Below are 144,179 nucleotides of genomic sequence, written 5' to 3'. Positions count from 1 at the left end.
CGATAGTCCCCTTTATTTACATTAGATACTCAGAACTTCTTCATCCATAGCTGAAAGTTTATGCCCTCTTACCAACCACTCCCTCCTTCCCCAACCCCTAGCAACTACTTTTCTACATACCATTTCTATGAGCTTCGACTTTTAAAAAAAATTCCACATGTGATACCATGCGGTATTTGTCTGTCTCTGTTTGACTTATTTCACTTAGCATAATTCTTTCAAGATCCATCCATGTTGGCAGGATTTCCTTCATTCTCATGATGGAATAATTTTCAGTGTGTGTGTGTGTGTATTACATCTTTATTCATCTGGTAATGAGCACTTAGGTTGTTGCCATATTTTGGCTATTCGTGAATAATACTGCAATGGACATCGAAGTGCAGATATCTCTTCAGTATCCTGTTCTCTTTTCCTTTGGATATCTACCCAGAAATGGGAGCATTGCATCATACGGTAGTTCTATTTTTAAGTTTCTCGAAAAACCTGTATACTGTTTTCCACAGTGGCTGCACCAATTTACATTCCTGCCAGCAGCACATCAGGGTTCCCTTTTCTCTACATTCTTGCCAACATGTGTTATCTTTTGCCTTTTTGATGATAGCCATTCTAACAGGTGTGAAGTGATAGCTCATTATGGTTTCGATTTACATTTCCATGATGATTAATGATGTTGAGCCCCTTTTCATGTACCTGTTCATTATTTGTGTCTCTTCTTTGGGAAAGTGTCTATTCAGGTCCTTTGCCCATTTTTAAACTGTATGTTCTGTTTTTGTTGTTCTATTGAATGTAGGAGTTTTTTTTTTTTTTTTAAATATATATATTTGGATAATAACCTCCTATCAGAATAAAGATGTTGCAAATATTTTCATCCATTCTGCAGGCTGCCTTTTCATTTTGTTGTTGGTTCGCTTTGCTGTGCAGAAGCTTTCTAGTGTGATGTAGTCCTACTTGTTTACTTTGCTTTTGTTGCTTTTGCTTTTAGGGTCAAATACCACCCCCAAATCATTGCCAGAATGGACATGTGGGAGCTTACCACCTGGTTTTTTTTTTTCTTGGAGTTTTATGGTTTTAAGTTTTACATTCAAGTCTTCCTGCCTCAACTTGTACCTCTAGGCCAGTTCCATAGCTGTCATCTTGAGACGTCTCTTCCCGCTCCTGGTTCTGATCTGCTATTTCTTGAATCCCAGGTCTTCATTTTCTTGGTTGATCCCCTTGTTTTGCTGGAGTACATCGTCAACGAAAATATATGCAGAAGGCAAACCTTCTGAGCCCTTCCTTGCCTTAATTCGTTTTGTTTGTTCGTTTGTTCGTTTTAGTCTTTCCTCACATTTAACGGAGAATTTCGCTGAGTACTGAATTTTAGGTGATAAATTCTTCCCGCTCGGAATTTTACGTTAATTCCATACCTTCCGATATCTCATTAGTTTTCAGGAGATTTGTTTTCTTCTGTCCTTAGCTTTTTCATAGTCATGTTTGTAGCTATGAGTCCTTTTGGTTTTGTCCTTATTAGTTCATAAGTCTTTCGATGGTAGGACAAGTCTTCTTCTTGAGCCCTGGGAGACTTCTTTGCCCCCATTCTCTCTCTCCAACACTCCTATCACATACTGAGTCCTCTGTGTTCACCCTACGTACTTTTCCTTACCCCTCATATCATCTACATTCTCCTTCGCGGGAGACTTTCTCCATTGTCTTTCAACCATTCCGTTTTAATGGGTGTTTTGACAATTGTTTTTAATCTCCGAGAGCTTATTTTTATTTACAGACTTTCCTTTTCCATAGCATCCTGCTGTGGAGGCTATATCTATTCTAATCTCTCTGAGGATGGTAATTAGAATTTTAATTTTAAAAAAGTTTGCCAGAGCCTCCGATGCCAAGGCTTCTCTTGAATGTTTGATGTTTCTTGGTTGTCTGTTCATACTTAGGATGAGTGAATTGGATGATTAGGAGCTGGGTATGTATGGCTGAGTTCTGTTGACTGAGAGGCTTCTCTGAGCTGAGTGGTCAGGGAGTTGACGTTAACATTGTAACTTTCTGAGTGCTGAATTATGAGTTATTTCTCTAAGGTACCAACCTCCACCCTAATTGCCCTATTTCTCCCCTGACATTTTATTGACTTTGTCTAGAGAAGAATATGCCTGTCTGTCTGTCTATCTATCTATCTATCTATCTATCTATCTATCATCATCATCTATCTATCTAACCTATTTGTTTTGGCCTCAGGGTAAATGCCTTCTTCAGCTGCTTCTAGCAGAAGTGGGGAAGGCAGATAGTAAGCTGTAGTTGGCTGTTCCTTACACAGGTCTGCAACCAATTTCCCTACATCTGGATCCAGTTCTGAGACCCCATCTCTGTTAAATGTGCTGCTTCTCAGTCAAAATCCCCTCTGGCTTCCATCAAATAAGGTAATTCCCTTCATTGCAGGAGCACTTTCCCTCTTTATTTATATATCAATTGGCTACTTTTGCTCTGTTTCATCGATTGGTCAATGGATGTTCTGTTCTTTAGCAATTTATTGAACTCTCTTCTGCACTGATGGCCTCTTCTCATCACTCTTTATTTTGGAAGACTTATACTTTTAAAAATGACTGCTTTAATTATAGTGGGTTCTCGAAAAAAAGAAGGGAAGGGATATTTCTATTTTTGCATGCCTCCTGTTCTGAAATGAAATTCTGGTTTATATAATTAAGCTCACACATCTACTATGTTTATTGCAAAACATTTATGACTGTTACACCTACCTTTACATTCTACCTCATACAAAAATAATATAGCTTTTGTCCCCGTGAAGGTTTGTCTGCCTTGAATTTAACTTTGCTATTAATATTGCAGTTTTCAGTTTCTTTTTGTTAAGGGCTATAATTTTTAAATCTTTAGAGTTTCTTTTATTTACTATGTGTATAGTAGAGGGTACAAAGAGTTTTTCTATTCCCTTCCTCCCTCATACAGAGTTTTGTCTACTGTTAAATCTTCAGAGTTTTCACATGAAGGTAAATACAACATCTGATCAAGATGGTCTATGGTTTCTAGCAAATAGCCAGGGAAAGTTCAGTAATAATATTCACAGGAAAGAATTAACCCAAACCAATTTGGAAGAGGAGTCCAATTTTAATGATAGAGAAGACTTAATAGGGGGTGTCTGGGTGGCTCAGTTAAGTGTCTGAGCCTTGATCTCAGCTCAGGGCTTGATCTCAGGGTCGTGAGTTCAAGCCCAGCATGGAGTCTACTTAAAAAAAAAGAAAAGAAAAAAATAGAGAAGACTTAATATATCACCCATCCCAGAGTAATTTTAATTATAGAGTGTCCATTTCCCTGAAAATTGAAAGGATAAATGTTAATATGGCTTTGGGAAGAAGAACAGGATACATTGGTTCTGAAATTAAGTAGTTGTTTTACCTTGGACAAATTGCTTATGGAGCTCCTGGTGTGTACTAAGCACTTTCCTGGGTGTCTAGGATACAACAAGTAATATATGAGTCATGCCCTGAACCTGCTCCAAACGGATAGACCTATAATCAAATAATTTAGTGCAGTGTTGTAACTATAATTGTATTCTGGGTGGAGTGATGGTACAAATAAGGGAGTCATCAATTTTCCTTGAATAGGCCCAGAAGTCGCTTAACATAATTGTGCCTCTAATTTTCTATCTTGATTGCAAAGATTCTTGTATTTTCTGGCATGCTAGGTCTGTGGTACTGTACCTGGGAGAAATAGCACCTTACTGCCTTAAAACAATGGCCTTTGTGCACCTGAATGAATTCACAGATGGTACCCAAATAGATAAGTCAAGACCCAACCAGAAGACAGAGCCACACAGTAATTAGAAAAAGGGAAGTTTAACATAAAGACTTAGAATCTTCGATAGAGGATTAGAGTAATGGGGAACTGGCCCTAAGTAGAGAGAACTCAGCAGAACTCAGAAATCAGCTATAAGGGGCAGCCATTACATGTAGGACTGAGATGGAGCATTCCCTCTCCATCAGGGCTGAGATACAGACTTCTCTGGAGTGGGCACAGCTTTGGCTCCCTGGATAATGGAAGAGTCACAAAGATGCTGTGCTTGTGGGTCTTGCAGGAGATCTGCCCTCTAAGGCGCTGGGGAGCCATCCCCAAGGGAGTGCTGTGTCCTGCAATTCACTGCAAGGCCAACTGAGGGAGTGCTAGGAAAGCAACTGGCCACTGAGTGCTGCTGGCTGCCCCCGTGCACTGTAGGAGCCAGGTGCTGAAAAAGCCATTCGTTGTAGGAACAGTTCATTGTACGAGCTGGATGTGCAGAAGCCAGGCACTGCAGGTGCCCGTGCTGGAGAAATCAGGAGCTGTAGGAGCCTGGCAAAAGGAGCTTACCAAACCATGAAGAGAAAAATATCTCTCTTCCTTCATTGGACCTCCACCTCCGTCCACTGGCAAAGCTTGATATTGTGCCAACTGGCAGACAAGAAATATTTAAAGGGCCCATATCCATTTCTGTAGAACGGACAATGAAGGATGAATTTGGAGCTTAGAGGCAAGTAAATTGAGAATTGACACAATAGGATAGATTTTTGTGACTCTTTCTGACATGGATCATCTCTTTGAAAATTCACATCACATTTCAATGTTCATCCCTTATGTTCTACAGATGGTCTACTTTTTTACTTTCCTCCAATATTTGCTTAGAAAAATTTTAACCATTCCATTTTGGCATTTCTCTTGAGGACTAAAATTGAGAGACATGTATGAATTCAAGGTGCTGCTCCTCTGCCCCCATAGAATGATGGGATTTTGTGGTTTTCTATTTCTATAATCCTAGAGTTGTGGTTCCTTGGTTAGCTAGTCCAACTTCTCGCTGAGCACTTCATTGTAACTCTGGTTGTCATTATCTTTCTTTGGTCTTTCCCCTCTCATCTTTGTAGCCTTAGTCATCTCAACAGTCCAAAAAACCCAGGACTTCTCATGGGTAGGAGTTAGAATTAGTTTATAGTCTCTCAGGATTGACTTTAATTCTCTAGAAGTATTTTATAGAATGGAACACATTCTAAGTGTGGTGTCTGGTGTTGAATATAGATATGAGACAGCCTTACTTCCTATAGTCAAAATACTGTAAATTTCCTGGCAGTTGGATTTTTTGTTGTGGTATAAATTTGCCATTTCTTGGTTTCAAGGAAGTTTAGCAGGTGATGTGATCTAGTATGGAGTCACCTATGTGTTAAAAGCTACCTTGTGACATAGGATATCTCAATGATGGAGAGATTGAAGTGGAAAATATGCAATGGCAACTTGATTCAAAAGGGCTTTCTTGAACAAATATAGGAGCCAAGCCATTGATGTCTTGGAAGAGGGAAGATGGCAGACTTTAAAGAGAAACAGAATGGCATTCATGCTGAAAGAACCTTCTTAACCAAGGAGAAATTGCATAGTGATGAATGACTAATAATCAAAGCCCATCCTGGAAACAGTGACCCAAATGAGGCTGTTAGAAGAAGGTCCAGAACTACAGAATTGAGCCCAAACCTCCTCTTTGGCATTTCCCCCAATGCTTGTGCAATACTTTGGTAATATGTATGAATCTAGTAAGGGTGGGGATATTGTAAGCTCTTTTAGCAGTGACAGAATTAATGTTTCTGAACATTAATTAATTAATGTTTCCCATTATTAACAGTAGTGATAATAATAGTAATGGACAATACTTGAATGTCCACTGTGTTCCAGGTGCATTGGCATGACCATTTGAAACAATATTTACTACCATTTAACAAGGTGGAAATTATAATCCAAGTGCATTTTTTATGACAAAACCAAGTGTTAGAATATCTTCAGATAACTTGATATGGCAAATGTAGGGCCAAGCTTTGAACCTGGGTATAGAAGCTCTGTAAAGGCAGAAATCACTCGGTACCCCTAGTACCTTGAAAGTGCCTTTCACGGGGCGCCTGGGTGGCTCAGTTGGTTGGGTGGCCGACTTCGGCTCAGGTCATGATCTCACGGTCCGTGAGTTTGAGCCCCACGTTGGGCTCTGTGCTGACAGCTCAGAGCCTGGAGCCTGTTTCAGATTCTGTGTCTCCCTCTCTCTCTGCCCCTCCCCTGCTCATGCTCTGTCTCTCTCTGTCTCTCTCTGTCTCAAAAATAAATAAACGTTAAAAAAAAAATTAAAAAGAAAGTGCCTTTCACATAATGGGTGTACAGCAAATATTTGTTGAGTGAATGAATAATTCCCATATGTGAATGCTTTCCATTATCTTCTTTTCATTGTTTTGTATCAAGGTTATCTAGGAGTTTGGGCCATAGCCCTCTTAGTTCTGTATAGCAGATATTCCATGGGGTTCTGAGGCTGGGAAGGTACTAGAAGAAGGTAATAATCTTTGGTTGGTGAGCTGGAGGTCCTTGTACTAGCAGGCAATTGAAAATGACTGGCATAAATTGGAAGTAATGACAGACCTACATAGGTAAACCATCACTTAGCAAATAGTTTTGTCCTTCTGTTTAATATATTTGATACAGGAATCTTTAATTTAGGAAGTAAAATCTAGGAGGTATAGAGCCCTGGGGAATCCCTGGGAGGTCCTCAGGAAGTCTGTGAATACCAAAATTGTGTGCAAAATTGTGTTGTGCATGTATTTATCTGAAAATAAAGTTCTGTAAATTTTATGGGGCTGTGACACTAAAAAGATAAACAGTGTTCAATGGGAACATTTATCATTTAAGTTCTTGGGGGCAGGTATTTTTGTGTAATGTTGGAATTAGAGAGACGCATTCTTTTTGTTGGGTTTTAGTAGAAGGAGAAATTTTGTTTTCTCCTACAGATAATGGATTCAAGAGCACTTTTCAGTATAATTGACATTCCTGGGCTTCAGGCTGGGGCATAGTTCTTATTGAAAACTCTAAGTCACTCATTATGTCAAAGCCCAGAAGAGAATATTAATTAATTTCCAATGTACTTTGTGGCGGGATAGAAATAAGTCGGTCTCTCTTTCTGGCCACCCAAGCTGCCAGCTACCCTGAATGCTTTTTCTTGTTCCTTCATGTTTTGGGTCCAAGCTAGCTAAAACAGGGTCTTTTAGAGGTTTTCTTGAAATAAGCTGGTGAGCATTTACCTGTCCCCAAACAAAACCCACAGACCTGCTCGCCTGATTTTGGCAATCCAAGCCCTGTGGCCTGCTATAGCAAGTTTGTCTCTGCTTTGATCTGTGATGTGTATGACACTATATTTTTTGGCTGCTCTGAAGCAGACTGCCAATTAGATCCAAATGTGTCAGACAGCCTTGGAGAAGGTACTAGTGGCCAAGTTTCCATTAGTGGTTACTACTGATTGATGCCTGCAGCATTCTGTTCGTTTACAAATAGAAACCTATTCCCATCTTTAATGTTGGGGCTGGGAGTTGAAGTAATGGGGAGGAGAAGGTCCCAAAGCACAATTAAATCTCTTTATACCTCTCAACTCTTAACTTTTATTTTTCTCTTAACACAGGAAAGACTCACAACAATAGGAGGTTGTGATTCTCTTGTTCAGAGTGGGGTGTGCTTTTTATTTTCTCATGTGGCGAAGGATGACGGGAAGAGAAGGAAAGCCGCATTTATTTATTTTTTAATTTTTAAAATGTTTTTATTTATTTTTGAGACAGAGACAGAGCATGAGCAGGGGAGGGGCAGAGAGAGAGGGAGACACAGAATCTGAAACAGGCTCCAGGCTCTGAGCTGTCAGCACAGAGCCCGACGCGGGGCTCGAACTCTCGGAGTGTGAGATCATGACCTGAGCTGAAGTCAGACGCTCAACCCACTGAGCCATCCAGGCGCCCCTAAAGCCGCATTTATTGAAATGCAGCGCTGTGCCTGCAACTGTGTTAGATGCTGTCGGGTGGGACCTCATTTGATTCTCTAACAACGCGAGAAAATCGGAATTCGTGTTCTGCATACTGCTGAGGAAACCACGGTTCAGAGAAGAAACATACATTCTTCTGTATTGTGTACGTTATAAGTGGCCAAACAAATTCACGCAGCTGTCTGTTGGATTCAACAGCCTGTGCTCTTTCCACCCCACTGTACAATAACGTGAGTGATTTTGGTGTTAATCCTTTTGGAACCTGAAATGAGCTCTGAGAAAGCCTCAAGGACACAATGGAAATCAGGATATTTAGGGTGGAAGCTAACCTGTGAGTCACCATAGACCAACATGGAAAAAACCCACCATAGACCAGGGACTTAATTTCTGGGTTTCATCTTCTGCATTCATACTTAGAAGTGGGCTGGTGTTTCTTTTTCCCTTCCAGTCCTAGGCTACAGTTTCTTGAAATCAGATCACTGTTCCGAGAAATGAACTGCACCAGGGGAAAAGATGGAGGAGAGAAAAAGCAAACCTCTCTTCTTTGTTAATGAGTCATATTGTCCACACTTGGTTTCTCATTGATACCGGTGGGGATGGGTTTTGCCTGTCTCTCAAGGAGGATCCTGATGATCGTTCACGGGGCCTGCATCTCATTTGCGGTACCAGTTAATTCTGGAAACTCAAAGTTCATTCGAGCGAATGTTTGTTTAAAAACACTTTCTTTTTTTCTCCCCTGTGCTTATTTTTGAGGTGTGCAATTTGATATTTGGGACTGTGTTACACAAAAGTTGATGAGGTATATACTTCACTACAGGGAAGGAAGGTGTATGGTAACCGGAACTTTCAGCTGTGGTGAAGAGCCTAGAGCAGAGGTTGGCAAACTTTTTCCGTAAAGCTCCGGATCGTCAATATTTCAGACTTTGCAGGCCACGTGGTCTCTATGGCAACTACTCAATTCAGCTGTTATAGGGCAAAGACAGCTATAGACAATTTGTAAACAAATGGGTACAGCTGAGTCCCAATTAAACTTACTTTCGGAAATAGGAGGGCCTATTGAGCTATATGAGCTGTAGTTTGTCAGACCCTAGCCTAGAGGATATCTCAGGCTTGTCCCTAGATGTGACAGCTACTGCCAAGCACATAATGAACACTCAATAAGGTTTTTAAAGGACCAAATGCAGATATATGAAGGAGCAGCAGAACTCTTTGACTATGGCCTGAAATCGTGTGTTGGAAACCCAATGCCTGAAGCAATGGTATTTGCAGGTGGGGCCTTTGGGGGTGATTAGGCCATGAGGGTGCAGCCCTCACGAATGGGATTCGAGCCCTTATAAAAGGGACCCCAGAACGCATGCCTGCCTTTTCTACCACGTGAGGGCCCAGTAAGAAGTCGGCGGTCTGCGGCCTGGAAGAGGCTCTCACCAGAACCCAGATCATGCCAGCTTGGACCTCCACTCTCCAGAACGGTAAGAAATACATTTCTGTTGTTTATAAGCCACCCGGTCTGTGGTATTTTGTTATAGCAGCCCAAACAGACTAAGCTATCTTTCCAGAGTTTATTCCTGTTACCTGTGTTATAAATTAGGAGTTGGTAGGAAGAAGCTCAATTTATAGTTAGAAAAATGAAGCACGAGAAAGTAGGAAGGACCCCAAAAGTTGTAGGCGAATTTTCATTTAGAATTCAAGCTGCTTTTAGTTTTTTTTCCCCCACACTTTAGCCTTACTGTTTAGTTTTCAAAATTGAGGTTTAATTGACACACAATGTTACATTAGTTTCAGGTGGAAGCTAACCTTGGGGCACCATAGAAAAAATCCACCATAGACCACCATAGACCAGGGACTTAATTTCTAGCTTTCATCTTTTGCATTAATACTTAGAAGTGGGCTGGTGTTTATTTTTCCCTTCTAGTCCTAGGCTATAGTTTCTTGAAATCCAATCACTGTTCTGAGAAATAAACATAGTGAGAGACAACATAGTGATTGACAACTCTGTCCATTATGCTGTGCTCACAAGTATAGCTACCATCTGTCACCACACAACACAATTCCAGTGCCATTGACTGTGTTCCCTGTGCTGTACCTTTTATCCCCGTGACTTACTCTTCTACAACTAGAAGCCTGTATCTCCCACTCCCCTTCCCCCATTTTGCCCATCCCCCCCACCTCCCTCCCTCCTGGCAACCATCGATTCGTCCTCTGTGTGGGTCTGATTCTTCTTTCTTGTTTATTCATTCGTTTTTTTTGTTTTTGTTTTTTTTTTTTTTTTTAGATACCACATACAAATGAAATCAGATGGTAGAATTCAAGCTTCTTTTTTAAAATGTTAAAAAAAATTTTTTTTAATGTTTATTTCTGAGACAAAGACAAAGCATGAGTGGGGGAGGGCAGAGAGAGAGGGAGACACAGAATCCAAAGTAGGCTCCAGGCACCGAGCTGTCGGCACAGAGCCTGACACGGGGCTTGAACCCACAAACTGTGAGATCATGACCTGAGCCAAAGTCGGACGCTTCACCGACTGAGCCACCCAGGTGTCCCTAATTCAAGCTTCTTGACTCTATTGAATGCTGCCTTTACTAACTTCCCTGGGTTTTATTTTGTCATTTATTCTAAGGAAACCTGATTTTTTCGAAGAGAATACTATTAATTTCTGCTTTATCAGATAAGGTGCTCTGGCAAGAGCTGGAAAATCCAGTCCAAACAGCATTAAACAATACGAGGAATTTGTTGGCTGACATCATTAAAACTTCTAGATATAGGGTATGTTCCACTCAGGCGTGGCTTAGCCACTCAAAGTTACCAAGAACCCACTTCTGCTTTGCTGCTTTGTTTGGCCTACCATGTTAATCTTCGCTATCAGATTCCACTCTGTGGGACACCCCTTAAAGTTTTCTTGCCTGGGAATGGTGGAGTGGGGAAAATGAACTTCTCCTCAAACTTCTGCTGACCTCGGCTGGCTAAAGAAACAGAGAAGAATGGACTGACGTGTCCTGGTTTGCGTGTGGGAAAAAAGAATGCAACTAGGCAAGTCGGTTGAGTATTAGGAGGTCTTAAAAACCGGGAACAAACCAGAGAGGAGGTGCATTCTGGGGAAGGGAACCCCATTGGAGGTGTGCACGAGTCTTGCAGCTATGCTCTGCCCAAAATCAATTAGAGTCCCTGCAGTCACAGGAGAATGGGAGATACAAGGTGGGTGGACAGGTAGGGAAGGACTGAATCCCGAAGTCCTCTGAAAAAGTCAGTCTTTACGTTAAATGGGGGATTGCTGAAGACCATGGAGCAAGGGAGTGAGGAAATCCGACTTGAATGTTAGGAAAGTTACCATGACAGCTTTGTGGTAGGAGGTTCAGGGAGAAAAGCAGTGAACCTAACATGGTCAGCTGGATGTGGCAGTGGCAGGCGGGAAGAGTAAGAGTCACGTAGGTGGAATTAACCCACTGAATACAGGGAAAAGTGAAGCCACGGGAATGACTGGTGGGCTTCTATTCTAGCAGCTGGCTGCATGGTACAACAACCGTGATGGGGGAATAGACCTATTCCTGCACCTTTGTTTTGGGAGTCGGAGGAACTGTGAATTTTTTCAATCTGGGATGTACGGTGTATCCTCCTATGGGATGAAAGGAACTGTAATAGAGGTGACAATTCCCAAATAGTCTCCTACTTGTTCAAGTCGGGGGTTTGGAGGCGCGGGGAGTGGGAGTCTCTCTGCAAGCGTCTGTAACCAGGTTATAGTCTTGGTTCCTGCTGTTTCTGCGAAACAGAGGGTGCTGGCCCCTTCAGATTACTACTAGGTGGGATCATTGTGGAGGGACATTGGGCTCTCTCTCTAATCTTCTCTGGCTGCACTTGCTAATGGAACATGTTCTAATGGCCAGAGCCACCATCAGCCCTAGAGGGAAAAAATGGCTCTCTTGTGCTTTAGTAAAGAGCCTGGCCTGCGGGTTCACTGTGTGCAGATGCCATAGGCATCCAATGGGTGAGGGACATGAGGGGGCCAGTCCAGAGCCCTGTGTCCATCTGGGACTCGGCCAAGCCTCATAAAGAGCATTCTCCAGACCTGCGGGGGAAGAAAGGGAATTGAAAGGAGCCTTGTCATTGTTGTGGCTGTGAGAACATCTGTCAAAAACATTGCTGCAACTGGGGCAGAAGGGCTCCCAGCGTTTCTTCCCAGACAACGTTCTGCGTTAGACTGGTGGCACTAGCAGCTGCTGGGCCAGTCGATGCACCGAGATCGTGTGGGCAGTCACGACCCTGCAGGACACCCTCTCCTCCTCCAGGGTCTCTGCTCCAAAGACCAGCATGTTAGGAATTGTGGGTGGGGGAGGGGGGGGCGGAACCGATGATTTAGTAAAGATTAGTTCTTTAGTTAGAAAATGCTTTGAGACCGTGGTAAAAAGGAGTCTAAATTAAAATGCAGGTGTCATTCTCATTAGAGATCCAGGAAGCCTTTGAAAGCTCCAGTGTGGGTGAGCTGCTTTTCAGGTAAAACCAGTCCCTCCATCCTGGCTGAATGGGTAGACGGGTGGGTGCAGCAGGCAGAGATAGAAAGTAGGGCTGTGAACGGTACAGAAGAAGGCTTTTCAGCCTTCTCTCTGGCTTCCTTTCTTCCCCGGCCTTTCTGTTTCTTGGCTGTTTATTATTTGCTCTCTCCTGATTGGGGCGAAGCAAGACTTGCTTTTTAGATACAGCTGGAGAATTCTGATCAAGCCAATTCAGCCTATATTGGATGTTCATGATGGGCCAGGCATTGTGTTGCAGCTGAAGGTCATGGGAAGGGTGATAACAAACGAGATCAAGTCTGCTGTCAGGGTGCCCACTGTCTAGGGCGGGGGTGAAGGCATCTTTCTAAGTAATTGTTTCACCTGTCAGAACATAGTGGTGGGGGTGGGGGTGGCTTACGTGTGCCTGGGTGGCTCAGTTGGTTAAGCGTCCGACTCCAGCCCTGGTCATGAACTCATGGTTCGTGAGTTCGAGCCCCATGTCAGGCTCTGTGCTGGCAGCTCAGAGCCTGGAGTCTGCTTTGGATTCAGTGTCTCCCTCTCTCTCTTCCCTGCCCCACTAGCGCTCTCTCTCTTTCTCAAAAATAAAAAGAAACATTAAAAAAAACTAATATAGTGATCTGGGAAAGGTATAAACAAAATAGCGGGCAGTGCAAAGACGAATACAAATATTTGCACAGGAGACATGGGGAAGGTTTCAGGAAAGAATGGACCTGGAGAGAGTGTGAGAGAAAGTTAGCAACAGTGAGAACAGATAGTATTCTTGCTGGCGGGGAAGTAGAAGGTTCGGAGAGGGTGGTGTTTCTGTGCAAACTCAGCCAGGGTGGTTGACCACCTAGCATTAACTTGCTTCCCTCAGGGTTCTGGAATTCAGGACAGCTGTTCTTTCCTAGTTAAAGAAGTTTAACACCTGACAGAGTTTGAAACCAGCTAAGTAGTGCCTGATCCTTATGGTAGGCTTGTGGGGGGCGTGGCACAATGGCAGCCGGTGGTTTCCATAGGAACAGATAAAAAAGTCTCTGCTTTAATGGCTAAGCCAGGAAAGAAGATTAGAGTTTTACTGGTCCGGTTTTCATTTGTTAATATTTATTGAGAGTCCTTCCTGGGTGCTGTGGAAACCTTCTGATCACAGGGAGCATAGACCCAGATGCAGGTGATGCAGAAGTCATTTTAGTGCTTAGCATAGGACCCTGATGTTTTTTAGAGACCCCCCCCCCCCAAAAGGCACCGAAACCATCAAACGAAATATTTCCCTTAGGCTTCTCGTCTGTGCCAACCAAGACAAATACCTGTTCTCGATGTCTTGTGTCACATATTCTTTGAGAAATGTGTTTCCAGAAGCTCGAGTAAATTATATGCCCGCCTTGTTTTGATTCAGTGACTGCCCCTCAGATGACTTGGTCGGATTGTTAGGGTGGCATTCTCAGGGTTCGCAGAGCTCTTGCTAAGGAAAGTGGAGAAATGCAGAGGTGACCCCACAAGCCCACAGAAATGCTGGTTTGGGGGTGGGGAGTGTGGACAGAGGAGGAAGTCCCATCTGTTGAATATCTACTGAGACCCACCGTGTTCAGTACTTTGCAGGCACTATTCTAGTTAGTCCTCGGGACTCCTAAACGGAATAGGCAGTATGCCCAGAGCATGATGAAGAAATGGAGACTCGGAGAGGTTAAGTAACTTGCCCCAGGCCTCTCTGCTCAGCAGTGATGCAGTCATGACTCACAGGCCGGAATCCAGGGCTCATACCGCCCTCCTCTGTTGCAGGTCGAGGGCTGTTCTATCAGAAAACAAACAATGCTGTTCTTTCATTGTGCTGATACCGGGAAAGGAGAAAGTGCAAACAGTACTATGCCACCAACAACCTTGCTGCTGCCAGGGCAGAGCTTTTGCACTTTTTTGCCCACTGCTGTGGCAAGAAATGGATTTGACAGGAAGACCTGGGACAGTTTCATACATAAAATTTCATGAAGCCATTTTCCATTTCCTAAGTGTGAAGTGCTCTGTCCTATTGAAGTAAATCTGTTCTGTTTGTTCAACTTTTAAACAATGCTGGTCCTGACCCTCTAATTTGGAGGTTGCCTGCAGAGTGAAAGCACTCACTGGGTGTAACAAATTGGAGATTTGTTCGTAGCTTTGGACAAAGGAATTTTGACAACCGCCTTCCTTTTTTGCATACAACCCCTTTGCCTAAATGACACGATGTTATTCTTTCATGGCTTACTTTTCCCATAAAAGCTGGTTCTATTTATAAAAGAAATAGGTAATTTATCGGTTTCCAGGAGATTTTCACTCTAATCTGCAGGCAGGGTTATACCCCAGGATTGACTGTTTCTGGAACCTTCCTGGGGACCAAGGACTCCAGCTCGCCCTCAACCAAGGAGTTCTGAATGTGAGGAACCTGACCGCGCCTGCAAGAAAAAGTCTTGTTAAGGCACTTAGAGATTCTCCCTTAGGACTCCTATCCGTGAGCAGGTAGATCTTTTAAAATGGCACTCTTTTGCTTCAACCATGGAAATTTTGCTAGCTTTGGTTGTCTCAAACCTGTAACGTTTGAGGGGATTGGAGAAAGACAGGTGATGTTTGGTGAAGTGGGTTCGATGATCCCCTCCACCCCGAGAGTCTCCCATCTGAGGATCGTGCTTGTCAGATCTGTGGGAAGAAACCTTCGGGAATGTCTGAAGGTAGTGTGCGTGCTGTGATAGGAGCAATTATCGCTATTAGGTGTAAAGATGAGGAAGAGCAGAGATCTTTACCTTTTCTGCAAAAGAAGGCGGACCTTCTCTTGACACAAGCAACAAATGGCTCACCAGACCACCAAAGTTGTTGCTTTTTATTTGACCAATAAATCGTATGCATATCGATTCCCTGTTACATGGTGAATATTACGCCAAGCTTTGTGGAGTCTGGAAATAAATGAGATGTGGTCTGCGCACTTAAGGTGCTTATGATTGATCTTAAGGGAGGAGAGTGATTACAAAAACAAAACCTATGAGAAGTCCATAGCCTGTATCCCAGTGCTAAATGGTGTGCTGTAAATCACGGGGTGTGGAGGGGGGAAGCCAAGTGGTAGATTAGTCAGGAGTTCAGACCTGCCTCGCCGACTATCTAAGAACCTCCATGTTAGAAATTAAAGGCAGGAATGAGGAGGCAGCAGATGTCGGTTTATCTGGACAATTCTACTTGGGAACCTGTGGCCTTTGGGATTTGTTTAGCCTGCTTCGTGGTGTTGATTAAACTCAGGTTTTGAGACCTCCCATGTGCCACAGCACGCACCTGACGCCTTGGTAGAGCACTTAATTGAAGGACATTGACTTCTGAGTCTTGGTGGATTAGCTCAGGCTGCCATAACAAAATACCCTAGGCTGGATAGGTTAAATAATAGAAATGGATTTCTTGGAGTTCTAGAAGCTAGAAGTCCAAGATCAAGGTGCTAGCAAAGTAAGTTTCATTCTGAGTCTCTTCCCTTGGCTTGTAGGCAAATGTCCTCTCCTATGACCTCTTTGTGGAGAGTGCTCTGATCTCTCTTCTTACAAGGGCATCAGGTTCATCATGGGAGCCCTACCCTCATGCTCTCATCTAAACCTTACCCCCTAAGGGCCCCCTCCATTAATATGGATATTGATAATTAATATCCCATTAGGGGTTAGGGCTTCAACATACACATTTTGGGGGACCCAACCATTCTGTACGTAATACTTGGCATGCTCAAATTTTGTGATGAAACAAGAAAAGGAAAAGCATAACAGCTTCTACCTCCTCTGCTGTCTTTGAGCTCTGCAATAGATAGAATGCATCCTAAATGCTACCATTTGATGTGTCGCCGATTTCCGAGGTCACACTGACTGCAATATTTTTGCTGTATTTGAAATTGAGACTCTGAATGTTAAATTGGAGGACTGCCATAGTTCATGCGCCAAATTATGTGTTGAGTGCGAAGGCCTCTTGAATGCGTGCATTCGAGAAATGTATACTCCGCTAGGCAAATCCTACAACTTACCCATCAGCTTCCATAATTAACATGTAGATAGTAGAGAGGCCACTGCTCCATTCCTTCCCAAATAATTGCCTTGTCCTGACTTCTTGGTGCTCTATTTCTTCTTTGGTTCTTCCATTCAGTATTTCCTATTTTGACCTTTCTCCTCTGCCTCTTCATTACTTAGAAAGACCTCATTAAAGTAGCCGGGAGTTGTTTGTGTTTTTATTTTTCTGGCTTTGGACCAGGAGAAGACATGCCTGGTACTTTCATTTGAGATAAGCAGGGCTGAGCTGTAAAGTGTTTATTTAAAAAGTTCCAAGGGAAACTGTGTGTGTGTTTGGGGTGGGGGGTGGGTGAGGCAGGGTGAGTACCCTCTGAGTCCGTATCAGAAGAGGCCCCTGTTGTGTTGGGTGAGGCAAAGTTTGGGCTGTGAGAAGAGAGTCCCCCAGCCTCAATAATGGCCCATGGCTACTGAGCTTCTGAGGCTTTTCTTCCAAGGAAAGCAGGGTCCTGGAAAAATTCCAACGAGACCCTATTTTTTCAATATCATTTTTTTCTTAACATTCAGTTTCTTAAAGTGCTTTGCCAATGTCCTATGGAGGCATGTCTTCTGGATGACCCAACCTAAGTATATCACTCAGGTTATTAAGGGATGTCCTTATGATTATATGAAACCATAGAAATGTGAATGGGAGAACTTTAGGGATTGTTAGTCCCAAGTTCTTGATTTCCAGTAAAGAAAGCAAGGCCCACAGGGATGGTGTTTTGTGTCAGTAAAAGAGCTGGAACTATATGGAGGCCTCCTGCCTCCTACTCAGATCACTGTTCATTATGCCCTAGCTTGGAAAGCGTGTGTGTGTGTGTGTGTGTGTGGGGGGGGGGGGGGGGTTGAGATAGACTTCCTTTGAGGATTGGTGTTTTAGCAAAATGCTGGGAATTTTGTAAGCTCGTGGTTTAATAGGCGAGGTTGGCATTGATTTCCCACCTTTAGCAGGGCAAGTGGCAGACCTAGAGGTAATAAAGTTGAGGCAATGTTGGGATAAAAATGTCTTAAGCCAACACGACTAAGTCCATGTTCTGTTCAGGGCTCTGAATTTTCTGACTAATTCATTCTGGTGTCAGACTGAACCACTGCCTTCTTCTAGGCTGTTTTCATGGGCAGTTGTAGAAGAGATGCTCTGTCTTCTGGCATTGCGATGTATATTGGGTGGGGTGGATGGATGGGTGTGGTGGGAGAAAGAGAGAAGTGAACGGTGTAGGAATTGGAAATGGCACTTGTCAGGAAATGGCATTTCTCATCCATCATTTTTTTTTATTGAAATGTAGACAGTTTCATGTCTTAAGGCTTGTTCTAATAAAGAAAATAAAGATTAATGGTACATTTTATGACAGGTTGTGTGTTCACAAAAGGTCCCTCAACAGGAAGCCAAGAGACCAAGTAACCTCAGCTATGCCACTAAGAAGCCAAGAGCATCCAGTAAGAGCGATCTCTCCCTTGGACCCTGATTCCTTTATGTCATGAAGAGGTGAATTAGATGAATTGACTTCTTTTAGCGCCCAAATGCTAGATCATTTCTCTTGGCAAGATCCCCTGTTCCCGAAATCGTTCTGATTGGGTTGTGTATTCTGCCAGGCTCTGCAGCAACTGCTCATAGATACAGTCCAAAGCCTGTCAGTTAACACCCTGAGAGTCGTGAGGAGGAGGCCTCTCTCCTTCCACAAAAAACCCATTAGCAAGACTGTGCAATCTGGGGATAGAGGGGATGTCCGAAAGCATCTTGCCCAAAGAATTCTTTCATCCCTTGCCTCAGAGGCTTGTTGAAAGTACCCAGCTCAGTGTCTGGCCCTGAATAGTCTCCTGGGAGTGTAGATCCCATTCCTGTCAGAGTGCTACTTATGGAAGTCAAGGAGGGCTCTTGGTAAGTATTTTTGATTGCTTGAGACAAGACTTCAGGTTGCCTTAAGTAGAACGGACCTTGGGACATTCTTTGATGGCTCTGCGCTCAACCACTTTACTTTGGCCCATCTATCGGGCTTTTCTGGCTGCTCCTGGGAACTGCCTGATTGCCTCAGCTGCCTCCACATGCTTTTGAGTGGTTTCTTCTCTCTGTACCCCCCAAAACTTTCCTGTCCTGTCCCCTGTTCCCTCAGGTTGTAACCACTCTTCACATAACAGCCAATGATTTCCTGCCCCCAATCCCATCTGTATCTGTACACATGTATCTGTGTACATATGTAAATACTTAGTCATGAGGGAGGGGAACACAGTCTACAAATTCAGTCTGTGACAAGTCAAAGAAAAACAGAAACGTCAAAGCTTCCACCAGATGCTAAAGGTGATGAACCTTATGTTTAGGAAAATATTGAATGGAACATTTTGGCTTTAAAAAAAGGGGGGGGGGCAGGAGTTAAACCTCCCAGAATGATCTACAGGAGAAGATGAAGACCAAAGTGCTCAGCTGCTTTGTGTAATGAAATTGAGGGAATGTGAGCTTTCTTGGGTGGAAGCTTGGTAGGAAGGTGGTGAGGAATTCCTGGACCTATGACAGAAGTAAGGAATCTAGAAATGTCTAGTTGGATACAGTAAGCTAGAAACTGTTGATGATTTAAGGGAAATGAACAAACCAGGCAGTGGGAATCCCCTGTGGCAGGACTGAGAAACTTCAAGAACAGTGATGTCTTAGTATTTAGCGGCAAATTTGTCTTTAGGAGCTGTAGTCTCCTTCTATGAAGCTTTTAGTAAAGGTTTGTTCTCTGAAACAAGGCTGATGATTGCATTGGGTATTGGAAGGAGGTGGGAAGGTGGTAGCCAAAGGTGAGGGGATGGGCTGAGGAGCCTCTGCAGGAAGCAAGATGGCGAGTGGGACTGAGAAACTGGCAGTATTGGGGATTTAGGGTGAGATGAACCAGGAGTACATGCTTCTGGGATGCCTCAAAAATACCGGGGAGGGGAGTGGATTGCTTACCATATGTTAGATAGTAACTCCAGTTATTTTATTTGAATATTCTTCAAAAGAGTGGCCCTTAAGTAGCTGGTAAACTTGAAGACCTTGAAGTTCTGTAAATGGACATCTGCACACACAAAAGGTGCAAAATGATCTGGTATCTGGTGGACGGTACTCCCATCCCACCAAGTCCATGGATGCACAGTAAAATCCTACATGGAGCTTTAAAAAATTACTCTTCCCTGTCTACCCCCAAACAGTTGCTTCAGTTAGCCAGGGTGAATCCCAGGCATTCACAGTTTATATTTGTTTAGGAATCTACTATTCACTTATTAGTTTATGCAACAAAATCAGTTCATTGAGCACCTTCTCTACCAGGTACCATGTTAGGTGATTCAAAGAGTGAACTCCCTGAGGGTAGGGTCATGTCTTACTGATGTATCCCAAGCACTGTCTGGCCCAGAGAAGCCAGGTATGTTCTTACTTAATTTTGAGAATAACTATGACGTGGGAATCCCTCATCCCCATTTTATAGATGGAGAAATTGAGATGCAGAGAAATTAAGTGACTTGTCCGTGACCTACAGTTAACGAGGATGCCATCCCTGGTCTGTGTGATTCCAAAGCCTCTTTCCACCACATCGTGCTGCCTCTCCATTTTGGGTAGGCATCATTTGGTTCAAAGAGCATTCTACAAATAGCCATTTGAAGATAAAAATCCAAATGATTTTGCTCATTTCTACTTTGATTTTAATTACAGAGGTAAAAGTGATCTGTGGGGTATCAACAAAAATAATTTTTCTTTCCTTTCTTTTTCTTTCTTTCCTTTCTTTTTCTTCTTTTTCTTTCTTTCCTTTTTCTTCTTTCCTTTTTCTTTCTTGCCTTTTTCTTCTTTCTTGCCTTTTTCTTCTTTCTTGCCTTTTTCTTCTTTCTTGCCTTTTTCTTCTTTCTCGCCTTTTTCTTCTTTCTCGCCTTTTTCTTCCTTTCTCGCCTTTTTCTTCCTTTCTCGCCTTTTTCTTCCTTTCTCGCCTTTTTCTTCCTTTCTCGCCTTTTTCTTCCTTTCTCGCCTTTTTCTTCCTTTCTCGCCTTTTTCTTCCTTTCTCGCCTTTTTCTTCCTTTCTCGCCTTTTTCTTCCTTTCTCGCCTTTTTCTTCCTTTCTCGCCTTTTTCTTCCTTTCTCGCCTTTTTCTTCCTTTCTCGCCTTTTTCTTCCTTTCTCGCCTTTTTCTTCCTTTCTCGCCTTTTTCTTCCTTTCTCGCCTTTTTCTTCCTTTCTCGCCTTTTTCTTCCTTTCTCGCCTTTTTCTTCCTTTCTCGCCTTTTTCTTCCTTTCTCGCCTTTTTCTTCCTTTCTCGCCTTTTTCTTCCTTTCTCGCCTTTTTCTTCCTTCTTTCTTCTTCTTTCTTGTGAAAGAATGGAAGAGGGGCAGAGGGATGGAGATTCTTAAGCAGGCTCCATGCCCAGCACAGAGCCTGAGGCAGGGCTGAAACCCACAACTGTGAAATCATGATCTGAACCGAAATCAAGTGTCAGGTGATTGACCAACTGAGCCACCCAGGCGCCCCTCCACAAAAATAATTCTTAAGATAGATTTACAAAACATTGAAAGCTTACTAATTACAATAAGTAATTTAATAATTTAATAATTACAATATGTAATAATTGTACAATTATTAAGCAATATCTTTTAGGTGCAGGATGACCCCGAATAAGTCATTAGATCGGGAGTTTTGGTTCAAACTGGCACAATGTATTAGAAACTTAATTTTGTCATCTGCCCAATAGGGGCTAATTTTAATTTTATCTACCCAGTCTACCTTGTGACTTTGGAGTGAAGGAATATAGTAACAGTTGCAAAAACTTCTCATGAAAGGTAAGAAAGCTTCCTCAAAGTGTAGGGCATTGTTTCATCCTTTGTAGTCCATCTTTAGCACCTTCATGAAGGGTTGCGTGTGTGTGCGTGTATGCGTGTACATGTACACACATACACACATGTATGTACACGTACACGCAACATCCCCGTGTCCCGCAGAAGCCAGGGTACGCTAGGGCAGCATTCTCTATGCCATAGAGAGACCGCTTCACCATAGGCATGCAGGTCCCAGGGCAGCAGTGACCTCAGCCTCCTCTTTGGGCTGTCAAGGCTTCCTGACACGTTCTTAGGGGGAGTGAATGAGCTTCGCGTCTTGTTTCTGCTTCTGCCCTTGGATGCCTTCTGTGGATGTCATTTCTAGGTACGGGATATCACTGGGGAGTGGGTGGCCCCGGAGAGCCATGACCACTTCCCAGCTCTCAGGTGAGAGTATCTCATACCGATGTCAGTTTTTTTTTAGAGGAGCCATTGGCAGGATATAGCACCCTCGGAGGGTGGGTGGCCCTTCTCAATGGCTCTCTTGAATTCCTCTTAACCCTCCTTCACCTCCTTCCCCACGTTGAAATGTTCAGGACTGAAAGGTGTTGTGGGCGCCTCGTTCCTGCTCCAGGGTTGGGTCTCTTCCCAGTGGGGAAGGGCTGCCAACTCTTACAAAGGCTTGACTGTGTGTGCGGCAGGACTGGGCTGGCCCAGAAGGGGCACGCAGCTCTGTGCTGCCAGAGAGGAAGCTCTAGGAGGAACGGTCGAATGGGAAGAAAGGCTGTCCCTGAGTGTGCTGTCGAGTCCTAGAAGGGGATTTCAGTCAAAACACGAAAAGTAGGTTGTGGTGCCCTTCTGTCACAACAGCCTGGGATGCACTTCTCACGGGGGGTGTCCTCAGGGAGGATTAAGAAATCTGGAGTCAAGAACTTGGTTTTACCATCCAGATTTCTTTGCTTTTGAGAGGTGTTTCCTCCCCCATTGTGTGGTGTTTTGAGATACCTGAGGTCCAAGTCTGAATCTGGGATAGAAAAAGATTCCTCTGAGACCTGTTCAGCTCAGGCTGGAGTTTGTCTTAGAGCTCTCTGATTTTCTTAAATATTTAACAGTGGCAAGGGGCTGAGATAATCTGTTTTTGTTCTGTCTCCCACCCCTGAGAGTGAGCTTATCAATGCTGACGGTAGACCTGATTTGCCTTTGATCTGCATGGGAAGTCTGTGGCCTGGAGGTGAGAGTATGGGGCATTTCCATGGCAGTGTCCTTCTGGTCTTAGAGATTTGTTCCTTTGGATGAAATATTGTTCTTTTATTACCATTCTCATTTAAATATAGATGTTTCTGGAAAGGGTAACCTGTTAAGCCACCCATTGCTTTTTCTGTTCACTTTGTATGCTGATGGCAATTAATAAATGACCTACCTGTTTACAAAGGTCTTTCAAACCCATTGTATTTGGTGTCCACATGTTTCTGTCAGAGAGAAGATAAAATTCTAACTGTAATTAGTATCTGAGGAAATGAGAACTCAGATTTGCTTGGAAAGTCCGAGTCGCCTTGAAGCCCCATTGCTGGCTCCTCGCATTAAGTCCAAACAATGGCAGTGAGAATGGTAGGTGTTTTTGGTCAGAATATCCGCTTTTGTTTCTTTAGCTCTTCTCTGAGGAAAGTGACCAGTGAGGACACATTTGAAGCACTGGGTGCGAAATGCTTGAGAAAGACATCAGCCAAGGCTGCTGAGGTTACTTTTCTGTGGCGGGTCTCTAGTGCCATCTAGTGCTTTGCTGATGTCATGGCAGACGAATTGCTCTTGGTCCCAGGAAGGTGACGGTTGTCATGAAGTGAGTCCTTAAGGTGACAGAGTTGTTTGTGTCAAACTGAGGTCTGTGGGTCGTATTAATTTCCAGAGCTTTGTGAGAATTATTTTCATTAAATGACCTTTTCTCAGATTCTTCAGGATGGGAAAGAAAGACCTGATGAGAAAATCCCCATAGCATACCATGTTATATCCAGGAGCAGTTGTATATTAACAGCTGTACAGAGACAGAACAATAATTGACCCCCCACCAAAAGGGATCCCTGTAATGACCTTGAGTCATTTGAGGGTAGGAACCAAGTTGGCCATTTCATGCCACTGGCCTAGGAGACACCTGCTACACAGGGGGCACTTGTAAATATGCATACATTCCATCCCTGATGGCATGATTTCAGGCACAGTAACATCTATAGGAAGGAGATGTATATCCCACAGTCTTCTCAGTGAGTTATGGGGTTCTTATTTCCATGGAAGCAGGTTGCCTGAGTATAGGTTATGTATATCCTTAAGAGACCAATACCAACTTGGTCCTTCTCTAGAAACAGGGCTGGATTTTGTTTTTAAAGTATAGTTAGGACCTATGGCAAGATAAGACCATTTAAGACATGAGACACAGAATGCTAAAAATTTATTTATAGCCCCCCTTAATATCCACAGTTAGGGTTAGAGTAAGGACACTAACTGGGGGACAGGATGTGTATGAACGCTGTTTTTAGAATCATTGCCATTAGGGCACAGCTTCCTGAGATACAACTCTTGCCTCTAAGGATGAGCTACCGAAGACATACTTGGAAATAAATCTTTTGCTTTTTAGATATTAATTCCTGCTGTTGGTAGTCTTATGTGTAGGGCATTACCAAACATCTCTTGTCATAGATTTCATCTGGATACTTATGGTTGAGTTGTGGTGGGGTCATGTAGCAGTGTTGGCCAAGGTTAACTCTAACATCCACATGGAAAGGCATGTGCTTTGAGCCTTTTTAAGAAATGAGTCAATCTAATAAGGTAGAGTCTACAGGCCTAGAATAAGACTGATGAGACTTACCCTTCATTTCTATTTCATTTTCTCATTTGCTTTTAGCAACAGCTGTGTGCTGAAAATTTGTGAGTCAAAACATGCTCTTACATCTGACTATATAAAGGAAACTATGGTTCTTTGAAAAGCAATGATCTTTTTTGCAAAATACAAAAAAAAAAAACAACCCAAAAAACCCAGAGAGTTCAACCTGATAATCTAGGAGTTGGCAAAGCTGTGTTCATTAAGGGACTCTGTTACTACATACATGTCATGCTTAGGGGATTACAGAAATTCATTTAGTCCTTGAGCAAGTAATGGATTGGCTTCTAGATCTTTATTGCAGCAAAAATGCACATCCCTTTACTTACGAAATTAGAAATCATGAGTTAGGTTTCCAGCTCAACCCTCCAAAATCTATTAAACCCATGATGTAGGTTAAATAGTAAAATTTGTAATGAAACCAGTAAAAAGAGTACTGCTATGGGGTGCCTGGGTGGCTCAGTTGGTTAAGTGTTCAACTCTTGATTTCAGCTCAGGTCATGAGCTGAAATGAGATGAGCCTGTGTTGGGCTCCATGCTGGACGTGGAATCTACTTAAGATTCTCTCTCCCCTCTGCCCCTCCACCCCTCCCCTGCATGCTCCCACATGCACTATTTCTTGAAATAGAGTACTGCTAGAATATTCAAAATCATAAAGGATAGAAACTCAACAGAAATATATTTTTAGTTATCACTGATGTTTGAATAAATGCACTGTTAGAGAAATATGAAGAAAGACTTCTGTAAAGTTTGAAGGACACCAAGAATATGAGAGGTTGGTGGCATTGATTCTTGTGTCTAAATGTGTAACTTTCTTGGGTTTGAGTAGATCTGTCCTAGCTTTTAGTTATCAAATGTGGCCATTTCTCCCCTGAGAATTGAAACAGAGTAAGAAGACCTTCTTCTGGACTTACTAGGTAAGATCTAGAAGGTAAAGATGGAAGGGGTACCTGGGTGGCTCAGTTGGTTAAGTTTCAGCTCAGGTCATGATCTTGTGGTTCGTTGGTTCAAGCCCTGCGTTGGGCTCTGTGCTGACAGCTCAGAACCTGGAGCCTGCTTTGGGCTCTGTGTCTCCCTCCCCCTCCCTCAAAAAATAAGTAAAATATTAAAAAAAAAAAAAGATAGAGGTGGAGGAATAGACTTGGAAAAACAATATGTATGTTGTGAAAGAAATGTCTTGACATTATCCACTGGCCGGTAGGTAGAGACATTAAGAAAATCAACTCATGGGAGTTTGTATAAATTCCCTGATCCCTGAAGGAAGTGAATCTCTGTTCACTGGCTCCTGTTTTGGCTGGCCTTTATGACCAAAGGAAAACGACATTTTTAAAATAACTTTTGAAAATCATTTGCAATTTTTTTTTTTCCACACAGCAACATGATACGGTGACTTGGGAAAATAATTTCAATTAGAAATTTTCTTTAAAATCAAAGTCTAACCCCCAAGGTTTTAGAATTTACTGTTTAGAGTCCTACTGCAGTAAAGAGCCTAGCTTGGCTTCTCAGGGTGACATCCTATTAAAATCCTGTGGCAAAGAAAGCTTTTCACAAGTATCCAGCTGGCTCTCTGTCTCTAGATGCGTCAGGCAGGCAGCTGAGTCATCAAATACACATGGAGGTCATTTGGGAGATGATCTTTATAAGAATGAAAAATGGGCTCGAGTATTTATTGATTTCTTCACTGCAGCATGGAATGAGGAGGCTTCATCAAGTAACGTACTGGGTCCTTAAAGTGTGGTCCAGGACCAGCAGCATTCAAGTGGTGCACTTGGGAACTTGTTAACAATGTGGTCCTGAGGCCCTGCTCTAGACCCACTGCACCAGAAACTCTGGGTGCAGAACTGAGGATGTGTTTTAGTAACGTTCTCCAGGTGATGATGGGGATACACACTCCAGCTTGGAGCTACCGACTGGTGTGTGGGTGAGGCTGGGAGAACTAAGGCAGGAGCTTGGGAGGGAAACGAGTTCAGGAAACTCCCTTTGAAACACCTACATTGTTATATGGCTCAAAGAAGGTTGAAAAGAACTTTAAGGATGATCTTTCTTGATGAGAAGACAAACCAGAGACAGCCCGAGGGACAGTAGAGGCAGATGGGAAGAGTCCTACTGGCTTTCTCTTGGGGTTGAAGCTGAAAGCATTCATAGAGGTCTCTAATCTCTTATCTAAAAACCCTAACATCACGAAGGCTCTGAAAATCAAGAACTTCACTGTAAGTTTGGCAGCAGCATTTTGTTGATGGCAAAACCTGCCTGGAATTCATGAGGCTATTTATCATCGTTTTATTTATTCCACTTAGAGCCCACAGTTGTATTTTGCCTTGATAACACTTTTGATGATGGGGTGTGGTCCCAGATCCTACTAGAACTCTTGATAATGTAACCTATCTGTTCCCTAAAATTCTGAAAAATTCTCCATTCTGAAGCTTATCTGGCTCAAGGATTTAACTTAAGGGATTGTGGATCTGTAGGTTTAAGAGCCTGTGGTCCTTTCTCAGAAGCAGCTGACGGAGTCAACTCGTTTGTCCCCCTTCTTGCTTTTTCCTGCAATGACCCAGCTGTCTGAAGTACAGGGGTTCTCCAGGCCAAGGTCTGATAGGTCCAACTCGAGTGCTCAGGACAATTAAGCAGAGGCAGTGGGTCTGGGAGCCACTTCTAGAGCTGAGAGATCCACCTTTGCGGTCCAGTGCTCCCCAGATGGGAAATTCCTTGAGCGCAAGGCCATCGTTACACTTCTTTGAGCCCCAGTACTATGTGTAGCTACTGTGTAGCCTGGTATGCTAAATAAATGGAAGAGGCCTTGTGATGGAGAGGTGCAAACTAGTGATGGAAGCGGCTCCAGGTGCCAGAGCTGAGGGTTCTGCTTTGCTGCAATCTTACTAGGGCTGCTCAACCATCAGGGCAAAGGGCCTACCTTCTTGTCTCCTTAAAAAAAACTGCCTAGGGGCACCTGGGTTGCTCAGTTGGTTAAGCCTCTGACTTCAGCTTAGGTCATGGTCTCATGGTTCATGAGTTCAAGCCCTGCATCAGGCTCTGTGCTGACAGCTCAGAGCCTGGAGCCTGCTTTGGGTTCTGTGTCTCCCTGCCCCTCCCCTGCTCATGCTCTGTGTCTTTCTCTCTCTCAATAATAAATAAATGTTAAAGAAAAATTAAAAAAAATACCTAAACTGCATATTCTATTCAGATCTCTTTAATTTGTCCATAACATCCTTTTTCTGTTTGTGGATCTCATCCAGGACACTACAGTACGTTTAGTCATTATCCAGCCACTCTTGGCTGTGACAGTTTCTCAGACTTCCCTTGTTTTTGAGCTTGACAGTTTAAAAAAAATTTTTTTTAATGCTTATTTTTGAGAGCAAGACAGAGTGATGGGGAGGGGGTGGTTAGGGTGCAGAGAGAGAGAGAGGAGACACAGAATCCAAAGAGGCTCCAGGCTCTGAGCTGTCAGCACAGAGCCCGACACGGGGCTCGAACCCATGAACCGTGAGATCATGACCTGAGCTGAAGCTGGATGCTCAACCAACTGAGTCAGCTGGGTGCTCTGGTTATCGTGACAGTTTTGAAGAGCACTGGTCATGTACTTCGTAGAGTTCCTCTCTAGATTTTGAGGTTTTTCTCCTGACTAGCCTGGGGGAGGGGGTGGGCTTTGGGGAGGAAGACCACAGAGGTGCAGCACCATTCTCTTCCCATCAGATCAAGGGTTAGTCTGCCTTTTCACAAGTCTGTCCTAGGCTGTGGTTGCCCATTGCTTGTTATCTTCTTGTCCCTATAGCAAGATCCCAGGCTTTAACTCTCTGGGGTAATTCTCACCTCCGCAGTGTTGGCTTCTGGCTGGCTCAGCTGTGCTTACCTAGGTGAGTATGGCCAGTGGGAAAAACCCAGCTCAAACTGAATTCAAAAAAGGAATTTCTTTATTTTTTCCTGAAAAAACCCAGAAGGCTAGTTTCAGACATGGCGGGATCCAGAAACTCCATCACTGTCATTAGGAACCTGTCTCTCCTATTTTGGCTTTGTTTCTTCTGGGTTGGCTCCATTTTTAGGCTGGCACTCTCCGAAATTGAGAAAAGAGAATTCCTAGAAATTTCAGAGTCTTGACATCATCTTTTGAGCTGGGATTTTAAGGGAAGAGAACGTGCTTTGATGAGAATCTAGTGGAAGCCACAGGGGAGGGATTCCTTGTGTCTGTTTAGGTTGGCTATTTGTTCCAGAATTGGCAGCAAAGTCTATGCTGCCCTGATGGCCAGGACCCAGTTATATGTCCATTCCCAGAGCTTGAGGGGTGGAGCCAGCCCCATGCAAACCAAATGGACTACAAAGCAGAGAGGGGACAGAAAGGTATCGTGCATTATCCGAGCTTGTTCGTCAACATAGAAGTAGTAATATGTGCAGGGGATGTTCTGAGAAAAAAAAAAAAATTCATCCAATGTTTACCATGGTAAGCCAGGTGTTTTTTCTAAGCATTTTACATGTACTAACTCAGGGAATCTTCAGAGCCACCCAAGGAAATAGACACCATTGTTAGCTTAATTTTACAGACTAGGGAGCCCAGGCACAGAGGGAACTTGTCCACAGCCCTACTACTAATAAATGATGGAGGGGGCATCTACCCCGGTGCTCTGACCCAAGATGTTCTTAACCATCTTACAATACTGCCTACCAAAAACGCACTGGGCAGTTAGTGCAGTGGGTGCTGTGATGTTTATGCCCAAATCCCCCTCCAGGCAAGTCGTTCACTCATATACTCATTTCTGCAGTTGCTGGAAGTGTTGGTTGCTCATTGCTTTTGGAGTCCCTTCTAAGTGCCCTCCGTAGGAGGGAGCACCCTAGCCAGGTCCACTCTGTCCTTGGGGGACAGCCTGTATCCAGGGACTAGATGATGCAGAAGTCCAAAGGCCTGGCCTCCGTAGGGCCATCTCAGCTCCAGAGCTCCCTGTAAGACTAGTCAACATGTCCCTGTGCCCAGCACTGCTTCCTTCACTGTCTTACAACGTTTCCCAGGGCACTCCCAGTAAAACTCTTCCCTGCACACAAATCTCAGTCTGAGTTTGTTTCCCAGGGAACATGACTCAAGACAACTACTTGTTCTTCATCTTTGGGTCTTCCACAGCACAATGGAACCAACTACCTGAGGTATTCCAAGATGAATGAGTGAAGATACGCAGACATTCCTCTAGGGCTGTTAAGAAGAGACCTATTAACTGCATCTCTTCCCTGATGGAAGGACTCCCAGATACGTGAAATCTCTACTTAGTCTCTGCTTATAAGTCACCCCATTAGCAAAGACTTTGCCTACCATCTAATATAAAATTCCACTCCCTCACTATACCGTCACTCTATCCTTCTTACTTTGCCTTAGTTTCTTGTAACATGTACTCTAAAGCTTTCCCTCTGTGTCTGTTCGTCTACTCGATGGATAGATAAATGGCTAGGTACAGATCTTTTATAGAAGAGATCTACAGATGATAGATAATAGGGATGTTTACAAATCTCTTCTATATTCCGCATGCACACATGCTTTTCTTTTCCTGTCCCCAACAGTATACAAATTCCATGAGAGAGTTTCTCCTTTGCTCCTGGTTTAATCCTCAGTGCTTACATGGGTCTCTGGCTCACTCTGGGTGTTCATTAAATATCTGTTGACATGAGTAAAAGATAAAACAAGCAGATTAAATAAAGAGAAGAGGCAAAAAGGCAGCTTGCAGAAAGAACAAACTGATGGCACAGGGAACCTCAGTTGTAATCCTGGTGCTCAACACATGCCCCTTTGTGGAGCTCAGATGAGAGCTATGCCTGTTGGAAAGGGCTTGCACCCAATCTCGAGCCTTAGACCCCTTTCCAGTAGACAACTTTCAGTTTGCTCATTATAAGGCATGTGATTCTAGATAAATCACTTACCTTTCAGACTTGCATTTTTTTATCTGAAAAAATGGGGGTTCTGTGCTCCCATTTTGTTACCTGATGGGGACTAAATGTGACTACTATCCATGAAGTCCTGGGAGAGGCACGGGCAGAGTATATGCTCAATAAATACTACCTCTTCTAGGTTGTGGGGTTTGTGGCAGTAGGAGGAGATGGGTAACCTGTGGGGGATGGGGTTTATAGACAGGATTCGCGCTGTGGACTGGGGATTGGACATGATGATGGCTCAGTGTTTTGTTAATTCCAAGTCTGTGGCTTTGGGTGACCATCTGAGTGGAGTGGAGGTTAATTTTCTTTTACTAACCAGAGCAATGCTCTCTTTGTTTTGATCCGAGATTTCCTTAGAAATCTATAGAGGTTATTTTTCAATACAGCACAGTGCAGTGCTTGAGTACAAACTCTGGAGCTAGGCCACTTGGGTTCAGTTTTTGGCCCTACAACCCACTAGCTGTGATGGTGGGCAGTTATATAACTACCTTCTGACTTAATTTCTTTGTCTGCAGAATGGGGATTATTTAAAGGGGACTAAGTATGTTGTGCTTTGTTTTTCTTAGACCTCATCGTTACCTATTTGGTACAAGTACATGAACTGGTAATATGACCACTGGCAGGTGACGGCCCATCTGTTATAACGTCTCTGGACAATAAAGCAAGATGGCACCAATGGGGTAGTGAATACATACATTCCACCACGACAGACCTTCCTGCAGCTTGGAAGGGGCTGTCCTTGGACAGGTAGAATACCCTTGCTACCAGCTTGAGCCCATCTCCTATCAGAAACTGAGGAGATTTGCGATTTCTCCCTCCCTCCCCTACCGTCTCCCTAAGCTGATGTTCTCTATTGCCATCTTGGAGCTTTGTAGTAAACAGAGGTCTTCAGGATGTATGGGTTGAGATACTCGGTTCTCTAGCATTTGTAGGACCAGCTGGGTTCTAAGCAGTTCTGGAGTCAACGTTTCTTGTCTCTCTGGCCAACCTTTCTTTAAACCCCTCCAAATGGAAGACGAGCTGCTAATTGGTGAGCGTAAGTCTCGTGGGCCACATACAACACAGTGGGTGGAGTTATTCCTCCAAAGCGAGGATCTGACTCCAGTCTTTTCCTGCTTCTCTTGTAAAGCTGTAGGAAGGGTGAAGGGGCTTAGGACTGCCTGCATCCTTGGGGTAAGCAGATGAACAGGACCCCTTCAGCTGGTTTGGCTTCGGGCCCAGGTTCTTCACCAGGGCCTGTTGGGATGTATCAGGGTGACCTTGACTGCAGGTCTGGCTCTCTGCATTTCAAGAAGATGCAAGAAGGAAGCCCAGAGATCTGCTTTTCTTTTATGTTTTTAAAGTAGATGAAGTGTATCAGCCATTAATGGAGCTGATCTTCTGATCGCCATTTGGGTTGGGGGAACTTTGTGGATGTTCTGGCGGGTCAGAATTGAGAGGATTAGGAATGGGGGCGGGAAAGGGGTGTGGATTCCCTGATCTGTAGCACTTTGAGGGGTGTACTTTTTATTTTTTCATCTTAGGAGTGGCAAGATAGACTCAGGTTGGTGAACTGATTTGTTGAGAGGGGAGGTTAACTTTTAACACCCATGTTGGGTGTTTCTCTGAAAGAGGGGAAAGATAAAAATTCATGTCTTCAAAATTCCAAGTGGCCTGTTTGTTGCCGTGAGGCCAGCAGTATTGCTCCTACCTTGCCCACACACGTCTGGATAGTGACGGTGGCTAGGAGTGTACAGACAGAAGTGGGAGGGGTCCCTGGATCCGAGGGGCTGTGACTGAACCCCAGCCACCTCTCAGGGTTCAGGATCTGCAGTTCTGTGTTGGGGGCACACCGAAGCGGGAGGCACAGCTCTCCGCCTCTGTGAGGGGGTGTCTCTCTTGCCCTTGACGGGTCTCTGGCAGCATTTCCTGGAACCAGAACTCTCTCCGGAGGTGAACCGATGCAGAACCATTAAGTTTGTGCCGTGTCTGCTGTGTATGAGTAGTACAACGTATGAGTAGGCAACGTATGAGTAGTAAAAATATTTAAAAAATCAAAAGCAACGTCTCCGAAGGGTGATACTATTCCAAGAGGTTAGCGAAGATTTTTCATGCATTCCAGTGTTGTGGAACAGCAGTGCATTGCCACTTGCTTTTAGAGCCTGCCTGTCGTGGCTGTCAAGGTCAGGTTGCCCTTGGCGTGCCTCAGTGCCCATCAAAACAGTGCACAAATAACAAAGACCGCAGCTGCCTGCCTACTGTCCACTGCACCCTGGGCTTGCCTGGGTAAACTGCATTGCCTTCGTCCGGTGCAGCAGAAGATACTCCGGTTCCTCGCTTCTTAGAAGCCCAGGATTTGCAGTGGATGATATATCAAAGTGGAGTTGAAAGCATTGCTAAAGAAAGTTGAATTATTCCCGAAGCTCTCCTTCATTGCCTTTTCTCTAGACTACCGTGGCTTCTTCCGAAATCTCTGTAGGGTCATGTCCATCCATCTTCAGGCACAGATTGCCCCTCTGTATTCAACTATTAAGTGTTTGATACTTCGTGTTTCTAGTATTCTAAGATGTTTGAAACTGGTCTTTCCGTTAAATGTTTACTTTTAAGTAAAATAAGTAATTTTTACTATGAAAGGATTATGTGATCATTGAAGAAAACTTGGAACCTAACAAAGAAAATCACCCAGAATCCCAAAATCCCTAAATAACTGGGAGAGGGGAAATTAAGACCTAAGAACACACCAAGTTGGCACTAGATGTGGAAGTGTTGTGGCTCAGTTTAGGTCTCTGCTGATCAGTCAGTTGCCTCCCTGTCTGGGCAAAAGGAATTTTACTTTCAGGAATGCCACACTGCAAAAAAATCACTACCTGGAGTCTCACTGGAGGGCAGGGATACTTTTCTTACACATTTTTCTCCATAGATTTTATTTAATGATACTTTGTAGCTTCTTTGAGGAATAATGGAAAAATAATATACACCTATTTAAAGTATACAATTTGATGTAACAGAAACCCATGGGGGAGGGGAAGGAAAAAAAAAAGAGGTTAGAGTGGGAGAGAGCCAAAGCATAAGAGACTGTTAAAAACTGAGAACAAACTGAGGGTTGATGGGGGGTGGGAGGGAGGGCAGGGTGGGTGATGGGTATTGAGGAGGGCACCTTTTGGGATGAGCACTGGGTGTTGTATGGAAACCAATTTGACAGTAAATTTCATATATTAAAAAAAAATAAAGTATACAATTTGAGCTATATATGTATACATATATACATGTACTTGATCTTGAGGGTTTCACAGATACCTATATATACACATGTATACATATATGTTCATATGTATGTGTGAATATATGTATCTGTGAAACCATTACCATACATGATGTACGTATACATATGTATACATATTTGTGTGTATATATGTGTGTGTGTGTGTGTGTGTGTGTGTGTGAGAGAGAAACCATCACCAAAGTCAAGTTAATGAACGTAGTTACCGCTGGCACAAGCTACCTCATGCCCTTCCCCTAGCCCCAGGCAACCATTGCTTTCTGTCAACTATAGATGAGTTGGCATTTTTAAGAATTGTATGGAATCCTCTCTTTTAATTACAATCTTATTATTCTGGTATTCTCACTCAGAATAGTTATTTCCAGATTCCTCCATGTTGTTGGGTGAACCCATAGTTCATTCCTTTTCATTGCTGAGTAGTATTTTATGGTAAGAACATCCCACAACTTTCCCACGGGACATTTCGCTTGTTTCTGGGTTTTGGCTATTACAAGTAAAGCTGCTGTGAACATTCACGTAGGTCTTTGGACCTGCACTTTGATTTCTCTTGGGTAAATCCCAAGGAGTGGAGTGGCCGGGTCCTATGGTGGGTGTAGGTTTACTTCTTTAGAAACTCTTTTCCACTACATTCCATCAGTAGCGTATGAGATTCCCAGTTGCTCCACATTGTTAAAAACACAGCGTGGTCGGTCTCTAAATGGAGCCATTCGACTGGCTATGTAGTGGTTTTTCCCTGTAGTCTTACTTTGGACTAATTGTGTTAATGATTTAATGTCGTTGAACGTCTTTTCATGTGTCTCTCATACCTTCTTCGGCGAAGCCTGTTCAAATATTTCTCCTAGTTTTTTTTTTTTTTAACTATGTTGTTGCAAGAGTTCTTTATATATTCCTGAGACCAGTACTTTAGCTTCGATAAAATTTGTCCCCCAGTCTGTTTAAATTTTCAAAATCTAGATCTCCCTTGACATAAAATGAGGTTATGTCCTGATAAACCCGTCATAAATTGAAAATATTGTTAAGTCGTAAATGCATTTGAGACCTTGAACTTTGCAAACATCGTAGCTTAGCCTAGCCTACCTTGAATGTGCTCAGAGCACTTACCTTAGTCAACAGCTGGGCAAAGTCAACGAACACAAAGCCTATTGGATAAGAAAGTATTGAATATGTCATGTAATTTATCGAACACTGAACTGAAAGAGTGAAAAACAGAATGGTTGTGTGGGTCCAGAATGGTGGTCTGCATATTGACTCTTCGCTCTTGTGATCACGTGGTTGACTGGGAGCTGCGGTGGCCACTGCCCTGCATCGTGAGAGCGTATCCTGCCATATGTTGCTGGCCTGGGGAAATGCTACAAATTCAAAATGTGAAGTACGATTTCTACCCCATGCATATGGCTTTTGCACCATTGTAAAGTTGAACAATTGTAAGATGAAATATTGTAAGCCAGGGACTCTCTATAGAGGTCTTTGGATGAATTTCAATTTATTGATTCTTTTTCTATTTAAGAAATCTCTGCCAAACTAAGATCATGAGGATTTTTCCTCATTTTCTTCTATAGGTCTTATAGTTTTAGTTCATATTTGGGTTTACAATCCATTTTGAGCTAATTTTTGTATATGGTGTGAAGAATGGAAGTTCATTTTTATGCGTACAGGTATCTTACCAATGACTCCATCATATGTTGGAATTAATGGCAGGGGGGGGGGAAGCTGCGATTTAGAACACATATTCCATCTTGTGGCAATAGAATGTCTTCAAATAACAGCTTGCACACTGAAAAAGAGCTTGCAAACCTCAAAAGAGAGATGACTTAAAAAAAGTTTCTTTTACTTGTTATGCAAGGAGTATGAGTTCTTATGGGGAAAATTAAAAAAAATATTGTTTGTTTTTAAGAGCGCGACAGAGCACAAGCGTGGGGAGGGGCAGAGACAAGGAGACACAGAATCTGAAGCAGGCTTCAGGCTCTGGGTTGTCAGCACAGAGCCTGCCACGGGGCTTGAACTCATGAACTGTGAGATCATGACTTGGGCTGAAGTCGGACGCTTAACCAACTGAGCCACCCAGGAACCCCTTATGGGGAAAAATTTAAAAACCTATCCCACTATCCAAGTAAACATATACATCCACGTATTTTAAAGAAAGTAGAAATCAATGCATATGTGTATATTTGTCCTTTTAAAGTTAGGGGCACCTGGGTGGCTCAGTCGGTTGAGCATCTGACTCTTGATTTTGGTTCATGTCATGATCCCATGGTTGTGGGATTGAACCTCGTATTTGGCCCCACACTGAGCATGGAGCCTGCTTGGGATTCTTTCCTTCTTCTCTTTCTCTCTTTTTCTTTCTTTCTTTCTGTTTCTCTTTTTCTTTCTCTTTTTCTTTCTCTTTTTCTTTCTTTTTCTTTTTTTCTTTCTCTTTTTCTTTCTCTTTTTCTTTCTCTTTTTCTTTCTCTTTTTCTTTCTCTTTTTCTTTTTTCTTTCTCTTTTTCTTTCTCTTTTTCTTTCTCTTTTTCTTTCTCTTTTTCTTTCTCTTTTTCTTTCTCTTTTTCTTTCTCTTTTTCTTTTTTTCTTTCTCTTTTTCTTTCTCTTTTTCTTTCTCTTTTTCTTTCTCTTTTTCTTTCTTTTTCTTTCTCTTTTTCTTTCTTTTTCTTTCTCTTTTTCTTTCTCTTTTTCTTTCTCTTTTTCTTTCTCTTTTTCTTTCTCTTTTTCTTTCTCTTTTTCTTTCTCTTTTTCTTTCTCTTTTTCTTTCTCTTTTTCTTTCTCTTTTTCTTTCTCTTTTTCTTTCTCTTTTTCTTTCTCTTTTTCTTTCTCTTTTTCTTTCTCTTTTTCTTTCTCTTTTTCTTTCTCTTTTTCTTTCTCTTTTTCTTTCTCTTTTTCTTTCTCTTTTTCTTTCTCTTTTTCTTTCTCTTTTTCTTTCTCTTTTTCTTTCTCTTTTTCTTTCTCTTTTTCTTTCTCTTTTTCTTTCTCTTTTTCTTTCTCTTTTTCTTTCTCTTTTTCTTTCTCTTTTTCTTTCTCTTTTTCTTTCTCTTTTTCTTTCTCTTTTTCTTTCTCTTTTTGCTTCTCTTTTTGCTTCTCTTTTTGCTTCTCTTTTTGCTTCTCTTTTTGCTTCTCTTTTTGCTTCTCTTTTTGCTTCTCTTTTTCTTTCTCTTTTTCTTTCTCTTTTTCTTTCTCTTTTTCTTTCTCTTTTTCTTTCTCTTTTTCTTTCTCTTTTTCTTTCTCTTTTTCTTTCTCTTTTTCTTTCTCTTTTTCTTTCTCTTTTTCTTTCTCTTTTTCTTTCTCTTTTTCTTTCTCTTTTTCTTTCTCTTTTTCTTTCTCTTTTTCTTTCTCTTTTTCTTTCTCTTTTTCTTTCTCTTTTTCTTTCTCTTTTTCTTTCTCTTTTTCTTTCTCTTTTTCTTTCTCTTTTTCTTTCTCTTTTTCTTTCTCTTTTTCTTTCTCTTTTTCTTTCTCTTTTTCTTTCTCTTTTTCTTTCTCTTTTTCTTTCTCTTTTTCTTTCTCTTTTTCTTTCTCTTTTTCTTTCTCTTTTTCTTTCTCTTTTTCTTTCTCTTTTTCTTTCTCTTTTTCTTTCTCTTTTCTTTTTCTTTCTTTTTGCTTCTCTTTTTCTTTCTCTCTCCCTCCCGTGTTCCCCCGCCGTCCCCCTCTCCCTCTGCTCCTCTTCCCTGCTCTCTCAAAAACCAACTAATTTTATAATATGCAATTTTCCATATATTTAAATATTCAAGATGATTTTCATAACCTGTTACAGGTATATACTTAAATGTTAAACAATAGGTAATTGTCTATTTCCAATTAAGAGTATTAAAATGATTGGAGAGATTGATATTTTTTTTGTGTGCGTTTGGGTTATTTTCTCAGAATAAATATCCAGAAATAAAAGTATTGAAGGGTCAGAAGAACATTAAGATTTCCGTATGTGTGGAAAATCACTGTCTGGAAAGTTTGAAGTAATTTAGACTCCTAGTAACAGTAGATAAGAGTTTTATCATTTTATCATTTTATCACATACTTGACAACAGTGGAAATTATTTGAAAAAATATTTGCCAAGTTGATAGAATGAAATGTTCTTTATCTTGCACTTCTTCGATTACCAGTGATTTTGGACTCCTACAACATGGACTTGCTAGGGGCATTTCTATTTACTCTTTCATAAGTTATCACTCTCTTCTGGGATCAATATTTAATGGTGGGTGGTTCATTATGTGTGGAATGTTGCACAGTCAGCAGTGAACAAGAGAGACCATCCCTGCCCCAATGGAACGGAATGCTCGATCCTGTCCTTTTCCTGATTAAAAAAAAAAAATTGAAATGGTTGACCTTTCTTGACCTGTAAGATCTCTTTATTTCTTAATTTCTTAAATATTTTTTTAATGTTTATTTTTGACAGAGACAGAGCATGAGGGGGGAGGGGCAGAGAGAGAGAGGGAGACATGGAATCCGAAGCAGGCTCCAGGCTCCGAGCTGTCAGCACAGAGCCCGATGTGGGGCTAGAACTCACGGACTGTGAGATCATGAGCTGAAATCGGACACTCAACCGACTGAGCCACCCAGGCATCCCAATATCTCTTTAGACTAAGAATTTTAACTCTGTTGTGTAGGTGGCAGATTTCCTTAGCTTGTCTTTTACCTCAAAATTTCATTCATGGTTTTTGATGTGAGGAGCAATGTGCAGAATATAGGAAAATCACTCTTAGGCTTATTTTCTTCCTTTAAAATTTTGCTCACAAAGATGTTCTATGTCTCAGATCAAAAATTCATGTGTATTTCTTGTAAGGTCTCCCGAGTATCGTGTTCACATCTACTATTCTAGCTCATCCAGACTGTATTGCCGTGTAACAGCTGGTAGTGATCTAGCTTCCTGAAAGAGTTAACTGGCTATTTTAGCACCATTTATTAAAAAATCCTTCTTCCTACTGCATGATTAGTCATGGTACCTTTATCAAATACTAAGTTTTTTTTTTTAACGTTTATTTTAAGAGAGAGAGTGAGTGAGAGAAAGCGTGGAGGGGATGGGGGTAGGGAATGAGAGAGGAGAGATAACCCCAAGTAGACTCTTCATTGTTAGTGCAGAGCCCAATGTGGGGCTCAGTCTTACAAACTGTGAAATCTTGACCTGAGCCAAAGTCAAGAGTTGGGTGCTTAACTGACTGAGCCAACCAGGTGCCCCCTAAGTTCTTCTTGAGTAGATATGCATTAGATTCCACTTTTAGGTTATTTGATTATATGATCAGTGTTTTTTGTTTTTGTTTTTTGGTTTTTTTTTTAGTTTATTTAGAGAGAGGGAAAGAGAGAATCCAAAGCAGGTTCAGTACTGTCAGCACAGAGCCTGATGCAGGGATTTGAACTCACAAACTGTGAGATCATTACCTGAGCTGAAACCAAGAGTCAGACACTCAACTGACTGAGCCACCTAGGCATCCTTAGTTACACGATCAGTTTTTATGTGTCCGCTACATTGTTGTGGCATCTTATCCTGTTTTATTATGGGGGAGTTCAAGTTCACTTAGTGTCATCCAACCTATTCTAGTAGCCGCTGGAGCTCCAGCTGCCCCGTGGGGGTGGTATGGCTTTTGTGAGGTCACTGAAGATATTAGTGTTAAGTATTGTACTATTTTTTCTTTTTTTTTTTTTTTTTTTTAATTTTTTTTTCAACGTTTATTTATTTTTGGCACAGAGAGAGACAGAGCATGAACGGGGGAGGGGCAGAGAGAGAGGGAGACACAGAATCGGAAACAGGCTCCAGGCTCTGAGCCATCAGCCCAGAGCCTGACGCGGGGCTCGAACTCACGGACCGCGAGATCGTGACCTGGCTGAAGTCGGACGCTTAGCCGACTGCGCCACCCAGGCGCCCCTGTACTATTTTTTCAAAATGAGCTTTGTTTTTCCTTCTGACTAGAATGTATCACGAGTTTGTTGTAAAGATTTGGACAATCCAGAGAGACACAAAGCAGAAACTAAAAGTTGCCCAGAGATTGCCAGTTAAAATGTTTGGAGTCCCGTGTTTCCAGTCTTTTAGATACGTATACGATACTGTATTTTATGTTACCCTTCAGACATTATGCCTTTTATTCTGAAGTATCTCAGAGAATTTTCTATGTCACTGAATACTTCGTCTTCTAAAACAATTGTAATGATTTATATTGGATGTATCATCATACACTAATTAGTCCTCAAGATTGCACTTTTTTTTTTTTTTTTTTTAATGGTGCGGTGATTAATTCTTAGGTGAGTGGGTGGACTTCTTTTCTTCTTTCCACCCCTCTTTTCCTTCTATTCCCAGCCTTTGTCTTTTGGTAAACGGGAGAAGAGTGGTCCTTTTGATAGTGCAAAGATATAAAACTTATCCCTCCCAAACTTGTCAAGAATAGCATGGTCATAGTTGTCATACAGGCCATGGGTAAGAGATGGAATTCTTGGAGAGTCTGGCTGGCTCAGTGGGTAGTGCATGTGACTCTTGATCTCAGGGTTGTGAGTTTGAGGCCCATGTTGGGTGCAGAGATTCTTTAAAAATCTTTAAAAAAAAAAAAAAAAAAAAAAGATGGAATCCTATACTGCATCTTGGTTTATGCTGCATCTTGGCTCTTGGCTTTGCCTTCCTAACTGGGTTGTCCTACCTTAAAGTGTGGATTATTGGGCACCTGGGTGGCTCAGTTGGTTGGGTGTCTGACTTGGGCTCAGGTCATGACCTCATGGTTCATGGGTTCAAGCCCTACATTGGGCTCTGTGCTGACAGCTCAGAGCTTGGAGCCTGCTTCGGATTCTGTGTCTGTCTGTCTGTCTCTCTCTCTCTCTCTCTCTCTCTCTCTGCCCCTCCCCCACTCATGCTCTATCTCCCACTTTCAAAAAAATAAACATTAAAAAAACTTCTTAAAAAATGTGGATTATCTGGTCACAAAGATTAAATATGAATTTCTTAGATCTGTGCCTGCAAAATAAAAGTTTAAAATGATTTGCGTTTATATTAATATTAGAGGGAGAAAGTTAAAAGCACTTTTGAGGGTATTCTGTGAACATGCTGGTGTATTGAAAGTCACATCCGAAAATCCAGAGAACTTTGAGGTTCTGCCAGCCTCGCTGGAGGCGGGGACATCTGGAAACCTGCGTGGAGGGCAGACAGCTAGAAGCAAACCTGATTTGTCCTGAGGGAGAAGGAGGAGGAAGACCAAGGAAATCAGGGAATCCACAAATAGGCATTGGAGGGGGACCTGATTTTGAAAATCTTCGGGCATATATTTGATTGTTATTCACAGTAAATTTCTAGAAAGAAAAATGCTGAGTCAAAGGGTTTCGATAACTTCAGAGCATTACGCTTTCTGAAATCTGACTTGGGAACAGCATGGCTCCTCAAGGATGCCACACTCTCAAGCTATGTTGGGAGCTGGTGGCTGAAAAATGGAAAATGCTGTCAAGAGGCCAGTGTGGCAGGGCATGGTGGCAGGGCGTGGCTGTGAAGTTCTCAGACCCTGGTTCTCACATCTGTATCACAAGTTCCCTGCCCCCTCCCTCAGGTTTGTACATGGTAAGGTTAAGAAGTTTAATGGGCATCCTTCCCATTTATATTCCTTATTTCCATATATTTTTTGTATTTAAGTCTTTATTTTAATTGCAGCTAGTTAACCTACAGTGTTGCATTAGTTTAAGCTGTACAGTATTAAACTACGTGTTTTTAAAAGTAATCTTAACAGGTGTAGTGGATCCCATACAAGGAAACAGATAAGTGTAGCTAGGTTAGAAAGATGTCTCAACTTGGTGGTCTTAAACATGAGACCTTCTCATGCTCTTAAACTTGCTACAGAAAACTTTCTTTTATTGTTCCCACCCATAGCATCTCAGGCCAGTTCTGTAAATTTGTCTATTTGGTTATTAAAGCCATCACATTTAGGTGACTCAATGCTTGTTGTTCATTTAAAAAAAATGTTTATTTTGGTGGCGGTGGTGGGGGGTGGGCAGCAGAGAGAGGGGGAGAGAGAATCCTAAGCAGTCTCCGTGCCTTGAGCCCAGAGACCAATGTGGGGCTCGAACCCACGGAACCGTGAGCTCATGACCCGAGCGGAAATCAAGAATTGGATGCTTAACTGACTGAGCCCAGGTGGCCCTTGCTGTTCAGTTTTAAACTTCATTCTCTTGACACTCTTTCTTTACCAGGCATGCCCAGCCCGCAAGCCCAGCTGCCTAGATTCTTGGTCTTCTAGGAGCTCCTGGGGGAAAGGGGTGTGTGGTGCTCACATACCTTCCATTCCTCCTTCTGGGCACTCGGGGTTCTGCAGTGAATTCTGTGCTAAAGGCCTTCCCTGCCACCCCCCCCACCCCACCCCACCTGCAGATAGTACAGGTGTTTCCCTTGACTCTGGGGTGTGTGACCGTAGCCTTTCCTGCTTATGGAGACAGAAGAGCTTTTTTCTCCCCCCACCCCACCCCCAGATATTGAAGCCTCTCAGCAGGTGTCACCAGCCTCCTTGCAGTCTTTCTGGGGGTGGCAGGGGCACCGAGTGGAGGTGGGTGTTTTAGTGCAGCTATAGCTGAATGAGGCTCTTGATGGAAATGGCCAGCTCCGGTACCTGCTGGGCCTCTGAGCTTGAGACGGGTTCCACTTGTTCTCAGATGCAGCTCTAGTCACCATTCTGTCACTTCCACCACCGAACGTCATTGGAAATTGGAGCTAATGAAATGGAAGATGAGAAGAAATACGGTAAACGCTAGGGAGAGGTCACTACACAAAATGGGTGTCCTCATCCATTTCAAAATTCTTTGAAATTATTGGAGGTAACTCAGGTTCACAGGATCGGCTCTGAGTTTCGTAAGAGAAAAATACCATCACTCATAGAAATCTTACTTTCTTTAAAGGAGAGAAGAAAGCAATTGCTTAGAAGTAGCTTTTTCTGGAATTGAGATAAACTCCCTTGGACAGAGTCCTGTATACTGTAGAAAACAATGTCCTCAATAATATCCTCAAAGCCAGTGTCACTTGTTACATTCCATAATGTGAACCAATGGTATAGACATGAAATGCGATTTGTTAAGAGCAGTTCTGGGGGTGGGGGAACCAGACAATTGGGTCCAGACTAGGTGAGCAGCAGTTTGACAAAATAGATTGTGAGCATAAGTCTTTTATGAAAAAAGCGTATTGACCTATAATTGACACATAGGAATTACATATATTGAAGGTGTACAATCTGATATTTTGATAAACATTCATTTTGAAATCATCACAACCAAGCTAATTAACATATCCATCACCTCACATATCAACATTTTTATGTGTGTGCGTGCATACGCGTGCAGTGAGAGTAATTAAAATCTACCCTCTTAGCAAATTTCAGGTATGCAGTATTGTATTATTAACTAGAATCCCCATGCTCCAGAACTTATCTTGCAAAATGGAAACTTTGTACTCTCTGACCAAGACCTCTCCCTTCTCCCCAGGACCTGGCAACCACTGTTCCAGGCTTCTGTGAGTTTCTGTTTCTAAGTATGATAATTTCAGATTGTGCATACAAGTGAACTCAATGAGCATAAGTCTAGAGGAAAAGAGACTGCCCAAAAGTCCTTCATAAATATTAAATCTCCTAGCTAGATTTCGATACAACTAAACGTCAGTGACTTCAAGGTTATTTTTTTCAGTAATAGTTGAAGAACAGGTAAGCCATGTTGTTGGCTGAGCTCAGGGCTTAACAGCTAAGCAGGGAGTAGCTTTGACATTTTGTGAAAGTTGAAGCTGAACAGGACACTTACCATATGGAAAAGCTCCCCAGTTTCCATTTGGGATTGGGTGGAGTCCAGGCAAGGCTTAGACTCTCTTTGATTAATATCTTCAATTTGCTCCAACACATTGACAAATGGGCATAGGAGGCCCTCAATTTCCACTCTAGGAGAATTTCTACTCCAAGGAGAAGGGCCCAATCTGTAGGTCAGAGGACAGTTCCTACAAAAACTTAAGTTAAATATTGTATATGTATGCTATTTTTTTTCATTCGGTAATTATTGAGTATCTGTGCATATGGACTCATATTCTTTTTTTTTTTTTAAATGTTTTATTGAAAATGATACCAGGTACTATAACATAAATTCTTGATCTTTTGAGTTTGGCGTTGGCATGTGTTTTTAAGTTTATTTTGAGAGTGAAGGAGAGAAAGAATTGCAAGCAGGCTAGACTGCACTAGCAGTGCAGAGCCTGATGCAGGGCTCAAGTTCACAAACTGTGAGATTATGACCCTGAGCCAAAATCAAGAGTTGGACGCGTAACCGACTGAGCCACTCGGGCACCTTGGCACATGTTCTTTTAAAGTGTGTCAAATACATGTATTTTTATTTTGAGGAGAGAGAGTGAATGGAGAGAATCTCCAGCAGATGTGGGGCTCGATCTCATGGCCCTGGGATCATGATCTGAGCTGAAGTCAAAAGTCAGATGCTCAACTAACTGAGCCACCAGGTGCTCTAAAGTGTGTCAAATATTCTTAAATGAATAGACATTCAGAGTAAATCTGTTACTTGCTGGGGGATCTGCAAGACTGTATTTTGATGTTTGAGGTTCTCACACTTTCTGAATATGTAGACCATTGCCAAAGGCCATACTCCTATAACTTGAGCCTTCAAAATTCCAGATGTTATAAAACATTTACTTTGACCATTAAAAAAAACAGAGTGGGAGAGAGCCAAAGCATAAGAGACTCTTAAAAACTGAGAACAAACTGAGGGCTGATGGGGGGTGGGAGGGAGGGGAGGGTGGGTGATGGGTATTGAGGAGGGCACCTTTTGGGATGAGCACTGGGTGTTGTATGGAAACCAATTTGACAATTTCAAAAAAAATAAAAAATCTTAGCAAAACTCCCAGTGTGCAAGCACTTCCATTATGCCACATGTATTAAAACTTATCAATCACAATCACGGATGTGATTGGCCTTCACAGAACCTGGCCACTGAGGGATGTGTGCCACATCTTTGTCCCAGCTTCCCTAGGAACTGGTGATTGTTTCCTTCTGGAGACTTTCATGCTAATCTTTTACTGTTAACAAGGACGACTTACATTTGAAAAGGGAAGGAAAACCTTCTGGGATTTGTCCTACAAAGTGCCATCTAGCTTTTTTTTCTCTCTTCCCTTGACATCCTGCCTTCTCTTTATCTCTTTTCCTGGGGGTGGGGGGAACATTTCTTGGCTTCAGGAATGCCAATGAAAATCCTAAACTTGGCTTTTAGGAATTGACCCAAGGAGTCTTGCTGTGATATTCCCGGGTTACTCTGGTATTCCAGTCAGTATCTTCTACCTTTGGAAAATAGATCTATTGAGTTACTGGGTACTATCAATTTTTCTGTTTTTTTTTTTAAATGATGAAATCTTGAAGCATTTGTTTAGTTTCTATATGCTGAGGAAAGCATGTCTAGCTGTATTTTTTTTTTTTGCCTGAATATGTCACTGGCTTTTACATCTTCCTAGTCCTCTACCCCTCCTCCTCTTTGAAGAGCTGCAGCCAGCGTCCAGTAGTTACTTAGGCAGGTTTCCTGTCCTTTCCAAGGGCTCCAGAATTACTTCTGAACTGCAAAGTTACCGAAGCCCTATTTTCAGTTACATTAGTTCTGCTCCTAAATGCTTCTGCAGTCCATCCACTTTCCTCTTGCCCACAGTCGTCTACCTGGTACGAGCCACCCTTGTCTCTGGCCCGGAGACGTTCATGAACATTCGAGTGAGAACAAGCCGAGTGTGTTTGCCCTGTTTCCAAGAGGACTCTTAAGCAGAAGAGTGGCAAAAGTCCTAGATTGGTAGGTTAACTGCCACTCACAACTTTCCTTGGAATTCTGCCATTTCTGAGGAAAGGTGTAGGTGTGAAAACTTAGTCCTTTGATGGTGTTTCTATTGGAATGATCTGAGAATAATCTGGGATTTCTAGCGAGATTCAAAATGGTCACTTAATTTTTTATTTTTGAGAGAGACCGTGTGAGCAGGGGAGGGGCAGAGAGAGACAGACAGAATCTGAAGCAGGCTCCAGGCTCCAAGCTGTCAGCACAGAGCCTGAGGCAGGCCTCAAACCCATGAACCGTGAAATCATAACCTGAGCTCAAGTTGGACACTTAACCGAGTCACCCAGACACCCCCAAAATGGTCACTTAAATCTAACAAAACTTTGATTTTTTTTTTTTGAGTACAAGCAAATAGAATATTACATTTTTATATTGTTTCATTTTTTTGTTTAGGGAAGTTTATATAGCAGAGATTACTGTCTGTTACCGGTATTCTGTGTAAGAATTTACAAACATTACCTTATTTAATAACCTAAAACGGGAAGCCCCTTCATACTACCATTTCCCAAAGATGATCATGTTCAGTCATTTGAGATTTTTCTACAGTTTTTTTCCTTGAACCTACATTAATACTTTGTGTTGTTGCTATAATTACTATCCTTATTTATCTTACAGTGAAAGGAAAGGACACTCCTTTTCACTTAGCTATATGTCTTGCACATCTTTTGATGGGTACATCTATTTATGCATCATGGTGTTCAAGAATTGCATAGTTCATTATGTGAATAAACCATGGTTGATTTAACCATCTTTATCTTGAAGGGAATTTGTGCTAGGCACACCTTTTCATGCACACTTTGCATAGTATGGGAGTGCTTTTGAAGGCTAAATTCCTTGGAGTACAAATGTGGTTCGGCATGTTTTCGAATGGTTTTCCAGTGTGCATCTCTACCAAATGGACCTGTATCTATCCACCCTTGTCAACACTGTGTGTTCTACATTTTTAAAAACTACCAAATTGATAAAGAATAATATTGTATTCCTGTTACTAAGGTATTCCAGATGAAGAAAGAAAATTAGTAATGACATCGAGTAGAGAGAGAAACTCCACATGGAACCCTGGGTAACTGGAAGTTTAGAGGAACAGAGAATTTTATCTCCCAGTATTTAGGCACTTGAAGTTCATTTGCTCTTTGCAACTGTATAAGTCGGGAGTTTTTTTACACTAATTTTGTCATGTGAGCTCTAGCAAGGGAAAGTGAGCTGCCGTGCCCAGCACCGTGCTGGCATGTCGTAGATGCTCGATGACTTTATATTTTCCTTATTTTCTGGGGGTGCCCTGGTAAAGGGAGAGAATTGATGACAGACCTGCCACAAACCATCTGCTTTCCAGGATCCTAGAGTTTTAATAATGAAAGATTAATCATGGTAATTTATATAGTTATTAATATAGGAAAGTGCCTTATGTGCAAGCTCATTTATTGACGCTGTTCCAGAGCTGTGCTTGTGTGTATAAGTGATGTAGATACAAACAGGCGATTATGACATGCCATCACAGCTGCTGTAATAGAAACATTAACAATTTGGTCTGTAATGGAGCAAATCCCAAATCTCAGCCCCCTGTTTGTACCCGCCATTCAGTGCTCCTAATAAAAATAACATTTAAAAAATCAGGAGTATTGAAATGGATGAGCATTCTTGTCCTATGTTCTATAACATACCGTACACATGTACAGGATCAATTTTTCTGCCTTCCTAAGACCAGCTCCCACATTGGTCTGCCGTGGTTCTCATCTCCTCTGTTTTTCACTGATTCTAAGCCAGCGATCCTTGACCACTCAAGTCATTTGAAAATGTGACATTGGAAAGGTGCACTTGTTGTCTGTGGACTTGTGTCTCCTAACCTGCTGAGAAAGAGGAGGGTCCTCGTGCTTGTCTTCTAAACTCTCAATCAGTGGTCCAAGTGGAAGGTGGCTGTTGCGCTTTCTGAGAGAGCTTAGGTAATCCTTATTAGTCACTAACCTGTACTCTGTACCAACAACTGTTTTCACTAAGTGATGGCAGCGTTAATTGGGGGATAACGAGCCCCTCCCTAATTAAAAATGAGCACTGCTCTTTATCCTCTGTAGACGATCCCTTCTAGATGAAGGGTCACTGAGGGAAGGCTGGGACAGGCACAGGATGGCAGGGTGTAATTTGTTTTTAACCTACTTCTAAGGAGTTGTTTAATACGAGATCAGCACATTTGAAGGCTTGAACAGGTGCAAACACACACTTGTAAGCAGCTGTGTAATTGACCGCAGTGTAACAAGCCGGGGCTGAGGATACAGACCTCACTAATCACCTGCTCACCTCCTACCTGTGGCTGCAAAAATGCCTGTTCTTTTTAGTGCAGGATTCTCTGATTCTACCTGGAAGGTCCCTATTGTGTTGGGATGCGTATGAATTCTAGGTCTTTGAGCAACAATTTGTAAATGGGTTCATTTCTGCTCACTATACACCAGAAAGCATTGCTCCTCTTTTTTCTTACAGCTTTGCTTTCGTAGCTTTGCTAAAAATCTGCGGTTCATGGTTGTGGGTAGATAGGTCTCCAGGTTCACATCTCAGAGCCAAAGAATTCTAGAGTTAAGAGCCTTTAGGAGTAGCTATCTAGTCTGGGGATTGGTGAGCTGCAGTACAGGGCCAATCTAGACTGCGACCTCATTTTTGTAAATAAAGTTTTATTGGAACACAGCCATACCCCTTTGTTTATGTATTGTCCAGGCTGCTTTCGTGCTACAATGGCAGAGTTGGATAATTGTGTCAGAGACCATATGATGCATGAAGCTGAAATTACTTACTGTCTGGCCCTTTATAGAAGACATTTGCTAACCCTTGAGATCAAGGGCAGAAGTTTTACCATGTCTCATCTCTCTGAACATCTCCAGTGGGAAACTCACTACTTTACAGGCAGCCAATGGCATTAAGATAATTCTACGATATGGGAAATTACCTTAGTGACTCACTTTTTCACTTTGGTCCTATGCTCCAGAGTCAACTAGATCCAAGCTCTCTCTGACAAGATCCTTCAAATATTTAAAAAGACAGTCCTCTTTCTTCACTGAAGTTGAAGTTCCTTCTTCAGCTTTTCCTGGTAGGATGTGTTCCCCAGGTCCTCTGTCAACTCAGATTCTCCTCTGAGTCCACAATAGTTGGACAGCATTCCTTTAAAAACGGTGGTTCTGAATATTTTGAGAATCTGAAAGGAATTATGGAATCTTCCTCAAAAATGTTACATACACTTTTGAGATTCATAGATTTTTTTGAAACAAATCTGTCAGTTGATTCTTGCTGAGCCTCTGTTTAAACGATGTCAGCCCAAACGGAATACGATGTTCACTCCAGAAGGATAACAGTACAAGGAGAACAAGATGTATTCAACACAGGCTTAGACCATTTAGCCTCAAAACTTTAGTTTACGGAGATCTTGTCAGCAACTAAAATTCCTGAATCTTTTTACCTATACTATTGTTTCAGCATAGATGTCCTTTTGCAAATAAAATTTTTAATCTGAAAGCGAGACTTCATGGTTATTAGGTTGGGTATAGTCCATTGTCTGATTTGGACATCTTTTTGTGCCTTAACTTCATTTAATGTACTCATTATTTCAAGATTTATCATCTGCAAATGATATATGAATGCCATTTCTTGTTTGCCCAAAGCACTGACAAAATCGCTGAAAATGACAAAGCTGTGTAGGGCTGTACCATGGCTTTGAAAACCGTTGCCAAGTTTGATGTTTTTCCCATTAATCAGCTACTTTATTAGGTCCAATACATGTTATATTGTATTCAGTGTCTCCCAGATTGTAATTTCTCCCTATGCGAAATCTGAATATTAAAAATTTGCTTCTGAATATTTTTTTTCTTTCCTAACACAGCAGATGGTGATCTAGGCTTAGATCTAGTTCCTGCACTGCCTGTTACAGTGCCTGGCTTTAGCGTGTCACCTGTTTGCTCATTTGCTTACGGCCCATCTCCTCGGCCACAATGCAAGCTCCAGAGGAGAAACTTTGCATTTTTTTGTTTACCCATCCCCTCAGTCCAGAGGCGTAGCATAGAACGTACTAGATGCTCAATGAATATTGTCTTATGGAATCTAAGAAGCAGTCAGTTATAAGCTATACGATTATTTTACCATGAAGAAAAAACACTGCATATTAATTTATGATACATTCTGGGATATTAATGAAAAGATACATCCTTGTTTCAGGGTTGTTAAAATGTGAAATAATGTACACCCCTAAAATCGACGTGTTTATGGTAATTGTCAAATGGAAGGGAGAATTGGTGGTCTTAGTTTCCAAAGCTTAGCTAACATTTCATCTCAAATAAAAATCAAAACCCAAACAGTTATTGAATAATTGCTACCAGCGATGTTCTGGTCGGGTGCTCCCTTGAAGTCATCCCTGATCATCCTACCTTGGGTTATTTCCTCTTCGCGCACCCCCCCCCCCCCCCGCCCCCCCATAGAAACTGAGTCTGGCAACACGATTTAGGACTTAATTATCCACTGGCTTTTATTGATCCCCATTGTTTCTAGTGAAGTAGCAGTCTTGCCTCCACAGCTAGATTACAAGCCCCTTGAGCATTGGAAACCTTTAAAAATATATATATTCATAATGCTTACCCTTTCTGTTAGCTAGAAAGGAGGTATAGCAATTTCAGGGCTTGTAAGATTGAATATTGAGAGTAGAGAAACCCTAAGAAGGCTTTTAGACAGATGGATAAGAGACCAGTAAAGATGAATGGAGTGAAGGAGCATGTGAGAATGTATAATGTAAGGAAAAGGAAGTTTGAGGACAGTCCCAGAGGGTGCTGGTAATATGGGTTCAAAAGGACAGGAGCCAGGGGTCAGGTTCAGTACGGAGCAAGCAGTTGGGAGATGAAGAGGGAGGGGGCAAGAATAAGAGGGGAAAATCTGAAAAAGGCAATAGGAAGGAAGTGGGGGGTGTGTGGTGCATGGGGGGGGGGCACTTGGGAAGAAATGGGAAAAAACAAATCTCTTGTAATCTTCGTAGCTTCACTCTGCTTTTTTTCTTCACCTTCTCAACACGGTGCAGAGTTAAAATCCCAGGGAAGCGGGTGGAACTGGCTAAGAAAGACCTACCTATGTAAGGCATTGGGTTGCTGACCTGGCAACGCCCTCTTTCTAGATTTAGGCAAAGTTTTGGAACCTTGGGGAGAGAAAAGTGGTCATGCAGGGGGGATAAGGGAAAGAGGAAGAAGCCTATATATAATTGTAGGTCACTTTATTTTTTGCATCTGCTAAGATCTTTACATGAGATCTTTCATTTAATCCTAAATGAAATAACCCTCCTTAAAGACTTGATACTTGGCCCAAATCTCAAAGGCATTAACGGGCAGAACGGTCAGGGAATCTGCGGACTGTTGGTTGCAGAACCCACGCGGTCACCTGACAACATCCTCTTGTTCAGTAGATTATTCTCTCCTCTGACGAAATTATGAAAGATTTGTGCTTTTATGTATTCCCGTATTAAGTAACTATTTTTCATCACTTAAAGAGGTTTTGCCAGTCATGTTTTTGATGTTTAGTTACACAAGTTATGCAAGTTCATAGGAAAAGCAGTTGGGAAGCCCCGATAAGAAAAATAAGATTGTTCACCAGCCCGTGTGTCATGGCTTTTAAAATCACTAAGACAAAAAAAGAATCCCCTTTCATCTCAAAGTACTCTGAGTGTGAATATAAGCTCGAGTGCTTGCTCACAGACAGACACTTGGCTGGATACATGAATGGCCTAGAATTCCATCCCTGGACCAAAGTACTAGTTTTAGGCCTTCTTGTTGTGGGGACTGTGTTTTGTTTTATTTTCTTTCCTAATGAGCGATTGGACTAAAGGATCAGGTTTAATTGTAACTAGAGTCCCTTTCTGTGTGTGCATCACTGCAGACCTAATTGCAGCCTGGCATCCGTGCTGCGGCCTGAGTGGTCATTAGCTTGCTGATAATGGACTGCTCTTGTCAACAAGGCCTCATTAACCATTGTTTTTGCAGCAAAACAGTTGTAAGTGTTTGAACTTGTGATTGAGGACGCACTAGGCTTATGGTGCTAAGGGAAACTTTCCTGGTGCGGTTCTGTGGCTGGAACCGAGGACTTCTGGCTCAAATGAGGGGTGCTCTCCAGGCAAGCCCTGGCTCTGTGCTGTGGCACCAGGGATGTGATGGAACAGGAAGAACTCTCTCTTGAGAGCCGGGGGGCCAGCTTTCCAGTCTCAGCTCCATAGCTAACTTTGGGCTAATCAGGTGGCTTTCTAGTCCCATCTCCTCATCTGGAAATGAGGTGGTCTTACTCCATGATCAGTAAGATCACTTTTGCCCCTTCAGGATAATTTTGCATGGTGCTTGTGCAGATTTTGTTTTTGTATTCATGATTTTGTCTTAGGTTATACACTAGAGGGCAGTGGTACATTAATATTATAAACTAAGAATACACTTGGTACTGAACTCAGCTGGAATTGACGAACATTTGAATTACTAAGTGACCTTCTATACTTACATATTCATACAAAATAGAGGAAGATGTTCTGTCTCCAGGTGACATTGCTTATCTCCTGTCTTTAGAAGGTTTCCAGTGCTGGGAACCTCGCTACCTCTCAAGTCCCCTTTTTCTCTTCCTACTTGCAGTTAAAAGAAAATGATTCCTTTGATTAAAGGAAAGAAAACCTACTTACCTATGAATTTTAGCCAGTGGCCCTGCACCACCACCAAAAACTTTGTCCCTTTCTTCTCAGGAGGGTGGTCCAAATATTTCATAGAACCGTATTACCAAAGAGGTACCATTGGTTGGTAATTGGTAATTGAATAACTATGATCTGTGTATCAGTCACCGTATCAGGGGTCTTATTTATGTTACTTTAACTGTCACAATAAACTCTAGGGGAGATTCCATCTTTGTCCTTACTTTATTACAGATTCAGACCCAAATCACTTAACCACTAAGCAGTGAAGGTGGGATCTGAGTCAGGCTCTGATTAAAATCCCTGCTTTTAGCCACAACACAACACTTCCTTTCATAGATCTGAAGACCAAGGCCCAGAGACAGTAAGCAACTTGTTCCAGATCTCACAGCAAAATCAGAAGAGTAGGAACTACATTCTATCTTTGGAGGATGCATTCAGGTTTTCTTTCACTATAGCATAGTACACTCAAGACCATTGTCATTTGCTCCCTGAGTTCTCTTCTTTCTGTATGAAATGTCCCCATTTCCCTTCATTGTTGTTCTGATCATTTCCTTGCTCTCCTGTCCTGTCCTTTGAGGATAGTCTTAATTTGCTGCATCCTTTCTAAATTTTAAAGCTCAGAATTCACAACAGTGCTCTGTTTAAACAGTATAGAAGGCATTGAGACTTTACTTCCTGTTATTTAGACTTTTAATTGTCTGAATTTGCATTAATATTTGGTATCATGGCTATTTGAAGCATTTGAACAATCCCCCTTGTTCCTTTTAATTTAGCTTTACTTTTTATGAACTGTAGAAATAAGACAAAATGATCCTGTCACATTCTTATTGAAAGGTAAAGATCTTCCCCATCTGATGAGGATTCCTCTTGAGTTGGTAATAACGTGCAGCAAATTCCCGGTTTCTTACGATGCTCAAGGGATGTGCATGTGAAAATACTCTGGTTTCTGGATGACTGTTGGATTCACATTATATGTCAATATCCACATTGGTTTTTGCTTTCCAGCAGAAATGCACACCTGTGGCATGTGGTAGACATTTTTTCCCCTGCCTGGTGTCTTTTGCCATAACAGAACCCTACCTCTCAGGCTGTAAGGACGGCTGCTTGAGAGGGGCTATTGATCAAGGGGCCCTGCCTTCTCTAGCCAAGAGATGGGCATGAGAAGCAATACTCCGTCCTAGGACTGGGAGCCTTGACTCAAGCATAGAATGGAAGACACGGAGGCTGATTCGTCCTGATGACCGTAGTGTTCCCTGAGCAGTCTGCCTATTAGATCTCGTATCTTTACTCAACATCTCCTTTGATCTGTGAGCCACTTCACATATCCTTCCAAGAATGTATATGCATATATAAAAGTCAGAATCTGTTTCTGCTAATTGCAACCAAAACAATCCTCAGTTACACAGTGATCTGTGGAATATATTTACCTCTTCAGAAGGTCCTGTTCCATGACATAATAGAATAGCTAATTTAACTGATCGAGTTTGTCCATTGCATACACATTTATTGTAGAAACTATTTCCAAACACAGTGTTTTGAATTGTAGTTTTAAAATCTATTTGCTACCTCTAATGCAATAGACCTGCTCTTCAAAAATGAGCAGTAAATGAAATTTTACAGCTTGACGTCACTAAGGGCAATTGCTAGTCAATAAAAATCAATGTTGACATTCAATATTGAAACTTTTGGAATGGTAATCAGATGAGTGTTGTATATATTTGAAATTTGGTGGACTTAGTTTTTCCCAAAAGGGAAACATTTTTATATTTTCAGTTAAATATTCATGTTTGAGACCTGTTCCTATAATCTTGGTGACAATATCCTTTGAGTTTAGGCAGTGTTTTCTATACTGTAGGCATAAACCCTAATAGTAACAGGACTTTCAATTGTATTTCAGCTGGTGCTGTCATCTGCCCACCAGGCAACGCTTTCATGTGGGGAAATTCCCAGTTCATTCATATTTTCTTCCTGAGCTTCAGATTCACATTCTCTGCTTTCTGCCGAAAATGTTCACTTCATTGTTCTGAGGGCACACGCAGGTCCGTGTGATGATTTTATGCCAAGTTACCTCCAACACCCTCGTTGAGAACATTGTTTGCTATGTTATAAGTCTCTTCTTTCATGATCTAAGGTTGCAATTTCTCCCTGGTTTCAGTAAGAGGAAATGAGCTAAGTAACTGATCTGTTTTGGTCTCATGGCTCCTCTGACTCTTTTGGGGTCATGATCAGAAAGACGTTTAAAGCCAAATTTCTGGCCCTCTTCTGGCTTAGTCATGGCTTCATCTGATTTTTCTATGCTTATTTTCATCTGGCTTCATCTTTTTCTTTTTATCTTAAATTTACTGAATAGTATGCATTTTTATAAGCTTCTGAAAATCCTTTTGTCACTAGGTAGGGGTATAAGTAAAGGTAAACTCATGGATCTATCGTATTCTGTTTGTGTCTCCTGCTTTTCTGATCTCTTCGTCTATCTCTGAGGCTTTGAATTTGCAATTCTTTTGAATCCTCTCTATCCCCCCTTCCTTACAGCTAGTCAGTCTGAGACACTGTTGAGTTGTGTTTCTACAGTATGACTTAACATGCTGGGGGGAAACGGGAGCTGTGGCCGTCTGTCTGGGAGATGTGGGACAGTGTTTGAAGAGACGTGGTGATCTTGTATCCTCCAGAACTCTGACCTTTTGGTGAAGTCCGTTGCTTTTCTCCCATCCGTTCTTTTTAAAATATTTATTTTTGAGAGAGATTGGGGGGGGGACAGAGAGGGAGACTCACAATCCAAAGCACGCTCCAGGCTCTGAGCTATTGCCACAGAGCCTGACAAGGGGCTCAAACCCACAAACCGTGAGATCATGATCTGAGCCAAAGTCCGATGCTTAACTGACTGAGCCACCCAGGTGCCCCTCCCCCATCTATTCTTACCTTCATACGATTATTTTATCTGGATTAACTCTTCACCAGTTTCCTAGACAATTCCTAGAAATTATCCTGTAAATGACTTTGCTGTCTTTAGACCAGCAGTTTTGGAACTTGCGCGTGCATCAGAATCCCCGGAAGGACTTGATAAAACAGATTCCTGGGTCCCACTTTCAGAGTTGCTGATCTGGTAGGTCAGGAGCAGGGCTGAGAATGTGCATTTCTGACACGGCAGAAATTGCCGTGGCCCCTGGGGACCACACTTTGAGGACCATTGCCCTGGACTGCTTTCCTCATCCACCCTTCATGCTGCTCTCAGGGTACAGCTTTTTGAGATTTCTTCTCAAACACCTTCACTGGCCCTTCATTGTGGACTGAATTTCACATTTCAAATGCCCTGCCTCATATTCATGACTTGGAGACGTAATTTAAATGCCACTGGTCTCTTTTGTTCACTGGTGTTTCTCCTTAGTCATGTGATACTCTTCCTGCCCTCATCTCTGCTTATTAAAGGTCAACTCCTTCTCCAGGGCTCTACCCAAATGACACCCACTTCCTGAAGCTTTGCCTGATATTACCAGTATTTTTTTAAATTTATGTTAATTTTTTTTTTTTTTTTTTTGAGAGAGAGTGTGAGTGTGGGAAGGGCAGAGAGACAGGGAGATCTTGAGAGAGAATCCCAAGCAGGCTCTGTGCTGCCAGCGTAGAGCCTGATGGGGGTTTGAACTCACTAAACCAAGAGATCATGATCTAAGCTGAAACCAAGAGTCAGACGCTTAACCGACTGAGTCACCCAGGCACCCCCTGATATTATCAGCTTTAATTGAGAGCTAGCCCTCTTTTATTCTCTTACAGTGTTTAAGCATTATGCCCTTATTTTTCAACATAGTCATCTCATTGACTGAATTTAATAAGCTCTGAAACAAGGAGCAAAGGCTCTTGATGTCTATTACATGCTTTTATTATTTATTTATTTATTTATTTATTTATTTATTTATTTATTTATTTTTAACATGGAAGTTCTTTGAAACTTGACTAGGTACATTTAGAGATTCTTGGGGGGTGAGAGCACAGAGACTGAATGTTTATTATGAAACACTTACAGAATTTCCCTGAAATCACATTTCTTCTATGGCAAATATTACATTGCCCATTTTTATTGATGCAAATAAAATATTTCACAAAGCATATAAGAAATAAAGGCCCCATATTAACTCATCATGCCACAGAATTTTAATGGAATAGTAATTGTTGTCTCCTTGATTATTGCCAGGGTTTGTTTATTAAATCTTAAAGCCAGTTTATGGACTAAATTATATAGATGATCATTTATCCTAGGAGTACTCCTTCTATTTGCCAATTTGTCAATAAGAAAATGTTCTCTCTTGGTATAGACAAATGACTATATTAAGATAGAATGCCCATGAAATACTTTGTCTGGTATTTTTATAGGTGTCACCTGTATAAGGAATTTTTCCATCAAATGTATTTAGAAAATTCTATATTAAACAGTATTAAATTTTATTAATTTCAATTCAACTCCAGGACTCTCCCAAGTCGATAACGTGCTAATGTGTTGTAGGAATCTTTAAAAAGGGAGCCTATAACATTCAGCATTGTTTTAAAAATTCTTATTGTTTTAATTATTTCATTACATTTTTAATCTCCTTAGCAGCTTGCAGTGATAAGTCCACTTACGTCACTATTTGGAAGCCCAGTCACAAAACTCCTGTGTAAATGTTTGGAAGAGAGGCAGTTGCCTTTCCAGTGACCCAAATTAAATGAACTGGTGACACCAAGCATTCGCTATGTATACATCTCTTCCAAGTGATGAAAGCGATACTAAGGGTGACCACTCCGAGTTCACACTTAGTGGATTTCTCTTGTGATACCTGATACCTCCAAGTCATGGGGCGTGAGTGTCGTTGAGGAAGGAGGAGGGAGGCTGCCGGGCAAAAGATCCAGCTATCCACTTGATTTGGCCACAATTGGCTCTTGCTGCCAAAACGGGTTCTGGTCAACCTCATTGCCTGTGCAGGGTCCAGACCCTCGACAGAGCTCCTTCTATGGGTCTCGCTGGAATATGCTGTGTTCAGATGTGTTGACGGCAATTTAAAGCCAATTAGTGAGGATACTGGTAATAAGAAGTCCCATCAAGGATCTTGGAAACCAAAGATCTCACAGCCAGCGTCTGTGAGGCTGAGAGTGTGTTGTTCCTGACCGCTGCACCCCTTTGGGGAATGGGGATGGTGGGGTGAAGGCTGTGTGGATTGGAATTAATAGGGTTACACATGTCTCCAGCCAGCCTTTTCTTCCTGGTTTTCTGGGTGATTATCAACTCTATGCGTCGTCGGATTCTAGCTCTTCTCTGGCTGCCCACAAGAAGAGATCTGCTTTTGCACTCTTCATGAGCATTGGATTAAAGGGCAGTGGCAGCGTCCAATCTCTGATGCCTTTCCCTCAAACCATTCATCTTGGCAGCATTTTCTGTATCTTAGGTGTTCACTCGGCTCCTAGTTTGGAACTGAGAATTTTTTTTAGCCATTGTCTTAAAATGCAGTGTAGAGAAATATTTTGGAAGTATTTATTGTCAGGATACCCAGAGAATGAGATCTCTTTCCAAGAACGCTGACCCACAATTTTGTTAATTTATTATCTTGTATCCTCTTATTATCTTGTACTTTTCTTGATTCAGAGGTTTCTTTCTGAACCCTACAGACAGTGTCCAGATGAAGACTATTATTAAACACTGGGCCAAGGAGCATTTATATTTTTCTTCTGACTTGATAGGAGGTCCTTTTTCATTTATGTTCTAACTACTGTTATCTACTCCTGGGGCATACTGTTTTGCTGATTTTTTTTTAAGCCATTTTTTTGGGTTAGATGTTGAGAGTGGTCACTTTGGTCTTCTGTCAAACAGGAACAAGCATTCTTGAGGTCTGCTTTTAAATCAATGTCCTTGCGACCATCTGGGTTTTAAAATTGCCCAAGAAGAGATTTAAAAAATCCATCAGATGCTCATTTTCATGTTAGATTTTTATAAATTTCAAATGACCTATTGAAGGTCAACATATCTTGGGATCTCTTGGGCTTTTCTCCCAATATGCTAGGATTCAATTGGTTACCCTTCATTCTTTAAAAAAAATTTTTTTTAAGTTTATTTTTGAGAGAGAGCGAGAGAGAGAGCTTGGGGGAGGGGTAGAGACAGAGGGAGACGCAGAATCTGAAGCAGGCTCCAGGCTCTGAGCTGTCAGCACAGAGCCTGATGCGGGGCTCAAACTCATAAACTAAGACCGTGACCTGAGCCGAAGTCTGATGCTTAATTGAGTGAGCCACCCAGGCTCCCCTACCATTCATTCTTTAGTCCCTTCTTTGGGGGGCTTCACTTTGCAGCTTAACTAACTCCAAAGTGGACCTGCCTCTCACTTTGTTTCCTGGCGATGATCAAGTTAACAGGCAGGAATCAACAACAGAAGATTTCTTTTTAGGACAGGAAATAACAGTGAACCTGTCAAGGTGTGGGGCTAACGTTTTCATCCCAGGCAAAGGGGGAGATGACCGTGAAAAGCCGAGGAGCTCTTACTGGGGTGCAGGAAGAGCCGGCATCTGCCGTCCTGGGGGACATCTCTCTCACTGCTGCAGTAAAGGCGGGCGGGGGAAGGTGTGAAGGAAAGCCGCCCCGACCTGGGGAGGGGTGTGGAGACCCCTTTCTTTCCTACTGTGCTCTAAGATCTCTGGGTCAGGGTGCCAAGTGGACTTCGTCTTCCTGTTTATAGGGTCCCTGAAGAACCAAAAAAAAAAAAAAACAAAAACACCAAAAAATCCCCAAAAAGTGCTTGAGAGAAGCTCATGCTTTTCTTGCAGTACCGCAGGTGGTGGCTTTTGGTCGCCATCACTGTGGCATCTTTCCTGGGGGAGCCTCCACGTTGCTCTGCTTTCTCAAAGATTAACACCTGGTTTTCCTGAAGGAGCTGGTGCTGCTGTTCTTCCTGAGCAAGAGGTGTCCTCACAGGGGGAAGAATCACAGGACAGTTGTTAGGGAGAATCTTTTGGGAACTTGCGGGGGGGGGGGGGGGGGGGGGGGGGGCGGTGTGGTGCTTTAAAGCTGAAATTGGCCAAAGGGCTAGCCTCTCTCTCTCTCTCTGGAAACTTGGGTCACAACTACCCAACTGAGATATTTTGCTCTGCTCTTGTCATGTGGTATGGAAACCCTCTCTCTTCTGGCTGAAAACAGTCCTAAAGAAAGTCGGCACCATGGCGGGGGAGGGGAGGAATGGGAGGAATGTCCCTGGCCAGGAGGCCGGAGGTGCCCCAGGAAGCGGGTTCCTCTGAATAGTTAAATGGCTGCCTCTCAACTTGCACAATGTCACATTGAATTTGAAACAGGGAACTTTTTATATTTTTCCCCTGATTGTGCTGGCACCTGGCAGATGCCTATTTACCACAGGCATCAATACACATAGTAATCAAAGGAAATCAGAGGCGCAGATTAGCAACAGCTGCAAGTCATTAGTGACAGACACGGGAAAGCACAATTCTGCACCCAACTTTGAAATAACCAATATGAGTATTTCAGAGCACGAGGGTTACCGCAGGGCACTCGCTAACAGGAGAGCGGCCAAACAATAGCTGGGCTTGTCTCTCAAGAGAGCCCTCTCCTCACGCAGCACCACACGCTCCGCATCAGAAACCAATCAGTCACGCAGGACCCGTCCGCGGGGTGTCCTCCCTTCTCAGAGGAGCCCGGCGCATCTTCTGATCAAAGGTCGTCTCAACTGACAGATCATCTCTGGCCGGTGGGAAGAGTCGTTCCGTCCGATCATAATTTTAGCGCCGGGAGTTCGCGTGTATTCCTGAGGACTTAATCATCTCATTGACCGAGTTGGAAAGGGGCCTCGCGATGGGAAAAGGAGACCTTTCCCTTTTGCATTTGACTTGCATTTTTTCCCCACGCTTCTATTGGAAAATCAGCTCTGATGGATGGCCGCTCTCCTGGTAGTTACATATTTTCGCTGGCAGCTCTAACCTTAGCCTACTCCAGAAAATACTATTCAATTTTTAGCTTTTCCCTAATCAATTCATTCAGTGCCTCGGTGGAATACAAGTTGGTCATTTAAAAATTTCTAGCTGTTGCCTGATATGTCCCAAAACAAATTTAGCTAGCATGGGTTTCTATTTTAGACCATCTCTGGAAATGCAGATTTACTGTACAACTGGGTAATGGTTTAGAGATAAACAGACACAGTGAGTTGCTGTCTGATTAGCAGGACTGGGCAAAATTTAGCATTATTTATATATATATATATATATATATATATATATATATATATATATATATATATATAAAATATATACATACATACACACACATACATACATACATACATACACACACATACACACACACACACTCTGCAATAATTGGACCATTGGACCGGAGGATGTAGATTAAATTGGTCTCATCACTATATGTGGTCTCTTCTCCTACTTGATATTAAGGTTGGATTATTTTCTGTTTCGAAATCTCTCCTTCCTCCCGATTTCCCTCCTCCAAAATATCTTCTGAAGGTTTTTCTAAAAATTCTTCTTATAATAAGTAACTTGTTTTGCAGATTAGGATAAGGAAGGGAGGAAAATGCTGCCTTTTATCTCCTTCAGAGCCAGCCATGAAGGATCAGCTCTTTAATAACAAGCAATACGCTGTTATTTTAGAAGAAGGGCCCCAGGGAACAGGAGTTCTGAGGAGCACACAGCACATCATAGGCATTCTTATGTGTTGTTTAAACCTTCAGAGGTGAGAAATTATTTCATACCTGATTATCATAATCTGTAGATTTAAGGAGATGGGATTTCTCGGGGTCGTTTTAAAAGGAAGCCAAGACATGGTATTAATTCATAATTGTATTTCCTAGTTAATTCAGCACCTGCTGAAAATCTGCTGTGTCTCAGGGAATGTTTAGGCACCACGGGTCCAGCAGCAAAATGAACTAATGACCTGGGTCTAGTGTACTCAACTGATGAGGATATGGACAGCTTATGTGGGAGGTGGTAGTTTGACTAGGGTCTTCATAGCATACATCTGCTTTTTCCTTCATCCTGCTCCTTCTTTGCTTCTTCCCTTCCATTTCTCTCTCCTTTGCCTCCCCTTTCCTTCCCTCTCCTTTGATTTAGGCCTTAGAAGGACTAAGCATTGTTACACAGAGTTCTCTAATTAAATAAAATGCATTTTTTTGGAATGAATATTCAGGTAAAGCTACTGTAACAAAGCCCCAAATTTCTGTGGTTTAATGCCGTAGAAGTCTGTTTCTTGCTCCCTTAACAACGTAACGGGGGTGTTCCTAGTCGATGGGTGTGTCCCCTCCATCCAGTGACTCCAGGGTTTCCATTTTGTGGCCTTGTCTGCCTTGGAATATTGTTTCCAGCTGCTGGAAGAGGAAACAGTGGGTGAAGAAGGACATCGCCATTTCTTCATCAATTTGGTCTGAAATAGGCAAACATCACTTCTGCTCATGTACTGTGGGGAAAGTTGCCTACAGGGCCCCACTAGATGAGATTCTGGGGCTGCATAGACATTCAAGGTGATGGTCCCATACTATGGATGTTGGAGGACCAGGTATAAGTAGGCATGATTGTGTGTCAGGCACCCTGCTAAGGTCTGGAGATGAAAGATGGGCAAGTTGTTTGTTGGTAGATGCCCAGCTAATCAAGCACGATAGCTAAGTACTAAATAAAAGTGTGAGCACAGATGTGGGGACGAATGCCTCAGCAAAGCTGAGTCTCAAAGAGCTCCGTCTGGCAGAGAGGAGGAAGGAGGGCATCAGTGTTGAGTAAAGGCCTGGAGCAGAGATGAAGCTCAGTACGTCCAGGCAGTGGTGAGCTGCTCTGGGTGGCAGGTGCCCAAGGATGTGGGGATAACTGGAACCAGAGCAGAGAGGGCAGGAAGCAAACTGAGCTGCACACTCAAGCCTTCAGACACAGGTCTTCTGACCCCACTCCTTCTGGAGCCCTTGCCACTTGAGTGTTTTCATTACATATGTGCAAGGAAACAAACTTGTGTGACTTAACGTCGTATGCAACTTTTTAAGAAGAAGGGTGTTTGGTTTCTAAGAAAGAAAAACATGTCCTTGGCAACCTTGTTCCTTACTGGGTAGGAATGTATCCTGTTCCGAAAGAGGCACGTTAAATTGTATGAATTCCCCCATCTGACTTCATGGTTGTTTCGTCCTTTCCCTTCCTACCAATACATGTGACTGAATATGAGAGAGAGCTTGGAGTTGCAGGTACCAAGAGAGGCTGAGGTTGTCTCAGCTGTCATAGGTGGAGAGTGCCTTGCGCCATGTTCCTAATCTTGGCCTGGGGGGCCACACCAAAGAACTGGGCCACTAGGGGGTGAGCATGGGAAGCCAACTGTGAGAAGCACACATTGCTTATTCCCAAACCCTTCATAACTGGATTCAAGGGGCTGGAAGAGACCACAAGATCCACTTGATCGTGTAACACTGTTAATTTCATAGTGCATTTGCTTTTCTTTTTCTTTAGATGCTCTCCAGCTAGTTAGCTTAGCTCTAAAAAGACAAGGATCTACTTCTAAGCTTTCAGGTAGAGAAGGTATTACCCAGATTTTCCTGACAAAGATCCTGAAGCTTTTAACCCTGAGAAATTACCAGAGATGAGCCTGAGGTTATGTAGCCAGTTCTTGCACGAGGAAGAAGAGGTTCAGGGCTCCTGGATTTCTGCATGACACCAGGTCAGAGACGAGGACTGAGGACAGATACAAAGATATGAGGATACGAGCCCTTGGCTTTGTTCACAAGATGGCACATTTCTCTGAGTAGAGACTCAGCCAATTGTGAACACATTTTGGGCTCTTTGAGGGGAAAAAAAACTCTTCCTGCATCCCAGCCCCTACCATGCTAACCTGAAACTTGGTTTCTGGTCCCCCCCACCCCACAGAAGTGTTAAGTTCAATTAAACTCATTATTTTGGGAGTCAGAGAAAGTAGCATGGAGTAGTAGGACTGCTTATAAGAAAATAAAGACAAATGACTATCAGAAAAAAGCTTTGGAGAGAATGAAGAGATAAGACTTACTATAGCTTGGAATAGATAAGTGTGGTCCAGTTGGCTTTCTTTTTTTCTTTTTTTTCTTTTCTTTTCCTTTTTTTTTTTTTTTTTTTTACCGTAAAATACAGAATAGAGAATGCCAGATTTCCTTTTTAGAACTTGGTAAAAAAAAATTATAGCAGATGAACATTAGGCGAAATCAAAGGGGGATTTTGCTCACATATGAAAGTTTACAAGAAATCTAGTTGAGTCTGGTTCTAGTATTTGCTGAAGTTTGTGGCTGTGTCAACAAAGATGGGTTAAAGTAAGCATATTTTAGATCCTAAACAGAGCAGTCTCATAGTCTGGAATAGAGAGTAGCTTTAAAATGTTTTAAAATGGGTTTCCTTTTCTTTCCTTCCAGCTGCGCCTAGTGCTAGGGGAAGATGAACTGGCATGTTCTTTGTTACACAGCAGCATACCCACCCAGGGGAGTGAGGCACAGCAGATTTTCAAAACCTTAAGTCCTTTCAATCAGCTGATGGTGGAGTTGGGAAAATGGAGAAGCTACATAACCATGCATTGAGACACCGTAACACCTGGAACATTCTAGCATGTTCTCCAAAATAGGACTCATGGTCTCATTGAGAAAATTGGCCCAGTACAATGGAACAGCAGTTGACATACTCTTACTGGTATTTGCTCTGCATCATTTGGGCTCTCTTGGCTGCTGCTAGTTCTTGGCTGCGAATATAATTGGAGTCGTGTGGAGAAGGGCATTCATTCCAGGTGAACTTATTAGTTTTATTTCCATACCTTCATGATTTTACTTCTGACTCTCTATCCAGTTTGGCATTGTCTTTATTTTATGTATTTGGTCAGTCCCCTGAGCACCTAGGACAAAGTGACCTTTTGGTGACCCAGCATTTCTTTGTTATTCATCTATTTTGTCCCTGATGCAAATTCATTTTTTTAAAGCCCGTTGGGAATTTTGATCTTCTCTTTATAAAACGCTCTGTAGATTTTCTGCTTGATTATTATTGTAACACGAACTTTTGATGAGCCCAAATCTAATAAGTTTCCCTAAAATGTGTTTTTTGTATGTTTTCTTTCTTTACCTTTTTCACTTAAATTAGGGGATTTTCCAAAAACATTAATTTTCCAAATCCATTTCTGGTTCTATAAGAACAAAGCCTCCATTAAAAACAATTCTTTTGAATAGAGTCGACACCCAATGTTATGTTAGTTTCAGGCGTACGACATAGTGATTTGATACTCCTCTGTTCTGTGCTCATCACAAGTGTCCCCATGTGACCACAGTGCCCTTGACTATATTCCCTGTGCTGTTCCTTTCCTCCCCGTGACTTCTTCATTCCATAACTGGAAGCCTGTACCTCCTGCTCCCCTTCACCCATTTTGCCCATCTCTCCCCCTCCCTTTCCACAACCATCAATTTATTCTCTGTATTTCTAGGTCTGGTTCTATTTCTTGTTTATTTCCTAGAACAAAGCCTATATTGTGAAGGCGAAGGATTTTTAAATAGCCTTGATATTAGAAAAGCTTGTTAACATTAAAGTTAACTGCACATAATAACTTTGTAAGGTTTTAACCTTTTCTGAGTGCTCCCCTCTCTCTGCTCCCTATGGGACAGGGACCATGTTTGGAGCATCTCAGATCTGTCCACAGTGTCTACACATGTCTGGTATGTAAGGTTCACTTATATGCTGATATTTTTCAACAAATATACAGTACTATAAGTACATTTTCTTTATGATTTTCTTAACATTTTCCCTCTAGCTTTATTGTAAGAATATGGTATATAATAGATGACATAAAAAATATGTATTAATCAACTGTTTATATTATCAGTAAGGCTTCTGGTCAACAGCAGGCTATTAATAAAGTTATACATGGATCTTTGGTGGGCAGGGGTCAGTGCCCCTACCCCCTGCCTTGTTTGAGGGTCAATTGGAGTTAAATATTGAATAAATATAATTTCTCATTTAAAAATCATAACTATGTTATGAGGCTGGGGATATAGAGTTTATTCTCCTTATGCCTGGTAATTATGTTCTATAAAGTCCTAGTGAATATGGAACTATTGCTGCTAAGGCAGATACAGAGTTAGGTCCCTGAGAGCCTCTGCTCACCAAATTCCTATCACCTGATCAATACATAACCTTATTTTATGTGTTTGTTTAAAGACACCTTACTTAATATACATTGTGGACTCATGGAGCTCATGGCCAACAGCGCTATAACTCATGCCTGAATGAAGCTTATCCAACACACACATTAAAACCCTTCCCAGTCTTCTTGCACTTAGGACTGAACTTAGAAGTTCAGTATGACACTGAGGGGCCATTTTAAACAGTGAAATCATTAAAAAAAAAAAAAAATGAAATCATCAACAAAGAGTACAAGAAGTGTGGGAAATGTGACAATAGACCACGAAAAGGACACTTGTTCACAATATGGCTGCTGAAACCGGAAGCAGAATTTGTCCTTGACGTGCACGTTGGGCAGCTCAATTTTTTTGTCACTCTGTCCATGGGCGTGAATGACTGTAAGGCACCATGGAAAGTGATTTGGGGGTTTCCAATACTAGCAAGTAGGTGAGTTCACAAATACGGAATCCTTGAATAACGAGGATTGACTGTGTTGGTGCGTACTTTCTGTGTATTTGGAAACCGCAGAAAGGAACTCCAAGTTCAGAAATATTGATCTGTAATCATCTGAGTGGACCTGAAACCTGGGTCTTCTGACTCCTGGGTCAGTGTTCATTCCATCCCTGGACTGCGTTCTCAGGAAGTGGAGCAAAACCTACGAATTGGGGCTCCTTAGCCCCCAGAAAGCACCTGTTTTTGAACAGTGTGTGGTGCCTGTGCTCAGTTATCAAGCTTTATAATTTGAAACGACTCATTGAAAACTTGGAAACGACCTAGTTTGTAATCCGTAATGTTTCTCATCTACAGAAAACTAATCACTGAAATCTTGTCCTGTGTCTGTAAAAGGAAAAATCGGGTTTATTCTTCTCACGCACAAATCACAGTCGTGCAGAAGGGAGCCTCACAGCTCACTGCTTTGCTCTCGCTCAGAGGACCGCGAGGTAGCTCTCGTTTCGAACGAGCTTCCGGTATCAGAAGGCGGCTGGGGAAAGATAAAGATGGGTCACTGCCTTCAAAAATATCTCGAGGGTTATTCTGTGTCGGCTTGGTGCCTACATCCTCTACAGATGCCAGCTAATTCAGGGAACTCGGCTCTCAGTGGAAAAAAGTCAAAACTGGCCAGATGAAGACTTTAATTTTAGATATGTAATACTGACAGGACTTAAAATACAGCTATGTATTCTAATGTTGGGCATGAGAAAAAAATAACTGTTGCTTATTAACTTTATGACCCTTCCAATATTTTCAGAAAACATTTCCTAGTTGTGTTCTGGACACTAGTATTCCATGAGATCTTAAGATACTAGGTGTAAGAAAAGTAACCCCCCCCCCCCCCCAAAAAAAAAACAAACTTGAAGGTCAAGAGAATTTGGGAAATTCTGGGTTAAATGAGTTTAGCCTGTTGTTATTGTTGGTTGTTTGTTTTTTTTTGTTTTTTTTTTTTTTGGACTAAAGTAGTAAAAGTGTTAGTCTATTTACTCCAGGCTTCTCAGAGCTGCTAATCTTGAATGTGTGATGTTGGTCTCAGAGCATCTAACTCTAAAACAACCAGCAATGTCCCCTGTTCTGTAGATCAAGGTTTGGAAAGTGCTGTTGTGCAGTGTAATGTACACATTTCCAGGGAGGTGAGAGAAGAGAAAGTTAAAATTTCCATCCTGCAGAGGGAGATGGAAAAGTCCAGGGAGACTGACTACATCCCCTACCTCACACTGCAGTGGACTCCTAGCCTGTGAACCTAGACCTCTAGTAACCATTCTTGGTGGGGAGGGAGCATCTGACTGCCCCAGGGTAGAGGGAAACAAGTTCCCTTGTGGCCATGCAGTACACAGTGGGCCAGTCCAGTGAATCTGCTTCCTGAGCCAGGGGTTTGGGGAGGCTGTGGGAAGGATGCCCTTCACAGCTAAGGGTCAGTCCAGGGCTCTAAGAAGTGTGGGGCTTGTAGTGAGATGAATGGTCTCCCATGCACCTTTTCTACTCCTGCAAAAGGTGTATGTGCTTGGAACCTGTGAGTGGGACCTTATTGGGAAACCAGGTGTTTGCAGATGTATTAAGTTTAAGCATCTTGAATGAAATCATCCTGGGTTAGCTGGATAGGCACTAAATCCAATGATAAGCATCCTTATAAGAGAAAAGGCAGAGGGAGACTGGAGATGCAGAAGACCACAAACCAAGGAACTCCTGGAGGGATCAGAAGCTGGAAGAGGCAAGGAAAGACTCTTCCTTGGAGTCTTCGGTGGGAGTGCAATGCTGCTGACATCTTGCTTTCAGACCTCTGGCCTCCAGAACTGTGAGGGCATCGATTCCTGTTTCTTTAAGCCACCATGTCTGTAGCTCTGTTATGGCAACCCCAGGGAACTAATGGAGGGCTGCAGGTGCGGAGAGAGGGGAAAGTGATGGAGAGGTAGGTAAAGCTAGAAGATGAGGGCTGGTGCGTTCAGATGGCAGAGGTCATCCTGGAGGGCCCTTTGGAAAGTGGAGCTACAGAAATCTGTCCGAGCTTTCATGTGACATGTGGAGTTCACACGGGTGTAAATAGCAAGTCCACAGCCAGGAGTTGTGGTAGAGAATCAGAGGAATAGTACTTGTAGGTTTCTTGGAGAGTGTGGTCACCACAGGAGATGAGAAGGATGTTCTGCCTGGCTGAGGGTTAGGATAGGGTATCATTGGGGAATAATAAAAGATGGCTTGGTGGGGCCCCTGGGTGGCTCAGTCCTCTTAGCATCCAACTCTTGTTTTTGTCTCCGGTCGTGATCCCAGAGTCGTGAGATCAAGCCCCGTATTGGGCTCCATGCAGAGAGTCGAACCTGCTTAAGATTCTCCCCCTCCCTACCTCCCTCTCTTTCTCCCCTCCCCTTTCCCCTCCCCTGCTTGTGCACGCATGCTTGCTTTCTCAAAAAAAGAAAAAAAAAAAAAAAGGCTTGTCAAAGAACTAAAATTTTCTCTGCCTTGGAGAGATCACTAGTGTTGGTGGCTGTGAATGGATTTCAGAGTGGAGTCAGTCCACAGATAGCATGGTCCTTGAGTACTGCTGGGTCCCACAACTCATAGGAGTATAGGAGAGCATTTCCAGGATGCTGCCATGTGAGTTTGGGTGGAGGCTGTACTCTAATTAGAAGACTTTATACATACTTAGCCATTACAAATAAACATTACTAAGAATGAAAAAGTTGGTACTGTTTTTGTCTTCTAGGGAGATGACAGAATGTATTATTCCCATAAGAATAATTGCATTGCGGAGGCAGCTGAGTGGCTCAGTCGGTTAAGCATCCAACTTCGGCTTGGGTCATGATATTGCTGTCCATGAGTTTGAGCCCCGTGTCGGGCTCTGTGCTGACAGCTCAGAGCCTGGAGCCTGCTTCGGTTTCTGTGTCTCCCTCTCTCTCTCTGCCCCTCCCCTGCTCGTGCTCTGTTTCTCTATCTCTCAAAAATAAACATTAAAAAAATTAAAAAAAATTGGATTGCTTTGGAAAAAGCCCTGCTAAGCCCTTTGAGAAAAACAAGACTCCCTGGGCACATTGAGGAGGAGTCAGAGGAGACAAAGTCCATGCTTTCTTGTTTTACCTAGGGGGCTGGGGTCTGTGAAAGGGGAGGGAAAGGGGGGGTAAGTGAGGAGGACAGAGCAAAAACATGGCCTGTGGAGGAATATAGCTCCTGAAAAATTTACTGTAGGCAGGAATGGCCAATAAATGTCCACCTTTGTCTGAATACTGAAAAGGAAGCCCTTTCCTGCTCTGTGCTGTTGTCCATTACCCTTAAGCTGTCAGCAAGATTCTAGTATACACGATAATCTTGTATTCGAGATGCTTCAGGAAATATGGGAAAACTGTGGTGTCTGTTGTGTGTTGAGGGGGATATGGCTGGGGAGGGTCTACCTGTCACACAGGTGCTGGGAATGGAGGTGCAGAGATGGCAGGTTGTGGGGTGAGTGGATTCCAGGGAGGCAGGGGCAGATCCTGAGAGAACACTCTAGATGTCCTTGTATATGTGGACTGGGAGCTTTGTCTCACTAGTAAAGGGTGGGCTGATCCCAGAATAATGAGGGTCATTCAGACTGGCGGTATCTGGGCACCTGAGTAGAGGGAGATGTTCTCAGGAGTTGGGGGTTGGTGGGGAAGGTTTGGATATGCTTCGTTATCATATAAACAGCTGAAGGAATTGTTCTGTGTTGTCAAACCCAATATAACTCTTCTGCCCTGTGTTCAGAATGTCCCGCAAAGTCTGTGTACATATAAGTGTATGTTTATTTACTGGGAGGAGGGGTGGGTACTGAGGACAGGGGAAAGTGAAGGGAAACCACATCCATTAGAAAAGGCCGTAAAACCAGTGACCGGCGATGCACAAATGTGATTCTCATTGAGCAAGGAGAGCAGACAAATGGGACAGCAGAATCACAAAGCTGTTGGTAAGGCACTAGTATAGGTGATTGCGGAAGGAACAGAAAGTTAGAATCTAGGAATATGCCATTTAGCACTGATCTGTGGAATCATCTTGAGAACGGTGAAGTGGCTGGTTTGAATCTACTTGGTAAAAACGAACAAAAGTGGGAATTGATGCTAAATGTGTTCATTCTGTCAGATTATCAAGCATATTCTTTTTAGATAGAAAAAGGTTTTTGAATATTCAGTGATAGGTGGGAGTGAAATATCGTTCAGGACTGAGATACCACTTCAACCCCAGGCTGTCAGATTCGTGAGCATAATGTAACATGTTAGCACGTTAGAGGTCGTAATGACTTGGGGGGAAAATTCCTGTTTGGTTTTTAGGGACCCTTGACTTTCATGTGATGTTTTCCCGTGGGATTAGATAGATGTCTGGTTTCTGGCTCCTTCTGAGGCTTGATTGAGGATTAGAGCACTCATTCCCAACTGGCCATTTCTCTCCGAGGATGGGCAAATCAGAGCTAATTGATACTTTTTATATTTAATTACACTTAATTTCTTCTGCCTGGCTGCCCTGAAACCGAGAAAAGGAAAACAGTGCTCTACATGCAAATCTTCTAACATAAACATTTCTTAACCTCATTTGCTGCAGGATTAGTCCAAATATAGAATCCTTAAGATAAAAGCTGTTTAAACTGGTTTCTTATCTGTATTTTGATCCTGTCTCTGGAGTCTCTCTTTCTGGAAACCATCTATCTCTGTGACTTCTGTGATGGGAATTTGCTCATTCTCTACTTCCCTCACACTCAACTCTTCCCTATTCAGTATTCTAGTCATTTCCGCCCTTTTGTTAGTTTGCCTAAACTAATTGCATAACCCCCTGGTCTATTTCCTCCCCCTTTGAACCTGGTCACAGTGCTTGTACCAGTGGTTTTAATGGTACAACCTTCAAAACCCTGCTTCCTACTTTCTTATGGATAAAGTTCCCAACCTGGCCCCAACTCATGGTTCCAGTTCTACCAGGTCCTCAGGACTTATGCCTGCTTGCTTCCCTCCATCCCTTTGTTAGTGTGAGTTCTGGGTCCCAGTCTGGATTCTGTCCTCACTTCCTCTTGTTCTTCCCCCTCTACTCTTGAGGACAGTTTCGGCCAATAAATCTCTTGCATATCTAATCCGGTCTGGGTTTCTGTTTTTAGGAAGATCCAAAATGACATGAAAGGGTTCCCAGTCTCCCCTCATACTTGCCAGACTCTTAGACCCTTGGTTTGACCCTAGACCCCTTGTTTCTTGGTGAGTTCTTCAGAGACTTCCCTTTCTTGCCAGTGGATCTTGGGGTAAGGTCATTCTGGTTCTCCCTGACAGATGTCCTAACTATGAATCTCAGAGTTGGGGTGGGGTTTTCCCTATTTAGAACACTCCTAGTTCCTTTCTGCAAATGGTCTCCTCCCACCCACGGAACTGAGCACTTAAAGGGGAGAGACCTCTTCTGTGCCTGTCAATTTAATACATGTCCCGTTCCATCCTTTTCTCCAGAGCGAGGAAATACTTATAGAGTTTGAAATCCAAAGCAGAAACAGTTTATCTAAAAAAAAGAAAAATTTCCCCCGGTGACTATTTCTACCCCCGGATTCAGAGGCTAACCTGGTTCTAGGCATCTCTTCAGTGAGCATCTTTTCCAAATGTTTCTTTTTACTTCACTATATTGTCAACTTTTTTTTTTTATTGTAATCTTCTTGAGAGCTTCTTCTGTTTGCTTATTTGTTATATTGAGGGCTAGATTATGACATTTTAAAGATCTTTGGGGCGCCTGGGTGGCTCAGTCGGTTAAGTGTCTGACTTCAGCTCAGGTCATGATCTCGTGGTTTGTGAGTTCAAGCCCTGCACCGGGCTCTGTGCTGACAGCTGGGAGCCTAGAGCCTACTTCTGATTCTGTGTCTTCCTCCCTCTCTCTCTCTGCTCTTCCCCTGTTCTCTCTCTCTCTCTCTCTCTCTCTCTCTCTCTCTCTCAAAACTAAACATGAAAAATTAAAAAATAAAAAGATCTTTTAGTTGTGCGATTTCCTAGAAAGATCTGTTAGAGATGGTCTAGTAAATTATTTTCTTTCTTTGATTGTGTCCGTTCTCTGTGATGATGTACCTTTCATTTATGTGAAGTGTTTTGCAGTTTGCTCACATGTGTTACATTAGTTGATCCTTGTATCCACCTTGTGAAATGTCAGAGTCAATATTAGCCGCCTTTTACATGTCGGGAGCTTGAGACCTGTTGAAATTAAATGACAAGCTTCCAAGTGCCTGGAGGAGTCGCTGGGTCTGGTGTCCCTTGTCCTGCTAATCCTCTAACTCAAGATGCTTTGCTTTGCACTTCATGCCCTGCAACTACTAACCCAGCATCCTTCACGAAGCACCCTCATGTTTCTCTTATTCTCAACCATCTACACTGAGGGGCAGAGGGTTAGAGAAGGTGTTACAGATTCAAATGCCCGAAAAGATAATTCCAGGGAAGCAGGGTCAGAATTCCACAGTTGGGAGGGAGGGGACCGTGGCAGACTAAAGAGCACATCTCCTACCTGAGAGGGACAGTCTCTAGGCAGTCCTAGCCCTTTGTGCCAATCAGGAATGCTGGCCCGGGAGGGAGGGAGGGAGGGAGGGAGGGAGGGAGGGAATATATGAAATGAAAAATGTGGTACTTATATTTAGGAACAAGTCAAAAATGATCATGCTGTATAGGTATGGAGAAGTTAAAAGACCAGCATAATCCTCTCTCTCTCTTTTTTTTTTTTTTTTTTGAGTGGAAGAGGTATGTTTTTCTTTGCGAACATGGAGAGGGAAGGCAAAAAAAAAAAAAGATTATTCACAGTAGTATGTGTTCCTCCTTTCTTTGAATACTCCAAGCCAGAAATAGGCTCCCAACCAGCTAGTGTTGGGCTTTTGTATTCCGACCGTCTGTCTGCTTTGACCATAATGTCCCGCAAGGTGGCCACTAGACTCCCACTGCTACCTTTTTACTCCTGCTTCCGGGAAGTGAAGGTTGGGTGAAAAAAAAGACCTTTTGTTTAGGATCAAGTCAAGCCCAAATATGACAAGATCCCAATAACTTCCTCTACCCCCTAGGGTTTAAAACCAAATTCCCTCTGCCCAGATGGCTGCTACAGAAAGACAGAGCATTCCCCCACTGCTGCTGCTTTTTGCTGGCTGCCCACTGATTACAGCTAATGGCTCCCAGCTGTACTGCCTCTGAAGACTGGGGGAAGACGAGTCTTTGAAAAATAATTTAATAACCAGACTCCTCCAGGGATGGGTGGGGTTGCTGCCAATCCTGTTGGAGCACTCTCTCATTCAGAATCTAGCTGGATGGTGTGCTTTGCAAAGAGAGGAGTTGCTGTGTATGCATTTTGAAGCCCTCTTGGTGTTCCCTAGAAGAATCTGATCTACTCTATTCCGTAAGCATGGTCGAAATAAATTAATCTCCAAATGCTAAAATAAAGTAGATATGTATACCATATGCTTCATTAGCCCCAATTTAGAGAATTTTAAGAAGTGCCTTTTAGGGCTATGACTTTATCCAAACCACGTATACTTTAAGATCAGTCTCTTCAGATGATTTTCTGACACATGTGTATCATACAAATAATTTGATATCTACTAAAGTTTTAAAACTTGGCAACTTCAAGTTTCCAGTCTGTCTTTGAAATACCAGGTTCTTCGAAGGGTTGCCTTCAGGTACTGTGACCTTTCAGAGAGGGAAATCAAAGCTCAAAAGATACCAGCCGTGAAAACTATTGGTCACCGGACTTATGTTGTCTTTCCTTCATTTTCTTCTTCTTTCTTATTTCCTCTTCTTGGATGGGGAAGGGAGGTTGAAAGAATTTTACCAAGCTGAAATTTGATGGTTTCCTCAAACCCTTTTTCTAGAAGTGTCTAATGGTATTTGGAATCTCCCCTCCTCTGTGAAACTGCAGACAAGATTTATTGAAAACACCCATGTTGAACATGGCCTGTGCACCAACCCAGGTGCTGAGGTTAGATGCATAAACAATGTGCTGTTGTTTTCTTCATGGTCTTTCAGAGCACTGACTGTGAAAAGACCAGACTCCTGAGCAATTGACTAGGGTGTTGTTTAGTTCTAGAATAATTTCTTTATGGCTCATCTTACCTTCCTAGGAGATAATGTGGCTTAGTGCAAAGAGCATGAGGTCTGGAGTCAGATTTGAGTTTGAACTTTGACGTGGCCCTTGCTTTAACTTTCTGAGCTTTACTCTCCTCATCTGTAAAACGAAACTTGCAGGATTGCTGTGAGGAATAACCTCATGATGGGATCCTGGCAGGATGGTTTGTAAGCCTCCTTTTTATTTATTTTTATTTTTTTAAATGTCTATTTTTGAGAGCGAGAGTGCAAGAGTGTGGGTGGGGGAGGGGCAGGGAGAGACAGGGAGGCACGGAATCTGAAGCAGGCTCCAGGCTCTGAGTTGTCAGCACAGAGCCTGACGTGGGGCTCAAACTCACCAACTGTAAGATCATGACCTGAGCCAAAGTTGGACACTCAACTGATTGAGCCACCCAGGTGCCCTGTAGGCCTCCTTTTAAATAATTGAATTATGGCTTTTATTGCTATACGCTATTCATTGTATGGTATATATTTATGTACATAAAATCAGGCAAAGATCTTCATAGTGCTTTCATTTGGCTCACATGGGAAAGGGGAAAGCAGATATCTATTAAATTGCAATTTAAATCTTATTTTCATCTTTTTTTAATCTTCACAGTAATCATGAGAGGTAGATACCATTAAACCTATTTTAAGGTATTAAAGGACTACCTAATAAGGGAATTAAGTCTTGGAAGGGTTAAGTCCCTTCCAAGGGTAATATATTTGGAGGATTTTCCATCTTGGTTATATTCAAGAAATTTGATGGCTTCATATTTCTATTTTGGCTTTGAAATATTGGATCTTCTGAAGGGTTGTCTTCAAATAGTTCCATTCAGGATTCTGTACTACTGAAGAATATGATTAAACACACACAGTGCATCCTAGGCAAGGGGGATCTATGGAAGAGGGTTGTTTCTTTAAGGTTACTGCTAAGCGTTAAGTGCTTAGAGTTCTGAGATTTTCAGCTTGATTCAAGAGCTGGCTCTCTTGGGAAAGAGTTCAGTAAGAGCAAAAGATATCTTACCATGAGAAACTTAGTCAAGATTCTGACTTCAGTGGAATCTTTTTTTTTTTTTTTTTTTTTTTTTTTTTTTTTTTTTTTTTTTTACACAAGTATAAAATCCAGAGAAAAATATTGCATACTATATGCATGACTATCTTACTAAGGGGGCAGATACAGAGCTTAGCACTTCAAAGGAGTAGCTTGCCTCCCTCTGGCCCTACCCTTTCTTTCTACCTTTCCTTCCATCCTCCTTCCCTCCCTCCTTTCTTTCTCTTTCTTCTCTCCCTCTCTATTTCTCCCTTCCCTACCCTCCCCTCTTTTTTGATTATTTGGGACAGGTTGGCTGCCCCACATACTTTCCAGCCTTTCTGTAATCAACCCTCACTCCCTGATTATAGCGGTGGGGCATATGATCTGGATTAGGCCAAATTCTCTTACCCAGGAATTAAATATTTTTAAATGTTTTATTTTTTTGAGAGTCAAAGACAGATAACAACTAGGGGAGATGCATAGAGAGAGGCAGACACAGAATCCGAAGCAGGCTCCAGGCTCCGAGCTGTCAGCACAGAGTCTGATGCTGAGCTCGAACCCATGAACGTGAGATCATGACCTGAGCTGAAGTTGGGCGCTCAACCGCCTGAGCCACCCAGGGGCCCCTTAGCCAGGAATTTAAATATTGAGTGTAGACACCAGGGACAAAGCAAATGGAGCTGGGTCATGGCCACACCTTAGCTGGGCAGTCCACAGAAGGACTCCTGCTGCTGACCGCTGGGGTTGCCCATGGTGTTTGCCCTTTGGAAGGTCTGGTGGTTCGCCCTCTTCTGTAATTTGGTGAGCCGTCTCAGTATCTTTCCAACACACTGTTTTGCTTAAATTACCCACAGTGAATGTTGCTTAAAACCAGAACCTTCACTTACTAGACCTATATGATGTATCTTAATCTTCACATCAATCTACGTAGGTGTTATTCACATTTTACAGATGAGAGACTGAAGGTTTGTGAGGATAAAGCTTGGATCAAGATTCTACTGTTAGGAAGAGGCTGAGCTGGGGCTCAAATTCAACTCTGCCCAGCTACAAAAGTGCCAATATTTTATACCTACTGTGGTTTAAAAGTGAAGGAAAAAAATAGCTGGAATAAAATATCTGCAATGTTTGAGATGATCCACAACTCTTAACACCTTTAAATTATAAAGAATTCTTAAGAATTAGGAAAAAAATGGGGCTCCTGGGTGGCTCAGTCAGTTAGTCATCCAACTCTTGATTTTGGCCCAGGTCATGATCTCATGGGTCATGAGATTGAGCCTTGCCTGAGTCAGGCTTCATGCTGACAGTGCAGAGCCAGCTTAGGATATTTATTTATTCATTCATTCATTCATATGCTCTCTCTCAAATAAACATTAAAAAGAAAAAAATTAGAAAAAATGTAACATGCTAATGGAAAACTGGGCGGTGGACATGAATATCATTTTTTAAAAGAAGAATCATCATCCTTGTAAAACAAAAGCTTAACACATACAAAAAAATGAAAAAACAGTGGTGTGCCATTTTCAACTACCTTACTGATTAAAAACATAAAATTAAGTTTGGGCAAAAGTTTGAAAACTTTTCTCTTTTTACAGGTCTGTGCAAACTTTAGAGAAAGAAATTTGTTCAAATTTTACTTAGAATCTCAACTTTACTCCAAACCTTTGATTTAGCCATTCTAAGAAAATAATCAGGGATGTATGGAAAGATTGATGTACCAGGATATTTTCATAATGATATTTATAATAGCAAATGTCAGAAGCAAACCAAATGTTTCATGATCTGGAAATGGGATTAATTGGGAAAAAGTTAAAAAAAAAAATTAGGAGCCCCAGGATGACTCATAGGTTACGCATTGGACTCCAGTTCAGGTCATGATCTTGCAGTTTGTGGGTTCAAGCCTTCATTGGGCTCTATGCTGACTTTAAGGAGCCTGCTTGAGATTCTCTCTACCTCTCTCCCACTCTTGAGCATGTGTATATTCTCTCTCTCTCTCTCTCTCTCTCTCTCAAAAAAAAAATTACAAAAAAAAAATGAAGAAAGCAAGAGGTCCCAATATTCTCCTAACAATTACTTATTGAGCATGTACAATGTTTAAGGCACTGTTCTAGGCAATGGAGAGACTGCAGCAAACAATATAAAGTCTCTACTCTCATGAGCTTGCATTCTAGTGGGGAAGACAACAAATTCATGTACGATTATAATCAGTATTACAGATATATATAAAATAGAATCAAGGGGATAGAAAGTGTATCAGGATCTGGATTGAGTGCAAGATTAAGTATGCAAAAATATGGACCATATCCACGAACAGTTGTCATAATACTGAGTAACAGGTTACTGCAAAACTCAGTGGTTGAAGATAATTTATTCTCTCTACATAATTTGTTCTTTGAGGTAGGTAGCCAGGGCTTAGGTGGTTCAGTCTATGTTTGTCTGGGCCTGGCACCAAGTTGAAGATATGGGTCTGGGTCATGTGAGTGTCCTCCTCCTTGAACCAGCAGGTCAGCTGGGGTGGGTTCCCCTCATGGTGATGACAGAGGCACAAGAGGACAGACCCCATCACACAAGCGTACTGCCAACCACTGTTTGTGTCATGTCTGCTGACATACTATTGCAATTCCTAAGCAAATCACTCCGGCAAGTCTAATCTCTGTGAGAAAGGGAAGCCCATTCCGTATAGAGTAGTAGAGGTGGATGAATGAATACTTGATGAAGAGTAATTCACATAATCCTATGAGAGGAGATCATCCCGGGAAGAAACAAGAGCACATGCAAAGGTCCTGTGCTGGGAGCAAGCTTAGTCCCACGAGAAGGCTAGTGACGTTTAGGTAGAATAGGAGAATGGGAAAGGAGTCAGGCAGCCCTACATCATACATGGTCTTGGGGCCAAGGTTAGGTCGAGTTTAGGTTTTATAGGAGGGTGTTAGACAACTGTTGGAAGTTTTCAGCAGATAAATGGCCATCTAATTTACATGTGAGTAACATGACCTTAATTTTGTATAAAAAGATCTATGTCTCCACAGAAGAAAAGACTGGGGAGAAAAGACAACTATAAATAGTGGCTTTATCTCAGCAGTGTGATTATATATAATTTTATATTGCATTATTTATGTTGTAGTTTCCAAATTTGGGAATAATCATGGATTTATTTTTCAAGCAGTAAAAAAAAATCATCTTAAGGTTTCTATAGAGATCTCATAGGAAATTAATTAGCAAAGATACATCAGTGGACTAGTAAGCCACTTTCAGCCCTAATTTCTTTGTTCTCTATACTGTGAAGTGCTGATGAGTTCAAGACCAATTAAATCTAATCATGTTTTTGTGATCCATATATACATACACACATACATACACATGGATAAAGATTAGCATGTCTTTTGTCTTATTCTAGAACATTGACACATATAGGAAAGCATAGATGCTAATAAAATAAATCATGTATTTACCACTCAGCTCCTTCATATAGTAAAAATTTTCCTTAATGCTTTAGATTTATCTCCATCTCTCCCTTCTTCCTTCTCCTTCCTGTTCCTCCCTTCTTCGTTACAAGGTTCAGTCTTATGGATATAGTTTAAAGTCCTATAACTAATCTGATCTCATTCCTCTCCTGCCATCTGCAGAGGGAACAAAGTATCCTTAGTTTAGCGTTTTAATTGTGAATATTTTATACTTCTATGTGTATCTATAAAGAGTTTATATTATTGATTTTGCTGTTTCTATCCCATGTCTTTAAATGTATTCTTTGCTTTTCTGGCTTCTCATACAATATACATTAGGACACATCCTCCTGTGTATGTAAACTGCTATAGAGTATTCCACTATAAAAAGATCACAATTTATTGATTCTCTTATTGGTGGATCTTTAATCTGTTTCTATTTTTTTTCTCAGTGCAAGAATAAACATTCTTGTATGTGTCATCTTGTGAGAGTTTCTCCCTAGATGTGACATCACCGACTGGCAGAAGTCTTTTTTTTTTTTTTTTTTTTTTTTTTGCTTGAGCTATACTCCACATATGAAAAGATGTGTCTACTTTAAGTGGTTTTTGTATATTCAGAGCATGCAGCCATCACCACAGTCTAATTTTAGACCATTTTGGTCACACCACAAGGAAACCCATTACCCACTGGCACTCACTGTCGACACTCCCATCCCTACAACTTATAGTACCCGTTAATCTACTTTGAGTTTCCATTGATTTACCTGTTTGGAGACCTCAGGTAAGTGGAACAATATAATATGTGGCCTTTTGTGTCTGGCTTCTTTCATTTAGCATAATGTTTTCAAGGTTCATCCATGTTACAACATATAACAGTATTTTACTTCTTTTATGGCTGAATGATACTCCATTGTATGAATACACCACATTTTGTTCGTTCATCAGCTGATGGACATTGAGAATTTTTCCAACTTTTTGGCTGTTATGAATAATGCTGTGAACATCCATGTGCCAATTTTTGTGTGTTTTCAGTTGGGTATAAACTTAGGAGTGGAATTTCTGGGTCATGTAGTAAATCTACGTTGGTATTTTTGAGATGCTGCCGAACTGTTTTCCAAAGTTCCAAAAGCTGCAACTTTTACATTCCTACTGGCAGTGTATGAGGGCTTCAGTTCCTTCACATCATGGCCAACATTTGCTATTGACTGTCTTTTTAATTATAAGCATCCTAGTGAGTGTGAAGTAATAACTCAATATGGTATTAATTTGTATTTTCCTAATAATGTTCAGCATCTTTTCATATGATTGTTGGCCCTTTAAAAAAATTTTTTGTTTTTGAGAAATGTCCACTCAAACCTTTGGCCAGTATAAAAGTGGGTTGCCTTTTTATTGAGTAGTAAGAGTTTTTGTGTATTCTGGATATTAGTCTCTTATCAGATCTATCATTTGCAAATAGTTTTTTTTCTACTCAGTGGGTTGCATTCACTTTCTTGATAGTGTCATTTGAAGCACAACATTTTTAAATTTTAAGTTAAAATTTGTTGTTTTTGCCTGGGTATTTGGTGTCCTGTCTAAGAAACCATTGACCCAAGGTCATGAAGATTTATTTCTAAATTTTCTTCTAATAATACACAGTGTTAGCTTTTACAGTCAGGTTTTTGATGCATTCGGAGTTCATTTTGGTCTATGGTGTGAAGGATGGATCTAACTTTATTCTTTTAATGTGATATTCACCTGCTCTAACTATTAGGTGATAAGACTGTTCTTTCTCCATTGAATTATCTTGACACTCTGGTCAAAAATAAGTTGGTCCTAAGTGCATGGGTTTATTTCTGGCCACTCCATTGTACTGCATTGATCTGTGTGTCTTTATGCCAGTACCATGCAGTCTTGATTAATATAGCTTTGTAGTATGTTTTGAAAGCAGTAAGTTTGAGTCTTCTAACTTGGTGATTTTTTTCCAAGATTGCTTGACTATTTTGGGTCTCTTCCATTTCCATATGAATTTTAGAATAAGCTTGTCAGCTTGTACAAAAACAGCTGGGACTTTGATAAACATTAATTGAACCTGTACATTGAGTTGGGGGTGTCACCTACATCTTAAAATATTAAGTTGTTTAATTCATGCATTCAGGATACCATTTTCTTTCAATGATGTTTTGTAGTTTTCAGTGTACAAGTCTTGCACTTATTTTGTTAAATCTGTTCCTGAGTATTTTATCCTTTTCGTTGCTGTTATAAATAGATTTGTTTTCTTATTTTGATTTTCAACTTTTCATGGCTAACGTGTAGCTATACAATTGATTTTGTATATTGATCTTGTATCCTCTAACCTTGCTAAACTTGTTTACTAGTTCCAGTAGGTTTGTGTGTGTGTGTGTGTGTGTGTGTGTGTGTGTGTGTGTGTGTGTGTGTGTGTATAGGTGGTACTTTGATTTTTTTTTGTCTATAAGAGTATGTCATCCACAAATGGATATAATTTTACTTTTTCCTTTTCAATCTGCATGACTTTTATTTTGTTGCCTAATTAGCATGGCTACAATCTCTAGTACAATGTTGAATAGAAGTGACAAGAGTAGGCTTCTTTGTTTTGTCCCTGATATTTTAAGCTTTTCGTTCTTTACCATAAATAGGACGTTAACTGTGGGATTTTTATAGGTGCATTTTGTTAGGTTGAGGGAGTTACTTTCTATTGCTAGTTTGTTGAATGTTTTTGTCATGTAAGGGTTTTGGATTTTGTCCAGTGCTTTTTCTGCATCTTTCGAGATGATGGTGTGGCTTTTTATTAAGTCATCTCTATGCCTAACGTGGGGCTTGAACTCATGACCCTGAGATCAAGGATCTTGTTGCTGTTTACTCTTTATTAATATGGTGAATACATATTAATGAATTTTCCAAAATTTTCTTCTATTGTTGATTTCGAATTCCATTCCACTGTGGCCAGGGAACATACTTATGAGTTCAGTCCCTTTAAATTTTTGAGACTTGTTTTGTGGGCTCACAAAACCCATCCTGGTGATTGTTCTACATGCATTTGAGAAGAATTTGTATCCTTCTCTCGTTGGGTGGCATGTTCTATGGATCTATTTTATGGTGCCCAAATATTTACTTATTGATCATCTGTCTAGTTATTTTAGCCATCATTGAAATGAAGCATTGAAGTCTCCAACTGTTATTATTGAATTATCTATTTCTCCCTTTAATTCTGTCAGTATTTACTTCATGTATTTTGTTACAATTGTTATATCTTCTTGATTAATTCATCCTTTTATCATTATAAAATGTCCTTCCTTTAGTAATGATTTTTGTATTAAAGTCTGTTTTGTCTGATATTAGTATAGCCACTCCACCTCTCTTGTGGCTGCAGCTTTCACAGTATATCTTTTCCCATTTTTTGCTTTCGTTCTATTTGTGTCTTTGAATCTAAAATGTATCATTTGTAGACAACATATAGTTGGTTCATATTTTCTGTTTTTATCCATTTTGTCCATCTCTGTCTTGATTATAGTGTTTAGTACAATTACATTTAATGTAATACTGATAGAGTAGGATTTATTTCTGCCACATTGCTATTTATTTTTATGTCTTATACTTTTTTTTTATTCCTCTGTTCCTCCATTACTGACTGCTTTTGAGTTAAAAATGTTTAGTGCACTATTGTAATTCCCTGATTAAATATTACTGAATTATTTTTTAATGGTCATACTAGAGAAACTATAATTAACATCTTAATTCCTAAAAATTTAAGTTAGATTAATAGAGATAACTACAAGAATATACAAAATCTTGGTTTCTATTAACTCCATTTTCTCTTTCCTTTTAGTGCTAATATTGTCATACAAATTATATTTTATACATTCTTGTACCCATCAATATAAATTTGTAATTATTACTGTGTGCAGTTATCTTTTAAGTTAGAAGAAAATGTTACAAGCAAAAAACACATTTATGCTATCTTTTAGATTTATCCATGGAGTTACCTTTATTTCTCTATATCTTCATTTCTTCATGTGGACTTGAGCTTCTATTCAGTATCCTTTCATTTCAACTGAAAGGACTCACTTTAGTATTTCTTATATGGTATGTTTTCTAGTGACAAATTCTTTCAGTTTTTATCTGGAAATATCCCATTTTCTCCTTTATTTTTGCATGATAGTTTGGATATAGGTTTGTATCCCACTGGCAGGTCGGTAGTCTTTCTGAACACTGAATAAGCCATACTAGTGCTTATAGATCTGTTTTCTAATGAGCAGTCACTGTGAATCTTGTTGAGGACCCCTTACATATGATTACATCTCTCTTTCTACTGTCAAGAAGTCTTTGACTCTGACAGTTTGATTATGATGTGTCTAGGTGTGGATATCTTTGAGTTTATCCTACTTGGAGTTTAAAAATTTTTTTGTTTGTTTGTTTTTGAGAGAGAGGGTTGGGGGACAGAAGATCTGAAGAGCCCCTGATGTGGGACTCAAACTCACGAACTGTGAGATCATGACCTGAGCTGAAGTCAGGCGTTCAACTGACTGAGCCACCCAGCCACCCTGTTAGTTTTTAAAGCTTTCTAAGAAATGTAGATTGCTATCTTTTTAAAAAAAAAATGGGGGGGGGGGCACCTGGGTGGCTCAGTCGGTTAAGCATTCAACTTCGGCTCAGGTCATGATCTCACGGGTTGTGGGTTCGAGCCTCGCATCAGGCTCTGTGCTGACAGCTCGGAGCCTGGAACCTGCTTTGGATTCCGTGTCTCCCTTCCTCTCTGCCCCTCCCCTGCTCATACTGTCTCTCTCTGTCTCAAAAATAAATAAATGTAAAAAAAAAAAAATTAAATTTGGGAAGTTTTCTGCCATTATTTCTTCAAATATTCTTTCTACCTCTGTCCCTCCTGTGACTCCCCTTATGTGTACTGGTATGCTTAACTGGTGTCCCACACATCTTTGAAGCTCTGTTTATTTGCTTCATTTTTCCTCTGTGTTTCTTTAGGCTGGATGAACACAGTCAACCTATCTTTACATTTGGTTGTTCTTTCTTCTCCATGCTCAAATGTACTGTTGGGGCCCTCTAGTGAAATTTTCATTTCAATTATTGTACTTTCCAACTCCTGAATTTCTATTTGGTTCTTTTTGAGAATTTCCATCCTTTTATTGATATTCTTTATTTTGTAGGCTATTCTCCTACTTTACACTGATTAGGCATTGTTTCACTTAGTTATTTCCACATACTTAAAATATCAGTTTTAAAATCTTTATTTAGTAAGTCCACTGTTGGGTTTTCTCAAGTACAGTTTCAACTGATTGTTTTTTTCTCTACACAATATTTTTTTTGTGTCTTTGGCTATCTAATATTTTTTTTGAAAACTTGACATTTAAAATGATATAATGTGACATTCCTAGAAATTAGATTCTCTCCTCTCTGGAGAGTTTGTTGTTATTTGTTTTTGTTGTTGGTGGTGGTTAATAACTTTTTTTTGAAGTATTTTTGTAAGGTCTGACACAATCAGAAAATTCCCAGTGAAATTTGATCAAGGAACTCCATTATTCAAAGGGTGGAGGAGGAGTACCTGGGAAAGGACCCTGGAGTGTATTGACCAGGAAATCAAGTTAGGGGAGTGTTAGGTCAAGGAAGCAAAGAGGACGTTTTAGTTTGAGGAAGTGAATAACAATGTTGTATGTTTTGAGGTGTCAATAAGATGAAATTAAGAGTCTATTAGAACTGACACCATGGAAGTCATTGAACACCTTATACAATTGTTTTGATGGAATTGAGTGGTGCATGTGAGAGAAGCCAGATTGGAGTACATAAAGAATTTTGGGATATGAAGATAAAGGAATTTTAGCTCTTGACAATCCTTGGAGAACTTTTACATGAAAGGAGAGGGTGATAGTGTTAGAATAGGTGGGAAGTACATGGGAGAATCTGAAAATTTGGAGACACATGAACTGGTTGAGTCTAGTAGAAAGGGGCTACTAAGAAAGATTAATCATACAAGAGAGACACATTTAATAATAAAACGTTCTTGATCAAAAGAAAGAGGACTGATTCTGGAATATGGATGAAAGAATTGATCTTATGGGGATGAAAGATGGGTATGAGTGTGGCTTTTTTGGGCAGCAGAAGGCGTTATCTCATAATTTCTATTTTATACAAGAGGTCATCTGCTATATGATAGAGGAAATATTGGGGATACATAAGAAACTTTGCAGTTGAAGTAGAAAATGGGAGAGTTTGGTATGAGAGATTTTAGGGGCCAAATGAAGTCACTGATAAGAATTTTTGATGGTTGCAGTCAGCCTGGTTGAATTCCTCTGGTATTACATAGAAACTTGTGAGGCATTCATTGAGTGTGGGATACTTGAATTCATCTATGGTTGGGATTTTGTTAGCAGTTGCAATTAAAGATAGTAAGGCAAGGAAGCACTTTAAGATTAGCAACAAAGATAAATACTGTATGATCTCACTTATATGTGGAATTTAAAGAAGCTGAACTCATGGAAACTCACCGAGAGTGGAGTGGTAGTTATCAAGGGTTTGGCGTGGGGGAAATGGGGAGATGTTGGTCAAAGAGTACAAACTTCAAGCTATAAAATGAGTAAGTTCTCATGTAAGTATATACAGCAAGGTGACTATAGTTAACAATATTGAATTGTATACTTGAAGGTTGCTAAGAGAGTAGATCTTAAATGTTCTCACCACACAGAAAAATGGTAATTATGTGAAATGATGGAGGTGTTCACTAATTCTATTCTAATCATTTTGCAGCATGTGTATATCAAGTCATGTTGTATACCTTAAACTCACACAATGTTCTATGTCAATTACATATCAATAAAGCCAGGGAGAATAATAGTAAGAGAGTGGTTGAGATTATAAACCACAGAATCTTAGATGAAAAAGGAGGGAATGAAGTCTGGGAGGTGTGGAAAAAGAAAACATAGTAAGTGTCCCAGAGGTTTCAACAAGACTGAGGAATATGTGTTGGAAGTAACTAAGTGTGTAGGCTGGAATGACCGTAATCTGTGGTTAGAGGGTGGCTTATATCCAGAGATGGGACTGTTCTGAATGATGTCAGTGGGAGAGGTTAGCTCAAGTGGCATGGGAGAGGAAGTTTCTGAAGTCAGAAAGTTGGACTGGCCATGAAGATGATAAAGTCACGCAGGATGATTGCAGAATTTAGGGTAAAAAGAATGACTGCAAACCAGTTGCCAAAGAATTAATAAATGCAGCTCATGTAGTGAAACTTGAGTCTGGGGCCCTGGGTTGTACTTTCTCAAACTATATTCAGTACTATTCTTGCCTTGATCTGCCCATGTTTACCACCTTCAATTATAATTATTTTTAGAATCTCTTCTTTATCTGATTATAAAGTTCCTTTAGGTTCAAGTGTAGTGTGTTAATTATCATTGTGTAACTCGGATTACGTTATGCCAGGATTCAATACGTGTTAGGTTAGATAAATGAATAGAAGAAGTAACCAAAGCGTGAGCCTCGTGTTCGAAAGCAGGGAGGCACTTGATTTTTCCTGAGATCAGTTGTAGATAACTGGTTTCTCCTCCTCTCCCCAGCTAGTATAACAAGTTAGACACCGATTTTAAAGAAAGATTAGAACATGTAGAGACTTTGGTGACACTGAGAAGAAACCAGGCTTGCCTGTTACACACCTTTGATTATCTGCATCCTATTTGTCTGTCTACCCCCTCTCAGCACTACACCTCAGAATTTCTTAGTGTCATGTATAACTTTGTCAGACCAAACTGAGGGCAATTAAGATTTTAAAACCCTTATCATAGATTCAGTCATTTGGATCTATTATAATGCATCCATCTTCTGAAGTTGTCCTTTCAATGATTAAGCTTTTTAAGAATGAAAATTGTTTTCCATATGGTCAGACTTCTCTGTTCCTTAACATTTTTGCTCATTTAACAGAAGTGTTATTGATGCTTTGTAATTAAAAAAAATCCTGAAAATGAAGAATGATCTAGTATATATAATATTATATATATATATAACATGAAGTCCTACATTATATGATTTGTTAATACTATCAAAAAAAATTTTTTTTTGAGAGAGAGAGAGCATGAACAGAGGAGGGGCAGAGAGAGAGGGAGGCACAGAATCTGAAGTAGGCTCCAGGCTCTGAGCTGTCAGCACAGAGCCTGATGCGGGGCTCAAACCCATGAAACACGAGATCATGACCTGAGCTGAAGTTGGACACTTAACCAACTGAGCCACCCCAGGTGCCCCTTAATACTAATTTTCTTAAACTTGGAAACTAGAAACACCCATGCAGGATGAGGAAAGGGTAAATGAAATGCAGAAGAGACAACACATTTAATTCTGTGGCCTGAAGATCTAACAAGGACTTGATTTCTATTTTCTCGGACAAATGGTGTTTGTCTTTGGTATATTCTCATACTTGTTTCTGGGATAAAATAATAAGTTGGCTTTGACAAGTGTCACCACATTGATCAATCTCTGTGGTTGACCTTTCTGGAGAGGAGAATGTGCTTTTCTTTTTTTGTGTCCGTGTGTCTTTCTCTGAAGTTATGCAGGAAGTTATTGAAGAGATGACCTTCAATTTAGCATTTAGTTTGTATGTGAATAGTTGGACACACAAGCCAACGTTCTCCTGCCTTTCTCTAGTAACACTTCTGCCCTCCCTTCTCTCAGGTGTCCGGTATTCCTTGTACACCTTTCTGCCCACAATCCAGTGACGTGATACTTGATGAAGGCTTCCCGTTCCCCACCATACCCCATGCTTTGCGTTTCATCCTTTCCCTTTAATCCTTCGATTAAAATTTCCTCTCCCTTGTGATCAGTGAATTGATTTATGTTAAGTATCTGCTCTGGCTGATCACAATGTTTGGAACTAATGCAAGAATGTTTGGAATTTCTCCTGTGGTTTGAGTCAAAGTTTACCTACACAAACTCCCACCAAAAAAAAAAAAAAAAAAAAAAAAAAAAAAAAAAGACCATTAAGGGTCAAATTATATTGCATCAGCTGTAGGAATAGTTTTTGGAGAAGGAAGAGGTCAGTATGGGTTGGAGTAGCTAGAGAAAGATTAATGGAAACTAAATGCATCAGTATCTGGAGATAAAGGGTTAGTGTTTTATTTCTTTATTGAATAAAATACTGGAATAGCTAGAAATTAATGGAATTAAGATTTATGGTATCTCAGGGAGGTTTCTGGTCAAGGCTGCATATGGCCCTCAAATCAGTCAGCTTCCTACACTGTGCACTTTCTTCCTATCAGCTGAAGGCTTGCAACTCCAATTTTTTTCCCCGTTCATGGGGCACTTTGCAGAATCCAAGGTCAGACATGCACAGGGCTTTGCTCCTAGTGGGGTCCCTATGAGGTTTGACTGAGGGTGAAGATGATTCCAATGATGTCATCCTGGTCACCCGAGTCTTTGGATGCATGATGATCATAATTTAGGAAGGGGTTATAAACTAACACTTTGAAATGCTTGGAGCTTCTCTGAGGAATCACTTTTTGCAACCACTTTCTAAGAATTAGACCTGATAATTCTATTCCCTCTGGTAGACCAGTTAGCCTGCCACTCTTTTTCTTTTTTCTTAACCTAAATGTAATTTTTGAGAGATTTAATCGCATTCCCTATCACAATATTATTTTTCATAACAGCAGGAAGAAATTTGGTAAACTATTCTAGTTTCTTACATTTGTGAATTTAATTCCCACTTCGTCAAAATGGGCTTCTGTCAGAGGATGAAACCAGATGCACTGTGTTGTTCACGTTTTAAATGTCTCTCCAGCTTGTTGAAGCAACTGCATTAAAAATCTCAATGAATATGGTTGCTGACTTTCTTTCTCCCTCTGTTTCTCCTGCAGTTACAGTATTTACACTTGAACTTTTTCCACATTTGGTTAGAAGTCCATGACTGCCCTCTCCACTCCCCCTGTTTTAAGTTACTGTCTCCCTCAAGGTCTCTTTTCCATGCCCTGAACTTCCATTAATTCTTTTCTTTGATGGGGCAAGGTGGTAGAACAAGCCACGTGGGCACTGGTCCCAGAGATGCCCAGGTTTGAATCCGAGGTCTTCCATTTGCTTGCTGAATGATCTTCATTATTTTAACTTTTTCTGACATTCAGTCTCACTACATTTACCTTGAAAAGTTGTCAGGATTGGGGCGCCTGGGTGGCTCAGCTGGTTAAGCGACCGACTTCGGCTCATGTCATGATCTCGCACTTTGTGAGTTCAAGCCCTGCGTCAGGCTCTGTGTTGACAGCTCAGAGCCTGGAGCCTACCTCAGATTCTATGTCTCCCCCTCTCCCTACCCCTTCCCTGCTCATGCTCTGTGTCTCTCTGTCTCTCAATAATAAAAAAACGTTAAAAAATTAAAAAAAGAAAAGTTGTCAGGATCAAATAGAATAACCCATGAAGCAGTATTTGGCACAATGATTTGCATATAGGAGCACTCAGTCTGCCGATTTGGTATGCTTGTGTTATTAATTTGGCCATATTCAAGAAACAAAAATTTCTTATTCACAGAGGGTTGATTCAAAACCTACTTCTGTGAGTCTCTTATGGTTTGGCTCCTTTAAGAGACTGTTAAAAACTGAGAATAAACTGAAGGTTGATGGGGGGTGGGAGGGAGGGGAAAGTGGGTGATGGGCATTGAGGAGGGCACCTGTTGGGATGAGCACTGGGTGTTGTATGGAAACCAATTTGACAAAAAATTTCATAGTAAAAAAATAATAAAGTCCTCATAAAACAAACAAACAAAAAAACCTGTGTTCTGTCTCCATTCTATATAGGCTCTTCTTTATCTCTTGTTGTGATTTGTTTTTAGTTATCAGCATTTCCTATACTATTTTTATTATTACTTTTACCTGCATAGCACTTGATATTTATAATATGCTTTTGTGCTTTTATGTACCTTAATGTGCTTTCATGACATGTAGCATACACATCCTGAAATTCATCTTGTTAGCTCCTCATTCTGTATGGGGTATGTCTTACATAGTCTGCTTATTCTGAGCATCAGTCTTTTTCCTCTTAAAGTTTATTTTGAGAGAAAGCATGTGTGCATGAGTGGATGAGGGGCATAGAGGGAGGGAGAGAGAGAACCCCAAGCAGGCTCTGCACGGTCAGCGTAGAGCCTGATGTGGGGCTCGAACTCACGAACCATGAGATCATGACTTGAGGCGAAATCAAGAGTTGGATGCTTAACTGACTGACTGAGCCACCCAGGTGCCCCTGGGCATCACAGGGTAACTGCAGAGTTCGCTTGGTCAAGAAATTCAATTATAACAAAAGTGGGGCTCTTCTACCTGGAATTCCGTGAAGACAGTAGAAAATATCTGCCGAGCTCCAGGGACACATGGTAGAGGCTTAACCTGAGTTTTCCCACTTACCCTCTTTGAAATTATACAGAGAAAGAAGTTGAAGGAAAAAAATCCCCAGATTCCATTTTCAGTGCTTCTGGGAGACCCAGATATCTCTTAAAACTACAAATCACATGTTCTGCCAAAAGCAGCAGAGGCCAGTGGAAGCAGGCAAGAAGCTGCATGGTAAGTGGTGAAGGATGGTGAGGGTGGGTGGCATCAGCTGTGCTGAATTTTAGAAAAGCCAATTAAGTGTTCACTTCCAGAAGGGGAGGAGCCCATCCTCCGTGGCAACTGCAGTGAGCAAGGATGAATTCCGGATGACCGGCTTGTTCCAGTTGGCCTGGACCTTTCCTAGCTTGAGCACTAGAAGTCCCATATCTCAGGAACCTCCTCAATCCTGGGCAAACTGGGATGTTTTTCACCTTAGAGGAGATGGAACAGGGTGTGGGATGATGGCAGGGGCCTGAGGGCCACACAGATGGCACACCCCAGGAAGTAGAAGCCAAAAGGATCGAACAAAAAGCAGGGCAGCTACCTTGGAAACGAAGAGCTGTGTCCTGCGTGGTGGTGGCTGGTGAAGACACGAGAAGATCACATGGGTAGAATCCATTCTGAACCTAAAGGGTAAAGAGAATGTGGTTGGACAGAAGCATCCTTTTTAAGTGAAATAGGCTGTTGCAACAGACTGGAACAGAAAAAGCCTATGAGTTGTAAAGCTTGGCAGACTGGAACTCCTTAGTCCTTCTCTCTACCCCCACATAACCTTTGTAAAGAGCTGGTCCAGGAAAATTCAACTCATTCAAATATGAGTAACAACAAAAGTGTTGGAAGGGCATCTGTACAGAGATGGTATTGTGAAAAAGAATCAGAAAATTTTCTCTATAGACAAATGAAATGCACCAGAAAGCTACTGCCAAGAAACAGATAAAAATTTTAACGTAACAGTCCACGTATAAAAAACTGAATGGCGTAATAGTTATTAATGAAGGTATACAAAGCAGAAATGCAATGACTCAGGACTGGACCACAGGAGATGTTGAATGAAGGAAGATTTGAATTAGAGTTTGGCAGAAATCATGAAAGAAAAAACATTTTTTAGAAGTCACGACTAAATTAGAACACGAGTAGATCCCATTGAAAGCATAGTAGGGGAAAAAAGTAGATATGAGAAAAGCAAATGAAGTGAACAAGACATATGAAAAGGAAAAAGATTAGAGACAAAATTATAAAAATAAAACACAGGCAAACATATACTATATGGGGTCCTCCTCTACCACCAAATAAACCAAAACAGGAGAACAAATATTTAAAAATTCAAGTGAACTTTTCTAAAAAATAAGGTAAGGCATGAATCTACATATTTGAAGGGCTTACCATGTACCAGGGAAAAATTTATTTAGAAAGGCCAGCATCAAGGCATATTCTTGAGGTGATGAAAGAGAGTATTTTGGGTGAGCAGGTGAAAATCTCTAGTCACTTATGTGGAATGCAGCTGGGCAGGCCTCAGACTCCCCTAAACAATCCCAGACAATGGTGGAGAATACTTACAAGATATTTATGGGAAGAAAGAATAAGGTGGAGATTTTACATATTGCCAAGATGTATCCGTAGAAACCCATTTTGAGAAAACAGAGGGTTAACGTTCACCAACCAAACAATGCCCGGGAAACTTTGGTTGAAAGGCTGGCCTTCAACGTTAAATGTATTTAATTGCAGATCTAAGTCCAAAGCAAAAGAGGGGACAACTTAAGGGGTAAAGTTTGAAATCAGTGGGGGAGATGTGGGACCCAGAATATATTGGAAGGGGCTGAACCTCGAATGGGGGTGAGGTACTATGTTCATTGTACCAAAGGGACATTGGGAAGAAGCTAATGGGATGCAGGAGGATGGCTTCTACTTTCTCTGTGAAGTACAAGTCTAGTCCATCCACTGAAAGTAGGGGGTCAGAACTGAAGTAGGGTGTCTACAGCATAGGGGAAAATGTTTGGAATAGAGTAGGAAATCAAGCTTCCAGAGAATCATGGTAGAAATCTGTGTAAGAGTTTTCTGTTTAAGGAAAACCTTTGATGAATCTGTTAAAGTGAACTATTTACCGTGAGGTACTCGAATTACTCATCCTGTAAATTGGATATTGAGTACTATACAGAAGTTTAAGACAGATGTTAGTTATTTTGCACCTGTGGGCATAATGCTTTGCATGTTTTTTATGCAAATCTGTTCACTTAATTTTTTTTTTTTTCCTATATTACGACACACTGAGGGTAAGTAGAATCTTTCCAGTACTGTGCCCACTTCAGGTATTCATTCAGTAAGGCTTTGATTTTTTTTTTAAGGCTTTGATATTTTAATATATAAAGCATACCTATAATATCCTGCTTAATATTTTCTTTAAATTTTTAAAAAAATGTTTATTTGTATTCGAGAACAGGGGAGGGGCAGAGACAGACAGACACAGAATCTGAAGCAGGCTCCACACTCTGAGTTGTCAGCACAGAGCCCGACATGGGGCTCAAACTCACCAGCCATAAGATCATGACCTGAGCTGAAATCGGACGCCTTATCCAACTGAGCCACCCAGGTGTCCCCTCTGCTCAATATTTTCTAACACTCATTTCTAAGGATCCACATAAAATGATTAATTTTAATCATTGAATTTTCAGATTCTAAAAAGGCAAAACTGCAATTTGAAGTTCCTGGTGAAGCTTAGGATAAAAATTAGTGAAATTTATACATGTTAAGCTGCATACATTTCTGATTTAATAGGTAAAGGTGTAATAGGTGCCAGTATCCCTCACCCAGAAAGTCTGATGAAGTTTTAAATAAAATAAGCCATATATGGAAGAGTATATGAACACTGTGTTCGTAAGTCATGTTGCAAATGGCCCAAACAAACAAGGAGTCAATAGCGGATATGAATTGAAAAAGTCAACTTGTCTAGTTATTCTGGGATTGTTAAATAATCGAGCACCCCAGAGCTATAGGGCTGTACTAACCAAAGGTGAGAATGAACATTCTCTTCTCTGGGAACTTTAAATGAGCGATAGTTGAACTTCTTGCTTCTTGGTATGGCCAGTATAGCATTTCTTTCCAAGTCTTCCTTACCAGTTTCCTATTGACCCAAAGACAGGCTTTCAAAGATACTTTCTCAGTCCTCCTGAAACTAAACGAGCATATACTTGACACTGTTTTCCCTACAAGATTTGAGAAGTATACTTTTTGTTTATTGTTAATTTACGGTCATTATCCAAATATGTTCGCCATTTTGTATGAAAGAAGACATCCGAGAATTAACATAAAAAATACTATGGTTACCAAATTGTTGCAGAAGTAAAAGGAAGGCTGAGGTGTTGGAAAGTAAGCCAAAGAGGAAAGAATTGAAAAAAAGTTTGGATGCTGTATTCACTATATAATTTTTCTCAAGGTGAAGACAACTTCAGAACATAATATGCTTTGGCATGGAATGATTGAGTCTAAAAATAAAAAGGGTAGTCTAATTCAACATGGGAGAACCATTCCACCTTGACATTTTATTCTTTTAGGAGTGCCCCAGATCCACTGGCCACGGTTTTAACCACTGAGTGTTTGGGGGGAATGAGACTGTGATGTAGTTGAAAAAGGAGAAACTTTGGAATCAATCAGACTGGACCCCAATTCTCACTGTGGTATTAACTAACTGTGGGACCAGAATATAACCGTGCCTTCTTTCCAGGATTGTTATTAAATATTAGCAATAATGTGAGTAAAGTACTTAGCAGAGTGCTGGGCACATAGCAAATGTGTGATGAATGGTAGCTATATTTATCATTACTATTTCATAGCAAGAAGTTTTATTAGGGTTAAAAATCTCAGGGTAACAAAACATCCACAAATCTCACACAGCCATCTGTTTCGAGCAACATTCATACGATGAAACTCTAGCTCACTGAAATGATTTGGATTCCCTCTTAAAACTCACCATAATGAGATTTGGCCTGCACCAGAGAAAAGCCATTAATGACCTAATTGTCAAATCCAGTAGCCTGTTTTCAGTCATGTTCTTATTTATTTCCTCTGTGGCATGGGATGCTATTGACTATTCTTATCTTAATTCATGTACTTGGATTCCTTAGCAATGCTGTCTGCTGATCCTTCTCTTGTTTCAGACTCCTTTCCTGGGATTAGGACTTGGTAGGGACCTTTCCTCCACCGACTGATCTCCTCTTTGAAGACTTCCCTTAAGTTCACCAGGCAGAGTCGATGGAGTTCAGATCTTTGTTCAGTACCTAGTGTAGACTTGTCCCTCTTCCAGGTACTGGGGGACAAGGACAAATGAAATTGGAGGTGGTAAATGTTCCCAGCGTTCGCCATATTGAAATCTTCTTCCTGAGTACATAGCAGGTTATGTTGCTGAGCCCCCTGTGGGACATGGGGCTGCGTAACTAGTTCTAGTCATGAGATGTGAATGCAATTCATGGGTTGAGGCATTTAAAAGCCTGGACACTACTTCCTTGCTCTCTCTTCCCATGGTGCTGTGACCCAGGAAATGAGGTGTTGACCGGACAGTATTTCACAGTGGAGGTAGCCTGGGCCCGTGATTGCCAGATAGAGGGAATTCCTGCCAATGTGCCTCAGACTTTGTATGATCGAGAAGAAAACCTGTATTAAGCTGTTGAAATCTGTTGTTACACCCCATCCTATCCTAAATCACTACAGTGTGATATACTTGGAAGAAATGGGTAGGTGTATATAGACAGATGCTACAAAGAAGATGTGCAAAGCACACAGGATGCTTTTTGGAGCATTAAAGAGGGACATTGAACCCATTCTGAGTGGGGGGTACTTAAGGAAGCCTGGTTCTAATTCATCTCTTCCCAGAGTGGACAGATTGGTCTTCATTAAGAGAGGAGGTACCTTCCTCCACTGAATCCAGACAGGCCCAGATGGAAGAGAAACAGCTGTAGACTACTTAATAGATGTTGCGTCAGAAGATTTAAGGAATTCAGCGCATTTTCTTGGTGAAGTAAGAGAGGGTTTCTGCTATGCATTCGAGCAGGGTCCACAAACTATCTGCAAGGCTAGATAGCCGATAGTTTAGATGTTAGCCTCTGTCACAACTACTCAGTTCTGCCGTTCTAGTGGGAAAGCCATCATACATGTAACTGTAAGCAAATTCTCGGTTCCAAAATAATCTTTATTTGCAAAAGAGGTGGCAGGCTGAAGCGGGGATGTGAGTTTGCTGTTCCTTGTGTTCGAAAGTTGAGGCCTGGGCTACAGTTGGGTAACACTGAAGCGAACATTGGGTGTTTGCTGCAGTTCTTTGCAGGAACTAGGAGGTGGTGAGCCTTGATGGGTGACAACAGCATAAAGGGAGATCCGAGGGTGTAAGTGTCACCAGAAAGATGCTGGCTATAGCCCCATTTGTATTGTTTTGCCAGTTTTGGACACAACGCTGTGGTTGTCCCAGGATATCCAGGTGCAGAGAGTCTGATTTCTCCCTTCTCTGGGACCTGAAAGCATTGCTTACATTTCTGGCTAAACCTGGAGTGTGGACATTTTGGAGGCAAGGCCCTTGTCTTGTTTATGTTTGCAAGAGCCTGATTTTCCTCAGTTTCTAGCCAAGGGCCCCATTCTTTAGCCGTGGGCATTTGCTCCTCACCTTGCTGCAACTCAGTGAGCACCCTCTCCCAGACCTGAGTCCCCGCTGCCAGACCCGTCTCCCTTCGTGTTGAATCCATCCGGACCCGTCTCATCCTTTGAGGACTGGTGAGTAATGCAGTGACTGTTAGCCGGTCAGAGGACTGAAGTCATGCGGCAATTATGGCTTCACACACACGCAGCCACTGTTTTATCTGTTTCCCCCACCCCATCTTCCTGTCTTTGGAACAAAAAAATTCTCTGACTTCACATGGCCAACACAGCTGTCCGACTGGCTACAAACACAGAAGTGAATGAAGTCAGCGAGAGGATGAGTCACAGCACAACAGTGTCCTTTACACCCCCTGCCTCCCCACCCCCTGCCTCCTCCTGGCTGGGATTTACTGCTTGGGAAGGAGCCATGTGCCACAGCTCCAAGGACACTGTGCAAGGAAGCGCCTTTCGGAGGAGGAAGTAACTCCCTTGGCCAATTGGTTGTTCACTCCTGGTCCCACCTAGTTGAATAACATCATTTGGGTCTAATGAGGAAATGGCAGGATCCAACAGGGCATAGACCATTGGCTGAGTGGCTTGGTGATATTTATATATTTTCTAGAAAAAGGACACATAACACACAATTCAAGGCCCAAATGCACAGAGTTCGGTTACAGCCTAATAGGGTTTCCTGAGTCCTGACACAGAGCGAACCTTCTAACCAGGAAAGCTCATAGGAACCAATGGTAATCTTATTTCCTGTTGCTGTCGTCCATCCTAGTTCATGAAACCTCATGAAAATGCAGGGCAGATGGCACCATCTGATAAGCTAAATTCAGGCTGTGAACATTTATCATGATCAGTGTTTTATCTGGATCGATGTTACATGGGTTTCAAATCTACAATCAATAATATCACTGATACTATTTTTTTTTTATGGTTATTTATTTTGAGAGAGGGAGAGAGCATGAGTTGGGGAGGGGCAGAGTGGGAGGGAGAGAATGTCAAGCAGGCTCCGTGCTGTCAGTGTAGAGCCTGACACAGGGCTCGAACCCACAAACTGTGAGATCATGGCCTGAGCTAAAACCAAGAGTTGGTGGCTTAACCAGCTGAGCCACCTGGGGGTCTCTGACTGATATTATCAATGAACAGGTTTGCTCACTGTGATTTGTACCCTTCTGTTATGCATTTGTCCTGTCTTGAGGATGATGCTATTCAGAATACGGCAGGCTTAGAAATTTGTCTCCATTCTCATGTTGACTGTGTTTCTGCTTTTCATGCCCTCAGCCAACCTTCTGGAGCCATTACTTTTGTATCTCTCTCAAAGTTCTCTTTCCTTGTCTTTGTAATAAGCCTCCCAGCAGACTGCTCTTGGCTTCTCAGACCGAGAAGGAGACGGACAGACAAGGCTGATCCTGGAGGAGCAGCTGCTGATTCTCCTTGGTGCCAAGGCTTGGCAGCAGGTTCCTGGGGAAGCGGTAGGCACCTGGTTCGCACAGGACAGGCACAGCTGGTCCAGCCTTTGACTGGCAGAGCGTGGCTTCCTTCGTCACCAAAGTGACTGGCCTGTGATCTCGCCACAGCCTGCTGAAGCCGAGAGGGACGCAGTGAAAGCGGTACACCTCAGCGGAGCAGGTGCAAGTCACATCTCACTAATGAACAGTGGGCACTTTGCACACAGGGAGGCTTTGATCTGAGAGCTAAAAGGCCCTTCTGTTGGACAGGATGTTGGCCGAGGCAGGAAGCCGTGAGAGGCCCCGGTAAGGATCCTTTATGCACAGAAGGCCTGCAGCGGCCGTCATCAGCTCATGCTTGCAGACTTAAACACTCCCAATCTCAGAGACCTCTTCGGGAGAAAGCAGTGAGTTTGTGGAGGCTTTTAGTTGATTCTATATTAGGACCATCCCCAAGATGAATAAAACATTTCTTCTACATTAAGCTTAAGGCTGTCTTCCACCCATGGGTTTCTGTTCCCCCTCATGGGTTTATACAGAACAGTTTGACTTGAGGAGGAGGGTGGCCATGTGAGAATATTCCATATATTTGGAGATCAGTCTCCTGTCTTCCGGGAAACGTTAATAGGACATCTTTTAATAAATTAAAAATAAATTTATAAGTAATAAGATGAATGGCTATCTTCGTGTACACGTGCATTCCTCCTGCACAGCGACCTCAAAGGCTCTATGCAAATCTCTCTTCCCCTACAAAATCAGAATTGCAGTGTGGTTTTTGTTTTTTTTTTTGTTTTTGTTTTTTTTTTTTTATGTTGCAAAAGACCTTCGAGATCATCCTTTCTAAGCCTTCACTTCACATCTTGGGCAATGGAGGCTGACAGAAGTAAAGTCACACAGTAGTTCAGAGCTGAGATGTGGCACCCCGAGCCGGTCAGGGGCTTGTCCCTCTGTGTCACATTGCCTGATGATGTCTGCGGTCGCGTGCAGGGGGGATGAGGTGTCTGTGCTTGGTGAGGTGTCAACTGTCCATCCCCCCGTAAGTCCATAGGACTTGTACCTTCTTACCTTCCTTTCCCCACAGCCTGCCCTCAGAGGGTGACCTGATGGGAGAATTTTGTGAGTTTCAGCCAAGGTATTTCCACTCTTGTATCTGCATTCTTTCTTCTCAGTTTTCACTGGGGGGGTACAGAGAGCTGTGTGAAGGTTGGAGGCTTCTTAAAGCACAGGAGGGAGGGGCAGTTAGGAAGCGGGTAAGGAGGGAATGCTTGTCTGCAGTCTCCTTGGGGCTAGGACTGGGGTATCTCCGAGTCTGTAAGGATGTGTTTGGTACAGCCAGTGTCCAGAGCATATTCTATCCATGTGAACACTGTGGGGCTACTGATGTTAGGAGAGAGGAACCTTCAAGAAAGAAAAAAGCACAAGCAAATTGTTGCTTAAAAGCTTAGATATGCCAGGAATCAGGTGGGGTTCACAGCAATAAAAATATGAGATGGTCACTGTCCCTAGACTAATGTAACAGGACAGTGTGGGTAGAGAGTAGAGACTGCCCCTGAACTCACTGCATATCAGGCCACAGGAGGAGACTACCTACCTGGGCATGTGCATTTGAGAGAAGGGACAGAAGCATGAGAAGAGGGGTGGGAGCCCTTTGTAGGGTGTTGGAAAATCCATGAAGGGACAGGAAGGAGACATGAGTTCAAAGCCTAATGTGGAAGGGCATTGGGCCATGCCAGCAAGGCTCCTGGGTTCCTGGCAAGGTTTTCTTTATAGTCATTTTTGGCTAGGCTCAGACCAAGTGGGAATATCATGTTTCAAAGAGACAAACATCACTGTTTTCAAACCCTTGTTTTCACTCTTGGATCAGAAGCTTGTTTGGAGGTAGATACTGGACAGCAGGTTAACTGACTCTAGTGGTTACCGTGTTGCGGGGAGATGCCCCTAATAGGCTTCCTTGCCTTTGAGGACTGGCTCAGGAGGGCTCAGAAAGGGTCAAAGCTGGGGCAGTCTGACCTCTGAGAATTCAACTGAACAAGGCTAGGAAAAGCAGAGACGGATACTGCAGATCTTGGCAATGCTGTATTTCCCTCGTCGTCCTCCTCTAAGCTTACCAACACTTACCTGTCCCGTGTACCGTACTATCCAGACCTGGCCGTTCTGGAGCTAATCCATTAACTTTGTGGGAATATGTGGCTAACGAATCCACGGCACAATCAGAAAGTGGATTGGTGTGGACATGAGAACAGGCAAGACAGGTCAATTTACTCAAAGGGATAGGGAAGTTGAATATCAGGTGTGTGTTGTGTGGGGGGCAGGGGAGGGAGAGAGAATTAACCAACTTGAGACACTGTCCTATAGGAAAATGGAGTTCTAAGGTTGAGGATCTCTTACACACCCTTTGTTCTGTGTCTGTCCCTTGAAGCTCCTACCGTTCTCTCCACCACTGTCAGAAAATCCTTGTCCTCCCAGTGGCCTACTGTCTATATGATCTTCCCCATTGCTAAGGATTTTCAATAGTATTCTTTAAAAAAAAAAATTTTTTTTTAATGTTTATTTATTTTTGAGAGGGAGGGAGGGAGAAAGTGAGCTCCAGCAGGAGAGGGGCAGAGAAACAGGGAGACACAGAATCCTAAGCAGACTCTAGGCTCTGAGCTGTCAGCCCAGGGCCCAAAGTGGGGCTCGAACCCACAGACTGCAAGATCATAACCTGAGCTGAAATCCGACACTTCGTTGACTGAGCCACCCAGGTACCCCAAGGATATTCTACTCCTCAACCTTATGTTCCCTAATCAATTACATTTGAATCAGCAGATTATGTATATTTTTTCCTCCTCTCTCTCTCTCTCTTTTTTGGTTGGAACTTGTCTTTTTGAATTCAGTTGGCATTTGCTTCCATGTTTTGAAAAAGTTTTGGAGACTGTAATCCTTCCCTTTGCTATTTTTAACGCTTTAAAGTGTATACAGTTGAGTCAACAGTGACTGTTCAGTTTTGCTGCTTGCTATTTTTGATTTGAACTTTGCACTTCATACTAAACCTTCGCCGTGGATTTGGGCCTTGTAAGTACGAAATGTCGGTGCTTTACCTATTGGTGGACCCCACGCATTGTTTTCCCAGAGTCTAAGGTGATGAACGTGGATTCTTTTTCTTCGGGCTTTTCTCAGGGGGGTTTAGAGGGATGTGAGCTGGTGTTTAGATTTACTCACACATTTCACTGTGCTTCCTCTTAAAATTTCCATTTCAGATTTCTCCTACCATTTAACATTTACTTTCCCCACTATTTTTTTGGTCTCTTTCATAATTCTTGTATTTATTCTTGCTTTGGTATGGTTGGAAAGTATGCACTGGGATTTCAACTTTTATCCTTGTTTTGCTATTTGTATTTTTACTTTGTTGCAATCCCAAATTGCATAAATGCCTATTGCTACCCCTAGGGTATACATTTAGAAAGCATTTAGATTTACTTATTTGTTCATTTCTTCTTTTACTTTTTTTTTTTTTTTTTTCCATCAGAGAACCCACGGGTTCAAATGAACAAGCAGATGGAGGTCCCCAAAAGGCTTTGTCATCCATTTGTGACTCTCTGGTTAGTTTCTCACTTGTTTTTCTTTTGGCGTGGGTCTCCCTGATAGAGAGTTTGGGGGCAATTGGAGAAGAACCTCAGAATCCATCACATGGTGCAAATAAAATCCCAGGAAGAACATATCTCCATTTTGTGGTGAGGTGGAGACCGGTAGAGACAGGCAAGGAGGGAAGGGTCCCTTTTGCCTACCCGCTAGCTCTGGCCTCATGTACTACATACAATTGTCCTCAGCTTTGTGGATCCTGGAACTTCCTCAGAAGCCGGGAAGCATTTATTGTCTGTCCCTCTCCTATTAATTGGAATGTGGTCTGTATTCGAGTCTCCACTCAGCTTAAAGTCCTTTTAAAGGTAAAGTTGGTCTCCATACTCCCCAGCATCTAGCACAGCACAGAGTCTGGAATGTAACTTTGCTGACCAAATAGGTAAATGCATATTTTTCCCCAGTGCTCTATATGGTAGGCATTCAGTACCTGTTTACTAACAGCTACTAATAACATATTTAAAAATCGCTGGCCACCAATAGCTCCACACTGTTTTGATCCATGTGAAACCTATCCATTTGTCTCTTGCTTATATCTAATTTGTGATTTTGTCTTTTGGAAGCAAATATTTAAAAAATTTGGCGTCATTGAGGTTTAATTTTATTGTTTTTTAAACAGAGCTTATGAGAACTGGGTGGTAAGGATAGTTAATGCATTGAGTATGTGTTTACTAACAAACCTGGCTGGGATGAATATTAGCTCTGAGACTGTGAAGGAGAAGGATGGGGAATTGTGTTTATTTGATCTGTGCAGACAATCAGCTTCCCTTGAAATTTTCTCCTATGTGGTCCTTTACATTGATCAGAAAACAAAGTGGCTCATGGCTACATTTCTATTTTACTTTGTTCTGTGTAGAGGCAGGAAAGGTACTGCTTTCCCATCTCAATGGCAGATCATTCAGACTAGCCTGGTGTTACCCTTGGTAATACAATGATTACTTGAATATAAAATCATAACAGGATGAATACTTGAGCTGAAGCCCCCAAGAACTAATTATCTGCTTAAAGCTAGAAGGGGTAAATTTCAGTACTTCGAGCATTTCTGTTAGATAATATTCCTGCATATAAAATGCTGGTGTAGCTATTCTTTAAAAAAAAATTTTTTTTAATGTTTGTTTATTTTTGAGAGAGAGACAGAGGGAGACACAGAATCTGAAGCAGGCTCCAGGCTCTGAGCTGTCAGCACAGAGCCCGATGTGGGGCTTGAACCCACCAACTGTGAGATTGTGACCAAAGTTGGATGCTTAACTGATTGAACCACCCAGGTGCCCCTGTTCTTATCTTTTAGTATATGTGCCTCTCCTTCCTTTCTCTGTAACCCTTCCCCAATTAAGTACTATTTTGAGCAAAGCGTGAAACATGTCATCTTGGGTCACTTGAAAATTAAATTTCAAATTACATCAGTAGGAATATCTGCAGAAATTTGGTTTTGGGAATGACAGGGAATGAACAAGTACAATGAGAATCTGGCACATGGTAGCTGCCTAATAGCCATCAGCTTAATAAATGGGATACCAAACACACAGAAACAAAGGCAATGATACAGAAGTGTACATGTGGATGGAGTTTGCGTCCCCCTATGGCACTAAGGAATAAAGGTGACAAAATGCCACGTGTTGAAAGTCCTCGCAAATCAATGCAGTCTGTCCTCCTGAAACTCAGAACCCGGAACTTTTGAGAACATAACAGAGCTAACTGGAAGCGATATGAACTCTAAGAGGTGGTCGTGTGCAAATGATGCACTGGTTGCAAGATCTTATTTTGCAACCTTTTGGTCAAGCTTTTATTTTTCTTTATGTTAAATGATTTATACTCTTGAGTTTTGGGAAAGTAATATTTTTCAGGACAAAGAGCACTGGAACTAAAACTTAACCGAAGATCCTCTTAATTTTCCAATTTTTTCCTTGTGCTCACACATTGCACGTAGGCTTTCCTCCTCCCCCCCCCCCCCAACCTTTTTCATGGTTTAGTCATTTAGAAGTCAAGTGAAAAACAATCTTTTTTTCTTCCCCTGGGAAAGGAGTGAACCCCTCATTCCAATGTTGTGTTTCTTTGTTTGACTAGTGGAAGACACTCTCATTTTCCTGCCATCCACTGGGTGTGCTCATTCAGAATTAATCCACGACATTACTAAATAACAAGCATCCTCATTATAATTGTAGAGAACTAGATAGAAAAATTGGGTCTTGACCTTGTGCCCCAAGGACCAATAAAGTCGCAGTCACTTAGAGATCTGGAGTCAAAGGCTCCCCATTTAAAATGCCCGCATCTAATTCTTTAGAGTTCCGCTTGGTATCATTAGTGGAGTCTTCCTGCCCTGTCTCGAGAGACAGAGACCAGCTCTTAAGCAGCATTTGTTCTAATTGCCTTGTTTGTATTAACATCCCCAGAACTTTAATTTAACTTGTTTGGGAAGGTTTGTTTTTCTTTGTTCTGCCTCTGGCTCCCCAAATGATTTGACCTTCTGTTGCCCATCGCTCCTTTCTGGACTTGGCCTTTCTCTGTGACTTGGCTCTGAGGAGTTTTCAGCTCTGGCTGCAGAACACCATAAAAAATGGATGGAAATATTTAGAATGGGTTTTCCATTCACCCATCTTGCTTCTCTCTTTCAAGCATGACTATTTTTCCTGTCTATGCCCTGAGCCTTCTCCTCTCAGCCCTTTGCTCAGGAGGCTAACTCTACTTCCAAGGTCTCCCAGCCCTCCCAGCCCTGATCGTTTACATTTCTAAGCATTCTTCAGTAGTTCACCCTCCATGAAATCCTTCTGAATTCTCGCAGCTGGAGACACCATCCCTTCTCGGAACTCCCATGGCTATCTACACCATGCCGCCTCAGGGTGGTCACCGTGCACTTTGGCGTGTTACCCTCATTGAGTTTTGGGATTTAGATCCCAGTATTCCTGGGCTTTAAGCTTTTTTGGAGGCTGTGCTTGGCTTCCTTGATGGTTTCCAACCAAGAGCCCTCTTTAGAGAAGTTTCTCAAAATGGTTTATTAAAGGAAGACATCATTACACCTTGGAGTAAAGTGATCTCTTTGGTAGACTAAATTTTTTTTCTAATTTTTCAGTTGGATCTTGAAGTTACATTGACACAGCCAACTTCTAATGCAGGATAATCTCCAGGTCTTCCCAAGATAGGATCTGTAAACTACCCAGATCCTAAGTAGAAAGACACACAGGTGTATTTGTAGGTGCATGTTTGTGCTTGGGGAGAAATCGGAGTTGATGTTTTGGTAAAACTGGTTCAAAAGTAACAAGCTCCTAGCGTGTGTGGCCTATTTTATGCAAAGTATTTTGTATCTTGGAAGGATTGCCTTGGTGTTCTCTGAAACTTGAGACCTAGATCACCCCTCTATGTTTGGCTTCAGTTCAAATTTCCTAGAGTTAGAGCTCAGTCCCTCAGGTGCTGACTTAACCACCACTGTTCACTCATGTTAAATTTTCTGGCCCCTGCATATATATTGTAGCTTTTTTCCCCTTTGGTCTCTGGAGAACACATTTTCACATCAGAGAAGGACTTTGTCCAATTGCTTTGCCCTCAGTGCTTACTAATTCCAAAGTAATTTTATAGCTGACGGAAATAGTTCTACAGCCTTGGAGTTAAATTTAATTGTAGTTTCACAAATTTCCAATGAAATTCTGCTTTCCTCTTTGGGAAAGAAGGGATCTTTATGTCACAATCCCGTCTAACATATTACTAAAGCGGCAGTAGTAAATTTAGATGTGAAGAAATTCTATTCAGAAAAGCTGCCCACTGCACATAACAAAGTTATTTGTGAAAAAGAAAATCCAGAGACCTAAAGCACGGACCCTGCCCTTAAGGCATCAAGAGATATTTAAGAAAATTGACACTGTACCGTGTCTTAAAGGAATATAATGCTGGTATTAGAAAGGAAATACAAAACAAAGTAGTAGTCTCACAAGAATATTGTCACAGTTAGACAATGTGCTTAAAAAACAGATACCTTGATAAAAGTGCAGATTTCTGTTGAATGGAGATATCAGTGGTGTTACAGTATAGGGCTGTGTGCAATACAGGAGTTTTTGGAGACGGGGCATTTGGAGCACTGGCTGGCACATGTTAACTAGTCTTACGTACCAGTTATTTTCATTGACTACTTTTCATCTCTAGGAGCTATTGCAAAGCTCTTTACAAATGGTTGCTACATTGCCACCATTTCTCCAGTAAGAAGAAGACCCTGGTGATAGTCATTCCAAGTACATAAAATATGTGACCGTGAAGAATTATGCCCCCAGAGCTATAGTGTTATCACAGATTCTTAACACTTCATTATATGTTGACTATGGCTTAACCAAAGGAAGAAAACTGTAGTATCACACATGAATTCTTCACGCTATGAATGTTTGATGAGCTTTCAAGGACACACGTGAATTCAGCGGCTCTTGGATGCCACACAGTGCTGAACCAGGCCAGTTGACCCCCAGATCCCTGTATACGTTGCCATATAACTTTGAATATTTGAATAACAGGAGCCTAGTATTCTGGATGACCAAGATCGGACCCTAAGGAGTGAAAAAACAAACTGAGCATGTTATTTGTTGCGATGTCAACAAAGTAAAACAAATTGATTGCTTAACTGTTTGTTGTTGCTGTTGTCACATGGGTGATCATGTAGCTGCAGCCACTCTCCATTTTTAATCACATGACGTGGCCAGAGTGTTACAGCGGGGCTAGTCTAGCTGTGTGACTTTGAACCAGTGATTACTAACACTGGGCATCAGTTCCACCCTCTGGAATTACAGGCAGGGGCTCTAGGGGTAGAATTACATTAGGGAGAGCATAGGAAAATGGTTTGCCACCCATTTGAAAGTGTCTTTTAAAAGGAATAGTTGAACATGTGTGTCTAACAAAGCCACAGAGCATTGCTCAATGTTGATTTGTCAAAAGATTACAATTTAGCCCTTGAAATAAACCTTTCCCAAAATAACAGCGTTTGGGAAACTTTGAGCTCTGTTTTAGCCTTTTTCATAGGAACTAAGAGGTCTTTCACATTCTGAAGGCAGAATACTGAGTAATAGGAGAAACAAGAAGTCCTCAGTCTCCATTTCTCTGCCTGGAGACCCACTGGACTATTATTAGCATGGGATACAAAATAGATTTGGTAAACATTGGAAAAGTCTTGCCAAGCAGCATCTCAAAGACATATGGTCTTTTGTAAGTGCCGTGATCATTATAAACAAGCAAGATGTTCTAATTAAGAAGTCTTTGTAAGGCAACTTGCTCTGTAACTTAGCACTGAGGTTCTGAAACAGTCAAAACTTTGGGGGCTGGGTAACCCCTATTCCTTCCTCCATCCCTGACTCTTAACACTGAAATAGCTGCCATCTCGACTTTGACCACCAGAGGGAGGGCAACTACGTGGAATTACTCAGCCAAGGTGCTGGATTCTCCAATCCACACTTACCTTGGCTTTCATCACAAATCAATCTATCATAGAAACTGATTTTCTTTGACTTCTTGAGGGAGGGGAAATGTAGAGGAATGTGTTTCATCAGGCGTATCAGCTTCATCTTTTATGTTCATTGGGGTTGTGGTGTGGATATTATTTTCTTGTGTTTTACAAATCTCATTAAGCACAACAGAGACGGTTGAATGATGGAATGAAGAAATACGTGGGCATATTTTGAATCTTACCCGCCTTGTGCGGTATGCTGGGCTCTTCTGCAAGATTATCTCTTTGGAGTTAAGGAATTGAAATCTTTACAACAGTTTCATGGGATAGAGGTTGGACTGGAAAAACTTTGGTAACTCTCCCGACCCTAAAATTCTATGATTCTGTGGCTCCTCAGCTAGAGTATTAACGTCTCAAGGGTAAAGAAGTAGGACTTGGATACAACACCTACTGCTATGACTGATCCCTTAACAAAAGCTCTCTGAAGAGTCCCTGATTGGAATGAAGGATAAGACTGGCTTGTGTATATGATTATTTGCCATCAGAGAGCACCATAGAGAATGACTTTTTAAATTTTGATTCTCAAGGCATATAACTGGATCTCCTCAATAATATTTTTAATCTGTTGAAATTCGGGGCTGGGGTGCTTAAACAAAATGCTCTGAAATAGCACTCATTTTCTCCTTACTGTAATCACCTTTCCCAACATATGTACAAATATGTACCCATCCTAGGTGGGTGTGCATACACATGCACACACACACACATCCTAAGGCAAAAACTTGACCAAAAGACATTACCCTATATGCCAAGCAATTGTGGAAAAGTCTTTCTCATCCCCGTAAAGCAATAACAAGGAATACAATCAATTAAAAAGAAGTATTTATGATTCACCAGTGTGAGAGGTGTTTAGAGGTCTTTTATAACCTCGTGTAATTAGAATCATAAGTGGAAGCAGAAAACGCTTAGAGAGGACAGTGATATTAAAAACCATCCTTTTTTGTTGTAGCCTTTTTTTCCTAATGCGGGGTGTGGGGGGGGGGACTGATGCTAGGCAATCACACAGGTGGTGGTTGGTAAGCCAGGACCAGAACTTTGGTCTCTTGGCTCGGAGTCCATTCTGTTACGACTTGTAGGAGACATGTCAGGGCAAGCTGTCCCTAGCATTTATAAATTGATCTCTACCTGATCCTGAAGCCAAACTGTGTAAAAACTTAGAGTCTGGAAAGGAAGCTCAGTTGGAAAATGTTCCTAAATAAAAAATGGACTGGGACACAAAAAGCAGTCCTTTTATAAAGAGTATAATTCTTTTTTTCTTATATTAAATATGATTTATTGTCAAATTGGTTTCCATAGAACACTCAGTGCTCATCCCAACAGGTGCCCTCCTCGATGCCCGTCACCCACTTTCCCCTCTCCGCCCTACCCCAATCAACCCTCAGTTCTCAGTATTTAAGAGTCTTAAAGAACATAATTCTAAAGGAAACAAAAATGCCTAAAAATAAACTATGGAATGAGACTTTGTTATTACTGATTTAGACCCATTAGTAAGTTATGGATATTAAGTAAAAGTTATGGATAGTTATGGATATTAAAGTTAAGGATATTTAATAAAAACAGGGTTTATATCCTGCTTTTGATGGAGTCACAGAACTATGACTTGAGGACGTAAAGGTAGGGTTGAGGCTGCTTTGTGTTGAATTTGGTACCGTCCCTTTAACATAAAAAAATGTGAAAATATCCAAACCTACCATAATTATCTTAATGCTAATAATAGAGTTGCCGTTTCTGTTTGGTGAGACTACAAATTCAATTAATTCCAATGCTGGTTCCAATAAGCTCTTTATGAGTCTAAAGGGATTATTAACACGGTGAAGTTTGAAAGATTGAATCACAACCGTTTCTTGCAAGATTTTTGAAGCTTTGAGCAGGTTTGCTTTCATGAAAATAATCATCTATTAACCTAGTGCTGTAGAAGGAGCAAGCTAGAAAGAGAAGGAACAAAGGAGGGAGGGATAAAAGGTAGGGAAGGGAATAGCACATGCCTCCTTCTTACCTATTCTCCGCGTGAAAAGTCACTGCCAATGTCAGTTTCTTTGTTGTTGTTTCAGGCTGACTCCAAAGAGACCGGTTCTGTTTAGGATCCATTTTGTAAGACCAGGATATGTGTCAACTGAAAAAGGCAGTGGCCTTTTTGGGGTGTCCGTGTGCAACTGTAGCTCCACGGACTCAGCCAGTCTGTGTACCTACGCGTTAAGATTAGGCAAATGTAATGCACTGGGGCATGTGGTCACGGTGGTGCGGGTGGTGGCAGTGAAGGGTTATTTCATAATCGGGCACGAAAGAAAATCGTGATGCTAATTATTTAAGAAAGTCCTCAAAAAAGTAGTAGCAAAGTCTCTTTGGTTTATGAATTAATTTCAGTAGAATTATTATAGGTGTCCTGGGCAGAATACTCCCACTTAGGAATCAATACAGTTTTCAAGCCATGGATGCTGTGAGATGAATCTTCGTTGTAACCGGAGTCTTTACACTTTGTTTTCGTGTGTGTGTGTGTGTGTGTGTGTGTGTGTGTGTGTTTATGCCTGAGTTATTTAATGCTTCTATTTTACAGAAAGCTATAGGGATCAGCATTTGTCCAGTGTCCTATTACTTGTGTAAGGGTTGTGCTATCCTTGCTATAAAAATGCCTTCTGCAACTCCTATTCCATTCCCTCTCTTAGCCATGCGGATGTATATAGGACATCGCTGTAGACTGGGACAGAGTTTCTCTTGTATGAGTCCGAGCTGTTTCTTCAGCCTCCTGGATCCAAGGACAGGTCACATGCATGCCTTCACTCTGGCTGATTGATCATGTAGTGACATAGTAACTGGCCACCTCTCTCTTGTCTGGATGTGGTAACTTCCCAGGCTTTACCACGAATACTGCAGGTTAGCCACCTGCCAATTAGCTTAGTCTCAGAGCCAGGTGCTGCCTATGACATCTTCTGGCTGGGCGACCCTTTGTCTGCTCTGCTGGCATCCCAGGACTAGTCTGTTCTGATTTGTGGGTGCCTGTGGGCTGCTCACTCAGCACATTGGAGACGACTGGTCATTTCCCACCGCCCGCCCCCCCCCCCCCCCCCCCCCCCCCCTCAGACTAGGACAGGAAGACAGAGCCTGCAGGCAGAGAGCTATTAGAATGGCCGTTTCTTGAATACAATCAAGCCCTTTATGGTCTCTTCCTGTTTCTGCTTCTTCAAGACTCCTCTGCATCTATCAGGGATTAAAGTAGTGCTTTAGGCATTTCATAATCTGGAGGAAAGGCTGGGGGCCTTTGCAAATCCCTTGCTCCACCCGCCACTCTGCCCAGTACTGGCGGGTCACACAGACCTCACTGGCATTGCTGTCCATCCTCTATCAAGTCTGACTTCCTTCCTGGAGTCCGGTAGCCACTGGGTTGAGTGGGTTGGCTCCAGGAGCAGCGAAGCAGTTTTTCACATTGTACTTATTTTGAGTCATAGGGAGGGGAATGGGGTTTAAAAATACCCATTGTCCTTAGTAACAGAGAAACATTACATTCTGATAAGTGTGACTACAGAAGAAAGGAGAAAATGGAAGTTGGGCAGTGGGAGGGGAAGAGGGGGTTGGAAAACTGATTTCTGGGGTCTTGAGCAGTGCAGTTAGATCAGCAAGGGCTTCCAGGCAGAGGGGTTTCTCCTGGTTTCTCTTAGATTTTATCACTGCATTTGTTTTTGGGCTCTTGGAATCAGAATACCAAGAGGGGTGATGTCCCACAGTGCCAAGTGAGTGCCCCTCTTTTCATCAAGAGACCGATATGGGAGCATTTTCACCATCTCAGTCTATTGTGAGTTCAAGGTCCTAGCAGGAGAAGAGCGGGGAATTGGAAATCAGAGGAAAAGCAACTATAAGCATCCCCAGAGGGTGCTATCCCACAGAAGGCTGCCCATGGAGAGTGCCATCAAGAGGTGATCTTTCCCACATCCTGAATTTCAGAGGTCCTGGAGTTGAAAAGACTCCAGGATCACTGTTGGGAGAAACGTGGGCATTGAAGATGTCCGGTGGCCCAGAAGAGCCTATGATGCTGTGCAACCAATAAAACAAGAGGTGGAGAATTAGAGCAAACACTGCAGAGATGATCCCGAAACCCCCCCTTGACGGCAGGGATGCTGACAATGACCAACCACACAGCACCTTTCCACCTGGTCTTGAGCTGGGGCTGCTCCCAGTGAGCCAGGAAAATAAATAACCTTGACTTTAGGATAGAAGAGAAGTTGTCCACTTGGTCTCAGCCTGGCTTAGTGATTCCTGTGGCCAGGGGCATGGGATAGGATCTGGGAGGCAGAAGAGTGCCGAGGAGGAATGCTGAGATGATGTTTCTGGTGATGGAGAAGCTGGCATCCTGCTCTCATTGAGACTGGCTGGCCCAGGAGGATCCTAATTATTGCCCAAATGCTGCCTCCATAATCACAGTGACAGGAGCAGCGTGGGCCGGAAGGAGGGGGAGATAGAACTGGTTGATGCTGGAGATGATATTGGAATCGTTTTGTTTTGTTTTGCCCGGGCTGCAAACAGGAAGCTGTTGCCAGCTGCCTGCTAAGGTGAAACCGGCTGCAACCAAGACAAGGGGCCAGCCCCTTTCTGCCTCCTCTCTAGAAGATGCACCAGCCCTGGCCTGCAGGCCCTGCTTTGGACCCTTTGGCTGCCTACTATGCCTTTAGGAACCTTCTCTTTACAGGAGTCCCAAGGAGGAATTCAGAATATGGTAGAATGTTCACAGAGAGTCAGGCTGGGAAATGAACCTAGATTAAAAAACAATGAAGCAAGAGACTTCTGTGGAGTTATCCCCAAATCAAAGAAAAGGACTATGATATTTATTATTTAGGGATATTTGTAAGATTATCTCTTTGATTTGAGTAATCAAAGAAAAATAAAGCTATTTACCACTTGCTCTGCCATTATGCTCCATGTGAGAGATTCCCAACTTGGATAAATTCCCAGGTGTAGGGGTGAATCGTCTCTTGGTTGGTTACAAACAGTGTACCATTGAGGCTGACTTTCCACTAATGCATGAGAATCAGATGGGGATTTCAGTTTGCTTGCAGGGAAATCCAGAAATAAACTAGCGGTATGAGAACCAGGAGACATGGGCATGAGGGAGGCAGTTATAGAGAAGGATGTACGTCCTACTTTGATTTGCCCATTTGTTTCCTGGATCTTAGAAAAATACCAAGACTGGTCATTTACAGGGACTTCTGATGAGGTGCTGGTATCCTCTGCAAGTCTCTTGTAGTGTTTTCTGGATTCTTGACACCAAGGAAACTTCTGGAAGAAGAAAAGGCATAAGGGATTTGTTGGCTGATTTTATTCCCCTTGGGAGACAGGTGACTGGTTACAAGATGGTACTAACTCCTGGAAAGCCAACTTGACATGTTGGCACTTGGAGTGGCTTACTGGAAGGGAAAGCTTGGGGAGTCCCAGAATTTAATAGCATTTTATCTACTTTGTTACTCCCTTTTATTTGGCACAGCATTAGTTTCATTGGCCTATGGCTCCAGAGCGTTATACAATTATAGCATTCCCTGTTATGTTGTACCTTTGGGTTGCTTTGTATAAGATTGGTCACTCTTCCCTTAGTCTTGTCAGGATTCCTCTGTGAATGGCTCCTTTTCAGTTGCTTCATAAGATGGCAGGACAATGTTCAGAATGGTGAAGTGGGAAGGCTGAGGTCCTCACATCCTCGTTCTTTATATAAAGAGCCACTGCAAAAGAAACCTGGCTGTTGGGACACAAACTTTTGTTTCCTGGGCTCTTCTCTTGATTTTCTCCAAATCACACTTGGTTTATGAGACTGAATGTGATTCTAATAACCATTTTCCCTGAAAAGTGTTTCTTATGTGTTGTCATGAGAGATCATGATTTCTCCACAAACTCTTAGCTGATCCTTTGAGAGAAAATGGGACTTGAGTCTTGTATCCCCCATTCCAAGAGAGTTGTAGTGGGTCCTGGTCTTTGACATTCCCAGTATCCTCAAGAGAAAATTAAGGATTTTGACAAGGAGGTGGAATTGGGATTTGGAAAAGGGTAGAACTACCATTTTAAGATACTATAACATTCCCTCTGTGTCCCAACTTTCAAGGTCCCAGAGTCATCAGAATGGTGCTATGATAGACCCACTGGGACACGTGAAGCTGTGAGGTAGTTGGTTTTCCCTTAGATGATAATCCAAACAGAAAATCTCAGACAAGAATACAATAGGTGTTGGTATTCTAATGAATATAGTTTTGGGAACATAATGAGAATCATGTGTTTGGAGGCAAAGATTAATTAGTGGAGTAAATGACATCATATATGGCTAGCATAATGAATCAGTTACTATATATTCACACATGGAATAATTTCTGGCACTTGAGGAGGTTGGGCAGACACTATACTGCCTGGACAATCTGCTATTGCCACAAACCCCTGGAAAGTATGCTGTCTTTCTTCCTCTGGGTCTTAGAATCTCCCCAGTCTCACCTTTGCACTGTATGGTTTCAGTATGGGGTAGTGGGGATGGGGTTGAGGGTAGAGGTGGATGTCTCCCTGTTTTCCAGTTTCATTTCCTGGCTGGCTCAGTTCTCTGTAACTTCAAAACTGTTTCCCATCTAGGCTTAATAAATTACATGAAGAGTTATGTGATTGATGGTAAAGAATGAAATTAGACCCTTAACACCAATATAAAAAAAATTAACTCAAAATGAATCAAAGACCAAAATGTAATATCTAAAACTATACAACTCTTAGACGAAAAGACAGAATAAATGCTGATAATACTGCATTTGGCAGTGATTTCTTGGAGATGACACTGAAGGCTTAGGGAACAAAAAACAGATAAATTGGTCCTTTTGGGAATTAAGACAAATTTATGCATCAAAATAGTGTCAACAATAAAGAAGGCAATCCATAGAATGGGAGAAAATATTTGCAAATCCTATAACTGATTAAGGGATTAATGTCCAGAATATATAGAGAATTCCTAAAACTTAACAAAAACAAACAACCCAATCCAAAAATGGGCAGAGAACTTGAACAGACATTTCTCCAAGAAATTATACAAATGGTCAATAAGCACATGAAAAGATTCTCCTCTTCACTAATCATTAGGGAAATGCAAACTAAAACTACAATGAGATGATGAGATACTTCCCCTCAGCCATTAGGTTGGCTACTAACAACGACAACAAAACAGAAAATAAGCAGTGGCTGGGATGTAGAGAAATTGGAACCGTTGAGCAGTGTTGGTGGGAATGTACAATGGTGCAGCTGCTGTGGAAAATAGGATGATGGCTTCTCAAAAAATTAAAAATAGGATTATCATATAATCCAGCAATTCCATTTCTGGGTATATACCCCCCACCAAAATTGAAAGCAGGGCATTGAAGAGATATTTGTATGCCCGTGTTAATAGCAGTGGTCTTCATAATAACTAAAACATGGAAGCAGCCCAGAGGCCATCAGCAGACAGAAGGATTGATAAGCAAGATGTAGTATATACAGTGGGGTATTGTTCAGCCTTAAAAACGAAGGGAATTCTGACATATACTACAGCATAGGTAAACCTTGAGGACATTATGTTAAGTGAAATAAGCCAGTCACTAGAAGACAAATGTATGATTCCACTTATATAAGGTATTTAGAGTAGTCAAAATTAGAAGATTAGTTGCCAGGGGAGGAGGTGGGAGGGATAAAAGGGAAGTTATTATTTAACGGGTATAGAGTTTCAGTTTTACAAGATGAAAAGAGTTATGGAGATGGATGGTGGTGACAGTCGCACAACATTGAGTGTATTTAATACCACCAGAATGTACACTTAAAAAAGGTTAAGATGGTAAATTTTATGCCTATTTTACTGTAATAAAAAAATTGGAAATCCAGTGATTATCTTCTGTACTCTGGTTTTGTACACACATTTTGTGTGCATAGATTTTAATCAGAGTTGATCGAATAGTTGATTTAATATGGTGTTATTTTCCTATTTATAAAATCTAAGTGCTGAATAATAGGTGAAGTTATGTAAATTAGTGTGTGTATATAAGTGGATTAATACATAGGCAGTAATTATTTTTATGAAAGGGAAAACTCAATATGTAGTAAGTGCAAGATGAGAACACAAAACTTTGTGGTAACTCACATCTGTAAAAACATGAGAAAATAAGAAACACAACAAAACGTAATCAGTGGTTATCTGTTGGTGGTGAGTTTGCATGTAATTTTTCTACAAAGAAAAGATGGTCATAAAATGATAATTTATGTTTAGATAATACTGGGTATGTGTCACCTTTACACCTGATTAAAAGGTTGACTGATTACAGGTGGACAGAATTTGGGAATCACACTCCGTATCAGAAGTATACCACTATTATGGAATAGTTCATTAAAAACATTTTTTTTTTAGAGAGCACGTGCACAAGTGAGCGAGGGGCAGAGAGAGAGAGAGAGGGAGGGACAGAATCTCAAGCAGGTTCCATGCTCAGCACAGAGCCCGATGTGGGGCTGCATCTCATGACTGTGAGATCATGACCCTAGCCGAAATCAAGAGTCAAGATGTTTAACTGACTGAGCCACCCAGGCATTGCTGGAATAGTTTCTAAAGATAAAGAATATCTGTCTTAAAATATGTTGACTTCCAGTGTCTTTTGCAGGCACATAATCCGCTGTGAATTGGAGTCCTGCCGAATGGGGACATACAGCTGAACTAATGAGGTTTATGAGCCTTCCTTCAGTTCATCTTGGTAGCATTTTCTTACTGAGATGTAAACACCACAGCTGATGAGGTGGCAACATTAATTAGCATTGGGGACTACGCTGGGGGGTAAGGAAGAGTCACCGGAATTATCACAGGCTATGACTGCATGTGTAAAGTAGGTGGAAAGGAAGGTAATGCTCATTCTTAGAAGATAGATAATATGGCCCAGGTTATATGTGTAGAGGAGAAGAAAAAAAATCTTAAAGAGCTGACCACAGAATTTATTTTATGGGAAGGTTCCATTGCTTGGCTTTGTATCTGGGTTGACCATTTTAGTTGGGCAAAGCATACCGTCACGGCCGAGATGGTGTGAGTGCGAGAAGTCTTCGCTGAATGATTGAATGAAAACTGAATAGGGCATTTGGAGTATAGGGGCAAGGGGAGGAGAGAGGAAGAGGCAGTTAAGTGTGTGTGTGTGTGTGTGTGTGTGTGTGTGTGTGTGTGTGTGTGTGTGTGTGTGGTGCAGGGGGGGGTGCGGTTAGCAATAGAAAGAGTCTTAATAGAAGGCAGGGAAAATTCCGTGCTGCTGGTAGGGTGATGGTGGAGATAGCTATAGAACTTTTACAAAGAACAGAAGTCGCTCTCCTGTTATCTGGGCTGCATTGTAAATAACCATCCCACCTCCTCAGTCAACATCACCTTGAATTTTCAGTAGAGTTGGCTATATCCTCTGGCCATGTATCAGTAGTCTTTTTGGAAAATCAAGATAGGTCTGTTCTCCATGAATGAGTTGCCATAAAGAAGAGAGAAGGGGATGATCACAAGAAGAGAAAAAAGGTACATTATTGGAATTTCAGTAGAGAACTAGAACTAAAGTTGTCAAGGTAAAATATATGTCTCCCAAGAATCCCCCTAAATATAGAGGCACTCCGGGCTGCACAGAGCTGAATCAGAGGCAGGGGCACCCCAGTTGATGCCTGTGTTATGTGTACGTGTTTTCAGAGGCAGATATTTAATAGTTAACACTTGCAGACTGATGGATTGAATTTTTGGCTAACCAAATGCCCAGCCCAGGAAAAGCTCAGTCCAAAGTTTGGATTTTTATCAGCTTACAGGTTTAGTCTTTCCCTGCTTGTTTAGAGTAATACAATTTGTACTTGAAATTTGCAGCTGTCAATGATCTGTTCTCCTGCCAACATTAAAAAAAAAAAAAATGGGCACGGGAAGAAAATAACCATAAAGACATTTAATCAGTTACAAGAATGGGGCTTATCTTTCCCTACTCGGTCACGTTTTCCAAAAAGTCTTCCGAGGGTTTAAACGGATTAATATTTTTCATGTCAAAACCCCATAATTGCAAAGTCAGCCTGTTAGGATGCCCATGGTCTAACAGCCCAGGATAGAGCAATCTATCACTAAAATCTTATTTGTTTATTGACCAAATAAAAGAGCAGGATTGGAAATTATGTCCATGCTGTTAGTGATGATTTGGGGTGGGGGGACTCTTATTTTCCCTTAGGAATTAAAGCATTGGATCCGGGATATTTCTACTTGGGTGAGCCAAATCCATGAGTATTATAATGGAGCACAGGCCATCAGTTAATCAGGGTATTGAAAAGGGAGGGTGGGAGAGCTCATTTTGGACAGTTGAGTTGCTTGTGAGTTCAGAGGACTTTCTTTTTTTAGATACCTTTTTCCTTTTCCACTCTGTTTTTGTTAGATGATCTCATTTTATGGGGACCAACAAGGAAAAATGAGTACAAAGAGATCATCTGTGCTTAAAAATTCACATATGGAAGGATAATTTCAGGTGGAAGTATTAGACCAAATATGGCAACTAAAGATGCAGTAGGATGTAGCAAACTTGACTTTTTATACTTCATTTCTTGCAAGCTCTGGGATGTTTGGCAAGTCACTTAACTTTTCAACTCATTATCCGATGTACTGGGTGGGGATAATAATGCACGTCCTACCTAAAGACATGGGATTGAAAGAAGTGATCAGCTGCCCTCCCTAGATATCTAGCACTTTATAGCCCCTTGCTCTACTGTATTTTTCTTCACAGCATTTGTCACTACCTGGTCTTTACTATATGTATGCTTGTCTTTTTATCTTCTCGTTATCCAAATAGAAAGTAATCTTAATGAAAGCAGAGTTCTCTCTGTGTTATTGCCAGTGCTAAGGCAGTGACTGGCACATAACGTATGATCAATAAATATTTGTTGGAAAGATGAATCTGAGTTCAAAGACCTAAGATTATCAAAAGGAGTCTGGTGAAGCATGCTGGTTAAGCTCTTGTCAAGATGCTGTGGTTCAGATATCTACGCTACCACTCTCTGGCTGTGTGGGTACCAGTCTCAGAGAAACAAACTGTTCGTGCAGACATCATGGGGGCAGATAGAATTGTTCCAGAGTTGTCCAATACCGGTGTAAAAGTGAAATCCTAGTGACACCACAGGAAGGAGGGAACTCAGTACCGAAGTTCTCAAAATGAACGCTGCCCCCTTAAAGATGTCCATGTGGCCACTTCTTTTAACTTGGGTAAGTGAATTAGCTGCCTAGGGCTTCCCTTTTATCTTTTGATGATAGTTCCTGACTCTGAGTTGTTATGTGATGGAAAAAATAATTCATGTAACGTCATCACAGGGTCTGAGTTCAGGGTCAGTTGTTGCTGGGAATTTCTGGATTCATAGAGTGTGGGCTCAGTTTTTCCAAGCCAGAATGAAAAAATGAGATGATGTCACAATAAAGGCTTATGATGACAAAGGTCTGTCATTGCTGTCTCCTAAGCATGCCATCTCCTGGTAATCCTAGTTTTGAACCATAGTTGTGTTTGCTGTGCTTGTCCTTTTGAGGAGGGAAGAGTTCGGGCTAGATGGAGATTCTTTTACAGGATGATCTCTTGCCACTCTATCTTATCTCATGGTCCAAGTGACAGGACAGTGGTGAGCCATAATGAAGTGGTTGATGAATTACTTTGGTACCCATGGGCTATGAGGAGCCTGGGCCAGATCACCAACTGGATAACAATGAAGGTGATGGTGGTGGTGCTGGGGCCATGGGCTAGCAAGGCAAGTCAGTGGTTCTGAACTTGTGTGGGACTTAGCAGGGTGGAGCTCTGCCTCTGCTCAAACCCAAACCTGTCCTCCTGCTGCCTAGATCCACGAAACTGTGATAGCAGGAGATCAGGGATGAGGAATATAAAAGGAAAGGAGCTAATATTTACTTAGAACCCCCTCATTTGTTAGGCACGTTAACAGTTGTAAAAGTTAACTGATCTGGTCTGTAATAGCCCTTGGAATAAGCATTTTGTTTATTTAATAGTTAAAGACTTGAGGCTGAGGGAGATTAAATAACTCATTTGAGGTCAACAGCAAGGAAGAGATGGCCCAGGAGTTTGAATTTAGACCTTTCTGGCTCTATAGACTGTCTTCCAATACCGTAGTCCAGCCTCCAGAGGAAGCCCTCTAGGGCCCAGGTGGGCTCAGCACTTGCACCTGGGAAACCCATGCAGAGGACTAGCATCAATTGGGGAACACGGAGCCCACTGCTCTCTTACCTGTTTCCAACTAGCTGAGCATCCAGACTGGATATAGCCCAAGGTGGAAATACATAGACTGACGGAGAAGCAGACTTTGGGCACCAGACTGGCCTTCCCTGCCCTATCCCGGCTGCTTGCTCTCCAAGACTATCCTGACGTTGGAGTTCTTCCTGTATACGCCCATAACCCATTTGTGGATATACCTGCTTTGTGCCAGACACATTGTTTTCTGCTTATCTTTCTCAGTTCTTCAGAAGGCTGCCATAGGCAGCGTGCAGGCCTTTTGTCCTTGTAACCCTGAAGATTGTTGGAGTACACTAATGATAGATTTTTTTCTTCATGTAAGTCAGCTTGTTTTTAAAATTTTTGTTAATGATAGGTATTTGAGGTATTTCCACTGGAAGACTTCCCAAGAACAGGGCTGGTTTCTGATCTGCACAGGGAGTACTCAGAAGCCAACAACCTTTTCTAGTTTCTATGTGTTCTGTCTATAGATGTTTTCTTTGGTTTTTAAGTAGGCTCCGTGCCCAGTGAGGACCCAATGTGGGGCTCGAACTCACAACCCTGAGATCAAGACTGAGCTGAGAACAGCTTAACTCACGGAGTCACCAGGGAGCCCCTGTAAATGTTTTGACCAGATATTTCTCATCAGAAGCTGACCACCCTGAGAAGTCTGGATTTGAGACCAGGTGTTCTTTATTTTTAAAGTGTAGAATTCAAGCCTATTCATGTGAATCTATTTCAGAGAAGTGCTGAAATGGACATCTTTAAGAGAATCATGCCCATTTTGGGGGCTTTGGTGCCAAGTTCCCCTCTCCCCCAGTGTTGCTGGGATTTCATTTTTACTCTAGTATTAGACAACTCTGGAGCACCCATTTCTGTTTCTGTAATGTTTGCATTGACAGTTTGTGTTTATCTGAGATGGGTAGGCAGCACCTGAGAAATTAAGGACTATAGAACAGGAGAAAGGCACTGTTTTGACAAGGTCAGGAAAGAAGAATTTTGAACATCCAGACTTCTGTCCTTGCTGGATCTTATTTTAATCACTTGGAAATTTTCTTCCAGTGTCTAAAGAGCAAGATTGCTACATATGTGAAAAATCAACTGAATCTGCTTACTCTCAACAGGATACAGCACTAATTTCAGTTCTCTCCTGGCCTGGAGAGAAATGTTTTGTGCATACACTTCCACGTGCATCAAGAACCAAATGCCCCAGAACAAAGTCTTGACATCTCCTTGTGAGAGCAGAGAGGGGAGGGACTTTGTTGCTGAGATCAAAAATGTTCTTTTATTTTTCTATTTTTTTTTAACATTAATTTATTATCGAGAGACAGACACAGAGTGTGAGCAGGGGAGGGGTAGAGACAGGGGGAGACATAGAAACTGAAGGAGGCTCCAGGCTCTGAGCTGTCAGCACAGAGCCCGATGCGGGGCTCGAACTCACAAACTGCAAGATCATGACCTGAGCCGAAGTCGGTCGCTTAACCAACTGAGCCATCCAGGTGCCCCCAAAATGTTCTTTTTTTGTTTTGAAGTTCCAACCATAACTTCATTGACTGCAAAGAAAATCCTCATGCTTGTGTTATTTATACCATCTATGGCTCCACATTTTCTTGGAAAAGTCTGTGAAAACTGACTTTCTCTGTACTGACCTGGAAAAGCAAAGAACCCTTTCTCTGGGCCGGTGCTGCTGGAGGAGGTTGGGGCTTTCCTGAAAGTTATTGTTTATGCCTCTCATGCAAGTTAAAAAAAATGCGCAAGTCTCTTTTGCTTTGTGGTTCTTTGAGATAGGAGGTAAAACTGTGTCCAAAAAATGATAGCCAGAGGAGTAGAAAGTCAACCAGAATTGGGAGGGGTGGGTATGACCAAGTAAGGTGAGTGGGTCTTCTAATTCTACCGGCTTTGTGAACGATTCCCTTCTCTCCACCACGTGTTAGTGTTCTTGTATGTCCCTGTCATTAAGTCTGTCAAAACTTAGGAAAAGCCAAGAAACCTCTTTGGGAACCTGATCTACTTACTAGCTCAAAGTGACAAGTGACAGGTTAGTCCTAAAGTCCTCCTCATTTGGATAGCAGCCCACTCTATTTTGAAATCCCTCTACAGGGACAGCTAGCAGGTTTTGTTTTTGTTTTTGTTTTTTTAGTTTTTAAATGTTTATTTTTGAGAGAGAGCGCGTGCGCAAGTAGGGGGAGGGGCAGAGAGAGAGGGAGACAGAATCCAAAGCAGGCCCCAGGCTCTGAGCTGTCCACACAGAGCCCAACGCAGGGCTTGAACCCATGGACTGCGAGATCGTGACCTGAGCCAAAGTCGGACGCTTAACCGACTGAGCCATCCAGGCGCCCCATGTTTTCTAAGCACTGACTGTGTGTTGGGGGTTGTGCCAGACACACCGTGAACTTCCCCGTTTCCTCCCCCAGTGCCCTCCGGCATCTGGTATCACTATCGTTCCCATGCTACAGATGGGGCATTTGAGACTGAGGCCGGTCAGATGACTCCCGTGGCTCTCGTGCAATCATTTTGCGCAGGAGCTGGATTTTGACTCCACAGACCGTGCCTCCAACCAGCTTACTATCAACAGTATTTGAACTGTTTTCTGTGGATAACATTTGATGAGTTTAATGAGTGTTCTTTGGTGACACTGTCAGTGAAATATCGGAAGTGAGCAGAGGGTTGGAGGTGGTTTTTTGGTTCAGCCTGGAAATGACTTGTAACCTGTTTGCTTGGGCCTCTGCCTCCTGTTCCATTTCATTGTGTTTCTGTCTTGAAGCCAATGGGTTCTTCTCGCAAATGTGATAAGAAATCTGGGAAGGAAGCAGCCTTGGAGAGGAAAGGGAGCCACGATAGGCTGACAGTACGGAAATAAAAAAAACAAAAACAGAGGCATCCCTAAGGACTGATCCTGGGTGTTTTGTTCCCGAGGGAAACTTTGATGCTAAGCGTCAAGAACTCAACCCTCCTCATCATTTCACATATCGGGCATATAATTTGTGTGGGGATTACAACTTGAATCTCCTTAGGTATCTCTGGTTTCTGACACAGCAGCAGCTTTTGAATCACGGTATTTTTTTTCCCCTGCCGCTTAATCTCCAGAGCAGCCAATTTACAGACGGGAGGAGTTTGTACTTTATCTGTTCCAACCACACTCCCACTTTACGCCTTTGTATCAGGAAGCAGTTTCGACTCTATTGCTCGGTGCATGTTTGCCGATGTGTGTGCACTTTTGTGTGTGTGTGCATCTGGATGTTCCTGAAGATGCTGGAAGCCACAGTGAACAAGTGTAGGAAGGTGAGGACCTGTATTGTATAACAAACTGAAGACACCAAGGAGGCTGCATTTGTTGTGAGTTAAAAGGTTTATACAAAGATTTTCGTAGTAATGTCTAAGATTTTAATAGGGTAATTAATCTTTCTAAGTGTTAGTGCCAGATTATGGGATCAGCTATTATCCCTGGCTGCAGAGTAATCCTGTGTGGGTTGCAATGAACAGGCCTAAGTGAGGAGAATACTCAGGTTGCCAAACAAAGATATGGCTGCAGTGAGCCTGTTTAGATTTTTAAATGCATTTTCTGGTATGGTTAAAAGAACCCCTGTTTCCATGGGACTATCATTGCCCTTTCGTAGCCATTGAGTTGAGGGGAAAGGCAGAGAAATAAATATACGTGCTTTGTGCTTTTTACTCCTTAATGACCAACTATTATTATTTTTAAAATAGTGACGGGCATATTCATGGGAGACCTTATTTTAAGCTGGAAAGTACAATTAACAGGAAGACCTGTAGGAATAAGGGCAAAGGTTCTCATCTAATTCCAGCAGTTCTACCTCTTTCTCCTTCTTTTTTTTTATTTTTAATATTTTTTAATGTTTATTTTGGAAAGAGACAGAGTATCAGCTGGGGAGGGGCAGAGAGAGCAGGAGACACAGAATCCTAAGCAGGCTCCAGGCTCTGAGCTGTCAGTACAGAGCCTGATGCGAGGCTTGAACTCACAGATGGTGAGATCATGACCTGAGCCAAAGTTGGATGCTTAACCAACTGAACCACCCAGGCACCCCACCTCTTTTTCTTAGTTTTGTGAGCACGGTCAAGCCAGAAAGCCAGCAAAAATCAAAGGAGAAACATAGCATCTAATGAGACTTGGCTATTGTCTGTATGCATGACTGATTATTTAATATAGCCTACGAAAATACTGATTGAAAATAGATGGCTTATTTCATTGTAGTTTCCTATGGAAACTACATATATAAGGGGGGAGAAAGTTCAGGACATACTGTAACATGTAAAAACCCTGCCGGCACAATCCTGTTGCAGTCTAGCCAATGGCCTCTGCCCTGGACTTGTTTATACTTCCCCTTGGCTTTGACCAGGTTTCTGCTCTGGCTGTCTAGATGGAGCAGTTTTTCAGAAGTGTGTGTCTGTTGGTTTGGCAACTGATGGTAGCTGCTGATTGTTTTCCCCAAACTGCTATATTTTGTTGACGTGAATTCTTGCAGTTCTCAACTGCTAGTATCACCTCTCTGGTAGAAAGTATTTCTCTCTTGAGCTGTAACTGCTTCCCCGTCCATGTGAGCCATGCCTCTTGAACCGGTTCCACTGTTGCGGCTGCTTACCCTAGGAAGGGCCACTAGGTTCTTTCTTCCTTGAACAGTGCCCGTACTTTGTGGTTAAATTCTACTTCTGAGCTCCAACCAGAGCATGTTGGTGGGTGGTAGGGGGAAGACGTTCTGTAACATGTTGGCTTTTTATACAGAAGTGATATGAGAATGTTGACTTCAATAAGATGCCCTCAGTATTTTTCCTGTGGGGCAGAGCAGTGGGTTTTCTGGAGCATTTTAAGGGGTGAGGAAGAACTTGGGCTGGGTGTTCTGCAGATCTTAAAGTCACATCAGTGCTTTAGTTCTATCTCAGATGGCTGTACAGTTGTGTGTCTCTCCATTGACAGGCCAGATATCCAGTACCTGAGCTGATGGGAGGAAGGCTAGTAGAGAGGGGAGGAGTGCTCAGAAAATAAGATGGCAGTCAGGGCACCTGTGAATATCAGAATGCATGCCCCCCTTAAAATGGTTCATGCAGCAGCCTGGGCTGGGGCACATGTCAGTGTGCCCCCATATATTAGGTGATGCTCGAAAGTAACATCCCCAGACCACTGCTACTGTTGAGGGGGATGTTATCCAAGGATGGCCAAGATATTCTTCAGTGAAGATCAAATAAGAAATTGTGTTTCCCAGCCACAGGGGCATAAAATGCTCCTCTGGTTGACATCCCAGAATACAGATCACAGTGCAGGAGGGGTGCATCAGGGTAGCAGGTGCAAACAAGTGAGTGAGAGCTGCAGCATCAAGCAGTCAGTCCCACTAACAAGTAGGCAACAGTCAACATTTTGCACACCTTGCGCAGCATGTTGATGGGACAAAAACATCCCGAAGAAATCAACTGACGAAGAGTGAGGATTTAAAATGACTGCGGGGGCGCCTGGGTGGCTTAGTTGGTTGAGTGTCCAACTCTCGATTTCGGTTCTGGTCGTAATCTCAGGGTTGTGGGATTGAACTCTGTGTTGGGCTCTATGCCAACAGTGCAGAGTCTGCTTGGGATTCTCCGTCTCCCTCTTTCTCTGTGCCCCTTCCCTGCTCATGCATATGCACTCTCTCTCTCACTCTCTCATATAAAATCTAAAATAAAATAAAATTCTGCTTAGTTTTGGTGGCTAGAAAGCCTGAGCTTTTGGGACACTCTCAGGGACAAGCAAGCTTGAAGGTGTTCTGGAGCTAGGTGGAGACCAGTGGGAGAGGATTAGCAACATCTGGAAGAATTCGGATTGGAGAAAAGCAGGGACTATTTGCTAGATGAGGAGGAACCGGACATTGAATTTACAATTCCCATGATCGGTTTACGTTAGTGTGTGCATGTGGGCCTTATTTCAGAGTGTGGATTTCAACATGCTATGTTGTCTTATTAAAACTCTCAGTGCTGTTGAGTCCCTGGTCTGACTACTCCAGGGAAGATTCTGGGTTCCGTGTTGGCCCAAATGGAGAGGTATAAGCTCAGGCAGAAAACTGCCCTGACAAATATAACTTCTGAGCAGTGAGTGTGCTCAATTCTCTCCTGAGTGGGCATTTTGATAAAGTAAGTCCTCATCTATCCTGCACTTGAAGTTTTGTCCAAGACATGCTGTTGATGTGGGTGGGTAACTGTCTTTCCATAGGCTCCACCCTCTCCCATTGTCTAGATGAAGATAATAGCAGAATAAAGAGGGTAAGATTGTGACCCAATCATTTCTCTTCTTGCTAATGATATGGTCAAGTATCCATATGTTGGAATTCAAAAAAAAATTTTTTTTTCAGTTCTTTAGTGGGTTTATGGAAATTGACACAAGTCACTAAGAATAGTGAAAAGTCAACAGAGAATCAGCCCCAAAACGGGAAGAATGACTACAATCTCACATTATTTATCATAATTTTTCATGTTTCAAAGCATTTCCAGTTACAGAATCACTTTATAGATGTGAATATATGTATCAACTCAGTTTTTGAGAGTTCTGGGGAATTTCTTCACATCAGTTATAATAATACAATTTTTCATGGAAGTCTTTTCCTCCTAAGATTTTAAATTTATTATTTATTATTTTTAATGTTATTTTTAAGAGACAGTGTGAGCAAGGGAGAGGGTCAGAGGCAGAAAGAGAATCTTAAGCATGCTCCACACTCAGTGCAGAGTCCAACATGGGGCTCGATCCCACAGCCTTGGGATCACGACCTGAGCTGAAATCAAGAGTCGACGCTCGACCGACTGAGCCACCCTGGTGCCCCTTAAATTTATTTTTTAAAACTAATCCTATTTCCATGGTAAAAAAAAAAAAATCAGAATGTGCAGCAATAAAGCATATTGCCTTAAAAAATCAGAAAATACAAGAGTGCATAGTAAAAAGTAAGATTGATTTTTTAAACTTTAACTTTTTTGAGCATAGAGTCATGCTGCTCTCACCTTCTTAAATAGAAATCTCAAATCTAGGCTTTTAATTTGGAAGTTTCTTCTTGTTTTTAAGATAAAGAGTATTGGCCAAATGGGTCTACTCCTTTAGAGCCTTAAAAACTTTTTTAAATCTTGGAAAATGGTATGTCAGGAAAAGTTTGGGGAGAGTTGTACATATAATTTTTAACAGCTGATCTACTTTCTTTCTCAGGACTATTCATTCTTGCTTCCATTTGCTACTCTGGTTCCTAGTGGATGCCACAGAGCTTCACACATATGCATAGTATATGTACGCTAAGGGTTGATGAAGTGGCTGAGGTCCCATTTCCAACAGTTAAAAATAATCCCCTGGGGGTTTTGGGTCACTAAGTAGACACCTCAATTTTCATTTTCCAGTCCAGCTCTGGTATTGAAATGCATGCTTCCTTCAGGGTGTAAGTCTTCCTTCCCCCTCCCTAACTTCCTCTTGCTTTCCCCTTCTCTTCGACCCCATTTCTCCTTCCTTCCTTCCTTCCTTCCTTCCTTCTTTCCTTCCTTCCTTCCTCTTAGATTTTCTCCATTTTTCCTTTCTCTCTTGCATCCTTTCTTTCTCGCTTGCTATTTTGTGTTGATTTTTTTTTTTTTTTAAGTAAATAAGAGTTCTGATTCTTGGAACAAGAAACACCATTTTAGAGCCAAGTAGGCTAATATCATTAAACACACACAATTAGCCAAGGTGCTGAGGAGGAATAATTTATAAATTATGAAATTACCAGGGAGTAATTTTATGAAGAGAGATTTTATTTATAGCAATTTTATTATGCTATTGGCATATGTCAACATACATTTACATGCATAGACGTGACTATTTTTATTCTCAAATGCTTACTCATATCGCAGGGAAGGGCCTTTGGAGATCTTTCAGTTCATCTCACTTTACAGATGAGGAAACTAAAGCCCCACGAGCTGAGCCTACTTGCTCAGGGTCAGAGCCATGTGTCCCGGCCATGTGCAAAACCCAATCTTCAGACTTCTAAGCTTTTCCTGTTACATCCCAGAGTTATGTATTTGTTTTGCCTGTCATTGTCCCAACCTTATTTTGGAAAAAATTCTATAGGAAAACTTAATGGTAAATACTATCATGACTCTGATGATACTCTTATCAATGTCCCAGGATTCTCTTCATCACTTGTTAACATTTTGACACACTGGTTTCTCTCCCTGGGTCTTTCTGTCTCCATCTTCCTTTGCGTGTGTGTGTGTGTGTGTGTGTGTGTGTGTGTATATATATCTTTTTTGCACTTTCTTTTTCCCCTTATCTAAGTTATTCAAAAGGAAGTTGCAGACATCACTCTTAAATAGCTCAGGATGTGTCTTCTAAGAACCAAGGCATTCTCTTACATAAGCACAATGAATTATTCCAGTGTAACATTGATACAGTATTATTAGATAAGATTGTTGAAATTCATATTTATTGTTGATATTCAGATATTCTCCCTGCAATATTTGGTTTTTATTATTTTTTAAGTTTATTTATTTTGAAAGAGGCAGAGACAGTGCGTGAGCAGGGGAGGGGAAGTGAGAGAGGGAAAGGGAGAATCCTAAGGAGGCTCCACCCAGTCAGGGCACAGCCCAACATGGGGCTCGAACTCACAAAACTGAGATAATGATCTCAAGGTTGGATGCTTAACCAACTGAGCCACCCAAACACCCCCCATTTTTTTTTAAGTTTATTTACTTTGAGAGTGAGAGAGCATGTGTGTGCAACTGGGGGAGGGGCAGAGAGGGGGGGAGAGGGGGAGAGAGAGAGAGAGAGAGAAAATCCCAAGCAGGCACCATGCTGCAAACACAGAGCCTGATGCAGAGCTAGAACTTTTTTCTTTTCTAATCTATGACCAGAGTAAGAAGTGCACTTTGTCTTTAGTTGTCATGTCCTTTTGGTTTCTTTCCATCTGGAATGGTTCCTCCATTGGGTGTTTTAGGTTCTTTTATAATACTGACAGTTTTTGAAGAATCAGGTTCAATTGGTTGGTTGAATTTTGATTTGTCTGATTGTTTTCCCATGCTTAACTTCAAGGTAAGCAGTTTTAAGGCAAAAAGACTTCATAGGTAATATTATGACTTCCCATTACATTGCATCAACAGGCACATGTTACATTGCCCTATTATTGTGGAGGCTAACATTGACATTTCTTTTTAATACACTAACATGGACAAAGACATTTAAAGGCCATGAAAAACACCATGAGAAGAAAATCCTCACACCCTGAGAATCCTATATGTTTGTGATAGAAAAAGTCACACAGTCAAAATAGACTTAGAAGCCAAGTTTGGATCGTTCATAGAAGTATGTGTTGGTTCTGGGGCCTTTTGATCTGGTGATTGTGTTCATAGGTACTGATTTATCCGACTTTCTCTGCATTAGGAGCAGTTTTATAATAGTGAAATTCTATTTCAGCAGATTAACTCTGGCATTAGCAAAATAGTTGGTTAGAAGTTACTGTTATCCAGAGTGGGAAGCAGAAGGGAACCTGGGGGCTGGGTTCTATAGGAGAGGGATCATGGAGCATCAGGCAGCATTGGAAGAGAGAAGGCACCAGAAGTACTGACATTGGCTCAAATGATTCACAGGCTTAACGCCCATCTTGTATTTTATTCCTCTTATCAAAAAACATGTCAATATGTTGAGTCACTTCTCATTCCATTATTGAGAGGTGAAATCGTTTTTCTTGAACATGTGAATGATAGATTTTGGTTACTTCTCCCATGCCCAGTTTGGAGCTTTTAAGGAATAACAGGGAATTTCCCCTATATCCTTGGTCTGATGGACTTCCTTTCCTGGACTCTTTCACCTTATCTTCTCTATGTTTTGCTCCTTCATTTATTCTCCTGACCTCACTGCTCGTCAGTTCTTTTGTCTCTAGCCCATTGGTCAGTTCAATGCAAATCTAGTCTCTTCTGTCCTTGAACCTCATATTACTGTGATGAGTTTTCTCTCTGGCAATTCTTAGGAGATCCCTTCTTCATTAACTTGATCTTCTCACATACATCTGCCTTATATACTCCTTATCCTAACTCTACATATAGGAACTGGAAAATTGCCTTTGTTTCTAAAAGTGTAGCATCTGGCCTTAAGCTTTTCTCATTGTCAATTTTGGGTTTATCAAAAACATCAGATGGATGTTTAATCTGTTTATGATCATGTTTAAGATCAGTTTAATTTTAGTTTCTCTCCTCCTTCTGTATAAGTTTTTCTCTTCACTTCATACTATGCATTTCAAAATATTGAACAACAACTGTCATTTTATAACTGGGGGTACGGTAAGGCTCAAATCAGAATGGCTTTGCTTAACCCTGCTAAGTGTAGGATGTTATTAGTTCTGAGAGCATGGTTTCATAAAAGAAATGCAAAGTGTTAAGTGTGTGTTGAGGGCACTCATGTGGATTCTGTGTTCAGGACTTACTCTTGAGGGTTAACCTTTTGTGGATTAGTTACAATGCTTTTAAGTATGGCTAGAAACAACCAATAGCTGAGCATGATTGGGAAGGTGTTTTTTGGGGGGTGGTGATGAACCAAAGGCTTTTCTTGGATCTGACAGATCATGCTTGATTTCACTGATGCTCTTTTTCTGGATTACTTGAATGGCTATTGCAAAAATATGCTCAGGTTCTGTTGGTTTTGAAGAAAACAATGTCTCAATTCAGTTTCAAAAATAAAACCTATTGATATTTTTCCCTTGTAAAAATTATTCAGTCTATAATTTCACATGTAGTGTGTCATGACCATATTAGTTTTAATGTATTTTCTTAGACTTTATTTTTTTTAGTGAAGAGTTTTGCTGACTTGTATTATGTAGTTGTTATGTAGAATATACACACTTTCTCTTTTTAAGCCAAAAACTATAAGAATTTCTGTTACAACAAATTCATAGTGATAATTTTAATGGCTACACGGTATCCTATTATGATGAGCCATAATTTATTTCATTTCCTTGTTGCTGCTTGTATAGTATATATCCTTAAGTGTGAATAGATACACAATAAGATCTTTGTAGCTAAAGATTTTCTTGCATTTCAGCATATTTCCTTGGGATGTTGTGAATATTGATACATAGCTTTGCAAAAGAGTAGTGTGTTATATTTCCATTATCAATATATGTAATCACATAATATATGTAGATGTGAAGGTATAGGTGATACTTTCACTACCAATGTTGTATTTTTTAAAAAGACTGGTGGGGTACCTGGGTAGCTTATTCAGTTAAGCGTCCAACTCTTGATTTCAGCTCAGGTCATGATCTCACAGTTCATGGGATCGAGCCCCACACTGGGCTCTGCACTGACAATATGGACCCTCCTTGCGATTCTCTCTCTCCCACTCTCTCTGCCCCTCCTCTGTTGCACATGCGCGCGCGCACACACACTCAAAATAAATAAACTCAAAAAATTTTTAAAAGACTGTTAATTTTATAGGCCAAGCTTAAAAATATTTTCTTGTATTTACTGCCATACTAGGAAGGTACAACCTTTTCCATGTTTTGTGATCCAGATGTATTTCCTCTTTCATGAATTATCTGTTTATGTCCTTTGCTCATTTATCTTTTGGAGTTTTGATGGCTCAAATATCAGATTTTATGTGCTTTTTAATAGAACAAAGATAAAAGTCACTTGGCTCTTTAATCTGTTACAGTATTTTTTTCCCCTGGTTATTCGCCTTTCACTTAACCCGGTTTTATCTCTGTCTTCTCTATCAAGGAGAAACACATTTAAACTGTAAAGAGTGAAAGTAACATGAGTAACAGGGAACTGAAGCTCAAGACAGTGAGAAGCCATTTGCTTCTTCAAATGAGTGAAGTTATTCTTTTGATGAATTACTTCTTAAGGTAATGAAAGAATTTTGGAGATGCAATCATGGACACAATATTACTCCTTGTTGAGGAAGATGGTATTTCTAAAATTGAGCAAAAATTCAGATCTAAGTTCACTATGCTAGTATTTCGATGACACTCTGGCAAAATTCTAAATGAACTGTCTTGAGAATTCTTCACAAAAGAAAATGGTGACCAGTTAGAATGAGTCCATAGACAATAATTCATGTCAAAGTAACTATTTTTGCATGGGTCGTTAGATGGAAAGATAGAATTCTGTGAACATTGACTATTCTATTTCTGCAGGGCATTCTGTGGAAATTTTTATAATGTTCTCGAGGGCAAGATAGAGAAGCGTGGCCTGGATGATAATCCTGGATTAACAACTGGTTAATTAGGTGGATTAACAACTGGTTAACGAGCTCACACAATAGGATACTGATTGATGGGAGCTTCAAGTTGTGTTCAACAGGGCTCCAGTATAAGCTGTAGCTTAACAAACATTTTTCTAATTACTAGGGTGGAGAGATCAAAGCCTTCTTACCAAAGGTGCATAGATCCCAAACTGGGAACCTTAATGAATACGCTAGAGGAAGGAATCTTTCTGAAAAATCTCAGTTGTTGGAAATCATGGTAGTAGACATACATGTAAAGTATAATGAGCTCAGTTTAAAACAATGAATGGAGCAAATATGAGATGAGGAGTCTTCCTGAAAGAGAAGGAATTGAGCATCTCCACTGTCTGAAACTTCCGAACGAGAAAAAAGCATGATATCCTTATTTGCCCTCTCCAGAGAAAACAGAACCAATGGGACACAGCACACAAACATGTACACACGTGCATTAATGCAGGGCGGGGGGTGCTGGCAAGTCTGAAACCAGGCTGGCTAGGAATTCTGGCAGGAGTCAGTGTTATGGTCTTGAGTCTGAGGGCAGTCTGAAGTCAGAATTACTGTCTTTTTTTTTTTTTTTTTTAATTTTTTTTAACGTTTATTTATTTTTGGGACAGAGAGAGACAGAGTATGAATGGGGGAGGGGCAGAGAGAGAGGGAGACACAGAATCGGAAGCAGGCTCCAGGCTCTGAGCCATCAGCCCAGAGCCCGACGCGGGGCTCAAACTCGCGGACCGCGAGATCGTGACCTGAGCTGAAGTCGGACGCTTAACCGACTGAGCCACCCAGGCACCCCAGAATTACTGTCTTTTAAGGCAGTCAGCTGTGATTGGATGAGACTCATTCACATTATGGGGGGTAATCTGCTTTACTCAGAGTCTACCCTTCACAGCAATGTCTAGATTGGTGTTTGACCAAACAACTGGGTACCATAGCTTAGACAAATTGACAGAAAATTACCCATCACAAAGCTACTCATGGAATACCGAGCTGAAGTGATAGACTTGTCATATCCAGATCAGTAATGGTCAACATTTACTCTGCACTGCTTGGAGCACGTTTAATAATTTGGGTTTAGTTCTGGGTAACAGTTTTATGAAGCTTATTTCCACTGGAACAAATCACGTGGAGAGTTGGTTGAGATGACAAAAAGCTCTAAAGACCATTTTAAGAATATCTGGGGGAGCTCTGATGTTCTTTAGGAAAAATAAGACCCAGAAATCACTGTTGGTCAGCACTCTTGCTTGGAAATGACTCACACCAACCTACACAGCAGGGAAAATGGACTGACTTACATAACTGAAAAGCCAGGAGGTGTCCTGGACTAAAGATCAACTGACGTCCAAGTTGCAGACCACATCATCAGATCGCTTTTCTCCCTCTCGGCTCTGGTTTATTTGGCTTCATTCTGAGGCAAAAATCTCTCCATGAGGTGGAGCCTGAAACTTTGAGTGTGCATCATTCTAAGAGTAACAACCCATAGCAAAAAAAGAGCTTCCCTTTCTCAAATGTTCTGTAAAAATTGTGCAGTTATGTCTCATTGATATAGCCTTTGTCAAATGCCTGCTCAGAAACTAAGCAGGAATGGGGGCAGGAATTTGTATGTGTTTATTGGCAGGTCTGGGTCACATACGCATTCCAGGAGTGTGTACCTCCAATCCCTACAAACAACCACATGAACTAAGAGCGTGAGGAAGGTATGGCACAAAAAGAAAATTAGATGCTGTTACCAGAAGAAGGGGAAGATGGGTACTGGCTAGCAAAAAAAGGGATGTTCTTCATTAGAAAGATCTTGATGACTATTTTTCAAACATTCATAGGCTGTGATGTCTGAGAAGGGAAAAGCTGCTGTCAGTAGGCAGAAATGAAGAGGAAACAGATTTTTATCTGTACATAAGGTGTCCTGTCCTTCTAGAGTGCCAGTACTGCGTCTATTGTAAAGTAACCTGTGCCCTGTCCCTAGAAGAATTTATGGAGAAATTTATATATCTTCTAGAGACAATTCCTGTTTTGTTTAAAATAGTTGCTTAGCTATACCAGACAGTTCCTTCTGTCCTATGATTCTATTATTCTGTTCTCTGCATACATATGTGTGCCAGTGTATGCACATGATCTTGTCATTATTGGATCCACCACGAGGGAAATTTAACCCAATTGCCCGATAAGGGCATTATTTCATGTCAGTTGTTTTTGAGTTATCACTTGTGTGCCTGTGAATGGATTCCACGTTTCTATTTCTTGTTAAGATAGCATCACCCAAGACATAAGTGGCTACCCATGTAGCATAGAGGATATGACGCTGATTAGGAGCAAGGGAATCGAAAGACATAGGAGCGGGGGTCCCTTTATCCTTGTATATACAGGTCACTTCCACAAACAGAATATCCAATTTCCACTTTATATTTCAGTTCTAGCACCAAACGCTGAGAGAATGTAGCCTGTAAGAAAGAAATAACACTAAAGGGAAGCCCTCAAAGATAATTCCATCATCCGTAACACCAGGCGCTTCCTGGCATTATGACTAATAAAACTCAGCTAAAAACATGTTCTAAATATTTTTATGTGCAAAAAATAGAAAATTGTAATAAAATAATGGCTGTTATTTCAAACCATGACTATAAAATGCCCCTGGGACAGAAATGCCTAATTATGAAATAAAACAACTTTTGTATCCCTCAGGCAATGTTTTCAAACTAGTGCTCTCTCTAAAGTAGTCTCTATAATTAGTGCAATTCCCCCAGAAGAAATGAAAAGTGTAGGGGAATTCGTTTAGGGCTGTAGCTCAGGGCCATGTCTTGGATCTGGACCAAAAGGACTATTAAAATGTTACTGTGAAGTAAGATTATCAGCATCGTGGGTCCGAGGAGCGCTTCTATGCAGAATTACTTGATGCTGTCTTTGAGTCAATACATTCGTATATCTGCTTTTCAGCAGGTTGTTGAGAGAGATGAATTCTAGGAGGATTTGGATGACCCTTAATGAAAGTTGATTCCCAGCAATGGCTAAGCTGTGCCATTTCTTTAAGCCTTAGCTTTCCCACCTCTGACATGGGGGTAAAATGACTTCACCTACCTAGAAACCTGATGGGTAAAGAGTAGAGGAAAAACATGGAGATTTCTCTTAGGCTTCCCCTTAAAGTGCTACAGTACCTGATGGGGAAACTATTCCAGAATTTTAAAGATCAGTATTAAGTGCTTTGTATTTTGCTACCTAGAATTCCTACCATTTCTAAAGACATTTATTTAGAATTGTGCATGATTTGTTAGGAAATGCACCATTCTTTCTATTTTAAAGGCAAGCAGTGCAGTATAGCATTTTAAAAATGAGTTAGATGCCCTCTAGCTTTCAGAGATCATCGCTATTTTCTCAAGTTTGTGTGGGTTTCCTTTTGTTAATGTTGGATCTGTAGCTGTGGCCTCCTCATCTTGATTTGTTCACAGAGAGGGGAATTGAATGCAATCTATGTTAGTCAATGTCCTTGCCAGACATTGGTACCTTGGACAAAATAAGGGGACTATTTACAATAGTGTGTTCACATTGTAGGGAAACCACCAGGTACGATCCAGAATGACTGAGGAAAGGAAGTGTTCTCAGAACTCTGAAAGAGGAAGGTATATGGAGAAGGCTGCTTGATAGGAACTGTGGCCCTTAGTCTGAGGACAGAGCCCTCCTGTGATGACAGTACAGAGAAGATTCTGGGTGACTGACCACCTGATTCTACCTTTTCCTCTTTCTGACTTCCTGTCTGTTGGGTTCTCTTCACTGGAGAATACAATAAGCTTCCTGATGGAGCAGTCTACACTGATTTTGGTCTATCTCCACTTTCCGGTCTACTCTAATGGGTTCTCCCCAGAGAACCTAGCTGGCAGACAGCTTGCTGCTGATGGAGGGGTGCACACAGGTTGGCCTCCAGGATACAGAGTGGAGGAGTGCACGGTCCATGTGGTTGGGCTAATGGAAGAGTCCCAACACAGTCTACAGGAGCATCCGTTTTCAAGAGCTGAAATGAGTTCATAGGCTGCTACCATATTTAACTAGCTTTGAAACAGAATCTCAGAGGCGGATGTGGGAAGGTTTCATTGTCGTCTTGCAGAATAAGATACATCCAGGCCTCTGATCAAGGGTCCGTAGCCTGAGAGCTGGTGGAGCCAAGACTTGCTGCACAAGCCCTCTGCGTGACCCAGCCTTGAGTGTCCTGCTTGTATGTGTCTGGTGGTTTGTCTCATCTTTGGCAACACGAAAGCAATTTATCTGGATTTAGAAATATTACATATTGGAAGGCTTTGAAAAACACTTGTCTTAGGACCATTAGACAGGTTTTAAAAGGCTGGAAATGATAAGGGAACATTGGAAGACTCAGGCCACTGAAGGTGACAGACAGTTCAGACGAAGAGAAGATTTTAAAGATCATCTGCAGCAAAAAGCAGGGTCCAGGGAGGTTTTCCTTGTCTTTTTGTTTTTTTCTCAGTAAATGCAATGAAAACAAAACGCTTTTAAGTAGTTAACACTGAGTCCAGAAAACTAAACACCTTATTGTTTTCTCTCTCTCAGATTAGGCAATTAGTTTCTGTTTTGTTTGTTTTTTTTTCTGCTAGGGTTTTCTCTACTTCCTGAATATTGGCTTCACTTAGAAAGGCTAAATGGTTTCTTAATCATTTTATAATTATTATTTGATTATACTATCTTAAAAATTAATATATCAATATATTATCAAACATGATAGTTTTGTAAGAAACCTGATCTTACAGGTTTCTTCAAATAAAATAATGTATTTTAAATGATCTGCCCATTTTAATTTCTTCTCAAGTTTCCATCCCTTCTCTTTCATTTACCCTAAAGCTCAAATCTAGGAAAAATGGTTTTGATTGATTCCATGGCTTCCAAGTTGTCATAATTTATGCTTGGACCACAGATATATTTTGAAAATAAAGTATTCTGAGTCTTGAGTGGAGACTAGATTCTTATTGGCCAAAGGAACCACTAGTCTCTAAACACAGCTATGGGTAGGGCGTGGGGAGAGCCCCTCGGGGAGATGGTCATCTTTCGAAATCAGCGTCTTGCACAGTGAACAAAGTAAATGGGTACTGTTTGGATGGCAGACCAGATCTGCAGGCAGACACTAGACACGTGTTTGTGTGATGCACTGTTTGAGGCAGGAGCACTGTAGAACTGCTCCTGGTTCTAGGATGCTTTCCAGTAAGACAAAATAGAATTTGGTCTACCCCATTGGGCGTTCAGTCAGGCTATGATGGTGATGGAAACTTTGTGGCTGCCCGATTGTTCATTCGCAGAGATCAGTACCGGGATTGCTGTCCAGCTTTTGAGCTGTGGAACTGCTTCTGATTTTGTCATGGCCAAGAAGTTATAAGAATCAGAAAGAAATCTAATTGGAAGTTAGTGGTAGCCGAATAAAGACTGACAAACCCTTAAGGAGAATTGAGATAAATCTTCCTCCTCATCTGTTTATTTCTAAGAGCCGCAGAGGAAAAAAGTTTATCGATAGAGTGTAATTGGTCTTACAAAAGCTATCAGTACAGTAAAAACCAAATTGTAGAAGAGAAGTGAATTCATTTCACTAAGTAAGCGTCTCCTCTTGCTTAACTACCCCAAAACACATGCGTGCGCGCGCGCGCACACACACACACACACACACACACACACACACACACACACCACTAAGAAAATGTGAAGTCAAATTTGTGTGGAATTTACATTCCTAATGAGACAAGTTGAGTTTTTTTTTAAAAGCTCTTTCTGTGTAATGCAGTGATGTAGGAATCATTAGAAGGTAATTTTTTCCTGGTCTCTTCTACTTTTTTGATGGGGGTTGAGGAGTAGAAGGAAAAAAATCAGGACGACTTTGTGGATTTTTGTGGGCTTTCACTGGATTAAAACCATCTTTAATGTTATTTATTTTGAGAGAGTGAGAGGGAGAGAGCACGTAAGCATGAGCAGAGGAGAGACTGAGAGAGAGTCTGACGCGGGCTCTAGGCTCTCAGCACAGTCTGATGCGGGGCTCGAACCCACAAGCCTTGAGATCATTACCTGAGCTGATTTTGGATACTCAACCAACTGAGCTACCCAGGATCCCTTCATTGGATTAAAAAAAATAATTCACACCTGAAGGCAAACTCTAGCTCTATGAAATTGATGCGTTTTTAAAGTTAAAAACGAGAGTTATTAAGTGTGCCCCTATCTAATTTTGAGACAGTGAGGATCTGAGTGAGCAGGGAATGAACAGATGGGATGGATGCAAGAGACAGAAGACTGGCTGCATATTCTGATGGAGACCAGTCACTGATGGGTCCAGGATTTTTGTGTTTGTGGTTTCCCTGCGAGAATCATATTAACATTAATGGAGTAAGGATATTTGAGGGGAAACTGACTTTTAGAGGGTAGAGGTGAAGCGGGGGGGGGTGGGGGGGAGGATATATAGTAGAATTACATTTGTGGATACAACTTTTCCAACATCTAGCTTTCCTTTTTTTTTTTTTTAACGTTTATTTATTTTTGAGACAGAGACAAAGCATGAACGGGGGAAGGTCAGAGAGAGAGAGGGAGACACAGAATCTGAAACAGGCTCCAGGCTCTGAGCGGTCAGCCCAGAGCCCGACGCGGGGCTCGAACTAACGGACCGTGAGATCGTGACCTGAGCCAAAGTCGGACGCTTAACCGACTGAGCCACCCAGGCGCCCCAACATCTAGCTTTCCATAGTGACATTGCAGTCGTCATTTGGAATGGAGAAGGTGACTCCCTCCTTGTGCCGTTAGGAAGGTTAAGCAAGACAACGTGTGTAAAAAGCTTAGGGATGACTATTATTATTGTCATCATCATGAAAACGTTAAGCAGGTCTTTGAACAATTCCTATATGCCACGTACTGTAGTAAGATTTTTTTCCCCCATATATTAACTAATTCCATCCTCCGGTGGCTCTATGAGGCAGCTAGTGATATTATCTCATTTTCCAGAGGAGGACACTGAAGTGTAGCAAGAGGGAAAGCAACTTGCTTGGGGTTTCCGTAAGTGACAGAGCGCAGACTCTGCGTGCGTCGCTAGGGCTGCCGGATTCAGTCACTCATCACTCTCTTCTGTGGACTCCGGGGGCAGAACTTGAACCGATCATTCTACAAGACTGGAGAACAGTGGCAGATTTGCAGTCACTGAGTAGCCCTAGTCAACAGCCCACATTCATGCCTCAGTCTGTCTGTCTCCAGAAATTGAGGAAGCTCAAAGGCCTGAGAAGGTCCATGGGAATAAAGGAAAAGACTTTAACATTTTGTTATGTAAATTATAAAGCCACACGGTCAATTAAAAAAAAATCCATGAACAAAGGGATTCATAGGTAACCATGATTTTACCTTTCTTGATCCTAGTTTATTTCACAAATATTTTTTGAGCAGTCCCTTTGCCTAGCATCATGGGACATTCAATGGAGAAGAACATTCCTCCTCTTAGCAAGCTTACTGTGCCCGTGGGAGACACAGGTAAGCCCAAGGAACATATAAGCAGTGTCAACCAACCTAGTCATAGGGCCAGATGTCATGCTTTTTGGGAGAAGCAACACAAATACATAATGGAAAATAAAACGAGGTTAGCGCTGGTGAAAAGGAGCAGGAGGATTGGAAATGTGGGAGAAAACAGGCTGTGCCTGTGGACTGCAAGTAGTTCAGTGGCGGAAGGACACGGTCTGCTGGGGGTGAGCATTCCGGTGAGATAAAGCTGGAGACATGAGCCATCGTCAGCTATCCCGGGGTCTTCTAGGTCAGGGTGTGGTGGGAATTAAGGGCAGTGAAAATTATCAGTGTGATTTAAGCTGAGACGTGCAATGGTCCAGCAGCATGCTTCCAACAGATCTGGAGCCTAAGATGTGCTAGGCTAGTACTCATCTTTATTATTTTTATTTTGAGAGAGAGTGAGTGTGAGTGAGTGAGTATGAGCAGGGAAGGGGCAGAGAGAAAAGAATCACAAGCAGGCTCCACGCTGTCAGCATAAAGCCGATGCGGGGCTTGATCTCATGAAGTGTGGGATCAGACACTTAACTGACTAAGCCACCCAGGCACCCCTGTGGGCTGGTATTGATCTTGAAGGGCCTTTGAGGAGTCTATTTGTATTTATACCAAATTTATATTGAGAACCCACTGCATCTATGAAGAGCCTGTAAATTGTATGAAGGAAAGATAAACTTGCACCTGAGCTTTAGCACGCAGCATGGCTGTCTTTTATTTTGGTGCAGACTTGTGGACAGTTATATACAGTCAGATTGTTTCCTTGCAAGACCCTCAGTTATTTGGGGAGGAAGCTGAACTAGATTTCTGGTCTCACCTGTGCTCCATGAACCTGGGACAAATCAGTTAACCACTTTAGGTCTTTTTTAAATTTTATCTGTAACATGAGAAAATTGAGGACATCTTCATCAAAGTTTTCTCTAAGCATTACGATTCCCGTTGTGATTTGAAACTTCAGACATTCCAGAGGTGTGAAAAGTGAAACATTTTTACAATGTACTATTCTTTTTGTTACGAATTTCTCTCCCTGGGAGCATAAGATATGCTGGGCTAGTGCCAATCTTTTGAAGGGCCTTTGTGGAGTATATTTTTATTTATACCAAATTGATATTGAGCTGTCCTGGGTGAATTCAGGGGTGGTCCTTAGTGAAGAAAGGGGCTGAAATGACCATGGGATTTGATTCAACATCCCTCAAGCTAAAGGGATTTGGAGACCACCTTATCCATTCCCGGTAGGTACAGATGAGGACACTGAGGCACTCTCATTATGCGATGTGTCCAAATTCCAGAAGTGCGTCAGTAGCAGAGTGAAGTCCAGGGTCCCAGGGGCTTCAGACCCCAACCCAGTCCTTTTTCTTCTCTATTGGGGGTCACTTCCCTCACCTCTGCCTGGGTGACACTGGGTGACATCTTAGGCAATAAACTGGAAATAATGTTGGATTTTTGGCAGATTTCGGATGTTCTGAAGGAGAAGTGGCTATCACTGCCACTTAGGACTGGTGTATGTTTTCCTGGCTTCAAATAGCCTATATATAAAATATATAATTTGCTCCATTATTCAGTTATGACCCCCCCCCCTTTTTTTTGCTAATGGTTTCCTCTCTAGTTTCTTTAACAGGAAGATTCTTTTTTTCCTCCTTTCTCCACCCCTGTTCTCTTACATCAGCAAGTAAATGATCTTCCTCTTAGTTCAGGAAGCTGGCAGCCTCCAATCTGCAGCCCTTAGATAGCCAGCTAATTAAGGGGAAAGCAGGTGTGGACGGGTCTATTCAGCCTGTAAATAAGTGCCAAAAATTAAAGTTATTGGTCTGTGAGTGCTAGCAGGTGGAAGCTGTTTTATACCTTTAATAGAGGAGGGGAGAAGGGGGTGTTGGAAGGCCTTAAGGGCAGGAAAGAAAAAAAATGACTTTTTTTTTTATGACTAAAAGCTCTTCAAAAGAGAATGTGTCTATTTCTGAATCATTGTCTTGTTTGGGATTAATCCTAAAGACATATAATTGCCTGCCCTAAGGGTCTACTGTTCCCTGAGCAGGGCTTCATGAACTATATGGCCTGGGCAGAAATAATTCATGGTCTCAAGCTGATACTTAGCGGCGTAACTCATGACTGACTGCAGACATGCGTGCCTGTGCTCTTTTGTGATTTCTCCTCTTTCTTACATATGCTCAAATGCCCAGAGCTCCCCCTCTGCAAAACCCCTCTCTCCAATGCTGAGGAAAAAAATATCTATTGTTGCACAATTTAATGCATTACTTAACGAAGCAATTTGGAAATAAAATTTGTGAAGAAATGAGTGCCTGGGAGCATATAGCTTCCTTTGTCATTTTCTTTCTTTCTTTCTCTCTTCTTTCTCTCTCTCCTCTCTCTCTCTCTCTCTCTCTCTCTCTCTCTCTCTCTCTCTCTCTCTCTCTCTCTCTCTCTCTCTCTCTCTCTCTCTCTTTCTTTCTTTCTTTCTTTCTTTCCTGAATTTTACCCCCTTTCTTCTTCTCTCATTTGTGTTTAATAATTTATTTTAGCATTTCTTAACTGGAGGACATTTTTCAGTAGGGTGTTTTGGCAGAAGACCACAAAAGCATCAGATACTATGTATTCAAAATACATTAGCACACGGCTGAAATGCTAACCCGTACAAGAGAATAATTACAGTGTATCTTCATTGGAATTGTACACATGGCTTTGTGATCACGCTCATTAATTTAGATCCAAATGAAGCAAAATTATTCTGCATGGCTGCTGAGTTAATTTATGCGATATAAGTAAAGAAAAGTTAAATAAAGTGTGATGGAAAATGAGATTGCAGCCAGGCAATTAGGTCCAGAAGGAGAGGCTCCACAGTCCCCCCAGGCTCGCTGGCCCCTCTTGTCTGCAAAGATGATCCATGTTGTGGCAAAACTTTGTTCATTTAAAGACTGCATCTTGGAATGTCTTGATGGAAGTTGTGAAGCATCTTCTTTACAGTTAATTTTTTTGGTTGGGGGCGGGGAGAATAATTCACTGGTATGAGAGGTGAGTTGCTTGAAACTCTTCAAATATCCAGGTAAAAGAACACAAATATTTCTATTAATGTGGCCTGAGCTCCTGGCAGAGTGGAAACAATGCTGTGCTCTAATCGGTGGTATTTTTTTTTTTAACAGATTTGAACATCTTCCTGTGGATTGTGTATTAAATATCATTTCAAGTAGGCAAGAAATAAGCTTTTACATTTTTTTTTACATCAAGGAGGGAAAAAAAACACATGTCTTCATGATTTCTACTCATGCAGCAATGTAAGATATGTCTTAGAAAAAACTACCCGTTGCTTTCTACCTCGTTTCAGCTCATTCCAAGTTATTTGAAAGAGGTTAACTAGTTTCACTTTAGTGATCAGGGCTATACTAGTTTGTCTTACAAGGGGGAGGAATGATTATATTTCTTCATATAGAAAGGAGATGGATTTTGGATCTAAATATGATTTGAAAGCATCCACAGAAGATTTAAAAATTTGCCTATTAAAAATGTAACAGGGTCTCTGTCCTGATTGCTCAAATCTCATAGACCAGAAGAAGGAAGAAAAAAAACAAGACATGTGCAAATAGCTAGCCAAGTCTACCACTAGCCAGGAGGTGCTTCCCTGTATGGTGAAGATTCAAAGAGAAACAATTCAAAAGCTAAGTGAGAGTGGGACAAGGGCAGGTTTCCTGTAGACAGTGGCCTTTAATATTGACCTGGGAGGAAGGTGATAGAACTTGGAGATTTGGGGCAGAGGAGGAAGGGTAGAGAGATGAGGGAGTCAGGAGCTGGGCAGGGAGGGTAGGGTCCTGTGTGACAGTCATGAAAGAGAATTCTAGAAAGGTAGATTGGGATCACATTGTGGGGATTGAGGTTGGATTGAGGCATTTGTATTTTCATGTGGAGGCAAGAAAGGGGCAGTGACATTTAGTAAGCAGCTGTGCTGTCCGTGGTACAAGGAATAGATGGGAACAGGGACCTGTTGGAGGCTGGCAGGTCATTAGGAGATTGTGGTCACTAGCCAGGCAGGTGACAGTCATCAAACTAGAAAGATGTCAGCGGGAACGATGATAACGAGACTGCCCCAGGGGTTGGGCGTTGGGGAGAGGAAAGGAGAAGGCAGAGATAGACGTTGGCACCTTTGACGGAAATCCAAAGGACTTGGCAGACTGTGGTGGGAAGGCAAATTCAGTTTTACACTTATGTGTTTTGAGAGGCTTCCGGAACATTTGGTGAAAGAGGTATAGCAGTATAGCAGTCAGTTGGAAATTCAGGTTAGAGCTACTCTGAGAACATGGGCCTGGAGAGACCCTTCAGAAGGTCAAACATACAATGGAAGCTATGCGGGTGGCTGACGTTGCTCATGGAGAAGAACTGCTTAGAAGAAAAATGAACAAATCTGGGGCGGATTTCCTTGCTTAGGCAAAGGAGCAGGAATGGAGGATAGAGTGGAGTAATTGGAAACAAGGGGACCACAGGCAATGGTGGAATCCAGTGATGTGTGAGGAGGAAGGAGTTTTATGGAGTTCAAGACCAACAGAGTTGAACACAGCAGGGTGGATGAACAGAGAAGGATTAAGACCATTGAGTCTGTGTTTGGAAGGTTGGTGATTACTTGGGTGCAGTGATGGAGACAGAAAACAGGCTCTAGCTGCAAAGGTCAGGTACACAGTAGGTTCAGGGTGTTCCCCTTTCAAGGTGAACAAAGAATGTTGAGACCAATCTAGAAAAGGGAACCTTTTGAAAAGATTGGGTATGGATCCTTGAGCCTTCTCCAACAGACTTTCCCAGCCCATTTTCTCTGAAGCCCCTGCTTTTTTTGAGCATGAACCTCCTTCCACCACTGATTCTCTGTCATTTGCTAGGATTCCCTGGAGCAAGGAGGTCATTTCTCAGCAGGAACCTCTCCTCTCCTATACCAACTATGAACATCTCCATTCTGTGAAAGGACTTCATTTTCACATTGATATCTTACCTTCTTGTCATGGTCCTGTGTCATAGAAAGTGTCTGCTACCATTGGTAATGTGGGAGGTCATGATTCTGGACTATAGCAGCTCCTACATCTGTAGGCTGCAGAGAGGTGGGAGTGAGTTTAGCTGTTGCACAAAGATCATGAACCAGTTGGCTAAGGAGCGGATTTCAAACCTCCCCTTTCCCTCTTTGGTATCTCTTGTGTGAGTGCCCATCTGTCCACCCCCCTAAGCTACTTTGCACCCCATCGGAGAAGACTGTAAGAGTAATATTTTGGTCAGAGGAGTGGGAAGGAAAGGGGAAGGAAGATAATTCAGTGGAGTAGAGCAATTGGACATTCCAAATTCATTTTACTGACTTTTTATTTTCATCACGAAGAGAGCAAATGTCCATTTCCCCATTTGCCTTTCATTTTACCTAGATATTGATGATATTTATTTTTTTAAAAACATTTTTAATGTTTATTTTTGATGGGGGGAGGGGCAGAGAGAGAGAGGGAGACACAGAATCCAAAGCAGGCTTCAGGCTCTGAGCTGTCAGCACAGAGCCCGACGCCGGGCTCGAATGCACAGGACGGTGAGATCATGACCTGAGCTGAAGTCGGATGCTCGACTGACTGAGCCACCCAGGTGCCCCTGTTGATGATATTTCTAATACTGCTTCACTTACAGTAAAGAGTACAGCATCAAGGATTCAGGGACATACATGGTTAAATCTTTGTTCCCAAGATTCCAAAGATAAGTGGCAAGTCTTTCTGGCACTATTTTTTTTTTTTTTAATTTTAACCCTTTGAGTATTCCTCATCTGTATTCTGTGCCACATGATTTATGCAAGCGTTGTCTTGGCTTAAGGCACTTGGAAATAAAGTTCTCTTTTGCATATCAAGGAGTGTACAAACTTGCAAACATTCTCTGAGATGTTGTGAGATCACTTGGGGCGGGGGGGTGAGAAATGCTGGCTCAACAGAAATGTAGCTGTCACTGATTTGTGGGGACATCAAAAAGCAATGAAAGGAGACCAAGGACGAAAAACAGCAGTCATTTCAAACTATAAGTAATCCCAAGAACAAAGTTTTGCTCATTTATAGTTTCCACAGTTTTAGAGAGTTAATGCCTGGAGTGTTTCCTTGGTCCTTTCTGTTCGTGTACAATTATCTTGAGACTGATTTGCTAGCAAATAGTATTGCTCAAAAATGAGAGTAATTCACGAGAATATATTTATTCAGTGACTCATTAAAGCCACATTCACATTTTTCTAAGCCATACAGTTTTGATTTTCTATGTGAATGTTTGGCATAACATTATAGATTGTTACATTGTCTCCAGAGTATTTATATTTAATTCTTATGAAGCTTTTACCTCTATTTCCTTAAAATTGTCGGCATAATTTTAACTTTTGTTACCTTAATATAATACCTTCCTCTACCTCTCTCCCCTTCTTCTATTAGCTCTAGTTCCCAATGTCCTCCTTAGGAAGGCAGAGAACCTGATTAAAAAAATTTTTTTTTTTAAATTATATTTGTGAGAGGGAGAGAGATCGTGTGAGTGGGGGAGGGGCAGAGGGGGGTACAGAGGATCTGAAGAAGGCTCTGTGTTGACAGCAGAGAGCCTAATGTGGGACTTGAACCCACAGACCGTGACATCATGACCTGGGCTGAAGCCAGACTCTTGAACCGACTGGGCCATCCAGACACCCATCTGGTTTTACCTAATACTCAGGACTCTTGTCCTGGAAAGCATGTTCTGTGACCACTCACGAGTCTCTGTGCGGACTCATCATTCTCTCCCAAGACCTCTGCACCACCTTCTCTCCGTCTTTTTACTTTAATCTTTTGCCCGGACTTGGATTCGCTTTACTCTGGCTTTAGGTTCCAGGTCTGTATGGTCCGTAGTTTCTCTGTGTTGTGGGTTGTGCCCTCCCCAAAGATACTATTCAAGCCCTAATCCCCAGTACTTGTGAATGTGACCTTATTTGAAAATAGGGTCTTTGTTGAGATGAAATCATACTGGATTAAGGTGGGCCCTAGTCCAGTGGCTGATGTCCCTACAAGAAGAGGAAATTGGACACACAGATTGGATTCTGCACAAAGACAGAGGCACAGGCTGGAGTGATGCATCTAGAAGGCCAGGAACACCAGAGATGGCCAGCG

This window comes from Panthera tigris, chromosome B2 (assembly GCF_018350195.1).
Source record: "Panthera tigris isolate Pti1 chromosome B2, P.tigris_Pti1_mat1.1, whole genome shotgun sequence".
Lineage (NCBI taxonomy): Eukaryota > Metazoa > Chordata > Mammalia > Carnivora > Felidae > Panthera > Panthera tigris.
Note: the sequence above shows the minus strand (reverse complement) of the source record.